Source organism: Dendropsophus ebraccatus, chromosome 5, assembly GCF_027789765.1.
Source record: "Dendropsophus ebraccatus isolate aDenEbr1 chromosome 5, aDenEbr1.pat, whole genome shotgun sequence".
Classification (NCBI taxonomy): domain Eukaryota; kingdom Metazoa; phylum Chordata; class Amphibia; order Anura; family Hylidae; genus Dendropsophus; species Dendropsophus ebraccatus.
Window position 1 is genome coordinate 20,875,851 of NC_091458.1, and position 144,179 is coordinate 21,020,029.

Genomic DNA, 144,179 nt, shown 5'->3' on the forward strand with positions numbered 1-144,179 from the left:
CCTGCATAGAGGAGGCTTAAAGAGGTACTCCAGGCAAGGGGTGTTTTTTAATATATGGCCGGGCATGGGCTGATTTAACATAATAACATAAACCTACCTCCCTGGCTCCAGTGCACAATTGCCGCCACAACTGTCGCCGCTTCGTCCCTTTTTCGGCCATTTCCGGGTCTTGGGGCAGTGATGTGCAGGCATGCCCTTCCAATCAGCAACTGAGATGGAACTCTGATGTGACTCGGAAGCGGCCAAACAGGGGTCTAAGCGGCAGGATTGTGCCCAGTCATATAATAAAAACATCCCTTGCCCGGAACAGCTCTTTAATACTATAGGGGGGATTCACAGAGAGACCTAATACTATATAGGGGGCTGCACATAGGGGGTTAAATCTATAGGTGCACAGCACAGAGGCGGTTAATACTATTTGGGGCTGCACAGAGGGGCTTAATACTATAGGAGAGCAACACAGAGGGGGTTAATACTACAGGGGAGGTGTACAGTGGGCGTAATACTATAGGGTGGCTGCAAAGAGGAGATAATACTAAATGGGGGTACCAGAATTCTATAGGGGGCTACTATTAGCAGTGCACTCCCTATACAGTATATGAGTGCACTCCTGTATACATTCTGCCCTCATGAGAGTAGCATTGCATCCATTTAAGTTGTTTACAGAAGCTGATGTGCGGACGATAATGATAATTTTATTGCCCGTAATCGATCAACAAATTAGCGTTAACCTGTTTATCGGCTGATCGCTGATCCTTTTATGTAATCAGGAGCCAGTATTCTAATCAACATTCATTTGTCCAACAATGCCCCTTGTATATAGGCCTGTACACTATGTAATCTACGTTTACACTGTCTGAGAATGTTAGAAGTGTTAGTACATCTGGACCAAGGGCTGATCCATAGACAATTGCTTGTAATGAGGTGTAACAGAGCGAAAGACGGCTGAGATAAGGAGCTCAGGAGGAGGAGTCACATGTCTGATCACAAGACACCAACTTGTCCATAAGACTTCTCGCATTCCCCACTATTGATTAGTGATGGCTCTGAACATCCCCGCTCTGGTCTCAGTGCTCCTCTTCTATGCCCTGACGCTGGGAATTGGAGTGTGGGCTTCAAGGAAAACCAAAAAGTTGCAGAAAAATGAGAATCGGATGGAAGTTGCCATTGTCGGAGGAAGGAAAGTCAATATGGTGGTTGGATTATTTACCTGTACAGGTAGGTCAACTCCTTTAAACAGATAGAACAGATGTATAGGAGTTAAACACAGACACGCTTGCCTAATCTGCTGGGTGGCACTAAACGTGTTTCGAAACCTTCTTTGCGTCTTCTTCAGTAGCAGTAGCATGTTTAGTGCCAACCAGAAGGTTTGGCAAGCGTGACTGTATTAATCTTAATTAGATCAGTGAGATCACTCTTTCGTTTTATTTATTTTCACATTTGTATACCCCCCCCCCCCCCTACACACACACCTTGTATTACTATGTTATTATTTTAATTTTTTTCAACAAGCATAAAGACCTCTATGGTGCTCAGCTATTTCTCCATTTCACTGGGTGGGAGCCGGACTGGGCTTTTTTCCAGTAGTACTCACACAGGACACCACTAAGGATAACTTTTACATTACCCGATTACCCAAGGAAATTGGAAGCTGCTTGTGTTTGTTGTCAGATCAAACAATATTTTTTTTTCTTATTCAGCTACTTGGGTCGGTGGCGCTTATATAAATGGATCTGCAGAGATTGTCTACCTTCCTGGACGAGGACTGGCATGGCTTCAGGCTCCTGTCGCATTTGCCATAGGCCTAATTATAGGTAAGAATAAACTAATACAACCACCATAGGACTTTTTATCTGGCTGCTTATGGAAAAGGCTTATTCTGGGGTCTAAATTAAGCTAGGGGCCTGATTCTGGGGTCTTATTCCAGGGTCTATATTATGTTGGGGTTCTGATACTGGGGTGTTATTTTAAGGTCTTAATTACACTGGGGGTCTTCTTTTCACCAACCTTTGAAAAACCAATTAACCAATTAAAGGAGAAGTGCGGTGAAAATCCTTATTAAACTATTGTATTGCCCCCGAAAAGTTATACAAATCCCCAATATACACTTATTATGGGAAATGCTTATAAAGTGCTTTTCTCCCTGCACTTACTACTGCATCAATGGCTTCACTTCCTGGCTAACATGGTGATGTCACTTCCTGGATAACATGGTGATGTCACAACCCGACTCCCAGAGCTGTGCGGGCTGTGGCTGCTGGAGAGGATGATGGCAGAGGGATGCTCAGTGTCCCTCCAGTGTCCTGTGTCCTGCAGTGTCCTCCTGCCATCATCCTCTGCAGCAGCCGTAGCCCGCACAGCTCTGGGAGTCGGGGCGTGACATCACCATTTTATCCAGGAAGTGACATCACCATGTTATCTAGGAAGTGACATCACCATGGTATCCAGGAAGTGACATCACCATTTTATCCAGGAAGTGACATCACCATGTTTTCCAGGAAGTGACATCACCATGTTATCCAGGAAGTGAAGCCTTGATGCTGTAGTAAGTGCAGGGAAAAAGCACTTTATGTGCATTTCCCGTAATAAGTGTGTATTGGTGATTTGTATAACTTTTAGGGGGCAATACAATACTTTTAAAAAAAATTCACTGGACTTCTCCTTTAGTAGGACATATATATTATTTTGTCAATAGGACATTTGTATAGAGTGTCAGACTCCGTTATTATACTGAATTATTGTTTTGCCGCTCCTACTTTTAGGTGCCATCTTCTTTGTAAGCCCAATGAGATCAAAGAAGTACATGACAATGATGGACCCACTGCAGGAAGCCTATGGGAACTCCATGACGTGTCTCCTCCTTATCCCTGCTCTCATAGCAGACGTTTGCTGGTTTGCTGCCATCTTGGCTTCTTTAGTTAAGTGTTAAAGTAAAAATTGATTGGATTGTAATTGTCACTCTGACTTTTATTACAACCCATCTCCAGAGCTGCACTTACTATTCTGCTGGTTGACAGACATTCCTCTAACAGCTTAGGTGATCTACCGTAACAAAGGACTGGGGGCAGTTATAACATGATTATCCCATTTTTATTATAATCATGATTATTATACTGTTTTTCATCCATGTAATATAGTTTTTTCATCACTATTACAGCTTCTGCAGTCAGTGTCATAATGGATATTCACAACTACCTGTCCATCCTTATATCTGCTTGTATTGTTATTATATATACATTGTTTGGAGGGCTGTACTCTGTGGCTTACACTGATGTCATACAGCTTGTCTTAATGGTACTTGGATTGGTAAGTACAAACCTTTTAGATTTTTTTTCCTTACTATCTGTAGGGAGAAGTATTACTAGTGTTACAGGAGAATTTTATATTCTTGTATATAGGAGGCAGTATTATAGTAGTTATATTCCTGTATATAGGAGCAGTATTATAGTAGTTATATTCCTGTATATAGGAGCAGTATTATAGTAGTTATATTCCTGTATATAGGAGGCAGTATTATAGTAGTTATATTCCTGTATATAGGAGGCAGTATTATAGTAGTTATATTCCTGTATATAGGGGGCAGTATTATAGTAGTTATATTCTTGTATATAGGATCAGTATTATAGTAGTTATATTCTTGTATATAGGATCAGTATTATAGTAGTTATATTCTTGTATATAGGAGCAGTATTATAGTAGTTATATTCTTGTATATAGGGGGCAGTATTATAGTAGTTATATTCTTGTATATAGGAGCAGTATTATACTAGTTATATTCCTGTATATAGGAGCAGTATTATAGTAGTTATATTCTTGTATATAGGAGCAGTATTATAGTAGTTATATTCCTGTATATAGGAGCAGTATTATAGTAGTTATATTCCTGTATATAGGGAGCAGTATTATAGTAGTTATATTCCTGTATATAGGAGCAGTATTATAGTAGTTATATTCTTGTATATAGGAGCAGTATTATAGTAGTTATATTCTTGTATATAGGAGCAGTATTATAGTAGTTATATTCTTGTATATAGGAGCAGTATTATACTAGTTATATTCCTGTATATAGGAGCAGTACTATAGTAGTTATAATCTTGTGTATAGGAGCAGTATTATAGTAGTTATATTCTTGTATATAGTAGTTATAATCTTGTGTATAGGAGCAGTATTATAGTAGTTACTGTATATTCTTGTGTATAGCAGTATTATACTAGTTATATTCTTCTGCATAGCCATAATCTGCTTTTGGGGGGTGGATTAGGTTGGGGCAGTATGATACTAGTTATGTTCTTGTACACTGGTTTGCATTAACCATAAGTATTTGTAATTGACTCTTTATGTTTCATTCCCACAGTGGATTTGTATACCATTTGCACTTCTGAACTCCGCTACTAAGAATATTGCTGACACAGCCGTTCAAGTCGTGTTTCAGGAGCCTTGGCTAGGAAAAATTGATATACAATACACTGGGATATGGATAGATGATGTTTTGTATCTGGTAAAGGTTTTTATTTTCACCATGCATATCAATATACACATCTTTTTCGTTTTATGCTTTTAGAAACATTTTAAAGATCATTTTAAATGCAAGACCAAGGCCACAAACTTTATAGGATTAGAAAAACACAGCTGCTTTCCTTCAAAAACAGCATCACCCCTTCAGGTTGTTTGTGGTATTACAACTTAACTCCATTCACTTTAGTAGAACTGCTGCAATACCGCTTAGTATTTGTTACATACTTAATACTGTTACAATTCTTTTACTTGGGTCAGAAACAATCAGTGATGATAAACAGCCCAGATCCATCTAGATCTCAGACAGATATGTTAATGTGCATTCTGATTTTCTTTAGAGTCTTGGCAGCATCGCATGGCAGATATATTTCCAGAGAGTCTTATCCGCTTCTACTACAACCCAAGCAAAAGTAACGTCAGTTCTTGGTGCGGTGGGATGTGTGGTTCTAGCGATCCCTTCTGTATTAGTTGGAGCTGTGGCGGCTTCTACAGGTAAAGACAGCATCATTCTTCCATGTTGTTCTTGCATTTCACAGTGAGTTGGCTTCCAGTATAGCTCTTTGATCTATGGGAGGCAATGGTGGTCAACCCAATGGCTTAGACTGGTTTCTCAATGTAGACTCTGGTCGAAAGAGGGCAGTCAAAAAGTTAAGTCCTCCCTTATGTGGTGTTGACCCCAAGAGGTTCTGGATGATGCCACACTAGGCCCTGGGGTTTTACATTATTAGGCTACATTCACACTGCGTATATTTTCGTAAAACTATGGACGTTGTTGCAGTTCCGAAAATATACATTACATTGCCATCTATGGAATCCCGACTGGAGTGTATACACATGGATCCCTCGTGTCACCTTGAGAAACAGACGTCAGTTTTCTGCGGCCGCTATTCAACGAATAGTGGCCGCACAAAACCCTGTCAGTGCACACTATGGAGCGAGCGACTCCGGTCCTACACTCCATCGTGTGCAGTGGAGAGTTCTGATGCGGGCGCGCACGGATGCGCCTGCATCAGAACTCAGCGGCGCTAAAGATCTTTTCTAAGAGCGTCCATTTACGAGGTCAGAACATGGCCTTATTATTTTTATTATTATTATTATTAATATTAATAATAAAAATAATATAGTTCATTTGTTCAGAAATTCTTTCCAGCAGTTATGTTAACCCTTTGTTCTTGCTTGTAGACTGGAACCAGACAAGCTATGGCTTGCCAACACCATATGATAGAGGAGAAGCTAGTATGATCCTACCGCTCGTCCTTCAGCACTTATGTCCTCTGTACGTGTCAGTTGCCGGTTTGGGAGCGGTGGCCGCGGCTGTCATGTCTTCGGCAGACTCTGCTCTGTTGTCATCCAGTTCCATGTTTGGATATAATATCTATAAAAGGATTCTCCGTAAAATGGTAATTTCATGTTTTAATCGAATTTCTGCCATTGTCAATGTCATTTATCTTAGTATGGCTAAGAGCCCTATTCCACCGGACGATTATCGTTTAGATTATCGTTAAATCGTTCCAATCTAAACGATATTCGTTCGGTTAAAATGCAGTTAACTATTAACGACCGAACGAGAAATCGTTAATCGCTTTATAAGACCTGGACCTATTTTTATCGTTGCTTGTTCGCAAAACGTTCGCAAATCGTTCGCATTGAATAAGACATTGTTTGGTCGTTCGCAAAAGATACGAACGCAATAGCGAATAAATAGCGAAGAAATAACTATCGCAATTACGATCATAAGTAACGATTATCGTTCCATGGAAATGAGTGAACGTTTTAAGGTCTTTCGCAATAGCGGTCGTTAACGATTATGCAAACGATAATCGTCCGGTGGAATAGGGCCCTAAGACTCTGTGTCCTATTGTGTGTATTCTGCTTCAAGTGATCAAGTGAATGATAAGAGCAGCGGAAAGGGGGAGGTGGTCGTGGTTACGGTGGGAGGGACATCATGTCACATAGAGAAAAACTATACTGGAAAGATTTGCACCTTTTTTTGACTAAAAGATTTGGCTAAAAATACTTGATCCATAGGAACCAGGAAGAGGTTACTCTAATACAAAGAAGTATACCTAGTATTTAGGAGAGCGATGCCCAATTGGCAGATCAAAAGCTAAACGTGGCCCTCTTTTTTGTATTCCGGCCTAGGGCCAGGGGAGAGGACAATTGATACAGCTACCCCTGAACATTGATAAGGCATGAACAGTCCTATACACTAACCTGAATTTTTTTTAGACATATAGGGGGAAATTGATCAAACTGGTGTAACCTAGCAACCAATCAGATTCCACCTTTCATTCCTCACAGATTTTTTTGAAAATGGAAGGTGGAATCTAATTGGTTGCTAGGGGCAACTAGGCCAGTTCTACTTTACACCAGTTTGATAAATCTCCCCCATTATGTGTACCTACCACTTTGCCCACCCCTGGCTAGATTTACTGTATGGCCTTTTGATGAGCCATTTCAAGGTCTGCTATATGGCGAGTTTATTATCACTGATAATGCAATCTAGCCAACTAGTATGGGCCCAATGTAGCAAGAAGACTATTCGTTATAGTTTCTATCACCCAACCTCATAGGCAAGAGGATTCCCCTTCTCCCTTGCATACTAGGGCCTATAGAGAAGGCCCTATAGTTATGGGGAAAAGGTGACCAAGTGTTCCCTTACTTATTTACACAAATTCATTAAAAAAAATTATTACCAATGTATTTACCAATATCTTGTCTACAGGCCTCAGACAAGGAGGTGATGGTGGCCATGAGGATTTCCACCATTGTGCTGGGAAGCACAGCCGCCGGGATGGCTTTTCTATCTAACTCCATCTACGACCTATGGTTCATGTGTGGGGAGATGGTCTATGCTTTGGTTTTCCCTCAACTCTGTTGTGTACTGTTCGTCCCAAGAACTAACACTTACGGTTCAGCCGCTGGTTTCCTCCTGGGCCTCATACTGAGAATACTAGGAGGTGTGGACTCCATAGGCATTCCCCCCATCATCCACTATCCCTGGTGCACACTTATCGATGGTGCCTATGTGCAACTCTTCCCATTCAAGACCTTCACCATGCTGGCAGCCCTAAGTACACAGATTCTTGTGTCTTATATCTCAGAATTCTTGTTTACAAAATCATTCCTGCCAAAAAAGTGGGATATCTGCAAAGTGATAAAAGTAGAGGATGCAAGTCGTCCAGCAAAGGAAGGACCAGAGACTTTTAATCTACAGAATATAAGCAACAATGAGCAGAATTAGGTGGAAACACCAGGTCAATGCGAAAATTTACTATACTCCATGCAGCCAGAATTTCCTAGTATTGCATAGGTTCTTGTTTCAGGCCGGTGTTGTGTGTTATAGAAAGCAGTGAAATGTAACAATACTAACTATACAGTGTAATGTAAATTAAAGTTTTTTTGTACTATCCACATTATTTTTTTGTTTTATTTGCATTTTATAAGCAGTATGAATATATTTGATGGGCATACACAGTTACTGTATATGTATATATTCATCAAATGCAGATGTAGAAGCCACCGTACCTGTTTTCTCTGGCCTTTAATATGTTCTAGACAGTTCCTTTTTTTGTGTGTGTGTGTGGGGGGGCGGAGGTTTACTGATCGTACAATCAAACTTTCAAAGTTCTCTCTTCCACATTGGCAGCGACATAATACTTGGGACTGACCGAGCCTTGTGTTTTACTACAGGATGAAAGTGCCATCTAGTGTTATACAGAATAAATACAAAGTACAAAGACAGGCATAACTAGGAAAGACGTGTATGGTAAACAGGAGATACTCATTCCCCCTTTGCAGGATTTTGTACAATACCTGGAAAAAACAGCAATGTTGCGGATTTGAACTTCAACTTAAAGCCTTGTATTTTCATCTAGCAGTATAGTGAGAGGAAAGGGGCTTATATTACAACACACAGAGCAGTGGGGGTTGCTGTTGCAGACTGTAAGCGAGCTCCAATCTGCTACATCAGCGCTCGCTTTCTGAGCCTATATGCGGCTCGACAATCATGCATTAGGGCTGCATATATATACATAGTTAGCGATACCTGTGCAGCCCTTGCTTTTTACATGAAAAATATTCAAGTTTATACTTACCTTTTCTCCCCTGGTGCCCCTCCACTTTGTCTCAGTCCTTTCCTTTTCCTTCCTTCCCTCGAAGACGTGGGACAAGAGGTGTTCTCCATCTCAGAGGTGGGCCTGGTCTAGTATGAGAAAGCAAAGCCAACCTCTGACGTCAGTGCTGGGGGTGTTGAAAACAGGAGTCCGTGGAGCCTCGGTTGCAAGTGTCAAAACACAGGATAGCTACATATCTCTAGCCTGTTGCCACGGGGTGCCTCCATGATAGGGAGAGCACCACACCACCCTGATAAGTAACCCCTTAAGTCCCACTCGGTTGCTAGTATTGGAACATAAATAGGGAAACAACAGGGTGGCCCCTTTTTATCAATGTCTAACTCAAGGTGCGAGTATGCGAGTATTGCGATCATGACAAGGGCTTGCAAAGGCAGGCCTCCACCCACAGACAGCCGTTTCGGGGTATTTGCCCCTCGTCAGTGTGGGGTAGGATTTTGGCTAGTTGGGGTGATGACAAATCAAACAACAAAACAGTAATCGCTGAACTCAAGGAGATCAGTGAAAAAATTCCAATGAACTACTCAATCAAGAGTCTCCATTGATGCCCCCAAAAATTTAAATATGCAAAACAAGAGTCCGCGGAGCCTCGGTTGGGAGTCTCAAAACATGGGATAGCCAGATATCTCTAGCCTGTTGCCACGGGGTGCCTCCATGATAGGGAGAGCACCACACCACCCTGATAGATAGCCCCTTAAGTCCAACTCAGTTGCGAGTATTAAAACATAAATAGGGAAACAACAGGGTGGCCCCGTTTGGCAATGTCTAACTCAAGGTGCGAGTATTGCGATCATGACAAGGGCTTGCCAAGGCAGGCCTCCATCCACAGACAGCCGTTTCGGGGTATTTGCCCCTCGTCAGTGTGGAGCAGGATTCTGGCTAGTTGGGGTGATGGGGCTTTCCCCATCATGGAGGAGCCCCGTGGCAACAGGCTAGAGATATCTGGCTATCCCGTGTTTTCCCGAGGCTGCACAGACTCTTGTTTTGCATATTTAAATTTTTGGGGCATCAGTAGAGACTCTCGATTGAGTACTTCATTGGAATTTTTTCGATGATCTCCTTGAGTTCAGTGATTACTGTGTTTTGTTGGTCAGTGCTGGGGGAAGGTCCTCTGACCTTGCATCCAGCATTACACTGAATCCTAAGGACAAGGAGATGCGCGTCATGGTCGGTAACCTAGACAAGGGACTGTCAACAATGGGAGGGAAAGAGCCGCATATCAGGAGGAGGAGACATGTTTGCTAAATGAATGTGTTTAACTTGATGAATCCTTTGATGAAGTATAGATATATTGGCTGAGATGGGACTAGCTCTTTAAGGCAACTCTGGGTTACTTTCCCAGTTACTTTACCATGTTCTACTTCTTCCAAGCAATACACCTATTTATTATGTGTGAATCTGATTATTAATATACTTTGCATATATATTTAGAATACAAAATTTCAAAAAGCAAAGCAGTGCATAAATATGATTGTATGGGGTGTATTACATTCTTTGGATGAGTATTTTTACTGTTCCAACTATGATGATAAGGAGGAGGCTGCTGTAAAGTGATCTGTACAGCATTACAACAAGTGACACCAGTAGATACAAAAGATAATAGAAGCTCAGCCTTCCTCTCCCTTGTGGAATCATCTCAGGTCATAGAGGTCACAGAGCATGCCTACAAATGAGTTCCATACAAGTATAAGATCTGGAGATGTCCATAGGGTTGGTTGTAGAGCCTATTACTAAATGTTGTAAAAAAAATTAAATACAAGAAAAATTACAATCAGAAAATATAAATATGTTAGAAAAAAATATTTCTGTAAAATTAAAAGTATGGAAATTTGTAATGGATAGGACAGATTATTATTTTTTTACATTTTTTTTTTACAGATACATGTTATTATTTTTGGAAATTCAGCATGTTATGTTTTCTGAATATATTTTGGACATATTTTGGTTAAAAAAAAAGTGTGTTTTTTTTCCCCCAAACTCTTCAGTTTTTCCTTTCTTCTTCTGTGAGAAAAAATATAGGGGAAAAAAATCATTATTTTTTAATAAGATACAATCTGTTGCCATGCAATGCTATTTATGGCCCTATATTTTGCATAGAAATTAGGAAACTGAAACAGAAAGTGAGGCATCCATTGTTTGTTGTACGAAATACACAAGTCAGTGCACACAATACACACAGGTCTGTGCTTTTCTATAGAAAAAAGTCTTTTAGACGTCACTTCTGTGTCTAGGGTGGTGCTCGCAGTAAGAAAAAATTCCAACAGTATTATAAAAGTTCATTTTCATGCTTAATAAATTTTTATTGTAGAAAGAAGTCCATCAGAAAATTATATAATGGCAACAGGACGTTTCGGCGTCAAGTGACGCCAAAAGGTCCTGTTGCTGTTATATATTTTTCTGATGGACTTTTTTTCTACAATAAAAATTTATGAAGCATGATGGTGAGTGCCGAGAATGTGCTTTTCTATAGAAAGATGAAATGCAATGGAAAATACAGAAGGAGAAGCAATTGTGCTATGTGTTCTCTTCTGTTACACGTCACAAAGGTCTCTCTCCTCTTGCATCCAGGGGGTAAACTGATTAAGGTAAAAGAGGTGTATAATAGGCATTCTTACTCTTATCTCAATCCATTGCTCCAGCGCTGAGATATAAGCTTTAGATGTTTTGTGCAAATTTGGAGTTAAAGCCCAGCAATGTTCAGCCTGTCAATCTAAACAGTGGGGGTTTACATAAATACACTGGGGTGATAGGAGAGATGGGGCTGAACACTGCTGAGCTTTTGCAGCCCAGAGGACGCTCCTTGAGCCTTATATCAAAAAACATCCCTCTACCAAAAAACATCCCTCTTTTGTGCCTTGAGATCTACTGCAACAAGCATGCCTGAGCGTGATTTTAGGTAAAGCGATTTTTATCATTAGCATTTTACAGTCACACAGCCTATATAACATATTATAACTCTGCAATTATTTACATTGTAGTATTATTATTGCATACAATTATTTTTGGAAAAATATATGGACACTTGTCCTCTCGGAAAGTTCTCTTAGTCTCATGTAGTCTGCAAGCCCACCTGCTCCTCTAGTTCATGTTCACCAAGGTGGGATGGATCCTTTTGAAACACATTGCACACATCCCACCGAATGGGCAAAACTTTCTTCATGAATAGAACCTGGGCCAGATATGACGTGACGATGATGGTGATGAGGCTGACCAGCATAGTAAAGGTCTTAAAGGGAAACAACTGCACATAGTTATCATCAACAAGGATGCATCCTGGGTAGTGGAGAGCCGGAGGAATTTTTAAGGTATTTTCTCCTCCGAGGAGCCGTAAGATAAAACCCAAGAAAAATCCAGCTGCTGAACCGTAGGCGTTGGTGCTGGGGATGAAGAGGGCGCAGCAGAGTTGTGGAAATAGCAAAGCGTATACAAGCTCCCCGCTCAGGAACCAGAGGTCATACACAGAATTGGAGAGGAAGGCCAATCCTGTGCCCGCAGAGCCCAGCAGGATCATCGAGAGGCGCATGACCCACAAGACTTCTCTATCGGAGGCCTGAAAATAAAACAAAGGGGCGGTTATAATTTATTAGAAAATCGTTCCAAACTGTAGTGGGCATGCTCTATCTAAGGGACAGCCCAATAACTTCTCAGGTTGGCCCATAGCAAGAGAGGCCCTTACCCTGCCACAGTCAGTCCCATCTTTTTTTACTATTAAAGGGGGAGTCCACTGAAAACTATTTTTGAACATAAACTAATCTTCTAGATATCTATCTTTTGTAATACACACTAACTCGCTACGCTGTTCCTGCTGTTTTCCAGGCCACCCACCTCCCTGAAATGGCGAATAGAGATGATCGAACAGCGGAAGTTTTCAGGTTTGATCAAACTCGAACCTTCTCGAACCTTCGTCATTTGATTCCCAATCCCTTCCCGTTTCGTGGGGAAGGTGGAGACAGCCCGAGTACCGCCTGGAAAACAGGGATACAGCCTGAAAATTCCCGATGTTCGATCATCTCTAATGGCGAAAAGTCTTCCCTTGGCCGTCCAGTTTGTCTCAGTCCTTTCCTTTTCCTTCCTTCCCTCGAAGACGTGGGCCACAAGGTTTTCTCTGTCTCAGAGGTGGGCCTGGTCACGTATGAGAAAGCCAAGCCCACCTCTGACGTCAGTGCAGGGGGGAAGGTCCTCTGACCTTGCATCCAGCATTACATTGAATCCTATTGACAAGGAGATGCACGGCATGCTCGGAGATTGCAATGGAGCAACGGAGTTTCCTACAAGTGCGGAAGAAGGGTCTAAAAACTCACAAGGGATTTGTGAGCAAGTCTAGTGGAGTTTAGTCAGTGGAGACAATTTAGTCTGGGAGGGCATGGGTGGAATACCCCTTTAGTTGGTCATAGCCCTTCCCAAAGGAACTGTAAACATGAGAAGAAATTAGACCAAAGGACATGGAAGGGGCGTGTAAGGGGATAAAAAACCCTCTGTCCCAGGGCACTGTAATGGGTGGCACATTTTTGTTTCTATGTATACCACTACCATAGCATGCTCTGTATATCAGCCATGTAGGCATGCTAGGTATAGTGACCAGCAGGTGTTAGGCTTTGGGCCCATTCTGAGGGTGTTATCTAAGTGGTCTACCAGTTGTCCTCCCTTAACCGCTATCTTGCACTAGTATCTCTAGACCCGCAAGCTAGCCATCACCTAAACCAGGTCAACTTCTAGAGGTAGGGACCAGCCAAAGACTGTCCAGGCATGATGGGATTTGTAGTTTTGCAACAGCTGGAGGGCCAAAGGTTCCCCAATTCCTGATATAAAGTAATGGAACCAGAATTCAAGGGAACACAGAAAATTAGCCATATATATACAAGGGAACCTTTGGTAATTGAGTAGGTAATGTGGGTATTTGTTCTGGCCCTTTAAGAATGCACACACATCCTATGGGCAAAGCTGTGAGCAGCAGCAGGAGAGTGGGCACTACAGTGAGAGGGAGCACAGACTGGTGGGAGTACCCATCGGGAAGAGCAGTATACCAGCAGGAGCAAACACTAGGCAAACATATTGGTGTTGACCATGGTGACTACTAAATGCCCTCCTTCCCTTATTCTATACACTTTGTCTATTTACTCCATGCACTCTTACTCCATCATATATCTTTGCATCAGGTGGCTAGGAGGCAATGGACAGTATTTCGGTAATATCCCCAAGTAGGTAATACCCAATATCTCTAGCGATCTAGGGCGATGAAAGAGCCAATAGTCATATCCAATGATGGAGCAGAAGAACTGAGAATTGTAAACCAAGCGTTAGAAATACTGCAAACAAAACATATATGGGCGACATAGTGGTGACATATTCTCTCTGACTATTATGCTGAACTTACTGTTTTCCGTAGCATCTTCTTGTAGATATTGTAGGCAAACATAGAGCTAGCTGACAGAAGCGAAGAGTCCGCAGAGGACATAACGGCTGCAGCTATGGCTCCCAGCCCGGCGACTGACACATAGGTTGGACATAGATACTGGAGAACCAGCGGAAGAATCATATTCGCCTCGTTCCTCTCATATGGTGTTGGCAGGCCGTAGCTAGTCTGGTTCCAATCTGAAATACAGCAAATGGCAGATGGCTGTATGATACCATGGTACTATGCCCTTGTGTTCATATGATTCACTTATTATTATACTATTAACTGTATATCGCCTAATATATGTCTCCCCATTATACTGGGAAATAGAATTAGTGATATAAAACAATATAATATCAGAAAATACATATATTTAAATTGTCATTGTCATTATAACTTAAAAAATCTAAATCAGCAGGTGCTGTGATATAAAGCATGTTTACAATTTACATTCATAATTTTTTTTAGTTCTCATGCTGTAAAACAAAGCTATACTTACCTGTATCCAGGTCCAGTCTCCTGTAGGCAGCTATATAACAGCTATACTTACTTGTATCCAGGTCCAGTCTCCTGAAGGCTGCTATACCTACCAGAAACCCAGGTCCAGTCTCCTGAAGGCAGCTATATAAAAGCGATACTTACCTGTATCCAGGTCCAGTATCCTGTATGCAGCTATATAACAGCTATACTTACTTGTATCCAGGTCCAGTCTCCTGAATACTGCTATACCTACCAGAAACCCAGGTCCAGTCTCCTGAAGGCAGCTATATAAAAAGCGATACTTACCTGTATCCAGGTCCAGTATCCTGTATGCAGCTATATAACAGCTATACTTACTTGTATCCAGGTCCAGTCTCCTGAATACTGCTATACTTACCAGAAACCCAGATCCAGTCTCCTGAAGGCAGCTATATAAAAGCTATACTTACCTGTATCCAGGTCCAGTATCCTGTAGGCAGCTATATAACAGCCATACTTACCTGTATCCAGATCCAGTATCCTGTAGGCAGCTATATAACAGCTATACTTACCAAAAATCCAGGTCTTGTCTCTTAAAGGTAGCTATATAACAGCTATACTTACCTGTATCCAGGTCCAGTCTCCTGAAGCTTGTTAGTCTTGTGCTGGATGATAAAGAAAGACTAAACACATGAAGCCCCAGCCAGTACAGAGTGTCTCGGCTCAATGTGTCCATCAATCACATGACTGCTTTCTCAATGTGCCCAGATTACCGTGACTTCCTGCGTTTAGTCTCTTTTTTTTCAACCAGCACAAGACTAAACAGCTGCCTTCAGGAGACTGGACCTGGATACAGGTAGGTATAGCTTTGTTTTAACGCATGAGAACTAAAAAAGAAAATAATGAATGTAAATTGCAAACTTGCTTTATATTACATCACCTGCTAATTTAGATTTTTTTTTAAATTATAATGACAGTGACACTTTAATGGTGCGTTCACACCTACAGGATCTGCAGCAGATTTTCTGCAGCAGATTTCATTTAAATAACTGAACACAACATCAAATCTGCTGCAGATCCTTTAGGTGTGAACGCACCCTAAATGAGTATAGGCCTTTAGAACTTGATTGGTGGGGGTCCAATACCAAGCCACTAAAAGTTGCTGCCCATAGTGAACAAAGCTAGTAGCATTTAGCGTTTAAAGCATATCTATTGTGAAAATGTTTTTAAAAGAAATCAAAAGGGGCTGTGATCACAGGCAGTTTTGCAATATACTCACGCAAGTTTTTTTTATGTTTAAATCAATGTTATACATATGGCTCTTTATAAATGAAGAGACCAAACACAGGAAGCCCCCGTCCATTGTGCACTCACACAAGGAAAGTACATGTTTATCATGTCAGCTATATGTATATTGTGTATCAGGGCAATTAATTTACATTAGAAAAAAAAAAAAACAGATCAAAACACATTTGTTTTTTTTTTTTTAGCCTACACAAAAAATAGGTTGATCATGTTTTTGTGTGCGCTAAAAAAAATGGATGCATCTGATCCGTTTTTCTTTTTTTTATAATGGAAGACAATGGAAAAACAAATCAAAACGGATGCACACAAACGCATCAGTTTTTTTATTCTTATTTTTTGCAAAAAACGGACTGCAGAAATATAGTGTCAACCCAGCCTTACACACCGCAGCCAATCTGAATAAGCAGAGCTGCAGCAGAATATAAGGGGACGGATGGAGAAGCAGACTCAGACACTGAGGAGATGGTTTATAGCATTGTACTACTGTTAGATTGTATATCCGACCACATTACTCATAGACGTACCAGTGGAGACCGCAACAGCCCCAATGAGTATAGATGGAATACCCATGATAGCGCACAACACTCCTGAGAGATAGGAGGTCACCATCGCTTGCTTGGATGATGAAGAAGCAAGGACTCTCTGAAAGTAAGTCTGCCATGCAATGCCTCCCAGGCTCTGAAATAAGAAAGTACTAGTAATCTTGGGATATTGGTACAAAGGTAACTTCCTGAACTTCAAGCCGCAAATGGATTTAAAGGGTTACTCCAGAAGAAAAAAAATGTTTTAAAATCAACCAGTGTCAGAAAGTTACACAGATTCGGAAATCCAGTACTTATCAGCTTCTGTATGTCCTGCAGGAAGTGGTGTAGTCTTTGCAGTCTGACACAGTGCTCTCTTGTCACCTCTGAGGAACTGTCCTGAACAGGAGCAAATCTCCATAGAAAACTTCTCCTGCTCTGGACAGTTCCTGACATGGACAAAGGTGGCAGCAGAGAGCACTGTGTCAGACCGGAAAGAATACACCACTTCCTGCAGGACATACAGCAGCTAATAGTTATTAAAAGGCTCTTTTTTTTTATTGAAGTAATTTACAAATCTGTATAACAAAAATTTATTCTCTGAAGCACCCCTTTAAGTGTTTTAATAATTTTATTTAATTTACCCTTTAAAAGGTGCATATATTTAAAGAGACAAGAGCAATGTGTTTTTTTCTGATACAAAGCTCAAAGTGTCATGCTGCCTTCACACAGCAACGTAAAGGTAAATTATAAAATTCTAGATGGCTGCACCCACCACTAGGGGGAGCTCACTAAATACAGCTGCTATTGAACTCACTACTAACTGCATGCACCTAAAGAAATCTGTAGAATATAAGATATATAAAGAAACAATATAGGTAAAGAAAGGCCTCATGACCTTTTGCTGGACTCTACTCGATAACAAAGGAACTTACCAGAAAAGCCAAATCATCCAACCATCTTGCAATGTACTTTGGTTGTATATTACCAATCCAGGGCCCTTGGTAGAGTTCATGCACTGCTGTGTAAGCAATGTTTTCAGATGCAGAATTTAGAAGAGCAAATGGTACACAAATCCACTACGTTTAAAATGAGACAAATGATTAGTATGCATTTAATATTTAATAAAAGTTTAAAAAAAAACAAAAAAAACTGTAAAGAATATTTTTTTTCTATTTAACTCAAAGAACATTTCCACCCCAAATGTAAAAATACCCTGAGGGTGCGTTCACACGTACAGGATCTGCAGCAGATTTGAAGCTGCAGATTCAATGCAAAGTAACTTTGGGCCATCAAATCTGCTGCAGATCCTAAAGGGTTTAATCTTGACGGCCATTTTGAAAAAGTGACAACAGGAAGTGTAGACGTATTAGTCGTCACCAAGACTGAAATAGGGGAGGGAGGTTGGTGGAGTTTGTACTAATTTATAACACTCTCACCACCAAATTGCATTTTACAGAGGCTTGGCTGCCACTGAACATCAGTTAGGTAGTAGAGAAGACCCAGCACTCACCAAGTAGTTCCGCTAATTTATTATAGTGCAATAGGCATCAGGTACAGTAGGGACGCGTTTCGGCCAAGAATGTCCTTCATCAGCTTAAAGGGGTATTCCCCCCCAAATTATTTTTGCATTAATTTTGCCCACCCATAGCTTTCCATCTTTCCAATATCAATATATTATGGATTCTGCACAGTTTTGCTGTTATCTAGATGCATTCACCCCCACCAAACCCATAGAATCATCAAATCTCAGTCCAACCTGACACTGCTCCCTGCTCCTGGCCCGCACCCTCCGAGACGGCATCACGTGTCCTCCGTCTCTTTAATGGGCCGGGTTAACCCAGCCCACTGAAGAGAGGGAGGATAGCTACAGTCTCCCTCAGCTTCCTCCAGTGCTGCTGTGACCCCCTCCCCACACACACACACATCCAACTATGCCCGCTCCTGTGCTGTGACATTTCCCCCCCCCCCCTGATCCAACCATGCCCGCTCCTGTGTTTCCCTGGTCCACTCCCCCCAGATCGGTGCTGCGGCGGGGAAGACTCACCCGCAGCCTGCGCCCCCACCCCCACCCCCATGACTCGCCGGTGGCTTCAGTCCTGTTCACCTTCGGCAAACAACACCCCACCCCACCCCCCGTGACTCGCAGGTGGCATCAGCCCCACTCCCCTTCGGCAACCCCCCTGGACTCGTCGTGGCGTGCTGCATCCACACCTGTACCCGGGACTCACCTGCGGCCCATTAACCCCCCCTCCCGTGACTAGCCCGCGGCACCCCACTCCTACCCCCGCGACTCACCCGCGGCACGCCGGCAAAGACCGTTTCCCCAATGCCTACCACCACCCACCGCGACTCACCCTTGGCAAAGCAACAACCCCCATGCAGTGGCACAACCTCCTCTACAGCCCCCACCTCACAACTCACATAACTCTGCTATGCCGCGCACCCAACTCTGCTATGCCGCACACTCAACTCTGCTATCTTGTGGATATCACAAGATATTTTATTTTAAGCTGATAAAGACCATGGTACTACCTACAAGTGACACTGTCACCCCCTATTTGCATTTTGACTGCTCTCCACAGGTGTAAAGGGTAAATGTTGCAGCTTTCATTACTTATTTTATATTACACCTCATGGTGCTTGTTCTGGTAGAAAGTAATTTTTATCACCTGTGGATTGGTATATGTGGGCGGGGCCTCACGGCCTTTGTTCCAGATCGCTCCACCCCTAGCGCCACTTAGCCCCACCCCCATCCTCGCCGTCATCGCTGCATAGGCCGCGCCTAGACGCTTTAGGCTGGCCCTTCCAATGGCTGCTGAGGGGGTGGGGCCTATGCGGCAATGACGTCATGGATGGGGTGGGGCTAAGCGGTGCTAGGGGCGGATCGATGTGGCACAAAGGCTGTGAGGCCCCGCCCACATATACCAATCCACAGGTGATAAAAACGACTTTTTCCCAGAACAAGCACCATGAGGTGTGATATAAAATAAGTAATGAAAGCTGCAACATTTACTCTTTACACCTGTGGAGAGCAGTCAAAATGCAAAAAGGGGGTGACAGTGTCACTTTAAGATGATGAAGGCCATGGTACTACCTTAGGCTGATGAAGGCCATGCTTGGCCAAAACACGTAGTTTCTGTGCCTGATGCCTATTGCTCTATAATAAATTATCAGAACTACTTGGTGAGTGCCGGGTCTTCTCTAGTACTTGTCTGGATACCCACCAGCACCACCGCTGGCAGAAGTGCCATCCTTTTTACACCAGTAGAACATCAGTTGACCGTACTTTATATGCAGGGAGTGTCCACTGCTTATTACTCAGAGATTGGACTTTAGTTTGATCCCATCAGTTTAACGCTCTACATGTCATGGTCAATAGTAAGGCTGCGTTTAAACGGAACGAATATCGTGCGAATTTGCACAATAACGATCGAATTCAAACGATAATCGTACGTGTAAACGCAGCGAACAATCGAAGGACGAGCGAGAAATCGTTCATTTTGATCTTTGAACATGTTCTTAAATCGTCGTTCGCAGAAAATTCGCAGATTGTTCCATGTACACAGTCGTTCACTGATTTTACCTATGTGCGAGATAGGCTTAAGCGATCGGAAAACGATCGGAAAACGAATTTTCCCTACGATATATCGTTCCGTCTAAACGCTGATCGTTATAAAAAAAAAACAAAACGGTACTTCGAAATGGTTAATCGTACGATCGGGCGAATTATCGCTCCGTGTAAACGCAGCATGACTGCATGTAGAAGTTGATTTTTATAGGTGTTGCACCTGTCAGGTTTCTGATCCACACAAACACTGGGTGCTGAGCTGTTACCATGGCTGCTGGAGGTCTTCTGAAGACCTCTGTGTCTGCCATGTAAACCCTACTATTACAGCCTGCCACAGACAGACTGTACTAGTATACTACTTTTTGATCACTGCCCTACAATCAAATGATTTGATAATTAGGGGGGCGTGTACAGCTGCTGGCCAATCAGCATTGATCCTCACTGGGACAACCGAAATCACCTGCTGTTCTTGGTTTCTTTTTCTGTGACTAAAGACCTGATGGCCTTAGTGATGGAGCCTTGACTGCAGTTTTCTACTAAGTGAGACACCTAGTGGCCGATGTTATAGCATTGTATTTCATATAGAAAACAGGCAAAAAAAATTTAATTAAACAAATTGTAAAAAAAAGTAGTATATCACCTCACCTGCTGAGTTAAAGGGGTTATGCAGTAAAAAATCTTTTTCTTTCACTTCAAGTTGTTTCAGAAAGTCATATAGATTAGTAATTTACTTCTATTTAAAATCGTGTTCTCCCATACGTATCAGCTGCTGTATGTCCTGCAGGAAATGTTGTTTTCTTTTCAGCCTGACACAGTGTTCTCTGCAGCCACCTCTGTCCATGTCAGGAACTGTCCAGAGCAGTAGTAACTCCCCATTGAAAACCATTTCTTCTTTGGACAGTTCCTGACATAGACAGAGGTGGCAGCAGAGAGAACTGTGTCAGACTGGAAAGAATACACCACTTCCTGCAGGACATACAGCAGCTGATAAGTATGGAAAGAGTGGAGATTTTTAAATAGAAGTAAATTAAAAATCTGCATAACTTTCTGGATAACCCCTTTAATTTAATCTGTTAGTATATGACAGTGCCCACTTAAGTTGTTCTTATTATTCTCCCATATCACTCACCAGACTGACTAGCATAAAGAGCAGCTGGATGACATCTGTATAGGCGACGGAATAGAGGCCTCCGAGTAACGTATAGAGAATGACCGTACAGGCCGATATTATAATAGACAGGTATCCTTTGACATCCAGGATAACCCTGACGGTGGCTCCTATAAGAGAACACAGGATGGATGAGATGGATCGATATATTGTGCTCTGATATGTACTGATACGTATATGATATACTAACTGTATAAAGCAACTAAATGCAAAAAACAACCATCAAGATTTAACTAGACCAAAATCCTAAAGATTTGGGGCGAGATTTATCAAACATGGAGTAAAGTGAAACTGGCTCAGTTGCCCCTAGCAACCAATCAGATTCCACCTTTCATTTTCCAAAGAGTCTGTGAGGAATGAGAGGTGGAATCTGATTGGTTGCTAGAGGCAACTGAGCCAGTTTCACTTAACACCATGTTTGATAAATCTCCCCCTTGGTGTGTTCCTTAAGGCCCTATTACAGGGAACGATTATAGGCCTATATCAGCTGGGATAATCGTCCCGTGTAACAGAAGACAATGATCAGCCGACATGAACGATGCCGTCTGGTAGTTGCTGCCGTTAGTCTTTTGTTTGTTGAAAGACAAACGACAATGATAGCAACGATCTGCTGCCGTCGCCCCGTGGAATAGGAGTGTCATCAGCAAATGGCCGCTATCTTCTATGAGCTGCCCAGACACCCCGCCAAGTGTTGGACTGGCCCACAAGAGGACCCGAGAATCCTTCGATGGGCCCCCAGCTTTAGAACCTGCAATAACACTGACTGACATGTTGTTTCTCACTGGTTCTTCATTGATGGGCCCCCAGGATCATTTCCTCTGGTGGGCCCCGGATACACTGCCACTGCCCCCCCACCCCCCCACAGCTCCTCCTGCACTTACCTGCTCGCTGCTGATGTGCGTAATAGCAGCGAGCAAGGAACGAGGAGCAAACGAGTGCTGACAGCGCTTGTCTGCTCCTTACAGTCGCCTCATGCAGTAGCGGATTACAGTAGGTCCATTACGGCCGGTAGTCGAGGCCCTGAGCTCTTGGGGGGGGGGGGGGGCATGGCTGCCCAAACAGACTTATACTTTAGGGGTATATTGTCTTCTGGCTACAATTCTGCCATGATTTGCTAAATATTTGCTGCTTTTTTCTGTGTTTTTTCACAAATTAGGGTATTATGACATTATTTACCCTGTACTATGAACACCCCGCTTGTGCCGCCATAGTTACAGTAGGGTGGGGGGACCCAGGCTTCGTGAACAGCCTGAGGCCTATAGTAAAATTAATCCGCCCCTGGCCTGTGTAATAGGGGCTTTAGTCGTAATAAGTGGTAGTAAGAGTTGCGAGATTGTGGAATATCTATTTCGACCACGACTAGATGTACCATGACCTGGACGGGTGAAATTTATTTATTTATTCCTTATCTTTTCCTTCATTAGCCGTATCACATTGTGACTTACCTAAAGAGGCCAAAATTGATGCAAACCAAAAAATGTCTCCCAGTAATGGTGGGATAAACAAAATACTCCCCATTGTATTCCCAAAGGTTTCCTGTAGAGGATCCATCATTGTCACATAATTTTTAGACCTCATTGGCCTGACAAAGAAAAGTGCACCTGGAAGAGATCGATATACATAGCGTTATTTACGGACAGATACTGAAGAGTGGTCAAGACTAAGGGTCCTATTCCACGGGCCAGGCAGGGCCCGATCAACGATGTAAACGAGCGCCGATCTGCTAGATCGGTGCTCGTTTACTGGGCCTATTCCACGGCCCTGATGATCGTTAAGCGAGGGCTGCAGGGACATCGTTACCGATGTCCTTGCAGCCCTTGCCCGATACATTACCTGGCAGGACTTCTCCTCCGCTCTTTCTTCCTCCCCGGGTCCCGCGGCGCAGCATCAACTCCGCAGCGGCCTGACTGAGCTGTCAGACTGCTCAGCCAATCACTGGCCGCGGCAGTCCCGGCCTGTGATTGGCTGAGCGGTCTGACAGCTCAGTCAGGCCGCTCCGGAGCTGTTGATGCTGCGCCACGGGACCTGGGGAGGAAGACAGAGCGGAGGAGAAGTCCTGCCAGGTAATGTATGCTTCTTCTCAAATCGTCGGTCGCCTGCCGCACACCGCTATTCCACCGTAGAGATGCGCGGTGGGGGACCAATGATTTTAGGTTTGGCCCCAAATAAACGATCAGCTGATGACACGATCATTGGCTGATCATTTTTTCTATTCCATCAAGCGATAATCGGCTGAATTGGGCCGATTCGGCCGATTATCGCTACTGTGGAATAGGCTCCTCAGTGATGAGGACCATGATACAAGCACCAGCTTTACTGGAAGGCTTCCGTAACGGAAAGGCTTTGGTCATTTTTCAGGGCCCAAAAACATCTGTTTTTGTTTTGTTTGTTTTTTTTGTTTTTTCTTAGTTTTTCCTATTTAATTCCTTTGAGTTGTTTACAATACTTCTGCAAATAATCTGGTTCCCACAGTTGGATATAAGGGAAGAGCGTAACTGGAGCATACTCGAGTCCGATCATTCAGCATTAGAAAACCGGTGGCTGAAGAAGTTAGATGCAACTCTAGGGAACAATGGAAAACCTGGATACAGCCATAGGCCATAGGTTTTATCCATGTTTTCCCGGACTCCCTAGGGCTGCATCCAACTTCTTCAGCTCCAGTTGCGCTCATCTCTATTGGATAGAAATGGGATCTTGAAGATTTATCAATATCAATCAGGAAACAAGATCACTTTAAGCCTAGGGCAGTGAGTTACAGAATGTATCCCTCCCACCACTATCACCCTTGGTCCCTGAAGCTCGATATAATTGTCAAATCATACAATCATCCAGATGAAGGCTATTAGCCCTGGTTCACCTAATAATTAAAGGGGTTTTCCAGCGAAAATCAGTTTCTTTCAAATCATCTGGTTTCAGAAAGGTCTATAGATTTGTAATTAACTTCTATTTAAAAATCTCAAGTCTTGAAGCACTTATCAGCTGCTGTATGTCCTGCAGGAAATGTTGTTTTCTTTTTGATCTGAGTGTTCTCTGCTGAAATCTCTGGCTGAGACAGGAACTGTCCAGAGAAGGAGAGGTTTTCTATAAGAATTTGTTGCTACTCTGGACAGTTTTTGTCTCTGACACAGGTGGCAACAGAGAGCACTGTGTCAGATTGGAAAAAATAAACCACTTCCTGCAGGACATACAGCAGCTGATAAGTACTGGAAGACTTGAGATTTTTAATAGAAGTGAATTACAAATCTATATATATATAAATTACATATATATATATATATATATATATATATATATATATATATATATATATATATAAACTCTCTAAAACCAATTGACCAAAAAACAAAAAACAAAAGAAAAAAAGATTTTAGCTGGACAACCCCTTTAACATTTTTGGCATTGTTGTACTATGGACACCTGACCACCGCACCTCTAGGGTCATCCTATTTCTAAAACCATAGGCATTAATATAGGATTAGTCCCCCCCTTTGTAGTTATAATAGTAGGACTTTCCACAAGATTTTCGAGTTTCTGCTGGAATTCGTGCCCAGTTAGCCGAAACAGCATTTGTTATTTGAGACACTACTGTTGGAGGAGAGGACCTGGCTCACAATCTGCTTTCCTATTCCTGCAGAAGGTGCCTGGTGGGGTGGAGGTCAGGGATGGGGTGGAGGTCAGGGCTCTGTGCGGCTGGAACAGGGAACTGCTTTCACCAACAAATTTGGAAGCAACAGTTAATGTGTGAAACCCTGAAAAACAGGCCTATACCATTATCCAATATTATTTTACTATAGAGGCACTATCCAGGCAATGGGTGGTATCTACCAAGCATCTAAGATTCCTCTCAATTCATCATGCCGAGCAGGGCCTAGATCCAAACACTTGGCTTAGGCCCTTCCTCCATCTCCATCTATGGTCTTGATGTGCTGTCTCCAATACATATACAGTGTTACCTCGGTTCTTGAACTTAATTGGTTCCGGAAGGCAGTTTGAAAACCGAGTAGTGTCTTCCCATAGGAAATAATGTAAATGTGATTAATTGGTTCCAGCAGCCACCAATAATTACCTACAATACTCATGCCTGATGAAGAGGAGGGTGGCCTCCTCGAAACGCATAGCTGAATGTAAATAAAGAACTTCTTTCACCAGAACGTGGAGTCAGTGTCCGGTAACATTGAGGAGACCCAGTGATCCAGACATCAGACTCCTGGTCCAGATGGATTGCGCCAAGGAAGCCACCGCTTTTATCCCTTTTTCTTTGTGCTATATATATATATATATATATATATATATATATATACACTAGAAAATGTACCCGGCGCTGCCCGGGTATAAAGTGTCAGTGTGTTAATTAGATTTGTTCTAAGGTGCCCAGGAGGCCAAGCTAAAGGTATTGTTTCATCTAAGTTAATCAGTGGAATTAGTGTATACCTGTAGTGCATAGTTGGAGAGGTTCTGTATACCCACAATGTATAGTTTTTAGGGGTCTCGCATATCTGTAGTGCATAGTTGGGGGGGCTGTATACCTATAGTGTATAGTTGGGGGGGTCCTGTATACCTGTAGTGTGTAGTTGGGGGGGCTGTATACCTGTTGTGTATAGTTGAGGGAGGTCCTGTATACCTGCAGTGTACAGTTGGTGAAGGTCCTGTATACCTGTACTGTATAGTTTGGGGGTCCTGTATACCTGTAGTATATAGTTGGTGCTGTATACCTGTAATGTATAGTTGGTGGAGGTCTTGTATACCTGTAGTTTATAGTTTAAGGGTCCTGGATACCTGTAGTGTATAATTGATGGAGGTCTTGTATACCTGTCGTATATAGGTCCTGTATACCTGTAGTGCATAGTTTGAGGGTCCTGTATAACTGTAGTATAGAGTTGGTGGAGGTCCTGTATACCTGTAGTGTATAGTTTGGGGTCCTATATACCTGTAGCATATAGTTGGTGGAGTTCCTGTATACCTGTAGTATATAGCTTTGGTCAGGTCTTGTATAGCGGTGTTATCCAGTCACAGTATGGCGGCATTGGTCAGGTCTGGTATGGCAGTGTTATTCAGTCACAGTGTGTCGGTATTGGTCATGTCTGGTATGGCAGTGTTATCCAGTCACAGTATGGCGGTATTGGTCAGGTCTGGTGTGGCGTGTTCTCCAGTCACAGTGTGGTGGTATTGGTCAGGTCTGGTATAGTGGTGTTATCCAGTCACAGCATGGCGGTATTGGTCAGGTGTGGTATGGCAGTGTTATCCAGTTACAGTATGGCGGTATTGGTCAGGTCTGGTATGGCAGTGTTATCCAGTCAAGTATGGCGGTATTGGTCAGGTGTGGTATGACAGTGTTATCCAGTTACAGTATGGCGGTATTGGTCAGGTCTGGTATAGCAGTTTTTTCCAGTCATAGTATGGTGGTATTGGTCAGGTGTGTTATGACAGTGTTATCCCGTCACAGTATGGTGGTATTGGTCAGATCTGGTATAGCGGTGTTATCCAGTCACAGTATGGCGGTATTGGTCAGGTCTGATATGATGGTGTTATCCAGTCACAGTATGGTGGTATTGGTCAGGTCTGGTGTGGCGGTGTTACCCAGTCACAGTTTGGTGGTATTGGTCAGGTCTGATGTGGCGGTGTTATCCAGTCACAGTATGGTGGTATTGGTCAGGTCTGGTATGACAGTGTTATCCAGTCACAGTATGGCGGTATTGGTCAGGTCTGGTGTGGCAGTGTTATCCAGTCACAGTATATGGCAGTATTGATCAGGTCTGGTATGGCAGTGTTATCCAGTCACAGTATGGGGGTATTGGTCAGGTCTGATATGATGGTGTTATCCAGTCACAGTATGGCGGTATTGGTCAGGTCTGGTGTGGCGGTGTTACCCAGTCACAGTTTGCTGGTATTGGTCAGATCTGGTATGGCAGTGTTATCCAGTCACAGTATGGCGGTATTGGTCAGGTCTGGTATGGAGGTGTTATCCAGTCACAGTATGGCAGTATTGGTCAGGTCTGGTGTGGCAGTGTTACCCAGTCACAGTTTGGTATACCTGTTGTGCCCTGTATATACATATACTGTATGGATGGAGTAGAGGGCCCTGTATATACATGTACTGTATAGATGGAGTAGGGGGTCCTGTATATACATGTACTGTATAGATGGAGTAGGGGGTCCTCTATATACATGTCCTGTATAGATGGAGTAGGGGGTCCTGTATATACATGTACTGTATAGATGGAGTAGGGGGTCCTGTATATACATGTACTGTATAGATGGAGTAGGGGGCCCTGTATATACATGTACTGTATAGATGCAGTAGGGGGTCCTGTATACATGTACTGTATAGATGGAGTAGGGGGTCCTGTATATACATGTACTGTATAGATGGAGTAGGGGGTCCTGTATACATGTACTGTATAGTTGGAGTAGGGGGTCTACCAGTTATTACTGTGGATGTTGTGAGGCAGCTTCCCTAGCAACCATTGCTCCCTGTGAAAATGAAAGCAGTAATCCTATTGGTTGCTAAGGCTCCAACTGCCGTGTCTGCTGCAGCTAATTATATCACCTGTGTTTGCAGTGAGGAGATTTTCCCATTCATCTCTATGGGGCGCCGCTCTTCCCCCTCCCCCTCCCCTCCTGTACATCCGGCGGGGACGGGACCTTTGCTAAAACCTTCCCTGGCACCCAATGTATCTGTGTGCCAAATTTGGGGTCAAACGGTTCAGGCGCTTAGAAGTCTATTTGGGACAGACAGACAGATAGACAGACTTTGATTTTTATTATATATATATATATATATATATATATATATATATATATATATATATATATATATATATATATATGCAGTGTCCCAGAACAGCCCTTCTTATGCTCATACTTTTATTATAACCAGTTCTGTTCTGGAAAGCTATGGTCCACTGCAAACTGCATGTATTGTGTCACCCAGTATTCAGGTCTGCTATTCCATTCATTTATTGCATGTGTATTTAGGTATCAGTGTCTAATGGGATTTTGTCGCCTCCTAGTGTTCAAGTATGGTACTTCTCATGTATATTTCTCTGTATATGCCTAATGGTGTGATGATGCAATGGCTGGATGTCACGTGACTGTGCCCTGCTTCCATGGTAACACCAATGGTCATCGAGCTTTTGGCTGGGGTTACCATGTGACTTCCTGTTCTACCTCAGTCTATTCCCTACCATCAAGGGAATAGGTTGTGTGTTTGTCCTCTCTCCCTGCTAAGAGAGAGGCCTGCGTGTGCTCTGCTGCTCCAGTCCACTGGCTGTGTTCCTGTCTCAAGTCTCAAGATTCTCATCTGGGTGTCGATTCTTCAGTCATTCTTCAGTTCCTCTCATCATCATCTTCTCAAATCATCAACAACAAGTATCTCATTCAAGTCTCATTCCACCCAGCATCTCATCTTCAGTTTTACTACTACTCCCATCATTCAGCACGCTACTCTCACAGCCTATTGCAGCATCACCCATTACTCTGCTTTATTCAAGATTGCCTTATTCCCAGTTGCATCCGGAGAGACTGTTGCTACTAGTTACCACCGTTACAATAAATTTACAACTACCGTTGTTTCTAAGGACAACGAAGAATCGCATGCCCAGTATTCCCGCATGGTCAGGAGTCGGTTTCCAGCTGTATCACCCTCGTGCCTACACCGTGACAACCCTATATCCTACAGCTACCCCGGTTCCTGCCTGTTGGCACCATCTATACTGCGGAGTGGCCCCTAGGGGCCAGGGCATAGCATATATATATATATATATATATATATATATATATATATATATATATATATATATATACACACACACTACCATTCAAAAATGTCCTTATTTTTGAAGGAAAAGCACTGTACTTTTCAATGAAGATAACTTTAAACTAGTCCTAACTTTAAAGAAATACACTCTATACATTGCTAATGTGGTAAATGACTATTCTAGCTGCAAATGTCTGTTTTTTGGTGCAATATCTACATATATCTACATATGTATAGAGGCCCATTTCCAGCAACTATCACTCCAGTTTTCTAATGGTACAATGTGTTTGCTCATTGGCTCAGAAGTCTAATTGATGATTAGAAAACCCTTGTGCAATCATGTTCACACATCTGAAAACTCGTTACAGAAGCTACAAAACTGACCTTCCTTTGAGCAGATTGTGTTTCTGGAGCATCACATTTGTGGGGTCAATTAAACGCTCAAAATGGCCAGAAAAAGAGAACTTTCATCTGAAACTCGACAGTCTATTCTTGTTCTTAGAAATGAAGGCTATTCCATGCGAGAAATTGCTAAGAAATTGAAGATTTCCTACAACGGTGTGTACTACTCCCTTCAGAGGACAGCACAAACAGGCTCTAACCAGAGTAGAAAAAGAAGTGGGAGGCCGCGTTGCACAACTAAGCAAGAAGATAAGCACAATAGAGTCTCTAGTTTGAGAAACAGACGCCTCACAGGTCCCCAACTGGCATCTCCATTGAGCTGTTGTGGGAGCAGCTTGACCGTATGGTACGCCAGAAGTGCCCATCCAACCAATCCAACTTGTGGGAGCTCCTTCTAGAAGCGTGGGGGGCAATTTCTCCATGGTGAAAAGCATAGACAGATACCAAATTGAGAGGAAAGATCAACTCTGCTCCTGTCAGTTCAGCTTCTTGTGATATGATTCTCTGCCTTACCACTTGTGTGAATCCTCTGCTCCTGTCAGTGCGCTGCACAGACCTCTATATACTGCTGAGCATTGGAGCTTTGATTTTAGCAGGTCAGGCATAAGTAGTTTACCTTAAAGGCCCCCTGATTTATGGGTCGGTCCCAGTTGCAACCCATGCGCCCCCCATAGATATGCAGCGCACTGAAATGTTATGTTCTCTAAATGTTCAGAAAATTGTCTAGTAACTCATGGAAGAGGAGGAGGAGGAGCAGGAGGAGGAGGAGGCAGTACTGATGTATCACTAACTCCTGCCCTTCACTAGCATTTCTTCTCAGAAAGGACCTGTACTTTGTGTGTCCAGTACTGGAGGCAGAAACATGGATGATATGCTTTATTATTCTTCATATTAGGCACAATGAAAAAAATTACACTTGTGTATAGTGTTTTCTGTCTGTATATATATATATTTGTGTGTGTGTATGTGTAAATGTACACCACGTAAAATTACTAAATAGTTTTTTTTTTAAAGGGGTTGCACAGAATTAAAAAAAAATAAAAAATAGTGCCACACCTGTTCACAGGTTCTGTGCGGTATTACAGCTGAGCCCTACTGGGTCTTTCGAGCAGGATTTTTTTTAACAACCGAAAGTACCAGTTTCCTGTAGTCGACTTATGAGCTGGACTGCCCCTTTAAGCCAGTAGAGCATTTGTAGCCAGGTCACTCACAACTAACACAGCACGATTTGTTCGTTCTATAACTAACTCTTCAGATACAATTTTTAACCCCAATTCTTTGTGAACCAGCTGTATACCCTAAAATAGGTAATAATAACCATCTAATACCGCCCCATGACAAATGCAGCTCTGCTATACCAATGCCGTAATGATAAGTACCCAGCAATGCACTCACCAATGATGAATGTGGCTGCAAATCCTAATGGTGCATGAACCCACGCAAGTCCTTTTGTAGGAAGGTAAACTATCTCTGCCGTGCCATTGATATAGGCGCCTCCGACCCACGTCGCTGTGCAGAAAAGAGAGAGAGGCATTTTTGGTGAATCTCTAACTCAGTGTGCTCGTTCATGAACCCGTACATATAGATAAGTGTTATAGGCTGGAATAAACCTTTTAGGCTATGTTCACACACCGTACTTTTTATGAAAAGAACAGCCGTTGTTTTCAAATAAAACAATGGCCGTTGTTTTGAGTGCCAAATAACGTCCGTTGTTTATATGTTGTGTGAGCTTAGCCTAAATCTACATCAGTGCAGGGGATTTGGAGCTCTGTATCGGGAAAATTCCAACTGCAATAAAGATTTGTTACGGAATTAAACAGCACAAAATTTGGAACTTATAAAAATGACACTGTTCTTAAAGGGTGGACATGCAATTTAAAGGGGTTATCCAGGATTGAGAAACATGGCTGCTTTTATCCAAAAACAGTGCAGCCCTTGTTAGGTTGTGTGTGGTATCGTAGCTCAGTTACACTGAAGTGAATAAAGTCAAGTTGTAATATCACACAGAACCTGAGGACGAGTGTGGCACTGTTTATAGAAGAAAGCAGACCTTGTTTTATTTATTCTAGACCTATCTACCTTATCTATTATCTATCTTTCTCCTATCTATCTATCTATCTATCTATCTATCTATCTATCTATCTATCTATCTTTCTCCTATCTATCTATCTATCTATCTATCTATCTCCTATCTATCTATCTATCTCCTATCTATCTCCTATCTATCTATTATCTATCTATTATCTATCTATCTTCTATCTATCTATCTGTCTATCTACCTATCATCTATCTATTTCCTATTATCTGTCTGTCTATCTATCTATCTATCTATCTCCTATTTATCTATCATCTATCTCTTCTATCTATCTATCTATCTATCTATCTATCTATCTATCTCCTATCTATTTATCTATCATCTATCTCTTCTATCTATCTATCTCCTATCTATCTATCTATCTATCTATCTATCTCCTATTTATCTATCTATCTATCTATCTATCTATCTATCTATCTATCTATCTATCTCCTATTTATCTATCTAGCTCATATCAATCTCCTATTTATCATCTATCTATCTCATTTATTTATTTATTTATTTATCTATCTATCTATCTATCTATCTATCTATCTATCTATCTATCTATCTATCTATCTATCTATCTATCTATCTATCTATCTATCTATCTATCTATCTATCTATCTATAGTCTATACCCTTAGACTAGGGCTACAATGCAACCTTACAAACAGCTTCTAGCTGACTTTAACTATTGAGCTACAGCTGAAACCAAAGAATTACATGGAGTTATATGCAAATTTGTAGACTGCAGCAGTCACTCAATAGTCGGAATCCGTAGCACTACAAAACTCTCAGCATAGCCGGAGCTTTTATCTACCTGTCCTCCAAATTCATTATTTCTTCTTCTTCTCCTCATTATCTCCTGTGCTGAGATAATAACCATAATCCCTTCCACTAAAAGATTCTGTACTTCCTGATTAATTTTCTATTTTAAGAGACGAAACACAAAATTAATAAGATTTTAAGACTTCATTAATTTTACATTAGGAACTGGAATAATAATAATAATAATAATTATTATTATTATTATAATTATTATAATTATTATTATTATATTACTATATATTTAATATCATGTCACTGTTGATGTACAGTAAATGGATCAGAACTATTGCTCAATAGATTATAGAGGCTCTTCACCTTAAGCGGCTCCTCCCCTGAGGATCAAGGTAAACTACTAGATTCTCCCTACTTATGTTTGGGAGACTATATAGGAAATGTGTCCGTCATTTACTTCTTCATCCAATTTCCAGGTTTGTCTAAAACATATCTTGCAAGTAGTGCATGTACTTTATTTTCATTCTTGTGTTAAATAAAATCAAATTATGAATTAAACGGGCTCATCTTATCTTCATCTTCAGCTTCTCCCTCCCCCAAGGATGCAGGTAATCTACTAAGTTTTCCTTAAATATATAAGGAAAGTATATAAGAATGTGGGGTCATTTACTTATTCATCCTAGATGCAGGTTTGACTAGACATACCCAGGTAATCTGACTTCATCTTTTGGTCCAAAATAAGCGTACCCCCCCCCCCCCCCCCCCCCCCCCACACACACACACACACACACACAAGTGGTCAAATTGGAACTTTCTAATCAGCCCCAATGAATTAAAGTAAAATTAGTAAATTATTATATATATAAATCTGAGCTGTAGCTACGTTTCTTGCCCTAAACCTGTATCCAAACACCCTGGCCAAGGCAAAGTGGCTTTTTGGCACCCCCTGGCAGTACCCACCTGGGGCACATTCTCTAGTGGCCTTGACCCCCAGCTGCACCTCTGTACTAATAGAATATATCATCCTTTGTTACATATTATATTTTTGATCCCATACATTTCAGTCTCCATATAATCTTACCAGTAGTCGTGAATAGCCCAACAAATATATTCAAGTTCCTTCCTCCGACAATGGCCACCTCGGTTTGCTTCTTGTTCCTCTCGCTCTTCTTGGCTTTCCAGGCTGCCCAGAGACCAGTGACCAGGGTCATGGCATAAAAAATTATCACAGCGATCAAGCCGGGAACATTCAGTGCCATCTTCCTTACAAGTGTTTCCACAACTTTCTAAAGTGGATAAACAGAACCAAGCATAGTAGATTCCCCGATGGGTCCTAGGGTATGAACGTTCCCCGCTCACGGTTGTCTGATCTATATACTGGGTCACCATATGCCGTAGTAGTGCTGGGTCAGCTCATCTCATAGACCTCCTGTACTTGTTTGAAAAAAAGAAACAAAAACTTTTCTAGTCCCTCCAACAACAACTGGCAGGGGGGAGGTATTTGGCCGAAAGCCCAGGAGCTTCATTCAGATGTGGACGAAGAAGAAAGGAGCTTATATGTTCTCTTTGTGTTTGTCTCTCTTTTTTTGTTTTATCTTAATTTCGTTCACTTTGCTCCTGCACATTATTTAGGACTATGTGAAGATACTAAGGTGGAAACCTTTGACCATTGGGCTCGGGGACATGTGAGGCCCCAAGCCCAAGGTTACAGAGCTTGACCATATATCAAGAAAGTAGTTAGTGGAGAGGTTTATATCATCTATTATGTTACTCTTTCTTGTGCATTTGCTACCCCTAAAACATACTGATACGTATGTATTCTAGGAGATACACAGATGAGAGGTGAGATTTGGCCCAACAAATAAGAGGCCACCTAGAATTTCTGTGCTACACCTATCCCCACTGGCTTCTTTGCTATGAGTGTGGATAGCACAGGTTTATACTCCACATTACAAATAATAATAGGGCCAACATGTGTGAGCCTTCTTTTTGCCCCCCCCCCCCCCCCTAGAAGGTATAGGGGCTGTCTTTATACAATAAACAACTTAGAATGCATTCCTTATCCAGTTCACCACAAGGGTCCACGCACATGGCAGAATGCCTATAGTCGTATGTCCCACCATGTGGGATCTCTGTGATGTGTTATTGGTGGGTGGTCCTATCCTTAGGATCAACAACATACATGCAGCTGTGCCTGGTAGTGCGGTTCAGACTCTCTCATTTGGAGGTAGGCTATCAATGGAATTTCCAGGAAAACAAAATGACCTGCTAGTAAAGACCTCAGACCGGCTTGCGGCCTTGCGTTTACATTAGTGGTGGGTGAGGGCTTTGTTCTTGTCCAACTTATAACTTTCTGATGTATCCTTAACTCATAAAGTTTTAACTTTCTTCATATTCTAGGACCCATAGACACTGGATTAGGCATGACGAAAGAGATTTGTAAATATAGTAGGGGAACATAGACGTGTTAATGTAGTTTTACATAGTGAAGTGCCCCGTTTATGTGCTATATACACAAAATGAGCACTTAGAGCCCCTATCTTGTAGCATATTGGACCTCCTTTCTCCTTTAAGCTGGGTTCACACTATGTATACTTCAGGCAGTATTTGGTCCTCAAGTCAGGTCCTCATAGCAACCAAAACCAGGAGTGGATTGAAAACACAGAAAGGCTCTGTTCACACAATGTTGAAATTGAGTGGATGGCCGTCATATAACGGTAAATAACTGCCATTATTTCAATATAACAGCCGTTGTTTTAAAATAACAGCAAAAATTTGCCATTAAATGACGGCCATCCACTCAATTACAACATTGTGTGAACATAGCCTTTGTGTTTTCAATCCACTCCTGGTTTTGGTTGCTATACAGCCTCACAAATACAGCCTCAAATATACATAGTGTGAACCCAGCTTAAAATGGAAACAATTCACTGTGGCAAGGTATCTGTTTTGCAGGAATATTGCCTTTGCAGACCAGATTGTTTCTCACATTAGATCAGTGATGGGCAACCTTTTGAGCTTGGTGTGTCAGTTTTCGTCAAAAAAATGAGTATAACTCGGTTGGTGTGTCACTTCGCAAAAAAAACACCATCATTTTGTGTTATTTGTAGTTTAAATAACTATTATTATTAATAATTAATAACTATTATAATAATTACTGTGTGAAGGAAACTAAAAACCACAAACACATACTACCCCATCGACCCCCATCCCTCCCCATACACTACCCCACCTGACCCTCATTCCTCCCCATACACTACCCCACCTGACCCTCATCCCTCCCCACACAATACCCTACCTGACCCCCATCCCTCCCCATACACTACCCCATCGACCCCCATCCCTCCCCATACACTACCCCACCTGACCCTCATTCCTCCCCACACACTACCCTACCTGACCCTCATTCCTCCCCATACACTACCCCACCTCACCCCCATCCCTCCCCATACACTACCCCATCGACCCCCATCCCTCCCCATACACTACCCCACCTGACCCTCATCCCTCCCCACACACTACCCTACCTGACCCTCATTCCTCCCCATACACTACCCCACCTGACCCCCATCCCTCCCCATACACTACCCCACCTGACCCTCATTCCTCCCCATACACTACCCCACCTGACCCTCATCCCTCCCCACACACTACCCTACCTGACCCCCATACCTCCCTACTCATACACACAATACCCCACCTGGCCCCATCCCTCCCCACTCATACACACAATACCCCACCTGGCCCCATCCCTCCCCCCACAAACACACAATACCCCACCTGGCCCCATCCCTCCCCCCCCCTTCCCACACACAATACCCCACCTGGCCCCATCCCCCCCACACAATACCCCACCTGGCCCCATACCTTCCCACACACAATACCCCACCTCGCCCCATCCCTTCCCACACACAATACCCCACCTGGCCCTATCCCTTCCCACACACAATACCCCACCTGGCCCCATCTCTTCCCACACAATACCCCACCTGGCCCCATCCCTTCCCACACACACAATTCCCCACCTGGCCGCACCCTCCCCACACAATAACCCACCTGGCCCCATCCCTTCCCACACACACACACAATACCCCACCTGGCCCCATCCCTTCCCACACACAATACCCCACCTGGCCCCATCCCTTCCCACACACAATACCCCACCTGGCCCCATCCCTCCCCCCCACACACAATACCCCACCTGGCCCCATCCCTTCCCACACACAATACCCCACCTGGCCCCATCCCTCCCCCCCACACACAATACCCCACCTGGCCCCATCCCTCCCCACGCAAACACAAACTTTACTTATCACCTGACCCATCCCCCGACCCCCATCCCTCCCCACACACACTTACAATCCTGCTGCCGTCCAGGATCATGCTGTGGCACCAGGAGACGACACTGCAGGCAGGAGCAGGCGGGGCTGGAAGCAGGAGCAGGCGGAGCTGGAGCGCGGCACCGCTCCGGCCGGCCGTACGCAGCTATTGTGCCGGGTGACGTCACAGTAGCTGCGTCCGGGCGGTACGTGGGGCGGGGAGTACGTGGGGTCAGGGTGCACTGTAAGGACGCTGAACTGCCTTGGAGCTTGTATGCGGCTGCATACAAGCTCCAAGGCAGTTCAGCACACTTTTCTCTATTCGGCCGCATGGCGGCTGCTTGTGTCAGCTTTTATCGCTACGCGTGTCAGTGCTGACACGCGTGTCATAGGTTCGCCATCAGGGCATTAGATAGAGCACATGATCCTAAAAATCTGTTCTATCTCATCTCAGAGATGTCAATAGGATTATGATCCGGGGACTGTGAAGAACAGGGGATCCATCTGACTGGCCATGCTTCTCTACAGAGATCTGGATCCATCTGACCGGGCCATGTTCCTCCACAGGGATCTGCATCCATAAGACTAGACCATGTTTCTCCACAGAGAAGCCATTTGATCAGCAATGTTTCTTAACAAAGATCTGGATCCAGCTGATCAGGCCATGTTTTTCCACAGAGATCTGGACCCATCTGATAAGGACATGTTTCTCCACAGAGATCTGGATCCATCTGTCTCCAAAGACATCTGAACCCATTTGACCAGGCCATGTTTCACCAAAGAGATCTAGATCTATAAGACTTGGACATGTTTCTCCACAGAGATCTGGATCCATAAGACTGGGACAAGTTTCTCTACAGAGATCTTCATCCATCTGACCCAGCCATGTTTCTCCACAGAGATCTGTACCGATTTGACCAGCCATGTTTCTTCACACAGATGTAGAGCCATCTGACCACGCCATGTTTTTCCACAGAGATCTGAACCCATCTGATCGGGACATGGTTTTCCACTGAGACCTAGATCCAACTGACTAGGCCAAAAAGTGGCCATTCTGCGACTTTATTACTCTATGGGGATTAAAAACCCCTTTTACGCATTCTACCTGAAGTGAATGGAAATGAGCTGCAATACCACACACAGTCTATGTCGCTTGTTTTTGTTTTTATCTGAGATAATTCCTTCAATCAACTGGATGTTCAAGGTTTAGGTTATTTTTAAATTGACAGTAGTTTTTATCAGACAGCCATCAGTTAACAGCAATTAATGGTCTCGGGAACCCTGCAGGAAGGCATATTGCCGGCTGATGGACTGACCGCTCAGCCAATCAGTGACTGGAGCGTCATCCCGCCCCAGTCACTGACTGGCTGAGCAGCCAGTCCATTAGCAGGATCGTGACGTGACAGCGACGGAAATCCTGGAGCCCAGTGGGGGCCCCGAAGCCAGTCCTGACACTCACCGCAGGCACGGAGAGAGGTAAGTTCACACTCCTGATCAAACCCCCCCCTGCCAGCTGCCAGATTTTAAAAACAGCCAGACAGCTCCTTTAAATAAAATAAAAATTGCCGCCATTTGTAAACATAGCTTAAAAGGAACTCTGGAAGGACAGTGCATGAGACAATGATGCTTTCTGTAATGTTCCTCAAGCTTTGAGTCATGTTCCGCCCCCTCATAAACAGAACACAAAGTTTTTAGTTTTTCCCTGGAGTATCTCTTTAAACGGCATCCCATAAATGAATGTAACATTATCAGAGCCAGGCTTTACTAGACAAATAAAGGATGAGCCCGCATTCATTTACAACAATTTACTGTGACAAGGAAGTTGGTCTCCGCTACACGGTACATGCCCAGAATTGTAATGACCACAGAGAATGGTCACAAAGAAACAGTTTCACAACTTCCAAAAAAATCTAAAAACATGGCAGTATGTCCAGACTCCATCTGTCCTGCTGCGGCAGATACCAAGGTAGATGGATTATCCTCTTCATCAGCATAACACATATAGTATTTAGAAATAGAGACTCCTGCCAACAATTAAGAGTTGCTTTTCTACTTTTTGTATCCCACTGAGCCTAGCAATAGATGATCTTCAAGCACAAGTATTCATTGTCAGACCGTATTGTACAAAATCAAATCCACATCGCGGTTGGGGAAATCATTAAACAGGCCACACAATGCCGGCCTGGCTTCCTGCCATACTGAACAACAACATTCAGTGTCTTGTGATGGAAAAGGTAACTCGAGAAAAATTAGATTCATTTATTTGAGATATTTTATGAAGATCGCATGAAGAAGAACCCACAGCAAACATAAAGATGTCAGGACGTCTATTTTTGGGCTAATAGGATCAGGGATCCAAGTCCATTGGACAGAGTGTTGGTCCTGGCTGGGGTTTGGGGAAGGACTGAATAAAAAAAATTGAAAAACCTCTAGGTAGGTAGGAGTAACAAACAGCAAGTGTGGACCCGCTTTGCTACTCAACCGGTTTGGCTTTGGGCCACACGAGGAAACAGAGTCCCCCTGGGTCTTCACCCTGTATCTCGCTCCAGGATGCGGAAGCTAGATTTTGGTGGCTAGAGGACACCAGGACGCCCAACACGTGTGGTCCCAGTGTGATCAGCAGCTAGTTCCAAGAACCAGACAACCTGTGCAAGGCACCGGAAAACGGTGGGCGAGTATAAGTGGTTAGCAAGCCAAGTAGTCAGCAGGAGAGTCAGTGCAGTACCAGGGATGAGACAGGTATTGTAGTCAGACAGGTGAGGGATCAGGGCAGGTCAGACAATACGAGTCAGCAACAGTAGAGGTAGGCAGTATATACACACCTGCTCCGCTCCCTGTACCTTCCACAGTGACAGGACAGGGGCGGATTCATACCGGTGAGGTGATCCTTCATCCCAATGGTGCGTTAGCTTTCCGTCTGGGAAGCTCTTGGGACACTGAGTGCACCTTGCTCGCTACTCTGTCAGGGAGTAGGCTGGCATCCCCTCTCTCTGTCAGAATGTCAGCGGCCGAGGTCAGCGGCCGAGGTCGTACCCCACTATGGCTGCTGACTGACTGAGTGGGCCTAACACGTCACGTCCCAGGTCTCCACTCAGACCCAGAAGCGGCAGAGATCGTGGACCGGACCGGCGAGGAGGGTGAGAGAATGTTACTTCTTTTATCCTCTTCCTCCCTGGCGCTCTGCCAAAAATCCCCCCTGCCTAGAGTTCTCCTTTAAAGGGAACACTGCCAGGAACCCCAAAAGTAGACGGAACTGGCAAAAGAGGTCATATACACTTTAGAAGGGCTAAGCAGAGCAGGTTTATTAAAGGAACAAACTGGTGAACCCCATTTTACGGCACCACACCTGTCTATGGGCGTTATTCTTTTTTCTTTCCTAAACTTTTAACCCTGTTTTTATAACCTTTTTATGAACAAATGACTCAAAATCTTCTAATCCCCTGAATGTTTAACCTGTTATGTCACCCGCACATTCCTGCCTATGACCCGATGTAATATGGCCAGGTATGCCCTTTTTATAATTGAATTTTTCTATGAATAAAGTTAAAGATTCTTTGTAAAACTTAAAAGCCAAAATATTTTTATTGGCTTTTATTTTTTTTTAAATAAGCCATTACCTTTAATGATCATGATTGATGTTTTATGCATTTTTGCACAGCCTCCTACTGAGAACACAGTCATCGACTTCAATATGTTAATCCATGTCACACAAATGGTAGCTGCTCCTGGGGGAGTCCGCCGACTCCTAATTGACTTCTTGGATCTGCTCCGGCCGTGCTCGGCTTGGAGCTGGGGAATGCCATTGCCATTAATTAACCACAGCATCATACTGGGCTTTTACATGGGGCCAAAAATAAACATAAAAGCAATTCCTACGTCAATAATACATATGGCTTACTCACATCTCACCGATAGAGTCATCAAATACCAGAATAACAATATACAAATGTAAAAAGTTGATAATTATATTCATAAAAAAAATCTAATATAATTGCATTTGCACAAAAACTGTTGATGTTTGTGTTTTAGGCTATTAAAGATATAGGGGAGATTTATCAAACATGGTGTAAAGTGAAACTGGCTCAGTTGCCCCTAGCAACCAATCAGATTCCACCTTTCATTTTCCAAAGAGTCTGTGAGGAATGAAAGGTGGAATCTGATTGGTTGCTAGGGGCAACTGAGCCAGTTTCACTTTACACCATGTTTGATAAATCGCCCCCATATTATATGGATAAAGTATTGGGCTTTGGGGTTTTATTCAGTCTCATTACCACAGGTGTATAAAATCGGGTCTGTACCAGTTTGAGAGAGAATGGGAAGTCCTATAGAGCTCACAGACACCAGCGTGGTCCTATAGGAGGAGCCACCAATGTAACAAGTCAGTTCCTAAGATTCCAACAGTAGAGAAACAGGAGAAAGAACTCACCGTTAAAAATCTCCTTTATTGTGAATTCCTTAAAACATCATGCAGAGTGTGTAGCAGTCGGCAGGGGACGCTGAAGCTGACAGTGTAACAGCCGTTTCCCGCGCGCATGCGCGCTTCCTCAGACTCAGTTGTCTGAGGAAGCACGCATGCACGCAGGAAACGGCTGTTACACTGGCAAATGGCATAAACACAACCCTCCTATGTCACTGCGCAAATAATTAAACTTTTTTTTTTTTTCGCCGGTTTTGCGACATTATAAGGACAAATGAAGTGTGTCATTACAAAGTACAATTGGTGTCACAAAAAAAAACCTCATATTGGTCTGTGGGTAAAAAAATAAACGGTATGGAGGAAAAAAAACAAAAGTGCAAAAATTGGCTCGGTCATTAAGGGGTTAAATCTGTGTAAACACACCTTAATAAAGACAACGATCATCGACTGATCGTGTCTTTTGGTTTGGACCTAAAATCATCGGCCACCGGGCACGCATCACTACTACTACACTGCGTGACCGACGGCACATGAATCTGAACTGGCTCTTAAGGTGCATGAGCGAACTTGGGTGAGTGTGGAGAGGTAATGTATGAACTTCACTCTTTATGAAAGGGCTGCACGGACATCGCTAACGATATATATAAATATATATATATATATATATATACACAGCGCTTGCCACACGATAATCGAGATATGTAATAGGCTCAATAAACAAGCGCCGTTCTAGCAAATAGCAGTTTGTTTATTTGTGATTGGGCCATGTAATGCGGTCCTTAAAGGACAAGTGCCATGAAAACCTTTTTCCCAGTAATTGATGCACATTACAAAGTTATATAACTCTGTAATATGCTTCAATCACCTATCTGCCTCCCTTCCCTGTCTTTTCCCCCCTCCACCCCCCACCAGGAAGTGTCCTAACTCACACAGACCTAATGACTGCCTCACCGTCACCAGGCAGCTCCTTCTTGTGAGGATGAGTCATCAGCAGGAGGGCTGCTCTAGCTCCTGTAACAGCAGCCCCCCCTCCCCAGTCCAAGTGATGGCTTGCAGTTGTTCAGCCAATGGGAGCTGAGCAAGCTGAGTCACCTGACAAGGCAGGGGAGGGGGGAGGCTAGTATAACAGGAGAAGGAGCTGAGAGAGGAGCTTGGTGACGGTGACGACAGTAATTAGGTCTGTGTGAGTCAGGACACTTCCTGGTGGGGGGTGGAGGGGGGAAAGACAGGGAAGGGAGGCAGATAGGTGATTGAAGCATATTACAGAGATATATAACTTTGTAATGTGCTTCAATTACTGGGAAAAAGTTTTTCATGGCACTTGTCCTTTAAGGGCATCCCAGGGTATTCACAGAGTTTCCTAGGGAGCAAGATCAAAAGATTAACATCTGCTGCATCAGTCGGACTTCAATCTAGCTGCCGTGACCTCTTTGTGCTAGCGTGGAGCACTACAGATCCCAGCAGGTCCTTGAATAATAACACCTGCATCCTTGCCGTCCGCATATTTATAGATATAATCTCACACAACTCTATTATACCATATAGAACAATTGTGCCAATCTCACTATTAAAATTAAAACATTCCCCTTGCGCCTTCATTCCTCTTTGTCACAAACCTCTCTTGTGTTGTGACTGTTGAGGCCTTGTGACCCGGTGGCCACTGGAGGTATTGCGAGATCATTATATTTATTATTTTGTTAGGGTTTTTTTTCTTGGCCTAAGGGGGATTCCATGCACCTGCAGTTCTGGTAGGAATGCCAGCGGTAAGATATGTCAGCTGCGGCAGACCTTCTGCATGCCATGTTGTTTATTTGTTCAGCGGACCGACTCAGGATACATGACGTAATTACATTGAAGTGAACAGCTTGCGAGTCAGTCTTATGGCCCTATTCCACGGGTCGTTTAGAGGAGCAATATCGTTCGTATTCGGCCGATATCGCCATTAGAGTTAGGGAAAATTCCGCCTCCTCTGACTGTAGAATACATATTGGGATAACCATATCCATGTCTGGTAGTCACATATTTAAATTTATTTGTCTGGTCAATTGACTAATGAGCTTGGAACGGACGGCCAACTTTGTGAGCCAAGAATGTGCTCAGAACTGCGACCATTTCCCTCCACATCCGTATTAATTCAGAGTATATACCGATCAGACACAACATCAAAACTATTAGTCTGCCATGTCCTGTGTGATCTGACTTCCCTCTATCATCGCCAGCAGCTATTTTTCAGCAGTTTGCTTTACAGCACCTCTTCTGTGGGATTAGCTAGCCGTCCTTGGGCAGCCATACCGTTGTCACCACTTTGTCAGTTGGCCACCCATGGTGCACTTTTTGTAGATGCTAACCTACCTACCAGGAACACCCCACAAGACCGGCCATTCTGAAGATGCTCTGACCCAGTCACCATCACAATTTGGCCCAATGTCAAAGTCACCCAGATCCGTACGCTTGACAACTAAGTTGCGGAGGGCAAGGCTCTATTCACATTGTATGTGGGGCATCTGGCATAAGTGACTGAGTAGTGCAACTTAGGAGCGCATTACATGACCCGATATCTTATGTAAGCGAGCGCTGATCTGCTTGATCAGCGCTCGCTTACAGAGCCTATTATACGACTTGATTAGTAGAAAATAATAAAGAGGTATGCTTACCTGTCCATGTTCCCCTGGTGTCTCAGCCCTGCCTGTGACATTTCCCTTCACTGTAGCTGTGGCTCACACTTTTGGTCTCGTCTCTGAAGTGCCAATTACTGGCCGGGACAGGACAGCATCACAGCCAGTGATTGGCTGAGCGGCCAGTCACTTCAGAAATGGGTTCAAAAGTGCTGGAGGCGGTGAGTAGGGAATCACAAAAACAAGGTAGGAGGACACCAGGGGAGCATGGACAGGTAAGTATACACCTTTATTATTTTCTTTACCCTCACATCATATTACATTTTGAGATGCGCGTCTGGCGGTGAATGATAGTATAACATGTTTAAAGACAACGATCAGCTGATGGTCGGTCCCTTTGCTGATCGCTGTCTTTATTACACAGAACGATTCCTGCCTAAATCGCCCAGATTCGGCAGATAATCGCTCCGTGTAATGCTGCGTTTACACGGAACGATTATCGTTCGAATTTTCGCAATTACGATCGCATTTGAGCAATAATCGTACCGTGTAAACACAGCAAACGATCAAGCGACGAGTGAGAAATCGTTCATTTTGATCTTTCAACATGTTCTCAAATCGTCGTTGGTCGTTCGCTAAAAATTCGCAGATCGCTTTGTTCAAACATTTTTTCACCAATTTACCCTATGTAAAAGATAGGCTTAATTAAGCGATCTTAAAAACGATCGAATAACGATTTTTCTTACGAATTTTCAAATGATTTTTCTAACAATTTATTCGTCTAAACGCTGTTCCTTATAAAAACCAAATCGTTGCTTCAAAATCGTAAAACGATCGATTGGGCGAATTATCGCTCCGTGTAAACGTAGCATAAAATAGGGCCCTTACCATAGAGCTGCATACACTTTTTTTTACACTTTTTTACCTCTATTTTTAATGGTGGAGATATTTTTTTATTTTTAAATACATTTTTTCACTTTTTATAAATACTTTTTTAGCCCTCCTAGGGGCCTCTTACAAGCACTGCATACATACATACATACATACATACAATATTTACTTATTTACCTCAGTAGATGTGACGGCAGGCCCTGATGCCCAGTGGAAGCCTCAGGCTGCCATGACTGTCAGTCCGCACCAGGCCATTACATCACGGGGGTGCTGAATAGGCCCCCAATGACTTCTGTCAAAACTGTTTGGATGCCGAGGATTAGAGGAATTAGGGTGAATAGAAAAAATTCTAATCCTGACCAACTCCTTTATACTGATATTTATACTAATTTATAAGACTAATAATAGGAGGTATAGAGTAAGTGGAATCAGCCGTGATTCTAGGAATGTTCCTGGAGCTGATGACTGTACAGATTGTTTACAGCATCCGGAGCCGTCCCTCCGCTACCCCCTCCTACCTTCCCTGCATCTCCTCAGCTCCCCGTGACTCATCGCATTATTCACAACATCACATTTATTTCCAGATTCTAGGTAAATATTTGTCACGACTTAAGAGACGTGACCGGGTCCAAAAAGACGTCATCACTCAACACTCACTCCAACCTGCATCCTTCCGATTCCGTGTCATCTCCAACTTCCCTTATTGGGGCTCTTCTGTCTGCGGAAAAGAGCCGCAGATCATATTATAGGCCATGCTCACACAACGTATGTTTAGCACAAATCACGGCCGTTGTTCCAATTTGCAACAACGGCCGTGATTTATGCTAAACATACGTTGTATTTGAATTAATGGAATCCCAGACCGGGTGAATACACATAGTATACGCCCCAGCTGGGATTCCATCCAGCCGCACGTAAAACTGACATGTCAGTTTTCTGCGGCTGCTATTCATTGAATAGTGGCCGCACAGACCTGTCAGTTCACACAATGGAGCTTGCGGCTCCGGCCGCACACTCCACTGTGTGCAACGGTGAATTGGTGAATTCACCAGAAATTACCCCGGACGGGTCACAGAAAGACCAGTGTTATACCATGTGTGAACATGGCCATAGTCTGTACCCTTTCTATCCGTTCTGTAATGCTTAGATAAGTAGGTTTATGGGGGGCTTGTGCGGAGTCAATCTTAACAAGTAGAGCTGCAGTTTAAGGCAAAGGAGTGCAGTCATTTTACAATTTGTTCAATCACTCTGAGGAGCACAGGACATACGTGCTCTGTCATAGCCAAATACCATGTGTCAAGAACATCGTTTGGCACCATAATTTAAATACAACATTCACTGTTTAAATGGCACCTAAACTCCTGTTTAGCATGATGTTCAGTAGGTTAAAGGGGTACTTTGGGCAAAGCTTTAAAAAGAAAAAAAATTAAAAAAGCAGGAAGAGCAGGGGGTGGTGGGAACATAAAGAAGTTATACTTACCTGTCCGGCTGCCCCCTGGTGTCAGTCTCCTGCATCTCCCTATCCTGTGATGTCATGGCCCTGCTTGGAAATGCCCACTCAGCCAATCAGTGACTGTGGTGTTGTGATGACACAGGAAGCCAGGAGATTCAGGAGACCGAGCGTTACAGTGATGACACTGCGGGGACACCAGGAAAGGTAAGTATCACATTATAGTTATTTTTTTCCCCCTTTGTCAGGAGTACCCCTTTAATAGCACTTACTTTCTTAGTTTATAAGGTGTGACACTGTGCAAGACGACCCCACAAAACGTAAAAAGTAATAATACTGCCCGATATGGATGTCCGTCACGAGTGCCGCAGTGACACAGACCGTGGTGTTAGCCTAGTTAAAAGGCTGCATAATAAGCTACTAAAAAAGGATAATGGAAACAGAACCAGGACTGAGATAAGAAGGGACAGAGAGAAGCAATTACTCTCCAGCTAAGCCTATTAATGTCTTCTGCATGTGAATGTATATATATGAGACGTGCACAAAGGAAGGACAAAATAAGGGGACAGTATGGGGAAAAAAACGATTAATTGACACATGAGACAGGGCAATAGCGTTTATCAAGACCTTGCTGATTCTTTTTTTGTCCGTACTGCCTTTGTACTAAAGTATGAACTCATCCCATTAAAAAAACAGACAGACACTCACACAACATAAAAAATGACTCTCAGAATATGGAGACACAAAAAAATATATATAATTTTTTAAAATATTACTTCATTGTATTGTAATGCAAATAAACCACAGAAATGTGTTACTTCCCTAAAGGGGTACTCCGGTAATTTTATTTTTTTCAAATCAACTGGTGTCTCAAAGTTATGCAGTCTTGTAAATTACTTCTATTCAAAAAACTCAAGTGTTCCAGTACTTATCAGCTGCTGTATGTCCTGCAGGAAGTGACATTCTTTCCAGTCTGACACAGCTCTGTCCATTTCAGGAACTGTCCAGAGCTGTAGAAAATCCCCATAGAAAACCTCTACTGCTCTGGACAGTTCCTGATATGGACAGAGGTGGCAGCAGAGAGCACTGTGTCAGACTGGATGGAAAAAAAACTCCACTTCCTGCAGGACATACAGCAACTGATAAGCACTGGAAGATTTGAGATTTTTAACTAGAAGTAATTTACAAATCTGTAAAACTTTGTTGCACCAATTGATTTATAAACACTGGAGTTCTCCTTTAATTGCACCCACAGAATAAAGTTTAAGTTACCTGGCAGGCAAAACTCTATTATAAATAAACCTTAAAAACATTGGAATTGCCTGTGAAGAAAAAAATAAAATTCAGTATCTGCACCCCAGAAATGTCATTGAAAAATGCAAAAAATGTTGAGAAAAAAAAGTATGGATAGAAAAACAATAAAAGCTAAGATTTTCTAGACTCTCTAAAGGCTAGAGTGAAAATGCAAGAAAAATTAGTATGTTTCCGAATGTGACCACTAGAGGGCTCACTATATGTTAGCCGGTCAGAATATTTGCTGCATGACTTTTTATACGTCTCATTTGTAGCCATATAGTATTTTGTACACCTCACTATAAAGCAGGGTTCACATTACACACTTCTCTCCATGTTATGAAGACTGACCATCTTACAACACAAGCTATCTGAATATTTTTCATTTGTCACAGTCTTACATGACTTGCTCCAACATCAACCAACACCACTTTTTAGACACTTTTTTTGGCAGGTCCATCCAAAGGGGTGTGGCCTCTGTAAAATGTGCATGACATCAGAAAAGGAGAGAAAAAATGCATGATTCTGTTTTGAAGTAATAGCCTATACTTAGACTAGAAAGCCTTAACCCCTTAAGGACCGGGCCTGAAATGGCCTTAAGGACCGGAGCAAATTTTATGAATTTGACCAGTGTCACTTTATTCATTAATAACTTCGGGATGCTTTTACCTATCCGGCTGATTCTGAGACTGTTTTCTCGTGACATATTGTACTTCACATTTCTTGTAAATTGGAGTCGATACTTATAACGAATCTTTATGAAAAAAACCAAAATAGCGTGAAAAATTGTGAAAAAATGCATTTTTCCAACTTTAAAACTTTTCTGCTTATACAGAAAATGGTTATACCACATAAATTATATATTAAATAGCATTAGCAACATGTCTACTTTATGTTGGCGGCATTTATTAAACTATATTTCATTTTTTATAGACAATAGAAAGCTTAAAACATTAGCAGCAAATTTCCAAATTTTCAGTAAAATTTCAAAATCAGATATTTTTAGGGAACTGTTCAGGTTCAAAGTGTATTTGAGGGGACTGTGTGTTAGAAAGCCCCACGAAGCACCCCATTTCAGAAACTGCACCCCCTAAACTCTGCAAAAGCGCATCCAGAAAGTGTTTTAACCCTTTAGGGGAGTCACAGAAATAAAAGCTAAGTGTGTAAGAAATTTGAAAATTTTAATATTCTGTGCAGAGATTTTATTGTAATCCAATATTTTTCATAATTATGAACCTATTACCAGAGAAATGCACCCCAATATTTATTGCCCCGTTTCTGCAATTTATAGAAATACCCCATATGTGGCCCTATTGCGCTATTTGACGCAACCACAAGCCTCAGATATAAGGGAGCGCCTAGTGAATTTCAATGGCTCCGTTATTTTTGGTCATTTTTGACTGTACCACTTCAGGTTGGCAGAGGCTCTGGGGTGCCAAAACCTAAAAAACACCCCTAAAGGGACACCATTTAGAAAACTACACCCTTCAAGGAATGTAACAAGGGGTGCGGTGAGCATCTGGACCCCACAGGTGCTTCACAGATTTTCCGAACAATATGGCTTGAAAAAAGACTAAAGTATTTTTTACACTAAAATGTTGTTCTAGCCTTCAATTTTTCATTTTCACAAAGGGATAAAAGGAAAAAAAAAACAGAAAACATGTAGCGCAGTTTCTCCCGAGTACGGAAATACCCCACATGTGGACATAAAGTGCCAAGCGGGCGCAGGACGAGCCTCCAAAGGGAAGGAGCGCCAATTGGCTTTTGGAAGCTGGATTTGGATGGAAAGGATTTCAAGGGCCATGTCGCATTTACAGAGCCCTCGTCCTGCCAAGACACTGGAAACCCCCCACAAGTGACCCCATTCTGGAAACTACACCCCTCAAGGAATCTAACAAGGGGTGCAGTGAGCATATGGACCCCACTGGTGACGGGCACAAATGTGGAAAAATGTGACGTGAAAGTGAAAATTTTCATTTTTTCACTTTCATGGCACAAATGTGCCCGTCATCCAGGGATCCATATCCTCATTGCACCCCTTGTTAGATTCCTTGAGGGGTGCAGTTTCCATAATGGGGTCACTTGTGGGGGGTTTCCAGTGTCTTGGCAGCACGAGGGCTCTGTAAATGCGACATGGCCTCCATCCTCCATTCTAGCCAAATCCAACCTCTAAAATCCAAATGGCGCTCCTTCCCTTCGGAGTCTTGCACTGCACCCACATGGCGCTTTATGTCCACATGTGGGGTATTTACGGACTCGGGGGAAATTGCTCTACACATTTTGTGTTTTTTTTTCTCTTTTAACCCCTTGTGAAAATGATAAATTCAAGGCTAGACCAACATTATAGTGTAAAAAATGTAATATTTCATTTTCACGCCACATTGTTCCACATTTGTGTCCGTCACCAGTGGGGTCCATATGCTCACTACACCCCTTGTTACATTCCTTGAGGGGTGTAGTTTCCATAATGGGGTCACTTGTGGGGGGTTTAACTGTCTTGGCAACACAGGGGCCTTTTGAATGCAACATGGCCCCTCGAAATCCATTCCATCCAAATCCAGCCTTCAAAAACCAAATGGCGCTCCTTCCCTTCGGAGGCTTACCCTGCACCCGCATGGCGCTTTATGTCCACATGTGGGGTATTTCTGTACTCGGGGGAAATTGCTCTACACATTGTGTTTTTTTTTATCTTTTAGCCCCTTGACAAGATCAATGATTTAGAGTAAAAATTAAAAAAAAATTACACTAAATGTTGGTCTAGCCTTGATTTTTTTCCATTTCCACAAGGGGTTAAAAAAGAAAATAAAAGCAAAACGTGTAGGGTAAATACCCCTACACGAAAATACCCCACATGTGGACATAATGTGCCATATGGGCACAGGGCAAGTCACCAAAGGGACAGAGCGCCATTTAGAGGCTGGAATGGAGGATGGAGGCCATGTCGCAAATACAAAGCTCCTGTGCTGCCAGGACAGTAGAAACCCCCCACAAGTGACCCCATTCTAGAAACTACACCCCATAAGGAATCTAACAAGGGGTGCAGTGAGCATATGGACCCCACTAGTGATGGGCACATGTGTAGAACATGTGCCGTGAAAATAAAAAATACCATTTTTTTTCATTTTCACGTCCCAAATGTGGCCGTCACTTGGGGGCCATATACCCGCTGCCCCACTTGTTAGATTCCTTATGGGGTGTAGTTTCCAGAATGGGGTCACTTGTGGGGGGTTTCTACTGTCCTGGCCGCACAGAGGCTTTGTAATTGCATCATGGCATCCTCTAATGGGAATGGCGGCCATACCTATTTAGCTGTGGAAAAGGGACAATTCTAATTTATTTGGGGGTATTAGGCCAATTATTAGTTTATAAGGTTGGAAATGACAGGTGTCCATCAAATTCAACCTGTGTTGATCCAGAGGAAGGCAAAAAACCCTCGTGAGGCAGACGACAGTAGCCTCATCACAGGGGAAAATTCCTTCCCGACTCCATAATGGCGATCAGAATAATCCCCGGATCAACGTGACCCCTGAAATAGGAATAAGGGACAGAATTTAGATAATGTAGAACCCCAATGACGTGTGGTGCGCCTTGGAGCGATCCAGTATGCAGAGGCCGGGGGGATCAGGACAGGTGTCACACTGGAAAATGGTGTCCTTCCTGATCCCTGTTACACCACACTCTGCACTTCTTCTGGGGTCTCCCGTTCTCCTGTGTGCGGGACGTCACCTGGAAAATGTTGTCCTGGTGCGATACGGGGTCCTTCATATCCAGAAGCGCTGGGTCCGCTCCATGGCTGCTAAATATTAGGGCTTTATTACTGCTTCTGATAATTTCAGATCGTGTCGCAAGCTACAGTAGCTAGGGCAGCGAGGGACCAGAAGAGGGGGTGCTGGTATAAAGGTTATCCCCGTACCGGTGGTGACCTTTATCCAGCAGTGGGAAGATCAGGTCCCAAACTATCTTCCCACTAACTCCGAGGATGGAGGGGGAGAGGGGGCATCTGGGGGCTGGATTCGGGTGTCCCTTCCTACATACACTCTAAGGCTGGGTTCACACTATGTATATTTGAGGCTGTATTTGTGAGGCTGTATAGCAACCAAAACCAGGAGTGGATTGAAAACACAGAAAGGCTCTGTTCACATAATGTTGTAATTGAGTGGATGGCCGTCATTTAATGGCAAATATTTGCTGTTATTTTAAAACAACGGCTGTGGTATTGAAATAATGGTTGTTATTTACTGTTATATGGCGGCCATCCACTCAATTTCAACATTGTGTGAACAGATCCTTTCTGTGTTTTCAATCCACTCCTGGTTTTGGTTGCTATGAGGACCTGACATGAGGACCAAATACTGCCTGAAATATACATAGTGTGAACCCAGCCCCCGGGTACGTGCACACTGCGGAATGGCGAAGGATAACCCTTCGTGCATTCCGCAGCTGGCACCCGCCGGCGGACTGATGCAGGCGCGCGTCTCCGTCCGTGTCGTAGACTCCATTCTATGCACGGGCGGATTCCACTCTCCGTCCAACGTGTTGATGGAATGACGGATGATGGAATCCGCCCGTGCATAACATGGAGTCTATGACACGGGTGGAGACGCGCGCCTGCATCAGTCCGCCGGCGGGTGCCAGCTGCGGAATGCACAAAGGGTTATCCTTCGCCATTCCGCAGTGTGCACGTACCCTAAATCTGTAAGAGTACCCTGAGGTACGCTCACAGAGTGTGTAGAATTTCACGCCATACAGTCATCTCTTATTGGGACGGTACTGGCGGAAAAGACGTGTCTGGGGGGCAGCGTACGCTACGCTACCCCCAGACACGTCACTGGATGATGAGGAGGATGAGGATGAATGGAGGAAAGAAGGACCCCCCATTCATCCTCACTGGCTGTTTCAGTGTCGGAGGCAATAATAACGTATGCGTCCGATACCGAAAACACGCCGGGGGCCACTTTTATATAGGGATTGGTATATGGGGTATGTAGTGGTGTAGTGTAAAACTTTATTCAATGTAGTGTAGTGTGGTGTAATGTAGTGTTTTTTTACGTGTTTTTTACAGTAAGTATAAAAAAAAAAAACTACGCCAAAAATGGTGTTGCTGATAAATGCCGCACTTATGTTCGGCACTTATCAGCAGACCGTGGCAGTAGGATATAAAAAAAACCCACCCTACGCCAAAAAGGAGGAGTTGCTGATTAGCAGCGCACTTTCGTGCGATGCTGATCAACACTCAGCGGCGATAGGGTGCGGAAAATAGAAAAAAAAAAATTGGGAAAAAAATTTTTTTTTTACTACATTCTGAACATCCCTGTAGTGGCTGATACGTGTATTACACTTATCAGCCGCTAGGGGCCAGCAGAGCGCAAGATCCGAAAAAAGACGACGCTGGAGCCGGAAAAATACGAAAAAAGACGACGCTGGAGCCGAAAAAAGCCGATCGGGACGTCACAGAAGAAGCCGAAGACCCGACAAGATGAAGAGGACGCCGGGAACCCGGAAGACGCCGATCAGGACCCCGGGACAGGTGAGTAATGTACAAATACCTGCTCTGGACCCCTCAGCTACCTAGCTGAGGGGTCCGGAGCAGGTATTTATTACTTGTGGGGACTTTGATCGCCGTGAACGGCCGGCCGTTCACGGCGATTGGGACGGTGGTACCGTGACCACCATTACTTTTTACAGTAATGGCGGTTGGTGCCGTCCTCGAACAGCACCGACCACCATTTTTTTCCGGGTCATCGGGCCACCGATGGCCCGGAAAGGTTCCGATCGCCGCTATGGGCTTATCAGCCAATAGCGGCGATCGTCGGCATGGGGGGGGGTTAACAACCCTCCATGCCGACAGGGAGAGATGGCCTGCTATGTATTATAGCAGGCTATCTCCCCCGATCGGGACCCGGCCGGCCGCGGCGCCCTCTTAAAGGACCCGCGTACCGGTACGTCATGGGTCTTTAAGAGGTTAAGGGGGTATTTCACTCAAACATAACTTTTCATATGGCTGCTGCCCATGGTGAGACTAACGATTCCTTCCATACTTGTTATTGTCTATTCAGTCTCCTTCCCCCAGTTCTGAGCTGCGGCTTTCTGCTGAGAACGCAAAAATCTGTTTGTGAGCTTTTCTTTCCGTCTCCCCCTCCTCACCCCTCCCTTCTGAGACGGCTGATGTAAACAAGTCACTGGCATGCTTAATCTGCAATATTGTAGCTTCTTTGTAATGCTGGGAGGGTTATTCTGAGGTCAGGTTGCTGATGAACTCTCTGTGATTATCCCTCCAAGCATTACAAAGAAGCTACAATGTTACAGATACAGCCAGCCAGGGACTTTTTTTTACATCATCTGTTTTAGAAGGGAGGGGTGAGGAGGGGGAGACAGAGAGGAAAGCTCAAACGCAGATTTTTGTGTTTTTAGCAGCAAACAACAGCACTGGGGGTAGGAGACTGAATAGATAATAACAAGTATGGAAGGAATTCTTAGTCTCACCCTGGGCAGCAACATATCAAAAGTTGTGTCAGCAGAATACTACCTTAAGATATACCTTCAAAGGCTGTCTCCCTAAGTTTGTATTGTTTAAGAATTTTTTCCAAAGCTCAATCAGTGATCCCCTGACTAATGTGTTGTCTGTACCCACCACTCACAGGACATTGGCTTCTCATCATCTTTTCACTCTTCCTGTCTCCTCCATTTGGCTTGTACCATAGAAGAGACATGTTCCAGCCATGTATCTGCAGAATTTGATGCACAAACATCTTAAAGGGGTACTCCCATCACCTAAACATTTGTAAGGTTATAGGGAATGCAAAAGAAGGCGATTTTGCTAATGCCCCCCCCCCTTCCTCCCTTCACGTTTCCACCTTTGCAATACTCCCATTAGCTTGTAGGGGGGGGGGAATTGCAAAGTCACATCTGACTTCTGACCTGTTTTACAAATTGGCATAAAAAATAGTACTTGGCACCAAGGGTGTAGCTATAAGGGTTCAGAGGTAACAGTTGTATTCATGCCCTTAGGGGAGAGAGGGGAACAGAGGAGGATGTGGTGTCCTACCACAGGTGTTACAGTTATATACACCCTTTGCAAAAGTCTGTACCTATTGTACTTGTGTGGTGATGAAAGTAGTACTAAAGTTTTGCCACTAGATGTCACTGTGCTATATATGTGTATTTGGAAGCCGCACAGCTGAAGGATGTAAAGGGTTATTGTTTATTTTTGTGTCACCAAAATCTGCAGACCAGTAGGAATCTGTTTTCTTCTCTCCTATCAACTCTCTCCTTATTTCTTCTGTTGCGCTCTTCACCCACTCACAGCGCACGTTAGTTACGCTAAGGAAGTAAGTCACATGGGTGGAGGAGGTGCAAAAGGTTTTTCGTGTTGGACATTGTGGAGGAAGGATGCAAGCTAGATAGCTCTCCACAGTGGTCCTATCTGGGCCAAGCCAGAGGACAACCTCAACCCACGCCGTGGACTAGGAGAAGTAACAGAGCAGGACAGTATCCACAACTAAGCAAAAGAGCTAGGAACTGATCCGGATAGAGCAAAGGTGTGATAAGCCTATGAACTCTATCTCACAGCGCGGGTGTCAGCAGGGAACCATCAGCATTCCACTCATCCCAGGTAACAAGGTCTGGGGCCTGTGTCACCCTCTAGGAAGGTTCAGCCAAGTCTAGTGGGCATAAGGTGGTGTGAAGACTAATTCAAGGTCAATACATGGGCACAGGTGTTCTTTTTCTTCTTCTAAGTATTCTACCTCATCCTCCAACATCCCGGCAGAGCACAGTACTACCTACCTGTATTCCTACTACAAGATTCAGTTACTGTATTGTCAAGTATTTGCCAGGAACGCCAAGCCTATAAAGTATCTCTTTCCTATATGAGTAGACCAGTACTATAAATATAGGATTATAGCTGGGACCCATATAGATTTTGCATTGGGGCCCAGCTACCCCACTGGTCTGATACTGTATGGATGAATAGGGTCCTACAGGTAAACTTAACTCCTTTGATTGACAAAGGGGCCATTTCCCTTGAAACGTTGCGTAAAGTTATGCCACGTGGATAACGCTGCGGGAACCTGGGCTCCAAATGGGGTGAACTGGATGGCGGTCTAATATAGCATGCACCCTGGGTGGTATTATACTATTTCTCATGCATCTTTGTGGTACGGCAATGGGCTCCATAGGGCCCATGGCAATGTTCAGGTTTGGTATTGAGATTTATCATTCTGCAAAGCCATAAAGTAATTGCACATAGTATAGAAGTCTGTATTAAAGATTAACAGAGCACTTCATTTTATGGTTGTATAGAGATAACGGTTACTATACGATTGGCATGGGACAGGCTGTGTACATATATCTGACGCTTATAACCTAGTAGATATTCAACAGCCTCGTAATTTCCATACGTATCATTGACTCTGGATAGATGCTAACAAGACCATCCAAGAGGCAGGTTAACCTTTACCTAATGGCGGGTTTATTATCTCCCAACAACAATATAATTACGGGTTACTGAAGACTGAGGGAGATAAGCAATTGGAGTATTGTTTAGTTACCGGGAGTTTTCTTAAAGGGCTTCTCTTGTCTAGAAAGCCTATTATTAAATACTTATTTGGGTGTATATAGAGGGGGTCCTCGGGACCTCTATCAATGAGAGCTACTTCAGTTGTCCTCGTGCAATGCTTCACTTTTCCTGTGGTGGCGCCACCTGAAATTTTAACACTTAGTGTACTATTACACAAAGCCGATTATCAGCCATTCCGGACGAGCCATCCCGTAGAGACACTGTGTGAGACTGAGGCAAGCGGGATTCCGTGGCGGAGAGCTCCACTGCAGAATTCCGCCAATTTTACTCTGTGTGAACATACCTTTACTCAGGGATTAGCCGACCCATTACAGCGGATCACTGGAGGTTGTAGACTTCCTATTGTTGGGGGCCCTATTAAATAAAAAAGACTGCCCAAATCACACAACTCCTTCAAAGAAACATCACCTAAACCAGGGGTAGGAAACCTTGGCTCTCCAGCTCTCCAGTCTCTATCTATCTATCTATCTATCTATCTATCTATCTATCTCCTATCTATCTATCTATCTATCTATCTATCTATCTCCTATCTATCTATCCATCTATCTATCTATCTATCTATCTATCTATCTCCTATCTATCTCCTATCTATCTATCTATCTATCTATCTATCTCCTATCTATCTATCTCCTATCTATCTATCTCCTATCTATCTATCTATCTATCTATCTATCTATCTATCTATCTATCTCCTATCTATCTTCTATCTATCTATCTATCTATCTATCTATCTATCTATCTATCTCCTATCTATCTATCTATCTATCTATCTATCTATCTATCTATCTCCTATCTATCTATCTATCTATCTATCTATCTATCTATCTCCTATCTATCTATCTCCTATCTGTCTATCTCCTATCTATCTATCTCCTATCTGTCTATCTCCTATCTATCTATCTATGTATCTATCTATCTCCTATCTATCTATCTATCTATCTATCTATCTCCTATCTATCTATCTATCTAACTATCTATCTATCTATCTATCTATCTATCTCCTATCTATCTATCTATCTAACTATCTATCTATCTCCTATCTATCTATCTCCTATCTATCTATCTATCTATCTATCTCCTATCTATCTATCTATCTATCTATCTATCTATCTATCTATCTATCTATCTCCTATCTATCTATCTATCTATCTATCTCCTATCTATCTATCTCCTATCTGTCTATCTCCTATCTATCTATCTATGTATCTATCTATCTCCTATCTATCTATCTATCTATCTATCTATCTCCTATCTATCTATCTATCTATCTCCTATCTATCTATCTATCTATCTATCTATCTATCTATCTATCTCCTATCTATCTATCTATCTATCTATCTATCTCCTATCTATCTATTTATCTATCTATCTATTATCTATCTATCTCCTATCTATCTATCTATCTCCTATCTATCTATCTATCTATCTATCTATCTATCTATCTATCTATCTATCTATCTATCTAGTATATAACCCCATAGAAAATCTCTCCTGCTCTGCACAGTTCCTGACATGGACAGAGGTGGCAGCAAAGAGCACTGAGTGAGACTGGAAAGAATACACCACTTCCTGCAGGACATACAGCAGCTGATAAGTACTAGAATACTTGAGATTTTTACATAGAAGTAAATTACAAATCTATGTAACTTTCTGAAACCAGTTGATTTGAAAAAAATAAAATAAAATATCCGCTGAATAACCTCGTTAATATGCTCAAAACAACACAAAGCTTGTCTGGTTGCCATACATAACATATCCTTTACATATTGTTCATTTATATTTCCTTTACATATACATATACATATATTTCCTTTACATATTACATATACATATATTTCCTTTACATATACATTTATATGACCTTTATGGCTAGACAGGTAGAGTATATGACTATGAACCTGTCCAGGCACACCTTGGAGGACGTCTGCTCCTCATCATCAAATCACTTTTATATCATCCTAAATCCACTCGATAATTATTATATTACAAAGCTCTGGGTTTAGGAAGAACATCGAGATAATCACATCTGACCGCCAGAACACGGGAACTGTCATGGCCGCCAATAAAACAGATGTGTCTGGATAGTAGGAGAAGTTGGTGGCTGTATATAGTGTCCCGTTTGTGTTTAATATAATGTTTTGTCGGTTATTCACTTAGAGGGGATGTCTGCTTTAGAATAAAAAAAAATACACAACCTTCAGGGCCCTGGAGAACAAAGAGACCCTCTTGGTCAGGAGGACCCATCTGAGCATTACATGCCTGAGCCCATGGGTTCTGGAAAAAGAAAAATGTTTTCCAATCAACTGGTGTCAGAAAGTTATATGCAAATATGTAAATGACTTCTATTTAAAAATCCCGTCTTCCAGTACTTATCCGCTGCTGTATGTCCTGCAGCAAGTGGCGTAGAGCAGGAGAGGTTTTCTATGGGGATTTGCTACTGCTCTGGACAGTTCCTGACATGGACAGAGGTGGCAGCAGAGAGCACTGTGTCAGACTGGAAAGAATACACCACTTCCTGCAGGACATTCAGCAGCTGATAAGTACCAGAAGACTGGAGATTATAATTTTCTGGCACCATTTGCAAACTTTTTTTTTCTCCAGAGTACTCCAGCACATACTGTAAATGATACTTCTATTGGGCCACCATGGTTGACACTATCATGATGAGAATGTGGTGGTCTGTTGTACGGTGTACTCTGGCAGGCTGTATACTGGGGTGTCATGGTCCTTGCAGTTATGGAGGTACTCTGGCAGGCTGTATACTGGGGTGTCATGGTCCTTGCAGTTATGGGGGTACTCTGGCAGGCTGTATACTGGGGTGTTATGGTCCTTGCAGTTATGGGGGTACTCTGGCAGGCTGTATATTGGGGCATTATAGTCCTTGCAGTTATGGGGGTACTCTGGCAGGCTGTATATTGGGGTGTTATGGTCCTTGCAGTTATGGGGGTACTCTGGCAGGCTGTATATTGGGGCATTATAGTCCTTGCAGTTATGGGGGTACTCTGGCAGGCTGTATATATTATGGCATTATAGTCCTTGCAGTTATGGGGGTACTCTGGCAGGCTGTATATATTATGGCATTATAGTCCTTGCAGTTATGGGGGTACTCTGGCAGGCTGTATACTGGGGTGATATAGCTGCAGTTATGGGGGTACTCTGGCAGGCTGTATATATTATGGCATTATAGTCCTTGCAGTTATGGGGGTACTCTGGCAGGCTGTATATATTATGGCATTATAGTCCTTGCAGTTATGGGGGTACTCTGGCAGGCTGTATATATTATGGCATTATAGTCCTTGCAGTTATGGGGGTACTCTGGCAGGCTGTATATATTATGGCATTATAGTCCTTGCAGTTATGGGGGTACTCTGGCAGGCTGTATATATTATGGCATTATAGCCTTTGCAGTTATGGGGGTACTCTGGCAGGCTGTATATATTATGGCATTATAGTCCTTGCAGTTATGGGGGTACTCTGGCAGGCTGTATACTGGGGTGATATAGCTGCAGTTATGGGGGTACTCTGGCAGGCTGTATATATTATGGCATTATAGTCCTTGCAGTTATGGGGGTACTCTGGCAGGCTGTATATATTATGGCATTATAGTCCTTGCAGTTATGGGGGTACTCTGGCAGGCTGTATATTGGGGCGTCATGGTCCTTGCAGTTATGGGGGTACTCTGGCAGGCTGTATATATTATGGCATTATAGTCCTTGCAGTTATGGGGGTACTCTGGCAGGCTGTATATATTATGGCATTATAGTCCTTGCAGTTATGGGGGTACTCTGGCAGGCTGTATATATTATGGCATTATAGTCCTTGCAGTTATGGAGGTACTCTGGCAGGCTGTATACTGGGGTGTTATAGTCCTTGCAGTTATGGGGGTACTCTGGCAGGCTGTATATTGGGGCATTATAGTCCTTGCAGTTATGGGGGTACTCTGGCAGGCTGTATACTGGGGTGATATAGCTGCAGTTATGGGGGTACTCTGGCAGGCTGTATATATTATGGCATTATAGTCCTTGCAGTTATGGGGGTACTCTGGCAGGCTGTTATTTGGGGTGTTATGGTCCTTGCAGTTATGGGGGTACTCTGGCAGGCTGTATATATTATGGCATTATAGTCCTTGCAGTTATGGGGGTACTCTGGCAGGCTGTATATATTATGGCATTATAGTCCTTGCAGTTATGGGGGTACTCTGGCAGGCTGTATACTGGGGTGTTATAGTCCTTGCAGTTATGGGGGTACTCTGGCAGGCTGTATATATTATGGCATTATAGTCCTTGCAGTTATGGGGGTACTCTGGCAGGCTGTATATATTATGGCATTATAGTCCTTGCAGTTATGGGGGTACTCTGGCAGGCTGTATACTGGGGTGTTATAGTCCTTGCAGTTATGGGGGTACTCTGGCAGGCTGTATATATTATGGCATATGGGGGTACTCTGGCAGGCTGTATATTGGGGCGTCATGGTCCTTGCAGTTATGGGGGTACTCTGGCAGGCTGTATACTGGGGTGTTATAGTCCTTGCAGTTATGGGGGTACTCTGGCAGGCTGTATATATTATGGCATTATAGCCCTTGCAGTTATGGGGGTACTCTGGCAGGCTGTATATATTATGGCATTATAGTCCTTGCAGTTATGGGGGTACTCTGGCAGGCTGTATATATTATGGCATTATAGCCTTTGCAGTTATGGGGGTACTCTGGCAGGCTGTATATATTATGGCATTATAGTCCTTGCAGTTATGGGGGTACTCTGGCAGGCTGTATATATTATGGCATTATAGCCTTTGCAGTTATGGGGGTACTCTGGCAGGCTGTATATATTATGGCATTATAGTCCTTGCAGTTATGGGGGTACTCTGGCAGGCTGTATACTGGGGTGATATAGCTGCAGTTATGGGGGTACTCTGGCAGGCTGTATATATTATGGCATTATAGTCCTTGCAGTTATGGGGGTACTCTGGCAGGCTGTATATTGGGGCGTCATGGTCCTTGCAGTTATGGGGGTACTCTGGCAGGCTGTATATATTATGGCATTATAGTCCTTGCAGTTATGGGGGTACTCTGGCAGGCTGTATATATTATGGCATTATAGTCCTTGCAGTTATGGGGGTACTCTGGCAGGCTGTATATATTATGGCATTATAGTCCTTGCAGTTATGGAGGTACTCTGGCAGGCTGTATACTGGGGTGTTATAGTCCTTGCAGTTATGGGGGTACTCTGGCAGGCTGTATATTGGGGCATTATAGTCCTTGCAGTTATGGGGGTACTCTGGCAGGCTGTATACTGGGGTGATATAGCTGCAGTTATGGGGGTACTCTGGCAGGCTGTATATATTATGGCATTATAGTCCTTGCAGTTATGGGGGTACTCTGGCAGGCTGTTATTTGGGGTGTTATGGTCCTTGCAGTTATGGGGGTACTCTGGCAGGCTGTATATATTATGGCATTATAGTCCTTGCAGTTATGGGGGTACTCTGGCAGGCTGTATACTGGGGTGTTATAGTCCTTGCAGTTATGGGGGTACTCTGGCAGGCTGTATATATTATGGCATTATAGTCCTTGCAGTTATGGGGGTACTCTGGCAGGCTGTATATATTATGGCATTATAGTCCTTGCAGTTATGGGGGTACTCTGGCAGGCTGTATACTGGGGTGTTATAGTCCTTGCAGTTATGGGGGTACTCTGGCAGGCTGTATATTGGGGCGTCATGGTCCTTGCAGTTATGGGGGTACTCTGGCAGGCTGTATACTGGGGTGTTATAGTCCTTGCAGTTATGGGGGTACTCTGGCAGGCTGTATATATTATGGCATTATAGCCCTTGCAGTTATGGGGGTACTCTGGCAGGCTGTATACTGGGGTGTTATAGTCCTTGCAGTTATGGGGGTACTCTGGCAGGCTGTATATATTATGGCATTATAGTCCTTGCAGTTATGGGGGTACTCTGGCAGGCTGTATATATTATGGCATTATAGTCCTTGCAGTTATGGGGGTACTCTGGCAGGCTGTATATTGGGGCGTCATGGTCCTTGCAGTTATGGGGGTACTCTGGCAGGCTGTATATATTATGGCATATGGGGGTACTCTGGCAGGCTGTATATTGGGGAGATGCCTGCCCTTCCATCCCACCAGTACTTGCTGTAGCTCGGCCGCCTCCTCTGTACAGATGTCTGTGTAGTGCAGCCAGCAGCAGAGATCAATAACTGGGCATGTGCTGCATCAGGCTGCGCTCGCCCTGTCTGTGCTTCTGTTCCTTATAAAGGACGTGCCTATAAGAACTGGTCTAACCAGAGTCTGGGTGACTGCAGCTCCTCAGCAACAGATCTAAGGAGCGGTGAGGAGTAAGGTGATGGGAATAGAGCAGGTGCTGAGCACACAGCCCAGGCTGGAGACATCGATGAAGACAGAATAACATCATCCTCATCATCCTCATCATCCTCATCATCCTCATCATCCTCATCATCCTCATCATCATGCTGTACTGCCACGCCAGATACAAAGGAACCTGAAATGTGCCCTCACCATCTCTCCCATGAAGACTCTCAAAGCCTGGAGCCCATTCAGTGCATCCGCCGTCCTCTTCACATTATGTCTCATTCATCAGATCCATCAAAGTAAGTGCCAATCATTCGTCCCTGCTCTCTTGTGGGACTACAAGTGCCAGCATTTCCTGCAGTGCACACTGACACTTGTAGTCATACAGCAACAGAAAAGCCACATGTTGCTGCACCCTGCTCTGCATTGCTTGGTCCGTTGTGGAACCACAGGTTCCAGCAATCTCACCGACATAGTTTTACAGCAGCAGGAAAGCAGATGATGCTCCATCCTGCTCTGCTGTGGTCATTGTAGAACTACAAATGCCAGCAGTATGCTTATAGTCTTACAGCAACAGTAAGCTAACGTGTTGAAACCGCTCAATCCGAAATATTTAGATGTAGGAGAGATGAGTTTGTTAGTGAGGTGAGGTGTAATATATATATATATATATATATATATATATATATATATATATATATATATATATATATAATTCCCAATACATATTTTTTAACTCTAAAATTGAAATAATGCCATGTCATATAATGAAGAACGTCTGCCAAGATCATGAGCATACCCCCGCAGCATTATCTGTTGTTGACGTTCGCTGAGTTTACACATAGTTTTAGCAATGATCAAGTGATCGGTGATCAATCTGATCATGTGACTTCCATATATGATCCTACAGTTGTGATATTTGAATTAAAAAATTGGAAAAATTTAAATTTATATATATATATATATATATATATATATATTTACTGTATATATCATCAATGAGTTAACTGATAGATATATATATATATATATATATATATATATATATATATATATATATATATATTCAGTTAACCCCTAGCAACAAGTGTCTGTGTGTGAATGCTGAGCCTGACCGTTATCTGTATAATTGTGTGTGTCGCTGTGTATACTCCTAATGCTGTATGAGTATCAGCCATCATCATCATCCTCTGAGGGAATCCACTGAGAGCTCTCTAATGGATGCGGCTTGTCATCTAACAGGTAGCATGGCCAGAGCTGCAGAATATGCAGCCGTAATGCACTTATACTCTTACGTCCGCAGTTACTGGGGTTGTAATGGATGATATACAATACAGCCCTGCTTATGTTTACTGAGACTACAGATTGTAGTATATGTACAGTATCGCAGCATTGTGTATTGCACTGTGCAAACTGCATAGTTAGAACAAGTGTGAGTGGGGTGCTGGCTATTTGATTGCTTTTTGTACAGTGTTGCAAGACGACAACCAATTCATGTACATATAATCTGCTTTTCCATAGGATTCCTAACATATTTGTAAAATGTTTTATTTACCAAAAATGACTCCTTATTTCCAGAAAAACAGCTTTGGAGTCTAGACCACTAGGTGTCACCCTTCTTTGCAATCTGCTGTTCATTGCCTGTTGCCAGGGCATTTCTGTCTCTAGTACCAGACAGAGCAGGACAAAACACAGGAAGTGGGAAGTGGGTTTAGCATCTGTTATGTGCAGGAGAGAAGGAGAAAGCTTGGGCTTAGTGCCTGTGAGATGAATCAGTCTACCTGATGAAGATGATCCACAAAGGTAAATCAAGGGATCTCTCTGATCATCCATAGACCAGAGCAGCTGTCCTTTGTTTAAATAGCTGCTGTATGTCTGCAGGGTGATTTCCTCCCTCTTTAGCTTCTCAGTAGCAGCTCGTGTAACCCCTTCATCAATGCTGTTGTTTCCTCCATTTCTCCCCCCATCCTCATCTCTACATGCTATCTATAGTAGTGTACTGTGTAAACCATCAACCTGTTCAGTTAATTTTTCCTAGCACTATATCATGGCATTACAATAAGTACTGTGTGTTGTGATGTGGTGTCCTGTGACTGGCTAAGCAACTAATTGAGGAAATCCGTCTATAAATATTTAGCTGGAGAACCCCTTTAACTTGTCCAACCTTTATAAAAAACAGAGTTGACTCTGCCAATTCTGTTCTGTTCTGGTGACAGGTGAACTGTAGGAATCAGGAAATCCTAGGTTATTGAATGGAGCGTGCAATATTTCAATATATTAAAATAACTGTTTTTATGTCCTTCTATGGTGGTGAGCAGTACAGCAGATCCTTAAAGCGACTCTGTACCCGCAATCTGACCCCCCCTAAACCACTTGTACCTTCGGATAGCTGCTTTTAACCCAAGATCTGTCCTGGGGTCCGTTCTGCAGGTGATGCAGTTATTGTCCCAAAAAACAACTTTTAAACTTGCAGCCCTGTGCCCAATGGGCGTGGCCTAGAGGTGGTGCAAAGTTAGGGCACAGATACTCTAAGGCCATTAGAGTAAAAACCTCTCCTACTCTGGACAGTTCCTGACATGGACAGAGGTGGCAGCAGAGAGCTCTGTGTCAGACTGGAGAGCATACACCACTTCCTGCAGGGCATACAGCAGCTGATAAGTTCTGGAAGACTGAAGATTAACTTTCTTACACCAGTTGAATTAAAAGAAAAATAACTTAGCTGGAGTACCCCTTTTAAAGGACTTAGAAAAACATGTCCGCTTTCTTACAGAAACAGCCCCTCTTGTCCTCAGATTGGTTTTGCAGTTGAGTTCCATTGAAATGAATAGAGCTAAATTGTAATACTGCACACAACCAAGGGTGGCGCTGTTTTGCATGAAAGTATTTGTGTGTTTTTTTTCTAAATCTACACTGTATGAATTTCTAATAGTAGAAAAAACACCATAAACAGGTCTAGAGTCCACTCACTGGTGCAGTATAGTTAATGCTAGGAATATCAATCCATGTCCATATAGTAACTACACATACATATTAATGGCTGCAATAAAGCCAGCAGGTACTTGCTGTGCTGCCTCTGTGATCACCTTGTGTGTATCTACCAGGGTGGAGATAGTGGGAAGTCTCCACACCCCTCACATCCTTCTCATACTCCACTAGGTCTACACCTCCAGATAAGGCTGGGATGGGCTACTTGTTTGTTTTACAGTACAGAACGGTTACAATCTAGGAACACATGGTCTGTGTGTGTGGGGGGGGGGGGGGGGGGGGGGATTTACTCCATACTTTATATATTTTACAGGTGTAATCAACACAAAAAGTCTTGTATATATTTAGCCTTTGCATTTTTAAAAATATTTTTTTCTTTATTTACATCCAAAGTGTATATATATATATATATATATATATATATATATATATATATATATATATATATATATATATATATATATATATATATATACACACAGTGGCGCCTTGGATTACGAGCATAATTCGTTCTGGGACCGTGCTTGTAATCCAAGAAATCACTGATATGCAGACAATTGGTTCCACACCCCAAAAATAATGTTTTTATTATTCTTAATAACATGTAGAACAGATGAAACAAACATTTATAAACAGCAAAATATGTGATATTATAAGTTACTGTACAGTATAGCAACCAGCATGTGGAGTATAATGTATAGTAACTGCATAACCCTGATAACACAGCAGCAGTTTGTAGATAAAGAATGGAACTGCAGATCCCCATAATGCAGGAGTGTACTACAAGCTAGAATAGAGAAGCAGGGCTGCTGGACCAATCAGGAAGTGAGAATCACAGAGCTGTGCAGGGGGACAGAGACAGAAATTTTATATACAGCTGTTTGAATGGCTGAGTGTAAGTTTAGGCATGTTATAGCAGCAGTGTGTATAGCTGAGTGTGAGTGCAGGCACATTATAGCAGCAGTGTGTATAGCTGAGTGTGAGTGCAGGCACATTATAGCAGCAGTGTGTATAGCTGAGTGTAAGTGCAGGCACATTATAGCAGCAGTGTGTATAGCTAAGTATAAGTGCAGGCACATTATAGCAGTGGTGTGTATAGCTTAGTGTGAGTGCAGGCACATTATAGCAGCAGTGTGAATGGCTGAGTGTGAGTGCAGGCACATTATAGCAGAGATGGAGAGGATGGGAAACACAAGGGCTGACAGAGACTGGAGGGAGCATGAAGGAATAAGCAGGGCAGGTGTGAGCACTTAACTCTCTGTCTGAGGAGAGAGGGGTTACAGCTATAGAGAGATTACCTCCACAGTCCTGTCCCCTGATGGAAGCCCCAGCCTGAAGTGGATCTGCAATGATTTGGAGGGTGAGGGAGATTTCCTGGGTCAGAGTACAGTGCTGTAGACCCTGCTATGCAGACTATGCGGCTAAACCCACTCCCCTCCCAGCCAGTACATTGAGCTCTTAAACCAAAGCAATGCTCTTTAACCAAGTTACAATTTAAAAAACTGTGAGCTCTTCTTGCAAAACGCTCTTAATCCAAGTTACTCTTAAACCAAGGTACCACTGTGTGCATATGTTTTTTTGGGGGGTGGGGGGTGTCTTATAGATAGCGAAAGTCATATCGTCGCTCATCTGAACTCTAAAGCAAAAAGAACTGATTTAACATTAAAGGGGTATTCTGATATAAGAAAATTGACAGGAAATATAAAACAGAAGAGCGACGTGGACAAAGCATCATTCTCTGATGTCACAGGAGGAGTGGCTGGATCTTCTCTCTGAGTTCTTGTCCCACCCCCTGAGTGATATCACCATCTCCGACCAGCCTCTCCAGTCTACATCACCATTTCCTGTCATACAGATGTATATATATATATATATATATATATATATATCTTTATTGGTACATTTAGGGAGACTTAGGTGTGATTACAGCATGTTGCCTTGTGATGAATGATGCCACACAAAGTGAATACAGCAGACCCTGCAGCCTCACTGATACAATAGTCTGCAGTTAAATAAGATGTTTTGCAACAGTTTTGGCAAGGGAACTCCACAGGAGTGCTGGGGGAGGGGAGTAGGCAGGGTGGGAGGACTGTGAGGAAGAGCTGAGGGAAGACAATGTATTCTGGGAACTGTGATACTGAGCAACTGCCCAGCCAGAAAGTACCGAACCGGATTTTTGTTGGTTTTAAAACTGGGGCAGACAGTTGAGCAATGCTTTATGATTCTGTATCATGTTCATATTTTACCTTATGTCAGAGTAACCCTTTAAAGTGATTCTGTCAGCTTAAATTTAGGTTCAGATCACAGCAACTTCCTGTCTAATATTCTTTACATCCCTGTGTCATGCTCCGCCCCATAAAACAGTATTTTGGATTTAAAGGGTCTTCTCTGTGATAAAAACTTTAGTAAAGTTATATTACTTTATTAAATTATATATATTGCATTAAGTGGCAGCAGTAAGGGGTGACACAGCCCCTTTGCTGCCACCAATGGCTGTGTCAGGAACTGCAGGGCTGCTTAAGCCCTGGTCCAGCTACAGTAAGATATGCATGCAGCATTAGCAACACTGAGCTTCTTGATGTCTATTCTAATACATATTAGCATTAGCTCATATATGGGGAGCTGTCTGTTGGGGTCATCACACTGAACGGCTGCTTAAAGGGGTTGTCCAGCACTAGAAAAACATGGCTGCCTTCTTCCAGAAACCACATCACACTGTCCATAGGTTGTGTTTGTCAGCTTTATTGAAGTGAACAAGGCCGGGCTGCAATACCATATACAACCTGTAGACAGGGGTGGTGCTGTTTTGGAAAGAAAACAAGTCTAACAAGTAGGGAATGTCCAGAGCAGACTAATAGATAAAGAGACATTTTAACACCCTGACTGAAGACAGGTCAAAGCACTATGGGGGAGATTTATCAAACTAATGTAAATTAGCAAGAAAAAGACTTGATTCCTCCAGCTCTTATAAAATTCCACTTTATTAATTCCAAACGTATAAAATTGATAGCCGACGCGTTTCGAGCCTACATGGCTCTTAGTCATGGCATCTATACAGTTAGACAAACAGACTAAGTGTTAAAATACAAAATACAGAGAAACAGACATGGTTAAAAGACACACATATAAGCATATAAGCGCACACACATTAAAAAGACACAGGACCAAGAGTCTATATAACAGGTACTGGAGGTAAAACCAGAAACGGCTACCTGTCCTGACACTAGTGTGCTAATCCACATAACCTTCCTGTGTCCAGTGCAATAGCCCCAAAACATGAAGGGTACTGTACTCCAGGAAAACTAACTGGAACAGCTTAACTATATATATGCTCGTAGCTATATGCCATCTAGAACTCTTATGCAAAATGCCATGTATATGTATATGCATAACATGAGAAAATAACTGTGAGTTGAGATGAATGAAAAATAAATGTGAATTGAAAAAACAGCAAAGTACCTTTGACCGCAAAATCTGGGGGAACAAATGCATCCTGAGGGCGGACAGAGAGGAAAAGAGAGGTCACCAGGCGGAGTCAGAGCTCTGTAATGATGTGAATGGATATGAGAACAGTGCTCCATTAAGGTGGTTTAGGCAGCAGAGTACAAAAAGAAAATCCAACTATAACAAGATTCCATACGGATGAAAAGGGAGTTAAGGGCAGATATAGCCCTCCTACTCACCTCCGTGACCATGCTGACAGGAGAGATTCCTCACGCTGGCACTAACTTGGCCAGCGTCTGAAATAAGAATCCATGGAGCTGGTTTATAAGGCAGGCGACCCGGAAGTGACCTCCCGCGTCACATCCGCCCGGTGGAACGCAAGATGCGTTCCACCGTCAATACATCCCACCACAGCTTGTTTGCCATGTCATATCCGGCCGGTGGAACGCATGATGCGTTCCACCGCCGGAAAGGAATAGCATTGAAACCTGGAGGTTCATAGGTAGTAAGGGAATACTACACTATAAAAAATCATCATAATACCCCCAGTATAGTATAAATTGAGCTAACCTGAATATATGTATGGGGGTAAAGTATAGATATTGTGGTAATACATGCCCCCGAATATTACATTAGCTGTATGTCATTGGCGCCCGGTGGAACGCAAAAAGCGCTCCATCACCGGCAGAATGCCTGCCCCAATGCAAATACATATGATGAACTATAGATATAATGTACTGTACATATGATGAATTAGGGATATGATGTACTGTACATATAATGAACTAGGGATGTGATGTAATGATAATGGTAATAGTGGGGTGGTACGTGTACAGAATGGGTGGAAATATATAATATACATAGAGAAATAGTATCTACAACAAAATGCCCTAACCCAAACTATATTATAGTTTGGGTTAGGGCATTTTGTTGTAGATACTATTTCTCTATGTATATTATATATTTCCACCCATTCTGTACACGTACCACCCCACTATTACCATTATCATTACATCACATCCCTAGTTCATTATATGTACAGTACATCATATCCCTAATTCATCATATGTACAGTACATTATATCTATAGTTCATCATATGTATTTGCATTGGGGCAGGCATTCTGCCGGTGATGGAGCGCTTTTTGCGTTCCACCGGGCGCCAATGACATACAGCTAATGTAATATTCGGGGGCATGTATTACCACAATATCTATACTTTACCCCCATACATATATTCAGGTTAGCTCAATTTATACTATACTGGGGGTATTATGATGATTTTTTATAGTGTAGTATTCCCTTACTACCTATGAACCTCCAGGTTTCAATGCTATTCCTTTCCGGCGGTGGAACGCATCATGCGTTCCACCGGCCGGATATGACATGGCAAACAAGCTGTGGTGGGATGTATTGACGGTGGAACGCATCTTGCGTTCCACCGGGCGGATGTGACGCGGGAGGTCACTTCCGGGTCGCCTGCCTTATAAACCAGCTCCATGGATTCTTATTTCAGACGCTGGCCAAGTTAGTGCCAGCGTGAGGAATCTCTCCTGTCAGCATGGTCACGGAGGTGAGTAGGAGGGCTATATCTGCCCTTAACTCCCTTTTCATCCGTATGGAATCTTGTTATAGTTGGATTTTCTTTTTGTACTCTGCTGCCTAAACCACCTTAATGGAGCACTGTTCTCATATCCATTCACATCATTACAGAGCTCTGACTCCGCCTGGTGACCTCTCTTTTCCTCTCTGTCCGCCCTCAGGATGCATTTGTTCCCCCAGATTTTGCGGTCAAAGGTACTTTGCTGTTTTTTCAATTCACATTTATTTTTCATTCATCTCAACTCACAGTTATTTTTTCATGTTATGCATATACATATACATGGCATTTTGCATAAGAGTTCTAGATGGCATATAGCTACGAGCATATATATAGTTAAGCTGTTCCAGTTAGTTTTCCTGGAGTACAGTACCCTTCATGTTTTGGGGCTATTGCACTGGACACAGGAAGGTTATGTGGATTAGCACACTAGTGTCAGGACAGGTAGCCGTTTCTGGTTTTACCTCCAGTACCTGTTATATAGACTCTTGGTCCTGTGTCTTTTTAATGTGTGTGCGCTTATATGCTTATATGTGTGTCTTTTAACCATGTCTGTTTCTCTGTATTTTGTATTTTAACACTTAGTCTGTTTGTCTAACTGTATAGATGCCATGACTAAGAGCCATGTAGGCTCGAAACGCGTCGGCTATCAATTTTATACGTTTGGAATTAATAAAGTGGAATTTTATAAGAGCTGGAGGAATCAAGTCTTTTTCTTGCTATTTGCACCCCGAAATCCAGGGGCTACAGTCTCCGTGCTCTATCTTTCTACGTAATCCATGAGAGCAAGACTATCGCTGGGAGCTGGCCATAAAACGTTTTTCGTTTCAGTAATGTAAATTAGAATTGTCTTAGTTGCCCCTAGCAACCAATCAGATTCCACCTTTCATTCCTCACAGACTCTTTGGAAAATGAAAGGTGGAATCTGATTGGTTGCTAGGGGCAACTGAGCCAGTTTCACTTTACACCATGTTTGATAAATCTCCCCCTATATTTTCCTCTGTAGAGTCCTCAGATCTGAGCTTCCAGCAGCGTGCCGTGCACTTAGCCATATTGGACTATCTCCACTCAATTATGCATCCCTCTAATCTCCTGCCAGGAAGCATCAGTATTTTAATGCATCAATTACTGACTGTACATTCATAAATAAAACAATGGCCAAAAGAATGGATTTCCCTATCAGAGTCATTTCATTTGTGCTTTAGATTAAACAGAATATATGACATCGTGGTGACAGACCTTCGAGTAGGTCACCCCCCCCCCCCCCCCCACCCCCACCCCGCCCTCCAAACTAAATCAGGGTTTGGATTTGCAATCTGAAAATTTAGCATTGCTGAGCTGTAATTGTACTTAAAATATAACTTTTATTAGGTATGTTTTATAAATCACTCACAAAAAATGTGAAAAAAATGGCGGTCCAGGTGATCAAGTCAGAGAGTGATGTGTACCAAGTTAAAATATAAAGGGTATACGCTTTGCTAGGCAAGTCTTAAAGAGATATGATGGGCACTAATGGAAAATCCAATGATATTGGCACTCCCACCTTAGATACCCTCATGCCCAAACCTATGGGAAGGTAGCTGCTTCGGATGCATTAAGCAATCCTACTTTATGTATTGAGCACTGTTATTTATCTTTATTATTTATCTGCCATTGTTATTTGGCCACTATATGGCGGCAGCGGACACTAGGCCCAAATCATTATTTGTACATTATATGGGAATTATAAAGGACACAATATGTGGTGGAGGTTGTCAACAGGTGTTAGGTAGGATTTGCAGATTCTAGAATTATTATATTTTTTTATTTTAATTCCTTTTATGTATCATTATGTATAATCGGCTTATTGAGGTGTTTCCGGATTGGCGGGGGCATTGCTAAGTAACATGGAGCTGCGAGCAAATCTTCATTGGCCTATTATGAGCATCACAAAGGAAGAAAATCCACTTTTCATCATAGAGAACATGTTTCTAATTAGGTATAATACTCTCAGCAGGGTTTCATTGGCTCTGTGGTTAAAGGGATTTTCAGATTTAGGCTATGTTCACACTACGTAAGTTCCGGAGAAATCACGTCCGTTGTTACAATGGCCGTGAGTTCTGCAGTACTTACGTAGTGCTGCAGGATGAGGGAATCTCGGCCGGAGTGTATACACATAGCGGTGCCGTAAAAAACTGACATGTCAGTTTTCTCCGGCCGCTATTCAGTGAATAGCGGCCGCAGAAAACCCTGTCAGTTCACACAATGGAGCTAGCGGCCTCGGCTGCATGCTCCATAGTGTGCAGTGTGGAGTTCTGATGCGGGCGCGCACTGATGTGCCCACATCAGAACTCGGTGGCGCTAAAGATCATCCGGCCGGTGCTACAGTATCGGCCGGGATGATCTTTTAAAAAAACTTCCGTTTCATGACCCGGATGGGGCACGGAACGGCCAGTCTCATACTATGTGTGACCATAGCTTTACTTCTACTAAGTATGAGATCGCAGGGGGTCCAACCTCTTGGGGATCCCTTGACTCCTTAGTTTTGGATGGGGCTGTGGGTTGGCATGTGACCCTCCGCTCCATTCATTCTCTAGGGAGCCGCCAGAGAGATTTAAGTGCTGTACTTGGATATCCGTAGAGAATGAATGGAGCGGAGGGTCACAGGTTGACCCGCAGCTCCATTCAAAATAAAAAAGCCAGGGTGCCGTTCTAGAGATCCCCAGGGGGCCCAGAGGTCAGATCCTTGCGGTCTCATACTTGTCCCCTATACTTTGAATAGGGGGCAAGTATTAATAAATTGGTAACCCTCTCTTCACTCTGCGTTTTTTTGCAGTCGGTTTTATGCAAAAAAAAAAAAAAAAAACGGATGAAAAATGGTTGCATTTGTGTGCATCCATTTTGGTCTGTTTTTTTTTCAACTAGCTTTAATTATAAAAATTATATATACATATATACATATATATATATATATATATATATATATATATATACAGCTAAAAATACAGATCAAAACGCCTTAATTTTTTAGCGTGCAAATAAAGTGGTGGACCATGTTTTTGTGTACGCTAAAAATAAATGGATGCGTTTTAATAATTTTTTTTATAATGGAAGTCAATGGAAAAACGGTTTAAAAACAGTCTCTTTTTTCATCCGTTTTTTTTTTTTCCCCCATAAAACAGGCTGCCAAATTGTTTAGCGGAACTGTGGAGGGTTCAGGAGTTGGGTCCATAATATAGAGGTCAAGGAGTTTTCCAGGCAAAAAACGATTCATGGGCTATCCTCAGAATAAACCATGGCTAGCTGAATGGCCTGGATGTATATACATGTAGTGGCAGTGCTGAGGTGCTGCAGCTCAGCTCCCATGATTTTGGGTCACTATTTCCAGACCATAAAAACAAACAATTTTCTCATGCAGATTATAGGTAGAACAGTAGAAATTAACCCTTAAAGGGTTTCCAAAAACAGCAGCACCCTTATCCTCCGATTGTTTGTGATATTGCAGCTCCGATCTATTGAAGTCGATGAAACAGAGTTGTAATACTATACAGAACCTGAGTACAGGTGTGGTGCTGTTTTTAGAAGAAAGCAGACATGTTTTCTACAGGCCCTGTTGGCTCTCTTGAGGTTCTGTTCTTAGTTAGTAATAGTCATTGTTTTATTCTTTGACATCTTTTTTTTTAGAATTGGGCCATTCCTTCTCTATTCCTCCTAAATATCTATGAATAACGTGACTTCTGAATGTTACCATTTCCCTTTGTCAACAGGGCGTGTCTTTGAACAGTATGAACTTGACATGTGCTGATTGGAGGGGTTTATTGTACAAGGGACACGCCCCCTCAATAATAAGAGATATGGTTCCACCCAGTTGTCCATTTTCAAGAGGAACAATATGGAGTTCTAAAAAATTAATTAATTTATGGAAAATACAAATATTAACTAAAACAGGAAGGTTGACAGCTTCTCCTTGAAGTGGCTCTAAACCCAAATCTTCACTTGACAAGAGTCACGACTAAAACCTGATAGGCCTCGCCATCCTTCCCGTCTATGGTATAGATTTTGTTCAGTTAATCTATAGAACGTTATTGGTGAAGAAGCTTTATGACTCGGTGATCAAAGTGCAGTGCATTACCCTGAGTGTCTGTAGACTATATACCACACTACAGAAGGAGACTGCAAAGGAAATAGGGCAGCAAGAACCTGAACTAAACTTCAGATGGGTCGACAACCCCAACGGCCATCCATTATTCATTACCTAGTATCTGTATGAAAATCAATGAAAATCTGTTCTTGTGGTCCCTACATTTACTAAGCGCACTTAAAGGGGTTTTAGTCGCTTGCTAATGTGCTAGCTGTGGGTAGAAAGCCTCTGTTACCAGAGACGGATTGGCCCACCGGAGAACTGGAGAAACCTTCGGTGGGCCGCCCAGCTTTAGAACCTGCACTAACACTGTCTTTCTAAATGGTTCTTCATTGGTGGGCCCCAGATACCCCTGTCCGACACTGTTGTGTGGCTCTGCCCCTGGTGCCCCTGGCTCCCGTACACTGAACACATGGTTAAAGTGACACTGTCACCCCCTACATTACTTATTTTATATCACACCTCATGGTGCTTGTTCTGGTAAAAAGTCGTTTTTATCACCTGTCGATTGGTGCCACATCGCTCCGCCCCTAGCACCACTTAGCCCCACCCCCATCCATGACATCATTGCCGCATAGGCCCCGCTTTAGAGCTTTAGGCTGGCCCTTCCAATGGCTGCTGAGGGGGCGGGACCTATGCGGTGATTACGTCACTGATGGGGGCGGGGCTAAGTTGCGCTAAGGGCGGAGCGATGTGGCACATAGGCCGCGAGGCCCCGCCCACATATACCAATCCACAGGTGATAAAAACGACTTTTTACCAGAACAAGCACCAGGAGGTGTGATATAAAATAAGTAATGAAAGCTGCAACATTTACCCTTTACACCTGTGGAGAGCAGTCAAAATGCAAATAGGGGGTGACAGTGTCACTTTAAGTAGTTTCTGAAAAGCTCAGAAATCCCCTTATAACCCTTTAAGGCACCGCAGTGTACCTGAGAGCCAGGCTTCCACCGCAATGGTCGAGATCTGAGCAACATCTTATCTTGGTTGTTTAGCCTCTTAGATGCCACAACCTTCTCTTGGTGGTTTAACCTCTTAGATGCCGTGGTGACCAATAGCAACTACAGCATCTAAGCAGCTTGATAGAGAAAGTAGCCTACCTGTGACATCCATTGAGACAGGAACCCTTTATAGCTGACAGACAGCAGTGCTTTTCAGAGTCACACAATCACAAAGTCACAATCCCACTCTTAGTCTTAACTCAAATAGAACTTATATGACTGAGACCGAGAGTATGTAATGTTTCTCCTTGAGGAGGGCGCCAAACTGACATGTGGAGTCTTATAGGCCACTGGGAAAAAAATATGCAAAGTAGCTCTGCTCCAGAAGGAAGAGAGCTTGCTCTTTGGTGCCACCTGTTGGATGCAGCATCCTTGAAAATGAATGTGTGACATGGCTCAGGATTACTGGTTAAACCAGAATCTTCTCCAGAAGAAAGAGTTACCCATATATAGAAAGCTGTTTTGGGGTTCTTGGCCTTCATCAGCGAAGAGTAGGGTGCAGGCCTGCTGGTTAGAGTGGTTAGAGTCCTTTGCCATGAGACTGAGGAGTAATGTTTTTTCTTAGAGGAGTACACTGGTGATTTTTTTAAAATCAAGTCAGCTGGTACTAGAAAGGTACACAGATTTGGAAATGACTTCTATTTTCAAAATCTCAAGCCTTCCGGTGCTTATCAGCTGCTGTATGTCCTGCAGGAAATGGTGTATTCTTTCCAGTCTGACACAGTGCTCTCTGCTGCCACCTTTGCAATTCCACATAGAAAACCTCTCCTGCTCTGGACAGTTCCTGACATGGACAGAGGTGGCAGCAGAGAGCACAGGGTCAGACTTGAGAGAATATACCACTTATTGCAGGACATACAGCAGCTAATAAGTATTGGAAGACTTGAGATTTTTAAACAGGAGTCAATTAAAAATCTGTATAACTTTCTGACCCCTGTTTATTTTTTATTTTTTTTTAAACTTTAAGTGAATATTGTTGGTACCAGTGACCCAATGCTATGTGTCTAACATGAATATTGCGTGTACATTAGAATGAATGACATTGTTGAACTTTTCCCTTTTCCTTCCAGATAAAGGAATTATACTGCTGGTTCCTGATCCCGTCATAAACGCAACAGTGACCCAAAATGTCCTCCTGTCCATTGAGTATACGAGTAACGGAACGCCCTGGATACAATGGCAGTACATGTCCAGCTGGAAGCCGCAGTGTATCATTGAATGGAAGGTGAACTCTTACGTGAACATTTCCACCAGTTACGCCGGCCGGGTTCACAAGTTTGAGAATGGCTCCATACAGCTGCAGAAGGTGGAAGTCAGAGACTCTGGGTTCTATATGATCACAGTGAGTGATGACTTTGGAAGTACCAAGCAGAGCACGGTTATCCTCAATGTTCATGGTAGAAACTCTCTCCTATTCTCTGGGCGTTTTCTTATCTCTGAGCTTTCGCAGTTGTCTTCACGACTCTTTTCTCGTTTCAGAAATCCGCTATGAAGAGTTCTACTTTGTGGCTGTGTTCATTGCATTTCTAGCCTCAGGATCGGCCGTGTTTGTCTGGCTCATGTGGGTGTGCAACAAATGTATTAACATTGCCCAGAATTGGAAGCAGCATCGCAGAGGTAACTAAAGTCCTTATGGGGGTTGCTGGGGGGTAGAATCAGATTTGGGGTTCTTGGTTCAGGGCTTATAAGGTTGGAAAGGTGCCTCATAATAAAGGGAAACTGGAAGCATCTAACCCACTGATATGTCCCTATCAGTGGCGTAGCTACCGTAGAGGCAAGGTAAGCAGAGGCTATGGGGCCTGTGCAGGAGGGGGGCCCAGGGGAGAAGGTAAGAGCCTGTGTCCTTCTGTTTAACCCCTTATGTACTGCAGTGTGTAAGTGACCCAATGTTTACTTACATGCTGCAACACAAAAAGGGTTAACCAGCAGAAGACAGAGATCTCTGCTTCACTGCTCTGATAACCTCTGATCTCTGTTCTCCAGCTGGCAATCAAGTAGGAAAGGAAAATGTGCAGAGGTCATGGGTGATCAATGCTTTGTGTTGTGCGTAGGGGAGGGGGGCCCCTTAAAGATTTTTTGCTATGGAGCCCCTGTGAATCCTAGCTATGCCCCTGGTCCCTATAGTGCTTAGGGTGGTGAGAATAGAGGTAACTTTCCTAAATTCATCCTCATCAGCATTTTTGGGATATTAGCAGTTTATTTAATATGCTAATTAGGCCCTAGAGTGTACTGGAGCAGGGCAGTAATCTGTCCCAATATTCATTAGGAGGGGGTGGACCAGCAGTAGCCCCCCCCCCCCCCCATTGCACTCCTCATTGCACGCCTCATTAGCATATTAAATAACCAGGCTAATGTCCCAAAAACTGCACCAAGGATGAAGGTAAGAAACTAACCTTCATCCTCAGCGTCTTGATGCTTCTATCCTGCTGATAGTTTCTTTTTAACATTTAGCACATAATTGTAATTATTAAAAACTTTGACGTGTGAAAAGTTTTGATCGATTGGTCGATCAATTGATCACATCCACGCTGTCAACTGTTGTGCCCTTGCTATCAAAAGTGGGTGTTGGGCATAATATAGCTTCAATAAATTTTATGAATTTAATCCCTTAGATACCCCAGTCAACAGTGATCTCGGCATCTAAGTGGTTAAACGGAGGGAAAGGGCATGATCACAGTAATGCCAGTGCACCACCATAGCACCTGAGGCCTAACAAAGAGCCTGCCATGGATTGTATGTCTATTAGGCCGCGTGAAAGGCATTGCCTAATCGATAGCCTGTCATGCAATAATGGTCTTACAGTATATACTGAATGTACCAAATAAGTATATAAAGGTCACATAGGGATGTTCTTGGATTTAAAAAAAAATATTTAATAGAGTTTAAATAAGAATATAAATCCACAGTAATATAAAAAATAAAGCCATTTAGATTGGAATTAATGCAATGGGAAATACCTTACACCATACCAACTACACAGTCAACTACTAAAAAACAAGATAACAGATGTTTTTTTTTTCCATTCCCATCCCCCCTTCAAAGTAAGTAATGAGTTAATAAATAATTCATATTTACTGCAAAATGGTTTTATCAAAAATTCGAGCTCATCCCAAATAACAATGACATCGACGGAGGAGTAAAAGAATTAGGGGTCTTGGAATGGGAAAGAAACTACAAGAGTAAAATAAACTATATAATATACCAGGATACTAACGCCCTATACTAAACAGTGTAAAAACTTAAAGGAGAAGTCCGGCGAAAATTTTATTAAACTTTTGTATTACCCCCCTAAAGTTACACAAATTACCAATATACACTTATTACGGGAAATGCACATAAAGTGCTTTTTTCCCTGCACTTACTACTGCATCAAGGCTTCTTGGATAACATGGTGATGTCACTTCCTGGATAACATGGTGATGTCACTTCCTGGATAACATGGTGATGTCACTTCCTGGATAACATGACAATGTCACTTCCTGGATAACATGGTGATGTCACTTCCTGGATAAAATGGTGATGTCAGGCCCCGACTCCCAGAGCTGTGCGGGCTGTGGCTGCTGGAGAGGATGATGGCAGGGGGACACTGAGGGACACAGGGCACTGGAGGGACACTGAGCATCCCTCTGCCATCATCCTCCCCAGAAGCCACAGCCCGCACAGCTCTGGGAGTTGGGTCGTGACATCACCATGTTATCCAGGAAGTGACATCACCATGTTATCCAGGAAGTGACATCACCATGTTATCCAGGAAGTGAAGCCTTGATGCAGTAGTAAGTGCTGGGAAAAAAGCACTTTATAAGAATTTCCTGTAATAAGTGTATATTGGTGATTTGTATAACTTTTAGGGGGCAATTCAATACTTTGCTGGACTTCTCCTTTAAAGGGACACTCCGGGCGGGAGGGCTATGGCCAGAGAGGAGGTGGTTAAAGGCAATGATATCCACTTACCTCCCTGGTTCCAGAACTGGGTCCCGCATCGCGCTGCTTCGGTCTGGGTGCCCTTCCACTTCCTGGTACTGGGATGCGGCTTGAGTCGTGACGTTTCCAGCAGCTGAATGGCTGAGCAGGCTGGAAACGTCACGTCTCAAGCCGCATCACAGGCCAGAAAGTGGCCGGGGGACCAAGGTAGCGCAGTGTGGGACCCAGCGCTGGAACCAGAGGGGTCAGTAGATTGCGTTGCTTTTATCCACCTCTTTCCCGGCCATAGCTAAAAAAAAAGACTGGATCAATAGTGTTGTGGAGAGCACCATAACAGGTATTGATTAGGTAAACAATACCTTTATTGGACTGTAATAACAGTCATATCATGGTCAGCATGCTGTATTTAACCATGTCTTAACTTGCCATAAGCTGTTGTTAGAAGAGTCTGATGGCTTATTCCCCTCTCCCCGCTAAGAACACATGCACATTTTACCATGCACGGGTATGGTAGGGGCAGGACCAATATTTCCAATATGTATCTGAGGTGTATAGCCACCCTAAGTCTGAGAAAACCCCTTATGATAAAAGAAATTCTTATAAATCCCCTTTATTACAACTAATTTAAAGGGGTTGCCCAGGATAAATGGTTAATTAGCCATGCTGTCCTGGCTGCGGGGACATATCAGTAATTTATACTTACCTGTCCTGTTCCTCTGCAGCTACTTCATCCCGTGCCGCCCGCTGTGCACAGATGTCTGTGCTTTTATGACATATGATGATGTGTCGCTCTCATTGGAAGTAGACGCTCAGCGCCATCGTCAGTTGTGAAAACACAGACAACAGTGCACAGCCTGCAGCCTGGGCTCTGGCAGCTGTTGAGGAACAGGACAGGTAAGTATACATTACTGACATATCCCCACAGCCCCCGCAATATGCTTATAGGGGTAATCCAGCGATTTTTTTTTTTTTTACTTTCAGATCAAATAGTGTCAGAAAATTATATAGATTTTTAATTGATTTCAATACAAAAAACTCAAGTCTTCCAGTACTTATCAGCTGCTGTATGTCCTGCAGGAAGTGGTGTATTTTTTCTAACCTGACACAGTGCTCTCTGTTGCCACCTCTGTCCATGACAGGAAGTGTCCAGAGCAGGGGAGGTTTTCTGGTTCAACGTTTTTAAAGAACAAATTACAAAAGAGAAAATCTATAAGCACTGACTTCAGTGCCAACAGTAAAGTTAAAATGTTTGTACAACAAGCTAACATATGGGTTAACAAAGAATATAGAAACAACAGTAATAACATTCGGTATATTATATAGATATAAAATTGTGGTAACATACATTCAGCATGGTAGAATTACATTAGGTGTAGCACCTCCTGAGCAAATAAGTGTAAAGTATACTGGCCAGTAAAGATAATATACAAGTTAAAGAGAGAAAAATAATATCATTTTTCTTAAAGCCCATATCTGAACTGCTCATTGTGTGTGTACAGTATGTTGATGAAAATATACCAGCAATAAACTCATCCTTTCATTTTGGAAAGGTTTTAGCAGGGAAGGTTTTCTATAGGGATTTGCTACTGCTCTGGACAGTTCCTGACATGGACAGAGGTGTCAGCAGAGATCACTGTGTCAGACATCACTTCCTGCAGGACATACAGCAGCTGATAAGTACTGGAAGACTGGATATTTTTAAATAGAAGTCAATTACAAATCTTCTGTATTTTCCGGCTTATAAGGTGACTTTTTAAGAAAAATCTTCTCAGAAGTCGGGGGTCGTCTTATACGCCGGGTAAAGTTGCCCCATATGGTGGTGGTGGGGGGGGGGCTCAAAAATGGCAGCATCCCCACTATATGGGGAAAAAAACAAAAAAAACTGTTAACTCACCTAGGGCACGTTCCCGGCCTCCACACGTCTTCTGTCCTATTCCCGGCGGGGGACCCCCGAAGCTCTCCCGAGCGTCACATCGGAGAAGCTCAGAGACGATTGGCTGCCAGGAGAGCTTCGGAAGCCTCTGTCATTCTTCCGAAGCTCGCCCGGCAGTCGAGCTTCTCCGATAAGACGCTCGGCTGCCCGGGAGAGCTTCAGGGGTCCCCAGCACAGTCAGTGTACGTCACACTGCCTGCGCCGGTAACGGGCCAGGAGACACGCGGAGGCCGGGAACGGGCCCCAGGTGAGTTAACTGTTTGTTTTTTCATTTAGCTGCAGTTAACCCCTGCCTGACCGCAGCAGGGCTGTGGTCAGGCAGTGGTTAACATTCTCTGGCGTATAAGGCGAACCCCTGACAATCTTCTTAAAAGTCAGGGGTGGTCCTATACGCTGGAAAATATGGTATATAACTCTCTAAAACCAGTTGCTGGAGTTCCCCTTTAAGTATAATTTTTTCCTAAAGAATTCTTTTAATAAATAAAAAAAATTTAAATCCTGGAATCTCCCCTTTAACTTTACTCTGCAGGTAAGTGCGATTAAAATTTTAATAGTAATTTTTTTTCTTTTAGTTGATTTGTATTCTTTTCCGACCCCCAGAATTAGGGAATTGTAAATGTATGGGCCCTATTACACGGAACGATAATCGGCCCTACACGGCCGATTATCGATCCGTGTAATAAACACAACGATCAGCCGATGACAACGATCAGCGGCTGATCTTTGATAAAGGTATGATATAGGACCTATAATTGTCGGGGCGCCGACCGTGCATCACTACGTGTAACAGCGGTGCGCTGCCGGCGGCTGACGATTTCCAAACTCTATACATTATCTATCCATGCTGCAGGGCTCCTCTTGCCCTCTACTTCTCCCCGGGTCTCGTGCGCTCCAGCTTCAGAACAGCCTGTCTGAGGTGACAGGCCGCTCAGCCAATCACAGGCCAGGACCGCCGTGGCCAATGATACCTGGCATACAGAATTCTATGGAGCTATGGGATACATGATGTACATCTAGCCTTAGTATAGCTTTGTTAGTGGAGTCGCGCTGTTTTAAGAGCATAGGAAAGTGGATGCATTGTGATACATGGCGGAGTTTAATAGGCTGTAATAACTCTCCTTTGTCTTTCGCAGCAGAAGAGATTGAGCTTCGTATAATTTCAGCCTAAACACCATCGCCATGGGCCACCTACCTCCAGCCACTCTAGAGACTATTGTCCAGTCTGAAGTCATGTTTACCGGTGATGGTGGGTGGTGCGGGGGAGGGCGCTGAGCATTGTGCACCAGGCTGGCATGGTAACGGACTATACGCACTGGATGCGGCACCTCGCTGCTCTGCAGTATTTGTTATAAACATTCCTGATCTGATGGATTGAGGAGAAGTCAGCGGAAACTAGAGCGACCGGTCTGCACCATTGTTATCCGGAGTCTTATCAGTGATACAACCAGTCAGTGGAGATTCCTTGACTTATTGGTAGACTGCATGGTAATGACGGGGTCTATACTGTATTAGAATGCACTCGATGGAGCCTATTGTTTACAGTCTATGTTTAAGTTGTCATTTTGTCGGATGAAGAACTGGAATCGATGTGCTATTGAGTTGTGATAATGCACTTATACGTTTTATAAATGTGCCTGTGAAATAGATATATTCTCTGGTCTTTGATGTATTTAGAAGCTATAGCTATATACTAATTTTGTCCTCGGTGTGGGGTTTTGTAGTTCTATTCAAGTGAGTAGAGCTGAATTGCAATACCACACACAACCTGAGGAAAGGGGTGGCGCTGTTTTTTTGCAAGAAAGTAGATGTGCTTCTTCTAATCTTGAATAATCCCTTTAATTTTCAGGTCCCCAACTTCTTGGTCATGATCCAATGCATATAGCAGATGCGTATAAGACTATCTTCAGCAGTGTTATAAACTTTAAATGGGGTGCCAGTGTGCATGCCTTATAGACAAACCATCTTCTCATCATCCAGGGGGTCCCTAGCTATCGGATTTACTGGGAGTCGCTATGATGGCATTTAGGCCAAGGGGGGCGTCTGCCGTTAACCCCTTAGTGACCGCTCATACGCCTTTTCATGGTGGTCACTAATGGGCCTTATTCTGATACATACGCCTTTTTTGCAGCCTGATCGGAATAAGTGTATGCCGCACTCCTGCACCAGCATCGTAGGTGATGTCGGCTGGTCTCTGCTGTAACTACCTGTAGCGGAGAATGCGCTACTCCAGGTAATTTAACCCCTTGCATGCCACTGTCAAATCACAATAGGGGCATGTAACGGGTTCCGGTGGTGTAAGAGTGTAATACTTACCAATCGGAAGTCTACTTCTGGGGTCTGGCTTCAGATCCTTTTTTTGCCTCTACACAGCCATGCCAGAGGCAGAATAATGCTGACATATACAATACTAAGGTGGTAGTGCAGTGTATTGTATCAGATCATCACTGGTTATTATACACTAATGTACACTAGTGTAGATGTGAAAAAAGTGTGCAGTAAAACATATATACCCCCTTTCCCCATCTTAGCCCCAATAATAAAATGTCATTTTATTCCCCATACAAAATAATTACTTACATTGTTACATAAAACATAAAAAAACAACAAAAAAGTATACATGTTTGGTATTGTTGTGTCCGTAACTGCTCAAGCTGTATAACTATACCATTACTTCTACTGCTCGATAAATAGGATAAGTTCAAAGCAAATGTACCACCAGTACATTGCTTTTTTGTTCTTTACATGAATAGGCTGGCATGGGGATGCCAGTGGTGCAGTCCTTTTTTTTTTTAACCACTGCCTAGTTCCTGCACATGGCATTGGTCTATTAGCAAGCACTGCCCAGGCACGAAGCACTGGGGATTGGTCGGCTGCCCCCAGTGTGACGACCTGCCCTCCTCTCTGTGACGTGGCTCCATTAGAATCAATGGAGTCGTGTCACAGAGGGGAGGGCAGCTCATCACACTGGCAGCGGACAGGCCAGCCCCCAGTGCTTTATGCCCGGCCGGTGCTCGATAATAAACCGGCCCTTGCGTGGGAACCAGTCCGTGGTTCAAATAAAGGTCTGCGGCACCGGCATCCCCGCACTGGTGCCTGTTTATTCATGTAAAGAACAAAAACCCAATGAACTAGTGGTACAATTGCTTTAAAATTAAGAAAAATTTTAAATAATATTTATCTATACAAAAAGAGGTTAATAAAAATTCAGCTGTCCCACAAAAAAAACATGACCTCATATGGCTATGTGGCCAAAAATAAAACAACGGTATGACTCTTGGAAGGCGGCATTGAAAAAAGTAAGAAAATTGCTTGATCAGTAGGGTCCAAAATAGGCCGGTCACTAAAGGGTTAAATTTTCACAGCAGAGCAGAGCATGGATTTTCTGCAGCACATCAGTCCAATCGTTACTTTCTTCCTAAAACAGCACCACACATGTCCTCAGGATGCTAAAATTATTATGTTAATTTGTTTTCCCTGAGACCCATTGGCATCACAACATATCGGGTAAATTCGCCCCTGCGAGCCCCTGGGACGAAGGAATATTTAATGAAAAAATAACAATTAAATTTTAATCCTCTCCTCCATGAGGTATAAATAGGCTCCACCTCCCCCTAGACCTCAGTCTAATTATAAAGAAACATAAAACACAGGGAGGGAGTCTTGTGATGCCAATGGGTCTCAGGGAAAACAAATTAACATAATAATTTTAGCTTCCCTTACGTCCCATTGGCATCACAACATATGGGGAATTAGCAAGCATTATCCCCAATGGGCGGGTTATTTATTACGTCCGCATTAAGAACAGATCTTGCAAAGGTTGTTCTTGACAAGAAAGAAGTATCCAGCCTAAAATATCTCACAAAGGTAGTCAAAAACGACCAGGTAGCTGCCTGGCATATGTCCTCAAGTGGAGGCCACAGCTCTAGTAGAGTGAGCCCTGGTAAATTCTGGTGGATCCAGATCAGCAGAAGAGTAACATAAGGCAATGGAGTCACAGATCCATCTGGATATTGAAGGTTTTGAAGCCTTTCTCCTCTTGTTCTTTCCTGCGAAAGGGATAAAAAAATTCTCGTCTTTACGAAAATCACCTACTCTATGTAGATAGATCTTGATAGCTCTGGATACGTCCAATAAAGAAAGATCCAAGTCTTCTTTAGATGATCCAGTAGGAGAAAATACAGGCAATACTATAGGCTGGTTGATGTTGGCAAATGAAGCCACCATAGGCAGGAATCCTGGAAGGAACCTAAGGATAACCTTGTCTTGGGAAAAAATCACATATGGAGGTGCAGAGCCAAGGGCTTGAAGTTCTCCAACTCTCTTAGCAGAGGTAATGGCTAGTAAAAGAGAAACTTTCAATGTTAACTTGAAGTCTACTTCCTCCCAAGGCTTAAAGGGAGGAAGACACAGGCGTCTCAACACAAAGGATAAGTCCCATGGGTCTACCTGCTTTACCAGGTTAGGCCTAGTCTAGCCTTAACAAAATTCTTTACCTCCAAGATCTGAAAGAAACGTGAGTTTAGGTGTGCAGAGAGGGCTGCTATCTGCACCTTGATGGAACTAGGTTTTAATCCTTTATAGAAGCCTTCCTGTAAAAACTCCAATGACTGTGGAGTAGAAGGTTTAAGTCCATCAATACTCCTGCTTGCACACCAATCTTGAAAAATCTTCCAAATACGTGCATAAGATTTATTTGTAGTGCTACTACGAGCGTGAGAAAGAGTATACTATACCTTCTCAGAAAAACTAGAGTCTAATACGGTCCTCTCAGTCTCCAAGCTGTCAAGCTGAGGCTGGAAAGATTCCTGCACAGATGTTGACCCTGGAATATTAGATCCGGATGCAGAGGTAACCTCCAAAATTCCCCTCTGCTCATATTCATGGGCAGGGTGAACCATGCCCTCTTCGGCCAGAAGGAAGTTATTATTATCACTGACAACTGATCTTCATCAAACTCTGGGAATCATGGCTATGGGAGGAAAGATATACGCCAGCTGGTATGTCCATGGTATTGTCATTGAGTCCACTACCGTGGGATTGTCTGCCCTATAAAGGGAACAGAAATTCCTCAGTTTGGCATTGCTTGCTGATGCCATGAGGTCTCTCTGAGGAAGCCCCCACCTCTGGGTTAACTGAATGAACACTCTCCTTGAGAGAGACCATTCCCCCGGTAATGTCAGGCCTCGACTCGCCAATGTATTGTCGACACCCCAGATATGAATGGCAGAAAGTCTGGTTATTCTGGTTTCTGCCCAACAGAATATCTTCTCTACTTCCCTGAGGAGAGAAGGGGATCTGTTACCTCCCTGTTTAGGTACGCCACGCAGGCCATGTCGTTCATCCGGATTCTGACTGCTCTCTGTAAAATAAGAGGAGAAAAATGAACAAGAGCTAGGTAAATCGCTCTGAGCTCCCTCACGTTGGAGGGCAGAGCGGATTCCTATTGACTCCAAGATCCTGCAGTCGTGATGACTGTCAGATGAGCTCCCCAACCTGTTCCTGAAGCATCTGTCGTGATGGTTATCCAGTGTGGTTCTGAAATTAAAACTCCATGTTTGACTTGTGTCCACCACATTAGAGAAGGTCTTGTTTGAGTCGATAGAACATGCATCGCATCCAAGTCCTTCAGTCCTCGGTTCCATACTGTTAGTGCTTCTCTCTGAAGAAATCTCATGTGCCATAACGCCCATGGCACCGCGTCGGCAGCTGAGGCAAGGAGCCCTAGAAAGCGCATTAATGTTCTTATGGATACCTGACGAGGAGGAATTAGGAATTAAGTCTGATTTCTCTATGTTGATAAACCAACCTAATTGTTGAAGTATGTCCTGGACATAGTTCAACTGAACTCTCAGAAGATCCTGAGTCTGAGTCATAATCAACCAATCGTCCAGGTAAGGGATAACTTTATCCCCTGTAGACGGAAGCGAACCATCATGGTGACACTACCTTTGTGAAAACAAAGGGTGCGGAGGTATTCCGGATGGAAGGACTTTGAATTGTAAGTGTCTTACCTTCCCCTGGATTTGGATGGCAATTCTTAAAAATCTTCTGTGAGCCTTCAGAATCGGTACATGAAGATATGCATCCGGTAGATCTACGGTGACCATAAAATCTCCCTCCTGGAGGATAGATTTTACCGATCTTATGTTCTCCATGTGGAACGTCTTCTTTACGATGCACCTGTTGAGATATCGCAAATCTATAATAAGCCTCCAATTTCCGGATGGCTTCAGCACTAGAAACACTGGGGAGTAAACTCCCTGACCGATCTCGGATAGAGGAACATCCTCTAGAGCCTCAATGGAAAGGAGGTAAAGAATTTCTGTCTCTAGGACTAAGTGTCTTTCTGGCTTAAGATTTCTTGAAAGAAGAAATCTTGGAGGAGGAAGAGATGATAAATGAAGGACATAACCATTTTGAATAATATTTAACACCCAGTGATCTTTTCTTAATTCTTCCCAGGCAGGGAGAAACAAACTCAGACGTCCCCCCACTGGACTGCTTCTGCGTCAGAAGTCTGGTTTCTTGTTGGTGTCCTTATTCTGCTGCTTCCCGGAACCTCTTCTGGAATAGTTTCTTTCTCGACCTCTGTACTGGTATCTCCCTTTGCCTCGCTGAGGAGATTTTGCTCTGCGAAAGGAATCACGGCTTTTATAGGACAATGGTAGGGACTTCCCCTCCTTGTCAGACAATTCCTCCATTAATTTATCCAGCTCAGAGCCAAACAGCCTACCTGGCTGGAACTCAATATTACAGAGCTGAATTTTGGAGTTAGCATCTCCAACCCAGGGTTTTAACCATAGCGCCCTTTGGCAGCGGTCGAGAGCGTACTAGTTTTTTTACGCTAACCTGGTTCTCTGAGATGCAGCATCGCAGAGGAAGTCAATGGCCATAATGACCTTTTTTAAGGAGCGAAGGACCTTGTCCCTGCTAGCTCTACCTTCCAAATTTTCCTGGACCTTGGCCAGCCATCTTCTTAGGCTTCTAGAAACCTCAAAAGAAGAAATGGAGACTGCCCCTTGGGCTGCCGCTGCCGTATATGATCTCTTGAGGGCTACCTCCACCCTTCTATCCATCAGATCCTTAAGATTGGATCCGTCCTCCGCAGGCAGCACAGTACGTTTCGACAGTTTGGCTATGGCCGGGTCCACCTTTGGAGGCTCAATCCAGTCCTTACATTGTTCTTCCTTGAGAACATATAAGGTCTTAAACCTCTTGCTCAAACCCGGAGCCTTTTCCGGTTCTTTCCATTGCACCTGTAACATAGACAATGAAGTCTTACCCACAGAAAAAGCCCTAGGCTTTTTTGAGGAGGACGAGTCCTTATCCTCTTCTATTTCCTCAGGGTGTATTTCAGCTTGCACAGCTTAGCAGCTTGTGAATTCTATCAGCTGTGAAATACCCCCTGAATAATTCTCTCATCTTCAGAAGTAGAAGAGGTTTCAGAAGAAGATGATGACTTAACTTCATCAATCACAGTAAAACTGAAAATGACCATAATCCTACAGCCATAAAGTAATATACTCAAAGGCTGGGAGTAGAGAGAGAAATACTCCATTTGGTCTTTAACTTAGGACACGGGCGGCGATTCTCATTAGCCGCTAAAGTCTTTTGCACATAGTCCTTGACCCATACAACTACATCCTGAACATCAGGCTCCTCATAGGTTTAGGTCTGCATGAAGGACAGCGTACTGAAACACATAGGCATTCATAAATATTTTTATGAAAGAAAGGATGAATCTTATCTGGAAAAAATGATCCTCCTACGGTATCCATAGCCGTCAGGTAGAGGAGTCTCACACTCGGCACATGAAGTGCTTCCTTAGAAGGTCTTTTGCCAGCAGCAGGACTGGTCTCCATTTCAGACATCTGCAAATAATCAATGGATTACAATACATATAAACCACTAGCCTGGCTAGAGTGATACCGGAAAGAGACACTAGGTGGCAGCAACACTTACTTTTAAGTATATAGAAGAGAGATCACAGCACTTTGCACTCAGATGTTTTCTATTAGATCCAAATGAGCCACAGAAAATCCTTCCAGAGGAAGACAGCCAGACCTAGAGGTAGCAACAGCTTACCTTCTGCCTTGAACACACAGCTAATCCGGCGTGCAGAGAGCGCGCGCCGCTGCCGGCCTCGGAAATGACATCACGCCGACGCCGCAGTGAGACACACGCATCGCCGATGCGTTCCACAGTCGAATGCGACTGGAAGAAAAGCCAGTGGCTCAGGTGACACGCAGAGTGCGTTCCAAGACGCACTAGGTAAGAAAAACTTAAAAGCTAAGACCTGCAGAAGCAAATATCAGGATACTACCTGGACACCGGCTCCAGCGGCATCCCAGCAATCATTACCTGGAGAGAAAACCTGAATGCAACAGGTTAACAAAGCATAAAAACGGAGGAGGGACAAAGTCCCCTAGGGCTAACAGCAACGAAGTAAAAAAAGACTGAGGTCTAGGGGGAGGTGGAGCCTATTTATACCTCATGGAGGAGGGGATTAAAATTTAATTGTTATTTTTTCATTAAATATTCCTTCGTCCCAGGGGCTCGCAGGGGCGAATTTACCCCATATGTTGTGATGCCAATGGGACGTAAGGGAAGTGTGTATTATATTGAAGCTCAGCTCTAATGACTTTAATAGACTGAGCTGTAATACCACACACAAACTGAGGGGGTGCTTTTCTGAAAAAAAAAACAGCAATGTTTTTCTAATCCTGGAAAACCCTTTGCGTTCATACGTACAGCATCTGCAGCAGATTTGATGGCCCAGATTAGATTTGCATTAAATCTGCAACTTCAAATCTGCTGCAGATCCTGTATGTGTGAATGCACCCTTATGGTGCGTTCACACATACAGGATCTGCAGTAGATCTGCAGCAGATTTGAAGTTGCCCTCAAATCTGCTGCAGATCCTGTATGTGTAAACGCACCCTAAGGCCCTGTTCACACTGAGCAAACACAGCGGAATGCCATGACAAATGTGGATCTGCTGCGGATCCACAGCAGAAAATCCGATGCGATACGGTCTGTGTGAAGCTACCCTTAAAGGGATACTACTGCGAAAATCTTTTTCCCAGTAATTGAAACACATTTCAAAGTTATATAACTTTGTAATATGCTTCAACCACCTATCTGCCCCCCTTCCCTATCTCCCCCCCCCACCTTAAACCCCCACCAGGAAGTGAAGTGAACTCATTCTTACCTAATGACTGTTGACCCCATGGCAGCCATTTTGTGACAATGACATCATTAAGAGGGGAACTGGTCTTAGCCCTGTTTCCCTTAGCCTCCCTTTGTCAGATGATTCAGGTTGCTCAGCTCTGACTGGCTCAACAAGATGTAAACCATCTAACAGTCCCACAGAGTCAGTTAGATATCACAGGAGACAAAGTGCATCATGGGAAACTCCAAACCAGGAAGTGAAGAAAAAATGAAGACACTAACTGGAGCTTCAGTTCAGGGTTTTTTGTTTTTTTTTTAATCAGCGCCAGAGGTGTCCTTTAGGGTAGCTCCACACGTACCATATCGCAGCTGATTTTCTGCTGCAGATCCGCAGCAGATTTGACTAGATAAATGAACACAGCATTAAATCCGCACTGTAAAATCCGCTGCTGATCCGCGGTACGTGTCTTAACGGCTGCTTTTTCTATTTTCCAGAAATTGCACCACTCTTGCCCTATGGGGGTATTTTTGTTGCCACTCTTAAAGGGAACCTGTCACCCGGCATTACGGCGCAGAACCCGCCTGACCCCCCCAGTGGAGCCCCGGATACAAACCCTTTCCTGCAAGTCCTGCTCCTGGACCCGGTCCTGGGACGGAGATCTCACCTTCGGGAGCGGTGCACGTGCTCTGTAGAGAGGAGTCCGACGCCCATAGAGAATGACGGCTCCAGTCATTCTCTATGGGCATCGGACTCATCTCTGGTAATTTGCATACAGCGCACGCTCACCTTATGGCGCTGATATCTCCGTCCAGGGCCCGGGTCCAGGAGCGGGACTTGCAGGAAAGGATAAGTATCCGGGGCTCCACCAGGGGGTCGGACGGGCTCTGCGCCGTAATGCCGGGTGACAGGTTCCCTTTAAAGTTGTTATTAGAGAAAATCCTTTTTTTGGAGAATGATCCCTTGTAAACAAGTTAATCAAAAGGCGTCCCCATCCCCAGGAACCAGTTGTAAATCTGTGCGTAAATCCCTGCAGCGCCACCACAGGAGAACTGAAGCATGTGATTCATTTGTTTGTTGCCCATAGCAACCAATGTCAGCTTTCAAATATACACAAGTCCTGGTAAAATAAAAGGTTAGCTGTGATTGGTTGCTATAGACAACAAAGAACATTTCTACTATAAAACTGCTTGATGTTTAATAGAGATGAGCGAACCGGGTTCGGGTTCGAGTCCATCCGAACCTGAACGTTCGGTATTCGATTAGCAGTGGCTGCTGAACTTGGATAAAGCTGTAAGGTTGTCTGGAAAACATGGATACAGCCAATGACTATATCCATGATTTCCACATAGCCTTAGGGCTTTATCCAACTTCAGCAGCCACCGCTAATCAAATGCCGAAAGTTCGGGTTCAGATGGACTCCAGCATGCTCCAGGTTCGCTCATCTGTAGTGTTTAATTTACCTGCAGTGCCACCACAGGAGGAATGAGGTAGTACACTGTGCTGTTTAATATCAATAGGTTGTCTGTGTAATACAGGACAGGACAGGTCCTCCAGATTGAGAGACACTCTTTGTAAACTGTCTATTCTGATCTAGAGATAAGGGGGGAGATTTATCAAGCTGTTGTAAAGTAGAATTGGCCCAGTTGCCCCTGGCAACCAATCAGATTCCACCTTTCATTCCTCACAGACACTTTGGGAAATGAAAGATGGAATCTGATTGGTTGCTAGGGGCGACTGAGCCAGTTTCACTTTCCACCATGTTTGATAAATCTCCCCCGAGGTGTATGAAAAGGGAACAATCATTATTACAAGTGACTGAATGAATGGTGAATTTGTTGCCTAGCAACAGGAGCTTTACGCAGCAGGTGCCCACATAGGCGCTCCATACCTGATCATAAGCTGATCCTGCTGAAGTGAAGGCGTACGGCCATTACCTTTCTTAGAGAACAGATTGCGGGCGGCCGGTTGGCTTTTTCTGTGGCCCCGCTATGTCACATTATGTATTATTATTATTACAGCCCAGCAGTGCAGAGGAATGAGACGCTGGGCGCAGCATCCCGCCTGCATGTTGACACAGATGTGAGAATGTTTTCCGTGTTCACACACACATAATATAGAAGAGAACACGCAGCCGCATTCCAACAATAAGAGGACGTCCACCGCACGGCCATAGGATCCTATAGACCCGGCATTGTGGGAATATTATCATTACGGGTATAATGATCCCACACCAAGGACTGATGAAGGAAAAACGGCTTCCTGCTGGGAGGGAAAACAAGCTCTCCCCCCTGCAGTTCTCTCCAGTGACGCTAAGGCTGACCTTGTATGATCTATCAACCTTTAGCTCGCTTCATACTGCCAGCAAGCTGCAATCCCTTTATCTGGATGTTATGCTAAAATACTTATTTTAATTTATTTCATGTAAGCAGCCATATAAGACATACGTAATAGCAGATAATAGCGCAGGAGGCACAGGCACCTGATACCCCTCCCCCCCCCATAAGCATGGCCGACTAATGTACACGGTATAAGATGCTCATGGATAAGGGACAATGCTAACCCTTGTCCACCACTAATAGTGTCTACAATGGGCAAAGAAGCATCAAAACTGGAGCAGTGGAAGAAGGCGTCTGGCCAGATGGATCACGTTACACCATGTGGACAGCCAGGTGCAAGTGCATCACTTATGCTGCGTTTTCCACAGAGCGATAATTTGGCCGATCCTACGATTAACGATATCGAAAGAACAATGTTTCTTTTTAGAACGATCAGCGTTTAAACGGAAAGATATATCGTACGGAAAAAACGTTTTGCGATCGCTTAAGCCTATCTCGCACATAGTTAAAATCGGTGAACGACTGTTTACACGGAACGTAAACGTCGGAACATGTTCAAAAATCAAAATGAACGATTTCTCGCTTGTCGCTTGATCGTTCGCTGCGTTTACATGTACTACTATCGTTCGAATTCAATCGTTATCGTGCAAATTCGCACGATAATCGTTCCGTGTAAACGCAGCAATACCTGGGGAGGAGATGGCACCAGGATGCATTATGGGAAGAAGACAAGATGGCGGGGGCAGTGTGATGGGCAATGTTCTCCTGGAGACCTTGTGTCCTGGCATCATGTGGATGTTACTGTGACACCGACCACCTACCTGACCATTGTACACACCAAGAGAGGCCCTAATGGCAGCGGATAATGCCCCGGGGGTCACACAGCAGACATTGTACAGGACAAAGAGAACAAGATGGTGACTCGGCCTCCAGATCCTTAGATGTAAATTCCATCGATCTGTTGGATGTGCTGGAGAAATAAGCCCCATCCATGGAGAACCTAGAGACCCCGCCCCATACGGTAATAATGTCCCTATATAATAATAGTGCCCCCTGTGTCATCATATAAAATCATGCCCCCCTATGGTGATGATGCCCCCTGTACTAATAATGCTCATCCAGCTGTTCACACTACAGGTCTCCAGCCTGCTGCGAGTTTCAGGGATGGGATATGACAGGACACGGGTAAAAAAAAAACTGACAGGGTCCATTCTGTCTAGTCTTCATTGACCCCTGTGTAGACTACTGTACTAAACTGTGCAGGTGCTTTCATACAGGGCTGAAAACAGTTTGCAGATTTTCTAATGTAGTAAGTAAAACCCCTTCAAATTAGCCAAGTTTGCGGCTATAAATTGCATAAAAGTAGTAGTCTAGCTTGGAAACATCACCCTATTTTGGGATAATAAATGGGGGGGGGGGGGTTAGTCCTCTGATCAGGATCTTCCTATGTGAAGAGCAACTACAAAGAGCGGCATTTTCCCCGTCCTGCACTGATGTGGAAGAACATTGTGTAATGCCTCTTTTCTCCAGTGGTGGCGCTGCAGGGAGAGTCAACACTTACTTGCCTGATTACCCCACAAATTATAGATGATGCCGGGACCCAGTAGAGGAAGAGAGTTTATGGTCAAGGTATTTTTCTACAAAGCAGATTGTCCAAGGACGGCCATATAGCGATGAGCGGCTTTCAGCTCTGCCCTAACAGTATTACAGTCTGTTATATTACAGGTGCCATGATCAATCTGCTCTGGATTCTGCATCAAGAAGGAACATTATGAATGACGTGGATTGCACTTGACAGATGAGCAGCTGCACAGCCTCAGGGATTGTTTGATCTTCACCTTAAAAGGCCCCTTGTGGTGATAGAGTTTCCTAAATTTCCATTTACACAGAAAGATTATCTGCCAAAGATTTGAAGCCAAAACCAGGAACGGATTTGAAAAGAGGAGAGATCTCAGGCTTTCCTTTATGACCGGATCTCTGTTTATATTCTGTTTCTGGCTTTGGCTTTAAATCTTTGGCAGATATTCTTTCTGTGTAAATGGACCCTAATGCTAAATTTACAGGGAGCGATAATTCGCTCGATCGTACGATTAACGATTTCGAAGTAACGTTTTTTTTTTTTTTTATAACGATCAGCGTTTAGATGGAACGATATATCGTACAGAAATTTCGTTTTGCGATCGCTTAAGCCCATCTCACACATAGGTAAAATCAGTGAACGACTGTTTACACGGAACGATCTGCGAAATTTTTGCGAACGACGATTTAAGAACATGTTAAAAGATCAAAATGAACGATTTCTCGCTCGTCGTTCGCCGCGTTTACACGTACAATTATCATTCGAATTCGATCGTTATCATACAAATTCGCACAATAATCGTTCCGTGTAAACGTAAGACAGCGACCTGTGCATCTGAAGTGCAGATATGGGGACAGACTAAAGCCTGTATTACCCGGAAGGAGTATCGATAAAAGATTCACTATAACGATCGTTTGCTAATAGGAGATGAGAGAGTACTAAAATGCTCAGATGCTCGTTTCAAGTAACGAACCCCATTGAAGTCAATGGGAACTACAAGCATTTTTGCAGGGGACCAAAGCTCTGCACAGGGAAGGTTGTGGGAAAACCTGGAAACCTCAGAAAATTATGGAAACACCACAGAAATGGACAGGAAACAGCAGGGGCAGGATGCATGGACGCCTCTGGGGCTGCCTAATGGCCCCATTATGCCAAATTCTGGGCAACAGTCGGGTGGTCGTATACAGTATGTGTATAACTGGTGCTTTTTTTTTAAGGCACCACGTGCACAGGACACAGCACAGTGAGGTAATGTCAGCAACAGGACAAATTGACTACTGACAGCTGCACTACAAGTCCAAGCCAGCAAAAAAATCTATGTTTTAAAAATTTTAAGCCCTTAGATAGGACTGTTGGGTTCTTCGTGTCGGATTCCTGCCTAATGGCACACTAATTCCCTGCCTAACAGACAGCAGCTCTCTCCCTATGCTCATCCAGCCTGTGTCTGACGCGAGCACCCTAGGACCTGATTCTTATATGCCAAGGTCATCTGATCTGGCCAGCCAATCGCTGCTATCGACATGTAGGGTTCCCACGTGATGCTACAAGCTCCCAAAGACTCTCCTGCATGATGATTGGCTGAAAAAAAAAGCCATCAAACATGCAGGAAGAGGAAGATGCCATTGTCTCGAGTATCGCAAGATGCTCGTCCGAGTAACAAGCACCATCGAGTACCCTAATACTCGCACGAGTACCAAGCTCGGACCAGCATGTTCGCTCATCTCTATTCGCTAACGATTTTGTAGCGAACGATTCTGAGATTATTACATTCACTGATAAGTTATGATCGTTTTTGCATCGTTATATGGTCGCTAATAGTTCCTCAGGACAGTCCACACAACGTGTTTAATTGGCGAACGACTTATTACACGGACAAATATGAGAAAGATCGGCGAACGACCAACGATAATTTTTCAACAAAATGAACGATTTTTCATTCGTCGTTTAATCGTTGGGTGTTATTACACGGACAGATAATCGTTCACTTCGATCGTTTTAGCGAATTTTTTTAACGATTATCGTTCCGTGTAATAGGGCCTTTAGGCTACATTCAGTGTTAATGGTGTACAGCACAGGTTTCTATAGGTATTCCGCCATGGATAGGAGGCTGACATATAATGTGACACGCCTCATTCATTTTAATGACCCTTACGAAGTCCCTGTGTTCTGTTGTTCACTGGTACACACTAATTTAAAAGGTGTTTCCCGGGATTAGAAAGATATAGCTTAAGGGCCCTATTACAGAGCGATAATTGGCTGAATTGTCCCGATTCGGCCGATTAACGGCCAGTGTAATAAAGACAACAATCAGCTGATGAAACAATTGGCCTGATCGTTGCTTTAGGCCAAAACCTAAAATCGTCCGCCATCTGCGCATCGCTACGTGTAACAATAATGCACGGCCGGCGGCTGATGATTCTACAAACAGACATTACCTATCCACGCTCCAGGTCAAGGATAGCAGCCCTGGAGCATGGATAGGTTATGTCTACTGTTTAAGCAAGGCCTGCAAGGACATTGGCAACGACGTCCGTGCAGCCCTTGCTAAACTATTATCGGGTCTCGTAACAGGCCCAGTAAAGGAGCGCTGATCTAGCAGATTGGCGCTCGTTTACAGTATTGATTGGCCCATGTAATAGGACCCCAAGTCCCCCACTCAGAAACAGCGCCGCTTTTATTTTCGATTTGGGTGTGTGGTATTGCAGCACAGTTTCATTGAAGTGAATGGAGCCAAGTTGTAATACCGCACACAGCCTGAGGACAGGGGTGGCGCTGATTATACAAGAAAGCAGCCATACTTTTCCAAAGCTAGATACCGTCTTTATTGGGATTTGATAACACATAGAAATGAATGGCAGCCACTGCTGTACACCACTGTATACACCTGCATCCCTATTCTTGATGGGTTCTGGGACATTCACCACAAATGCAGCGTCACCTTAAAGCGCATCCCATGTCAGGGTGACACACGTTCCTGTATCTTGCGGAGGACGCGCCCTTTAGTAGTATATGGTCATGTGTTTTGTGATATATTTAGCAGTAAGTTTATTCGAATAAAATCTGATCGGACTGGAAATTCTAGATCCCACAAGTTTTCATTCTGTAGTAGTAAATGTTCATAGAACTTTATATAGTTCCCAATTTGGCTGAACTTGAAAATGTAAACTCGCTGGGAACCAATGGGGACTTGTGTGTCGTCCCCCCCCCCCCCTATACATACAGGACGGAAAAAGAAAATTAGAAAAAAAAAACACTTGTTTATTGTAATGACATACAGTTCATCCACTGGGTGCATCCTGGGAATATTGCCGCCATCTACGCGCTAGCACGGGGTCAGCGCTGCCATTAATAATTCCATCTTATATACAAAATTGCGCCCCTCCATTTTATTCCACTGAATCTCCTTGAAGGGTCCTCGCAGGTAATTCCACTTGTTGTCCTGCAGCACATCGCTCTTGGGGAGCTCCTTACTCTGACATCGCGGGAACTGCACCATCACTTTGCTGCCACTCTCCGGGCCGTTGCGCACTACGTATAGGATATAGGAGAGGTAATAATAGCTGCAGCTTACACATCACCAACCAATTCCATCATACAGTGAAATCCCTTTAATATGAAATCCATTTAAAGAGACTCTGTCAGTAGGTTTATGGCGTCCTATCTCAGGGTGGCCTAAACTAGTGAGACAGAAGCTGAACGGAATAATTTATCACTTACATTGTTCTGTGCAACTGAGAATTAAAGGGGTAGTTCACAAAAAAAAAATCAACTGGTGCCAGAAATTTGTAATTTACTTCTATTAAAAAAATCTCCAGTCTTGTCTTGCAGGAAGTGATATTCTTTTCTATGGCGATTTGATAAATCAACTGGTGTCAGAAACTTACATAGATTTGTAAATTACGTCTATAAAAAACCTCACTCCTTCCAGTACTTATCAGCTGCTGTATGCCCTGCAGGAAGTGGTGTATTCTTTCCAGTCTGACACAGTGCTCTCTGCTGCCACCTCTGTCTATGTCAGGAACTGTGCAGACCAACAGCAAATCCCCATAGAAAACCTCTCCTGCTCTGGACAGTCCCTGACATGGACAGAGATGGCAGCAGATAGCACCGTTTCAGACAGGAAAGAATACACCACTTCCTGCAGGTCATACAGCAGCTGATAAATATTGGAAGACGTGATTTTTTTTAATAGAAGTAAATTCCAAATCTATATCACTTTCTGGCACCAGTTGATTAAAAAGAAAACATTTTTTGGTGAACAAACCCATTAAAGAATTGGCTGCGTTGAAGTCTAATACCCCAATCCTTCTCTCAGGAGGTCCCCTTATACATTAGAGGGTTGTGGGTCCTAAGGTGTAAGGGCGGCTATAGGGTCAGTGAATTATGATTATACATTAGATGAATAGGTGACTGCAAATAGATACTTGAGACAATCAGATCAGATGATAGATAGATGATAGATAGGACATAAATAGATAGATAGATAGATAGATACAAGACAGATAGACAGACATATCACAGACACATGAACAATTATATAGGTCAATAGTCTATGAGTATGTGGGTTGTACATGTCACACTGATGATAGGAGTAACGTCTAGGTTATGCTAATGACAGGAGGCTTTCTGTATATGCCTGGAGGCTGCGGAGGCCATGAGCAGGTCCTGGAGAGGCACAGATCTTCCCTGCTGTGATGTGTACAGGACTGTGCAGTATATAGCACCACCAGAAACAAGCCGCATACAGCTCAGCGCTGCAACAACACAGACCGGACAAGACTAGAGCAGTTTACTCTGGAATCTGCCCCGTTCTCACTTCCAGTTCATACAGAACATGTTGTATTTGGTTCTGACAGAAGAGACTTGTGGAGGCCAAACAGGCGCTGGTGAGAAGAATCCACACATGATTACTAGAGAGAATCAGCCATTCATTTCTCCTATGGCAAAGGTTGTTGGCTGTCAGATAAAGGTCATCATTTGGGGAGGCCCCTGGCAAAATATTTTACAAAAGCCGACACTCTAGGACTTGTATAATAATATAACACGGACATACACATACACATTCATTATATACACGGGTCGGTCCAATGTCACTGCTTTTCTTCTAGTTAGTAGGACAGGCTAAAGCGTCATTGATAGAACACCAGTCACTTCCAAAGAATTTTAGCACATTGTAAAAATACATTAAAAGTAGGTCTAGATGTTCCAACCCCGGCTGATCATTGGACAATTTCGAAGAAGTATTCGAGTGCCTCTTTTTTCTTTGTGTGTGGGAATGGAAACTGTCCCATAGTTCTACTATTGGGAGTCCGTCTCCGTTATGCAGACAAAGCTGGGAGAGAACACGCTCAGCACACACTTCTCCCCTTTAAAGTGTCACTGTCATTTAAATTTTCTTTGCAGAAATCAATAGTCCAGGCGATTATAAGAAACTCCTTAATTGGGTTTATTAGCCATAAAATGCATTTTTATCATGAAAAAGCAGTTTGAAGCTCCCCCCCCCCCCCCGTCTTCATTGTTTTCTATAGAGAGGGGAGGGGTGGAGGGAGATGAGGCACCAAAACAGGACAATAAAGAGTTAATTTACAGCTACAACACCGGGCTATCTCCTCTGAAGTCAGCACTGACCTCTGAATACTGGCTTTCACACAGGTCCCGTTGTGTAATCCTTTGTTCTCTGCTGGCAACTAATCTCCCTCCTCCTCCCCCTCCATAGAACAGACAGGAGCCGACTGATGTAAAAGAGTAGATTTCCTGATAATGAGCAGTAGATGAGAGAGAGAGAGAGGGGGGGGGGGGACCTGGGGAAAGTCTTTTTAAATGCAGATAATGGCATATTTCCCTAATAAACCCAATTACAAAGTTTCTTAAAATCGCCTGTACTATTGATTTCAGCAAAAAAAAAAAAAAAAAAAAAAAATACAACAGTGACACTTTAAGTTCTTGCTATTGGTGGGGTCTAAACACACATCTTGAACCTTGATTACACACCAGGTCAATGGATGGGGCAAAAAAATCTTAAAGGGGTACGCCAGTGGGATTTTTATTTTATTTTTTTCAAATCAACTGGTGTCAGAAAGTTATATAGGATTTGTAAATTACTTCTATCAAAAACCTCATGCCTTCCAGTACTTATCAGCTGCTGTATGTCCTACAGGAAGTGGTGTATTCTTTCCAGTCTAACACAGTGCTTTCTGCTGCCACCTCTGTCCATGTCATCTACTGCCCAGAGCAGTAGCAAATCCCCATAGATAAACCTCTTCTGCTCTGGACAGTTCCTGACATGGACAGAGGTGGCAGCAGAGAGCACTGTGTCAGACTGGAAAGAATACACCACTTCCTGCAAGGCAAACAGCATCTGATAATTACTGGACTTGATATTTTTTTGATAGAAGGAATTTGTTAGGACACTTACTAACAAGGGATTTGATTAAATTGGAATAAAACTTTCTGACCATAATTGATTTAAAAATGTATTTTGCTGGGGACGAAAAAACAAAACAGACAAACAAAAAAAAAAAAAAAATGCTTCCTTATTGGATGAGAATCTTCTCCTCTGGAGTTTTCTTGGTTTGTTGTTGCTTTATAACTTAATACACAGGCGCATTTATTTGTGACAAATCCCCCCCCCCCCCCCCACACACACATAATGGTGCACCCCTCCACTATAAGAAGAAAGTCATTCAGAAGAACAGGACCTAGTATTGAGGACAGACACAGAGAAAGGAAAACTGCAAAATGGGACACAATGGTTCCCATACCTGAAACGACATAATCCCCATTTGGAGAAGCCACAGTTATGGAGGACGCGTTGCCAATGCTTTCTACTGGGCCCAGACCCACATGGTTGCTGAAGCTGAGCACGTGCCAGCCCATGACTTTGGCCAACTGCTGAACTGCAAGGACCTGGTGCTGAGACATCTGAGAAAACACAGGAGGCAATAGAGAATTATCAGTATATGTTCTGCTCTTAGGATATACAGCTGTTATTCTATGAAGACTGAAAAGAGTGGCAGCATGCAATGATGGAGGTGTTTGGTGGCACCACAAAGACTGAATGGATTCCCGTTCTCAGGATAGGCAACTGGACCCCATCGACTAGCTTTCTATCCCCCATCATATTGATATGGCATAACAAGCTGAGACAGGAACACCCCTTTAAGCAGCACACTAATCTATAGGGTCACCTGTGACAGCAGGAAGTCTTGCAGCTCTTGCTCCTGATGGGACAGGGTGATGACTCGGCCATCTCTGTGCACAACTCTGATCTGGTCCACACCAATGTTCAGCTGTAACTGGATTGATCTAAAAAGGATATAAAAAAAAAAAAAAAGCAGATGATGCTGGGCTGATAACTCTGAGCGTCGGTGCACACATACATTTCTATCATATATCCTCTTCAGGAAATCACTACATGAGATGCTGCAACTAATCCGTGGTATACAACCGTCCCTGAAGGACAGCATTGCTGCACCAAAGACTACATATATGACACTGCACGCAGGATTTTGTCCTGGACGGCATATGGAAACTGCCAGTGTCTGGTTAGGTAGGGGCAGAAGTTGTGTCTCATTACCTGTTGGGAAAATATAACTCCCAAAAGCTGAAGAGCTGAAGAGTCACAGGTGTACATGATGGGGGGGGGTGTAACTCTAGAAATAGGACCACTCACTTGCAGATCTGTTCGTAACCTTGGGATGTGATTAGGACTTTCACACTGGACTCATAGACATCATTGATACTCGACCAATGGGCTTGGATTTGGGGGTCTTCTATTCTGCTGGCCAGGCTGTCTATAGTGCGGGCCGTCCTATTGTTAAAAAAAATAAAAAAATAAAAATAAAATGAAAATACACATTTAAAATAACTTTTGACATGTGATCCGGGAGAACACAAAAAGCTTAAAGGATACCTGTCACCCCCCGTGCCGGGGTGACAGGCTCCCGACCCCCTGTTAGAGCGCCCTATACTTACCTAATCGTGCCGGATCCCGCTTCCTGATGAGGACGGGTCACGGAGATATCAGCTCCCGAAGCCCGGCGCGCGCGCTGACAGGAGAGTCTGATGCCCACAGAGAATGACGGAGCATCGGACTCCCCATTCGTTCTCTATGAGCGTCGGACTCTCCTGTGAGCGTGCGATTAGGTGAGTATAGGGGGATCTAGCAGGGGGTCAGGAGCCTGTCACCCCGGCACGGGGGGGGTGACAGGTCCTCTTTAAAATGTGGGGGGTGGTCCCATTTTATAACACAATCATCTATCATTAGGATATGCCACCACATCATCAGTGGGGGTCTGGCTCTTTTGTGGGAGAACGGAGGCGACGTAGCTCTGGTTTAGAGTTGTGTCCCCTTCTGTGTTTTCCCAGCAAAGTTGCCTGATCTCCCCCCCCCCCCCCCCCAGCTATGCAGGGAACTGCAGCCTCCTCTGTTCACTTGCATCATAAACTTAGAAGGGGACACAGTGCTAAACCAGAGCCGCTTCCCTTTCAGTCTCAGGATTGGTCTGGGACCCTCAATGACCATATCCTAATGACGGGTCATCACTCATAGGATAGCCCTCTATTATTACAGAATCCATGCACCTTCTATGTGAGCCCTCACCTGCTTCGGAGGAATATGTGCTTGGCCTGTTTGATGATCTTCTCCAGGAGGCCTTCACTTTGCTGCATGGCACTAATCTCATTCTTATCAAAGGCCTGAGGCCCGGCCAGACGCATCCTCTTGTGACCGAACGGAGCGCTGGCCGGATGAGGCATGACAATGTTACTTAGCGTCTGCTTGTGGAACTGAGGGAACAAAGAAGACATGGCTGACTTACTAAGCCTATTCATTGCCAGATGTAGTCCGTGTCCCCACCAGTAAGGCTTGCCCCCCAGGGTCACCTCTCTGATCAGCTGGTGCAGGTTGTGTTCCAGGACGTACAGATGATCTTCAGGGTTTATCTTATCGGAAGACGACCTCTGAGACTTCTTATCGTTTGTGGAGTGACAAAAGGATATGGAGAGCTGGAGGCCTGAGAATAAGGACACAAACACACAGGCATTGTACTGTTCAGTCTCTGCATGACCAGGATCATCAGTGTCATCACAGTGTACGAGTGGTTAATTGGTCAAAAATTTAAGGAGATTTGTAGTTTACTTCTATTTAAAAATATACAGTACTTATCAGCTGCTGTATGTCCTGCAGGAATGGGTGTATTCTTTCCAGTCTGACACAGTGCGCTCTGCTGCCACCTCTGTCCATGTCAGGAACTGTCCAGAGCAGGAGAGGTTTTCTATGGGGATTTGCTACTGCTCTGGACAGTTCCTGACATGGACAGAGGTGGCAGCATAGAGCACTGTGTAAGACTAGAAATAATCCACCACTTCCTGTAGGACATACAGCAGCTGATAAGTACTGGAAGACTGGAGATTTTTTTAATAGAAGTAAATTACAAATATCTGGCACCATTGTTTTCCGCTGCAGCACCTCTTTAAAGCTTACTTGTCATAAAGAAAAAAAAGTTTTGACATGTCACAGAGATAAATCAAAAGTTCTGGCTGGCCAGGGTCTGCGTGTTCAGACCATGATTGATCAGGAGAATAAGCTGGGAGACAACTGTGCTGCCATGCGCTCCCCTCCCCGCTTGCATCGGGTGTCTGTTCAGGTCAAATAAAAGTTGAGCACTGACTTTTCCTAACTCGGACTGCCAAAGCAAACAGAGAGAGGAACCCATGGGAACACTGTTGTCTCCTGGTTTTTGCTATTGGTCAGTCGTGGCCTGATCACTCAGACCCTAACCGATCAAAATTTTTGACCAGTCAAAACTTTTTCTTATGACCGATAGACGTTAAACAATCTTGTAACTAGTTTTGATTCAACCTAACATTTTGTGTTCACGGCTTCTATGCAGACCCGTGCGTCTCCATGGTTACAGACTACAAACAAACCCTGTGTAGTCTGACCCTACAAGCATATTATCCTCCACTCTCTATTGTCTGCAGGTTAGGAAGAAATGGCAAAGCGGACATATGGAAGGTATAAACATGTTAAAGATTTTAAGAGACTTGTAATTGGGTTTATTAGCCGAAAAATACATTTTTATCATGAAAAAGCAGTTTGAAGCTCTCCCCCCTGTCTTCATTGTTCTCAATGGAGAGGGGAGAGATGAGGCACAAAAACAGGACAACAAAGAGTAAATTTACAGCTACATCACCGGGCTATCTCCTCTGAAGTCAGCACTGACCTCTCTGACCTCTGAATTGGGGCTTTCAGCGGCTCCCTGTGGTGTAATCCTTTGTTCTCTGCTGGCGACTAATCTCCCTCCTCCACCCTCCCCTCTCCATAGGTTACACAGGGCCCGACTGATGTAAAAAAAGTGGAGATTTTCTGATAATGAGCAGTAAATGAGAGAGAGGAGGGAGGGGGGGGGGGGGGGACCTGGGGAAAGTCTTTTTGAATGCAGATAATGGCACATTTGCCTAATAAACCCAATTACAATGTTTTTTAAAATCGCCTGGACCATTGATTTCTGCAAAAAAAAAAAAAAAAAAAATACAGCGACACTCAGACTCAGTAGTTGGATCCCCAAAAACAAGAAGATTCCTATTGTGCTCCCTCAACTCATGAATCATGCTAATGTAAAAGAAATGCATCAAAAGAGGCTTAGATATACACACCCACCCATGAAGAACAAATGCCGCACGTTCGCCATCAATGCACCAACGCAGCGCGCACGGTACAGTACAGAGAGGGAGCCGCATACAAAGCGAGCCCCATCCATAATGTGGGAAGTGTGGGGCGCCAGAGAACAGCCTGTGCACAGAGAGAGATGGATGTTTGTCTAGTACAAAGGCTGCCAAGGAAACGGCACGATGTGCTCGCTCTCTGGCTGTGCCTCTCTTTATGCCGAGGAGCCTCAAAATGTTCCAACTCTATAAAATATTAAGGCTTTAGCGCCGCACACAAAGAGCGCTCCACGGGGGAGGCAGCATTTACATTTACAAGGGCAGGAAAGATTGGCTTGTTTAACATGGAAAAGTAGATATTTTAAGGAGATTGTAAGTCGCTCCCTGAGATGCTTTGTTACCGTGTATAATAACTGCAGCGCTGCAACAGAGCCGAGGCCGCTGGATTCTCTATTGTCTGAGAAGCATTCTCACTTTTATACATTGGATTTTCCACTTGTGAACACAATGGAAGCTCATTTACAACAAGGGGCAATAAAGTGTGAGGCAGAAATAGAATTACATACAATGCAGGCTACATGCTTAACCTCCGCACTGCCAGGTTACTACTCTAGATGCGTGGGAGGGGGCTGCATCCACACAGCAGGATGCAAATAGAATAATAATTACTATATAAACACGTTGGATGTTTTAAATTGTGGGGGTCCAGGTGCCGGGGCCCCCATAGGTCGCTACAACTAAAGGGCAGAAATGTTCATGCAGACGCAGCCCATGCTCACTTTGAAAAGCTAAGCTGGTGGTAAATGGACTTGGAAAGAGCCTCAATGACTTTCAGTAAGGCTGGGTTCACACACAGTATATTTCAGTCAGTATTGTGGTCCTCATATTGCAACCAAAACCAGGAGTGGATTGAAAACACAGAAAAGATCTGTTCACACAATGTTGAAATTGAGTGGATGGCCGCCATATAACGGTAAATAACTTCCATTATTTCAATACAACGGACGTTGTTTTAAAATAACAGCAAATATTTGCCATTAAATGACGGCCATCCACTCAATTACAACATTGTGTGAACAGAGCCTTTCTGTGCAGGCACCACTCCATTTAAGCAGGGGACACGGGACCCCTGTACTCAAGAACAGTGGGTGCATTAATACTAGGACCCCTACCAATCCCCTATCACTGTATCGGTCATTGAGGGCCACATCACACAGAGCGATATCTGCTGAATCAGGCCGGTTCGTGCAGATATTGCCTTGTGTAATAAAGACAACAATCAGCCGAGGAACCAATCAGCTGATCATAGTCTTTTATGTTTTACCCCTTCATGATCGAGGTCATTGATGCCCGGATATCCGGGTCAAATTGAAGCAATGTCGCCTTTACGTCTTCTAAGAGCCATAGCGCTTGTTGGGGTGTTTTTTTGCGCCATGATCTCTAGTTTTTAATGGTATAATATTGGTGTAAGAGAAAAATTTTGATTTTATTTATGTTTTCTAATATTTAATCTTAAAAAATTAGCAATCCTGTTTTTTTTTTCCGCCTTTTCATTTCCGCTGTTCATTGTGCGGGAACAATATTGGTATAGATTAATAGATCTGACAATTCCGCACGCCATGATATGTAATATTTTTTTATGTTTTCTTAAGATTTTTATTTGTATAATGGGAAAGGGGGTAATATAAATCTTAGGGTTTTTTTTTTATTAGAATAGGTTTTAAAACTATTTTATTTTTATTTTTTTAACACATTTTGCATTGCATATAAGTCCCTCAGACTTCTATACGAACAGAACGAAGATCAGACAGGACAGAGGTAAGTGGCTTACCCCTATCTGTCGGCGCGTGATCGGGATCCCAGCAACCATGCTGCGGGGGTCCCAATCAGTCAGTGACAGGTCCTTTGAGAAACCGATCGCTAATCTCAGAGAGACAAGCCAAACGATAACACTGCCGGCTGCTAGTGAAAGCGCTCAATGCAGTAAAAACCTAGGTGCATTGCCCCCTGGGAAACATGAACATGAAAAGAAGAGTCCGTGGAGCCTCATTAAAGAGTCTTGAAACACAGGACTAGCCAGATACCCCTCTGGGAAGGACCCAGCCAATGGGTGGCTCCATATCATTAGATTGCATATACTGATCTATGCTATGACATAGCATAGATCAGTGGTATTGGCGATGTATGCATAATATGGTGGTTTTGGTGTTCTTTTTCTTACAGGAGCCACCCCCCTTAGCTGGGTCCTTCCCGGAGGGATATCTGGCTAGTCCTGTGTTTTAAAACTCTTCAATGAGGCTCCACAAGCCCATTGATGCACAGATGTCCGGGTCAAATTAATGCCATGTTTCTCCTCGCCTTCTAAGAGCCAGAGCGCTTTTATTGTTCCACCTACAAGGCTGGTTGGGGTGTCATTTTTTGCGCCATGATCTCTATTTTTTATTAATACCATATTGGTGTAACAGAAATTTTGATCGCTTTTAATTTTTTTCTGATAAATAATTTAAAACAAACAGTAATCCTGGTGTTTTTTTTCTGTTTATGCCGTTCACAGTGCGAGAACAATAATTATTTTAATAGATCGGACAATTCCGCACGCTACGATATATAATATGTTTATTTATTTTTATTATGGGCAAGGAGGTATATTAAACGTTTATTTGGGAGGGGGGTTATAATTTTTTTTTTTTAAATACTTTCCAAACTTTTTTTTATTACACTTTATTTACACAGTGTTATCGGTGATCTATGCATAGAGCCTGCCTGAGAGCAGACTCTATTCATAGATGGCTCATCTGACAGGAAGGAAATAAGAGGCTTACCCCTACCCGTCGGTACAAGCGATCAGGACCCTGTCCTGTTACAGAGTACCTTAAACGCTGCAATCGCTATAGATTGCGGTGTTAAAGGGGTTAATGAGAGGCAGGTGCAGGATCATTATAATCATTATGATCATTATCCTCGGCGTCCCTGCAATCTCGGCTACTATTTGTCATGCAGGAAGTAGTGTTTTATTTTCAGTCTGACACAGTGCTCTCTGCTGACATCTCTGGCCGAGACAGGAACTGTCCAGAGCAGGAGAGGTTTTCTATGGGGATTCATGGAAAACCGAGACAGAGTTCTTGTTTCGGCCAGAGATGTCAGCAGAGAGCACTGTGTGAGACAGAAAATAAAACATTTCCTGCAGGACAAATAGTAGCTGATAAGAATGGGAAGACTTGAGATTTTTTAATTAAAGTAAATTACAAATCTATATAATTTTCTGATATCAGTTGATCTGAAAGAAAAAGATTTTCGCTGGACAACCCCTTTAAACTAAAGTGTCACCCAGTTGTGGCACTGCACTATAATACAGGCTGTAATGGCATTACTCCTATGCTTCCGTTCTAAAGAAAGCATTAGTATAAAGGCTGGAAGCTGAGGACTGATATCAGTATACTGGGGCTTGGCATAGGGTAGGAAAATACCCTTAACGCTGCGTTTTTATCGCTGCGTTTTTGGTGCGATTTTTACATGCGAGTTTTGATTTTCACATGAAAATCATGTAAAAATCAAAACGCGCATGTAAAAAACGCAGCAAAAACGCAGCAATAAATATGCAGCGTTAAAAACGCAGCGATATGGTACGTGTGAAGGCACCCTTAGGGTGCCTTCACACGTACAGGATCTGCAGCAGATTTGATGGAGCAGATTTTATGCTACATTTAGTCTTTAAGTCACAATGATATCTACGGCATCAAATTTGCTGCAGATCCTGTACGTATGAATGCACCCTTTAAGTCAGTGGTAGGAAACCTTGGCCCTCAAGCTGTTGCAAAACTACAACTACCATCATGCCTGCCATAGCTTTAGCATGATAGTTGTAGTTTTGCAACAGCTGGAGAGCCAAGGCTCCCTACACTAGCTTAAGGTCTTGGAATAGTACAGTATGTTCTCTGTGTGATAATTGTACCCAGGTGCATGTTATCATACCTTGTTGGAAAATTCATGTAAAAACCTACCAGGAAAGGGCTGGGAGATGATCTGGTTCTTGACGACAATGTGAGGGATCTGGGACTTGATCTGAACAGCTTCGCGAGACAACTGTGCAAATATTTCTTTACACAGCAGAACGTTCTGAGCGGCTTCCAGCTTCGTCTGCCAATGCGGCGTCCCTGCAATCAGGAAGCATAATGGGAAGTCAATATTGTGCGTGCCCAATGATCTTCAACAGATGGCACCAGCCGAACATGGGGACTGGCAAACACCATAAGGAATACAGGACAAAGACGTGGATGATCACGGCCTACACCTCCACTGGGAGTTCCAGGCTCACCGATCTCTTGACAGATTACACATAGGCCTCCAAGTATAAGCTTTCTGCAGCCCGATCACTGAAGGACAGAACTCTGACACTTTACTTATACTTTGTTTTTATTGACTGTCCGCAGTCAATGAATGTGAACATTTTTTCATCCAGAGGCTGAAACCTTCTACAGATCTATAATAGTGGTACCTCAAATTACAATATTAATCATTTAAAGACCTGGCCTATATTGACTTTAAGGGAACCAGTCATCAGTTTCATGCTGCCTAAACTACGGGACGTGAAGCAGAAACAAACTCCCTTGGGCTATAAGTCACAAACAGGGCAGAACCAAGGGGGTCCCAGCTGGATCTCCTCCCACACACAAAAACCTATCAAGGAAGCCTGGTGAGGAGAAGCCAGCTGGGATCACGCCTGTGACTTTTCATTCTGATCCTAGTCTTTTAGAGGGAATTATAGCAAACTGTAATGTGGGAATCTGACCTTGTTTCATGATGTCTGTGATTCAGGCAGCATGAAACACATAACAGGTTCCCTCTAATAACCACATGTTTTTTTGCCTCGCCTCACCATATACATTGGAGAGGTGATATGAATGTGTTTAGTAGGGGTGTGACAACTGGGATCCCTCAGCACTCCTTGTCACTGGTAAGGTGGGGAAGAACATGATTATTTACACTACCTCTCCATTCATTTGCTATGAGAATTACATTTAAGGAAGAAGTTGACAGCTCCTCTGTTAATTCTAAGGAGTCTAAGAGACTACACTGTAATGTATAAGAGACATGATGTAACGCTCAGATCGTACCTGGCTTGGCTTTTGGAACTGGCCTTTTGAACAGATTAACTGTGCCGAGGTCACCAATATCTGACGACTGCTTCTGAATGGAAACCTGAAACAAATCCAATGCAGTTGTGTGGTTACACCATTTGTTGCAAGATGGAGACCAAACAAATGTAAAAATTGTAGTTCTTTATGGTGAAGGGCTCTTTCCATGATTGCTTATTAAAAGGAGAAGTTCCACAAAATTCTAAAAAAAGACAGGAAGGTATAATAGACAAAGTACACTTACCTATCCTCCTGCCCTGTGCCGCCTCTCCCGGGTCCAGCTGATAAGGCTAGGTTCACACTGCGTTTTCAGCATCCGTTTAACGGATCCGTTTTTTTTAACGTCCAGAAAAATAGGGTCAGCAACGTTTTTTGGTCCGTTTTGGTCCGCCAAAAAAAACGGATCCGTTTTTTTTTTATAATGGAAGTTAATGGAAAAACGGATGCACACAAATGAATCCGTTTTTTGCAAAAAACGGATGCGTTAAACGGATGCTGAAAACGCAGTGTGAACCTAGCCTAACCGTCAGTGTCCTGCAGCTCTACCAGCTGCAACATCATGTAGCCGACTGAGTGACTGCCCGCTCTGCCAGTGACTGGGGTGGGACACCGCCCACTCACTGACTGGCAGAACAGGCAATAACTCAGCTGGGCCATGACATTGCAGCTGGAAGAGATGTCTACTTACCCGGTTTAAAGCCTAAAATCATATTCAGTGGCCATCAGCCATAACCAGGAGCGGCGTTATCCTCAGTTCAAGATACTTGTGAACACCACATACATCTTAGTAACATTAGTTCTAGCGCATTTGTGTAAAGATTGAGTCAATCAGTCCACTATCTCAGCTTCCTGACCCCCTCTATGGGATGATGGGGTCACTTCTAAAGCTTTCAATCCTGTAAGGTTTTATAATACAAGAGAATACAGACCTTGAGGTAAGCGGAGCCCTCCAGATCGCTGGGTATCTGAACATCCAGAGGACAGTAGTCTTCTGGGATTTTCTTATCCAAGTCAATGTCGGTGTTCTTTATTACTTCAAATGTTCCTTGGTGAGGAAAGAGTGAACCTATACAATTGAGGGAACAGATGGGTCATAATAAGCAGATAGAAAGAACTACAACTCCACAGAGCAGTAGGGAAAAAATCACCAGCTCTCTATCACCACCTACAGGTAGTTACCCTGTAGGACATCATCAAGCTAAAAAACGACCTGACACATGATCAGGCATGTTAGCCAAACCAGAATCTCTTTCAAAAGAAAGTCACCCATCTGTAGACAGTCGTTTCAGGGTTCTTCCCTTTTATCAGTATAAAGCAGGATGCTAGTTGGCTGGGTAAGACTGATGTCACTCAGGGGGTACTGGCTTACATTCTGAGTCTTAAGCCCCTATTCCATGGGTCGTATAGAGGAGCAAATACGTCCGAATACGGACGATATTCGTTCCATGGAATAGGGCCTTTAGATATAATGCTCAAGGAGGTATCAATATAGAGACAGTTTTCTTCCTTATGGAGAAAAGCTAATATGTATATACTTTCCCCCAATGGAACCTATAAGACTCTGCACATCAGAGAGAACCTGTAACCCCAATAGCGGACAATCTGTAGGAGACCAGGGAATCAACATCCTGAACTTCCTAAAGTGTTTCTGTGTCATCAATGGTATATCACTTGGATAATCCAGTCAGTTTAGCAATAGATGTGTGCATAGGGAACAAGAATTTCCTTCAGAGTTGCCCTCTTAGGGTATAGGCACACTGCGGAATGGCAACCCGTTGCGCATTCCGCAGCTTGCATCCGCCGTCGGACTGTGGCGGGCACGCGCATCTCCGCCTCCTGTTCATTCTTTGGACGGACGACGGAATCCATTTGTGCATAGAATGAAGTCTATGACACGGGTGGAGACACGTGCGCCCGCCACAGTCCGCAGGTGGGTTCGAGCTGCGGAATGCACGACGGGTTATCCGTCGCCATTCCGCAGTGTGCACATACCCTTAGATTGACTGACAGCTACAAACTTTTACTGCCCATTCGCTAGTGTGTCCTCTGTATCCATACGATACAAGATCTACCTGCACTCCTGTAGCTCAGGTCCCCCAGGATCTTGTCCCCCAGCTTCCTCAGCTTCCAGTGCTGGCGTAATCTCAGCAGTTCAGAATTGAAGTCTCGCTGCCTCTTGTTCTCCTGGTTCTCCGCCACAGACTTTGACAGCCGCTCGCCTCCTTTAAGGAGAATCTGTGCAGCACTGAGGAGGGATTTCCGCTTAGAAACCAGCAGTAAACCGTGCTGATTCTGAAAAGAGAATATAAGTATATAAAGCGAATGGTTCAAGGGTTCAATTCATTGCAAATTTCCTTACTGCTGAACCCGGTGATAGTATCCAGTGTCGCATCCTAGTGGCAGCAGCCTATACCCACTGGTGCTGTCTCCTCCAATAACACAAGAAATACTAAAAGCAAAACCTCTTCAGACTTTCCTCACATGTAACCAGAGTGTGGACAAGGGCCTTTTCTTCACAGCCTTAATGATTCTTCAGGGAATAGGTGATCATTGAAATCTTGGGAAAGCCCCTTTGATGCTGGGTGCCCACTAGCAGTGTAGGGATGTACAGTTACATCTGTATTATGTCTGCGTGTCGTGGCCGATCCATAGGATGACCCAAGCTGGCAGTTCAGGTCATCAGGCCAGAACTTGTAGCCCTAATATAGATGGAAAAATGCTGCAGTATTATGCTTATGTGAATCCCATCTCAAAGGAATGGGGGGGGGGGGCCCGAGATAAGCCGAGAAATATTTTATTGGTTGCCGTTGCATCGATTTCAACTGAATACCTGCTTTGGGGTCAGCGACTCCTGGGACACGGGATCCAGATGCATGTACCTCTTGTCCTTCACTATGGTCAGCACATCATACAGCACACACATCTCAGTCAGGGACCCTCGTAGATGGTTCCTTACAGAGTCCCAAGGCCACAGTGATGGCTGGAATTTGACCAAACCTGAAGGGGATTAGAATCAATATCAGTGATAAGAAAATATAAATGACTATAATGTCTCTAGAGTGTCACTGCCATACATATTTATGAGATGTGAACTGTATAAAAAGGGTTACGCAGAATCAGCTTCTCTCCTGTCCTCAGTTTGTGTGGGGTTTTGCAGCTCAGTCCCATTAAAATGAATGGAGCTGAATTGTAATACCGCACACAATCTGAGGGCAGGGGTGGTGGTAATGGAAGGGGGGGGGGAGTCGCTGTTTTTGCAAGAAAGTAAAAAGGAGGAGAGGTTTTCTCTCTCTTTTTTTTTATAATTTTTTTTTATTGAATTTTTCACAACAGTAAGCCATATGATAAATGTCTCAAACCATCATAGTAAGACACAAAAAGATAAAATAAACATGTCCAAGGAACAGGAGAGTTTTTCTATGGGGAGCTGCTGCTGCTCTGGACAGTTCCTGACATGGACAGAGGTGGCAGCAGAGAGCACTGTGTCAGACTGGAGAGAATACACCACTTCCTGCAGGACATAAAGCAGCTGATACGTACTGGAAGACTGGAGATTTTTTAATAGAAGTTATTTAGAAATCTATATAAAACTTAGACAGTTGAATTAAAAACCATTTGTTTTCTCTGGACAGGCAGAGAGCTGTGATTGGTCACAGGTGGCTCCCTGCCCAGATGACTAGTTGCCGGCCTCTCCCAGCCTCATGCGGTAGAATAAAAGTACTTTTCTTCTTACTAAAGCTGCTGCGGCTGGAGGCCTCTGGGGGCTGCACAGTACCTCTATACCAGGGATGGGGAACTTTCTACCCTCCAGCTGTTGTAAAACTACAATTACCATCATGCCTGGGCAGCCGAAGCATGATGGGAATTGTAGTTTTGTAACAGCTGGAGGGCCAAAGGTTGCCCCTCCCTGCTTTATACCATGATTCTGGGAAGCATATTAGCACAATTGTACTGACTGGTACTGGTTGTATACACAGCGCAGAACCACAAGCGACACCTCTTACAAAACTCCCACTAATGTCAATAGTAATGACACAAATTGCTGTCTCGGTTTTTTAGCTTCTTGATAACCTTCGATGCCTGGAGATGGGAATGTATCAATTAAAGGAATAATAATCGGTAATGGATAACAGAATGGTGGGGGGTCGGAGTGTCTGCACCGCCGCTCATCATCCGGCAAGAGTGTCGGCTTACTTATTATTTACCAGCTACAGCGCCCAGCATTGTGCAGTGGCCGTGCCTGGTATTACAGCTTATTCCTGAAGCGACCACAGGTAAGCTGCAGTACCAGACACGGCCATTAGCAAGAGTGGGGCGCTATGCTGGTAAATTGTGGCAGTGCCAGGAGTCTGTATGTACTACTACTACTACAACTACTGTATGTAATAAGACATTCACTGGTCATATACTGCAGGAAATATAAGACAGAGTCTGATCTCCACAACTCCTGCGGCTGACATGACATGATGGGAGCTGTAGTTTTAATGTAAGGCTGGGACATTGAGACACACTGAGCAGCAGCATACTCACCCTCCTCCTCCTCTTCCTGATTCACCCAGTCGTTCTCCCGGGCTGCCACTAGCTCTCCATTCTCCTCATCAGAATCCTGCCCGAAGTCTATCCTCTGCGCCAGGCGGGCCAGGTTCTGCGACATAGACAGCGGCTGCACGTAGGTCTCCGAGCCATCCAAGCCCACTTCCTGCACCTGCTTCTCCGCAGAAGACTCGATGCTGATCTGCACCGCCGGTCCCCCAGACATGATCTACCGATCACCGAACCCGGCTACAATCACTTTCTAATAAAAAAAAAAAAAACTCAGGGCGCGCGCTGATGACATCACAGTCATGTGACCGGCGCGACATGACGTTTCGAGTAGCAGCGTCCCTGGCGACCGCAAGTGTACCATGTGACCCTCATTGCGCCAATAAATCTTTAGAGTACCACGTGGCCTCCAAGCGGCCAATAACCATCTAGTATTACCATGTGACTATCATTCCACCAATAAACAACCTCTATCGTACCATGTGACCTCTAATTCACCAATAAACCTCCAGTGTTACCTCGTGACCTTTTACCGACCAATAAGACTCCGGCCTCTTCTTCAGTTTCGTCAGTCTGTCGGGTTGCTGCTGAGGGGAAGGGAGGGAATGGTTCTGGCTCCTGTGTCCTGGCGTTCTCATATGGCGCCACAATGCTGAAGCACGAGTGATCGTTGAAAAAACATTTAGTAGATAAGATAAAGATTAGTTTTGACAGTTTAGTGAGGCGGCAGTACGGCTTGGAGCGGGATGGGGGCCGCTGTGAGGCGCCGTTTCCCGCCATTTTTTTGTGTTTGCTGTACACGCAGGGTTTTAGTATTTTGTGGTGCCGTGAAGTCTCCAGGACGCCATTAACCTGCATAGGAGACCTCACTATGGGGGCTGACAATGAAGGGAATGGGTGCAATGTAAAAATAAGGTGGAACTAAATTTGAGGAGATAGAGAAGCCCCTAAAGTAGCAGCACAGACAGAGAATAAATCTAGTACTGAGGAAACCTGAAGACTGGAGTGAAACATAGGGAACTGTAATGGAGCTGAATAAGAAAATGAAGGATAGGACTTGGATCTTAGATGAATCACAGATATGTGCTAGGAGATGTAAAGAAGTTTGAATGAATAATATGAGAAAAGGGGACAATAAAAGCTTGATAGAAGATAAGAAAAAAAAATATATATATTAATATTACAATGTGAAAAACACAGTGAGAAAAACTACTTGATCCAGAAATGAGACAATATCAAAATATAACACTAGTAAAAAGCCATATATATATATATATATATATATATATATATATATATATAATATATATATATGTATATATATATATGTAGTAGGAAGCGGATTTAGTGAAAGGAGAAAACGACGCATAACAGAAGTACTAGTTCTGAAGCCAAGAAAACCTGGAAAAATGTGGAGTGACATATTAAAAAAAAAATGTTATGGCACAGAATATCAGTACTTTTTTAGGCTAGAAAAACAAAAGAAAATTTGAAAATTATTCGAATTATCGATATATACCTCATGAGGCTTATAGATTTGTAGCAGAAATTTGAACATTATGAGGAAAAAGCAGACCTGCGGGATTACTAAAATCTATTACAAAACAAAGTTTAGAGTTGTGGCTCCAGTACAGGGAGCAGCAGGATGGAGACCTCCGTGTCGCTATGAGGCGCCATTCTCTGCTACTTTTTCTTGCTGTGCATGCAGGCTTTTGCAAAATCAGCAGGACGTTAATGACCAGCATATAGCGGTGCCCAAATGAGGTCCTGCGGTTACAGGCAATGAAGAAAGTGGGTGACGTGAATGTTGGTTTTATTTGTATAGCGCACGCAGATTTAGGGATCTGAAGAAAAAAATCTGCGGTACAGTCTACAGTATACCATATAGGGGTATTTGAACGGTTTAGAATTTTTTTTTTTATCAAATGAAAAAGCAGAACTCCAGAAGAGTAAAATGTATTACAACACAAAGTTTACAGATATAATGTGGCTAGGTCCAAGTGTTGTGAGGCTGTAATATGGCAGTGATGATATCCTGCTGACTGCTGTATACATGAAGGTGTTTTGTGCGCTTTTTGGGCATACGCCATATAAAGTTTATAATCATACAGGAGATTGATGAGGTGTCAGTAAAACGTTTATTACGTTTTTTAATTTTTCTTCATACTTTTTTTCACACGATTTCTTTCATGCTTGTGTTTAACCCCTAGATGCACCAGGATGTTACTGTACATCGTTAGGGGAGTTCGGAGGGGGGCCCCCATTCCCGCTAATTAGGCTTTTAGATGCAGCTGTCAGACATCAGAGCAGTGATACTAGAAGTGTTTAAATATTAGAATCACCCCTCTTTTCCCATTTTATAAACAAACATATCTGGTATCGCGGCGTGCATAATCGCCTGAACTGTTAAATTATATTCCTGATCTCGCACGGTAAATGGTGTAAGCGCCCCAAAAATTCCAAAGTGCAAAACTGCGCATTTTTGGTCACATCAAATCTAGAAAAAATTGTAATAAAGAGCGATCAAAAAGTCGCATATGTGCAATCAAGGTACCGATAAAAAGTACAAATCATGCCGCAAAAATGACACCTCTCACAGCCCCATAGACCAAAGGATAAAAGCGGTATAAGCATGGGAATAGAGCGATTTTAAGGAACATATATATATATTTTTTAAAGGTTTTAATTTATTAAAAGCCATCAAATAAAATAAAAGTTTTACAAGTTACATATCGTCCTAATCGTACTGACTTGAACATATAAGAAGTCCGTTTTACCCTGGGCCAACGGCATAAAAACAACCCCCCCCAAATAAAAAAGCGTTTTTGTTTTTTTTAATTTCACCAAACATATAATTGTTTTCTGGTCTCACGGCATATTCTAGGCAAAAATTACATCTGCCATGTGGCTGTGTCCCCTAAGGGTTAAATAAATAGTTAAAAAATGCATGTGGAAGGCCTGATACTGAAAGAATAATAAAAATACAAATGTACACAGATGTAGTGGTAAAAATAGCAATAGTTGACATATGCAATAAGGCTATGTTCGCTCTTTTTTTCTCTTAAGTTTTGGAAAATAAAAAATGATGTCCATCATTTCGCTGTTTGGCCGCCCATCATTGCAATGATGGCTGTTGGCACATTAGTTTAGGTGAACTAATTTCCTTTTGGGTGTGTTTTTAATTGAAAAGTCCATTAAATTTAATCGTAAAAACAGTGAAAGGACAGTGATAAAGAGAAACTGAACTGTTAATAAATAACGTCCGCCTTTTCTTGTTTTTGACCTTCCTTGTGTGAAAATAGCCTAAATCTGGTGCACGTATTAGACATACAGTGGTAACAAAAAGTTACAATAAAAAAATGGGGTTTAAAATACACGAAGGAAGAAGGAAAATATGTTCATTTTTCAGTGGTGCAGATGCTTTTAAAATGTTAAATTATCGCCCTAATAACTAATTTCACCTCACCAGAGGAGTCATCTGGATATAGAACTATTGGCAAGATCGATTGGCCTTTTATCAGCTCTGAAGGGTGACTTTATATTGTAAGTGGGCTAATGACGTCTGACAAATCAAGAATCAATGTTCAAAACAAGCCATCTGATAGCCATTATGAGACATCAATAAAAAGAAAGAATAGTGACCTGGCAGAATGAAAGGGCCTTATGGGTTGAGGTAGTCATACTGTATGCATGAGGACATGAAAAGGATGATAGCCAGCAAATTACAACATTTTCATGGTGTAGTGGGCAAAAGTGGAAAGAATGACATGCAGTCAGTGATGCTATAATAATGCATAAAAGAAATAGACTAAGAAAAGGGCAATTATGTAGATTCAGGGCATCAGAACAGGCACATTTGAGGTGTACTTTTGTATTGGAGGAGTAAAGAAATATATTGCGACTGCTACACAAGTGAAAAATTGATTAAGGAAAGGCAGCGACCTTCATTGAGTTTCTTCGTTATACAGTAGTATCTTATCCAGATATCCTTGCATGGACCTACTATTTGCACTTGGCAGATACCAAAGAAACATAGTTTGTTGCACTTTTATTTCCCCCCCCAAAATGCTATTGTATTTTTCAGAATAAATTACAATAAAGCAATAATAAAAATAGCAAATTAATGCAGAGCATCCAGATGTCTCAAAAATATACAATGATGTCAAATAAAGTACAGTGGTGCCTTGGATTACGAGCATAATTAGTTCCGGGACCGCACTTGTATTCCAAATCCACTCTTAAACCAAAGCAAATTTTCCCATAAGAAATCATAGAAATGCCGACAACTGGTTCCACACCTCAAAAAATTATTTATTATTCTGAATAACATGTAAAACAAATAAACATTCAGAAAGAGCTGAATATGTGATATTATAAGTTACTGTACAGTAATGGAGAGGATGGGAACCACAAGGGCTGACAGAGACTGCAGGGAGTATGAAGGAATGAGCAGGGCAGGTGTGGGCACATACATGCAGCACTCTCTGTCCAGGGAGAGAGGGGTTACCGCTATCGAGAGATTACCTCCACAGTCCTGTCCCCTGATGTAAGCCCCAGCCTGAAGTGGATCCGCTATGATTTGGACGGTGAGGGAGACTTCCTGGGTCAGAGTACAGGGCTGTAGACCCAGCTATGCAGACCATGCCCCTCCTCCACTCGCGCTCCCACCCAGTACAGGGAGCTCTTAAACCAAAGCAATGCTCTTAAACCAAGTCACAATTTTGAAAAACAGAGCTCTTAAACCATGGTACCACTGTACATGTAAACATCAGCATACACTACTGTTATACAATAAATATAACAAGGAGTCTTAGAATTATGGAGGGAAACCATAGGTATATATTATAAATTATTAATGATATGACTTATTACATAAAGTAATATCGTTCGATATAAAATAGCTCGAGCATCATTTAGATGTGCAAAGTTAGGGAGGATAGGAGTGGTCGTGTAAATGTATAGATATATGTTGTATGGTGTTCTGCTAATTATATGTGCAGGAGAGGTGTGAAGCACTTAGGAAGAATCATTCGGTATGTGAGTATATTAATAAGCCCACTAGCTAAGTAGAATGAAGAAGTGATGTTGTGTTTAAAGACATCACATAAAAAAAGCATGACCATGATTCATGGTGAGATTTGTGATAAATAAATGAAGACTGTCAGAGTTGTTGTTCAGTGAGATGTGTTGTAACAGAGACAGGTAGTAAAAGGATTACCGAACTGTTTTATACTCTTGGAATTTCTTATAGTAAAGAAATATGTTACATTAACACCTTGTATGAGACAAAAAAGTGGGTTATGCTACTAGAATTAAAAGCTCCATTTCAGAAGGCAAAACAGAAGGGATACAATTAATAAATGACACTGTTATATGTATTGGACATAAACGTGACGTTTAATTTCCCTTTTCTCTTTATTTTCTCCTCCCCTGCCCTCCATCCAAATTGTTGTTCATATAATTAAACATATTCCCATCCATTGTAGGTATGTATGATGAATGTTGCAATATCGGATACTCATCCAGTAAACACATACGTAACAAAATGTACATAAAAAAAATAAATCTGAATATTAAACTATAACAAACAAAAAAAAAAAAAGGGAGGGGGGGGGTCTGCTAGCCAGCCAGGTAATAAGTAGTTAACCTATGGTAATATCAGATTTCCGAGAGAACCTGCAAGTTCCTGAGTGTATGTACCAGCGTGTATGTTGGAATTTTAGCATCAACGAATGCCGTTCATTAATAGATAAGGTAGAAGAAATAAAAGGTCTCCATCTTGAGAAGAATATACTTATAATTTAATCCGAGCCTGATAAAGCACGGGGAACATCATACAATATAAGTAGCTTCATTTGTTCCATAACTTCGGACATGGTTGGTGGGTCTTTCACGAGCCAAAGCCCCAATATACATTTTTTCAAGGACAGTATAGATAAATGAGGACCAGGTACAACTAAGACACCCCTGGAAGGGTCTTCAGAGAAAAGAGGAATAGAATGGAACAGACATTGTAAAGGTTCTAATAGTATATTATGTTCCCAAATGGTCTTAATCCATGAAAGCAGCTCGGCTCAGATTGTTTGAATAAATGAACACGACCATATGCAATTATATAAATCAGCATCATGTAATCCACATTTCGGGCATGGGCGAAGATAATTTGGAGGAGGATTAGCATAAGGGATATTAAAAGCATATGTGGCTTTGTGCAAGAGACGTAGATGCATCTCCCTCCAGTCCTCACTAGGTATGCCCGTACGATCTTCAGACCCTTTAGAAGCTGTGAGCGTAGAGAAGGTGAGGGTATCTGGGCACTTCAGTGGTTAAACAGGTTATGAGAAGTATTAAATAACACTACTTCTTTCAGAGAGGCATAAATGTTAGATAACTTTTCATAGAGAGCAGAAGGGCCCACCAACATATCAAAATTGTTGCTCTTTTCTACTAAGGCAAAGCCTTTCACTAGAGAATTACAGTAGCTTCTAATTTGGTAATACTGGAGAACCTGTGATGGAGTGAAATCCCAATGATGACTGAGTTTTTCCCTTGTAAGCATTTCCCCAACAGATTTATCTAAGAGATCTACCAGTTGAATATCTTTAGAACGCCAAATATTTAAGATTTTACTAGATCTTTCCATTGGGAAGTCAGGAGAGTCACCTAGTGGTAAATACTTAGAAATACAGAAAGGGAGGCAGTATAACTTCCTTATCGCCTTCCAGGCTGCAATTGTATCTTTAATAAGGAGGCAGAGTTTTCATTTTTAAATGAATTAGCGTACTTAATGGTTCGGAGCCACCAGAGCCCTTTCCAACTCATAGTTGTAGAAATGTGAGGTATGATGAATTCAGTCACGAATATGGCGAAACATGGTTGCTAAATTATATAGTCTTAGATCCGGGAATTGAAAACACATCATCTTTAACAGATGAGCTCTAACTAAAAAGGAAAACGGGAGCGGAGGTTCTTCCATCTTTAAATGTCCTGATTTATTTTTTTGGACATGGGGGAAGTTAAGTTTATATATTGAGGGGATTCGGCCTATTTTAATACCCAGATAGGTAGTATAACCATTTGCTATTTCTACTCCTAACCTAGTAGGTAAAGGAGTTGACATTAAGAAATGTTGACTTTATAACCTGAAAAAGAACCAAAGTAAGAGAAGGCATCAAAAATTGCAGATATATGCTTAGAGGAGGAGTTCATAAACAGGAGCATGTCGTCAGCAAAGCAAGTAAGTTTAGTACGTTAGAACTTAAAAAATATTGGGCAAAGGGTTCCAGTGCAATGTCGAATAGAAGTGGTGACAAGGGGCAACTTTGTCGGGTACCTTTTTAAAGAGGGAAAATGTATGATTAAAAACTCTGTGAGTACGGGCCACCATATTGGAGTAAATAGAATCTTTATATGTACGGAATGCCCCTGCTATTTCAAATTTTGTAAAAACTTGTCCTAAGGCTAGGTTCACACTGCGTTTTCAGCATCCGTTTAACGGATCCGTTTTTTTTTAGCAGTCAAAAAAGTAATGTCAACAGTACTTTATTGTGCGTAAAAAAAAAGCATCAGTTTTGATCGTTTTTTTTTTTTATAATGGAAGTCAATGGAAAAACGGATCAAAAACGGATGCACACAAATGCATCGGATCTGTTAAACGGATGCTGAAAACGTGTGAACCTACCCTAACCATGACCAACTAATGTCAAATGACTTCTTGGCATCTATTGCAAGTAAAGCTGGTGGTCCCTGCCTGTGAACTCCGCCTTCCACTGCATCCTGCATCGCCATGACAGTCCTAAGGTTAGCAACTGCTGATCTGCCTTTTATAAATCCGACCTGGTGTTTGCCAATAATGGTGGAAAGTATAATGGCTGATCTATTAGCAAGAATTTTGGAGAGGTGGGCCGATAAGAATTTGGAAAAAGTGGATCTTTGCCTGATTTGGGTAGTACTTTTATGTAGGCTATATTGCCTGATGAAAGAAGCCCCTTACCATCCATCATGTGGGAGTACACTGACAGGAGGGAGGAAGAAATGTCTTGTGACAGCATTTTGTAAAATGAGGTGGAAAAGCCATCTGGGCCTGGGGCAGTATTAGTTTTAAGTTGAGAAATGGAAGTGATCTCTGCGACGGTGATAGGAGAGTTTAGTAAATCGCGGTCATCATTAGTAAGCAAAGGAAGTGATAAATTAGAAAGAAAGGTATTACCCTCTGTGGTATTAAGTTTATTGTGTATAAAGAACGGTAAAAAAGACTTAACCTCATTGATACTTTTGGGGTCAGAATGAACAGTCCCTTTATGGTCTCCCAAATGTTTTAAATGAACTACTGATTGTTTGCCTTAGGCTAAATTAGCCAATAATTTACCAGTTTTGTTGCCATAATGAAAAAATCAGCAGTTTGTCTATTATGTAGAACAGTTTCTAAATGTTCTGAGGCTTGGTCAAAGCGTTGCTTAGCCAAGAACCAGTCATTTTTGTGTTGTGGAGAAGAGGATTGTAGTTAAGTGGTATAAGCTGATCTCAGACCAGATGTAGATTTATTAAAGTCTGATTTTGCTATTTTATTTTTTGGCTGAGGAGTAAGAAATAATTCTGCTTGAGTTTAAAGTGAAATAGTTTGTCCACCAATTTTTTAGATCAGAGAGAAAGACAGTGTCATTGGCTAAGTACTGGGGGAAACGCCATATAATGTCTGTTTCATAACATGTATGGAGACTGGGGAATGATCAGGTTTACCACTCTTCAGGTTTTATCTGAAGACTTCACAAACCCTTTTTGTTCAGGCCCAACCACAGATGGAAGGACCAGGGGCAAGTGAGAGGCCAGCAATTTAGCAAAAAAATTTTAGGTCACAATTTAAAAGGGAAATGGGGCAAAACTTTTTAAGGGTATTAGGGGTTTTACCCTGGTTCGGGAATGTCACTATGGTGGCTAATTGGTTTGCTCTGGGAAAAATCCCAGTGGGCTGGGCTTCTTGGAAGAGGAAAGTAAATGGGGAAACAATGTCTAAATGTTCTATAGTACTGATTAGTAAAGCCGTCCGGCCCAGGGGACTTCCCCACCGGAATGGTTTTAATAACCGTGACAAGTTCAGCTAGCGTTTAAAGGGGCATTATGTTTTTCCAGTTGGCTTGGGGTCAGTACAGGTAGGCAAATATGTTCAAGAAATTTATGAATGGGAACTAGGGTGGGTTGCAGCGTTTCAGAGTCCTCTTTAAGGTTATATAATTCTGTGTAATATTTCTGAAAGGACACCGCAACGTCCATAAGGTCTACTAATTTCACACCTGTGGTTGGGTCCACCAAAAGAGGGATTCTGTTTTTTGTGTGTTGCGCTTTCAACCTACGGGCTAAAAGCCGTGTCCCGCTTTATCACTTTGAGAGTAGTAATGAGATTTTAGCTCTTTTTTCACCCGATGTCCCAGTTTCACCCGTAACATTTTCGGAAAAGTAGTGACGTAAAGCCGATTCAACTTCCAACCTTTGTGTAGAGTGTGAAATCAGAAAGGCATTGCAACGACACATATACGTGAGAGGCGTATCTATTTTTTCACGTACCATAAACACTAACGGACTATAGTCCGAAGAGGTGTGAACCCTTATATCAATAGAGGAGATCAGAGGCAGCGTGGTTGTATGCGCAAGTACAAAGTCAATACGACTATAACTATAGTATTATGAATCTTGTGTTACTCACAGGGTGTTATACTGCACAGTGTCGGCAAGGGGAGAAGGAAAGCATGCAGTGTAAAAAATATAAAATCTACCGTTGACAATTGTTCACAAGATGGATTGATTTATAATTTTTTTTAATTGTCTTAAGAGGTTTAAAATTTTTTTTACATTCTTCAGCTATTTTCTTGCCTCCATAGATTGTTCTTTACGGGATGTTTACTAGAGGAAAGTAAGGCAAAATCTTTTGTTTTTGAAGTAGACTGTAATTTGTCATGAACAGATTTAGCCATACGTCAAATTGGTGATTGATATGTGGATATTTTTCTCTTATAGCGTAATGCCAAACATCACACTGTGGAGAGATGTCTGGATATTTTTACGCATTTTTAAATAGTATGGAAACTAATTGAAATTACCTTTATATCCACAACATTATAAATAAGAAAGTGTTATGTATTGTTCTAAGGTGATGAGTGGAATTATTTGTTTCTCTGAATTTTTTTTTTCTTTTTACATTCTTCTCCAAATGTTCTGTCGTGCCTCCATAGGTTGTTCTTTACGGGATGTTTACTACTGGAAAATATGGCAAAATCTTTAGTTTTTGATGTAGACTGTAATTTGGTGCAAACAGATTTAGCGTAATGTAAAAATCAAATTGGTGATTGATATTTCGATATTTTAAATTTTTTTCATATGTGGTTATTTTTATCAGGCATTTTTAAATTGTAGTATGCAAATTACTAGTTGAAACTACCTTTTTATCCACAACATTATAAGCAAGAAAGTGGTTATGTATTGTTCTAAGGTGTTTTTATTTTTTGGAGGACATGTCCATTATGGAATACAGTATTTTGCTAAGAAACCCGGACTATCACATTGCCCATCGCTTGTCAGAATAGCAGGTGTGTCTCTAAGTTGTCTAGGTGACAGCTGCCTTCTATCTTTTTAAGGTTAGTTAATAGCTAAAAAAATATTAGTTTTGATACAATGTTATATTTGGATTTTTGAAACAAAGAGCTTTTTAATATAATTTAAACATACTCTGTTTATTACTCTGCTCAGGCAAAGCTAGGTTTTTCAATAGCAACTAATAACACTTGACTGTATTGGCCAATCTGAACATCTATTTTATTTTTTTTCGTTTTTCCAATAAGGAGTTGTATTAACAATTTTAATGGCGGTGAAAGCAGCAGCAGTAGTCTGTTTGACCTTAAAGGGTCTTGGATACACAATTTTCGATGCAAATTGAAGCAGCAGCACTGTTGTGCTCTAGTCAGTAGTATCAGGCACCAGTGTGTTAAAATCTTGTGTTTCACACTTACGATTTGCCCAAAGATTGCTCACCGTAATAGGAACCATAGTTACTTTGTCGCTCTCTAGGGAGAGCAGCATTGGAACACTGAATCGAGACACTCGTGTCACGGGGTCTGTCTGTGGGGGCCCAGGGACATGACATGGGTAAAAATGTGGCAAGAAATATGGTTACTTACCACCCCTGGCAGACAAAATAAACCTCAGCTGCTGGGTGTAGGTGATATTGTTCAGCTTTTCTTCCGAGGCCCGACTCCTCATGAGCTCACGTTGTTCCCTCATGAGCTCACTAGTCCCTCACACTGGTCCACCTTGTCTCCACGTGCCAAACTAAAAAATTAATAAATACGTAAGCATCAACATTGTGATTGATTAGTGAACAAGTTGCTTCCTGGCATTGCTAACAACTGTCTAATGGCCCGCACACACACAGAAAATTATTTGTCACCAGTGGATGACAAAGTACAAGTGTGTAAAGGTACTTTCCAGTGGCCACCTGCTGGGATGCTTGGTGCACGTCACACCCTGGGTACACCAGCACTGCTACACTACTACTACTCGCCAAGCTGAACTCCTTTAGCCCATCCTTTAGATCTTTGTTTTCTAATAATACTGGCCATTATCTATTCAAAGACTCCTGAAGCATTCGGGCCGTATGTGCCGATACGTGCCTAATTATTTCACTTCTTGGTTGTTTTTAAGCTTTTATATATGCTTTTTCTAGAGTCTGTCTCGGATAGCCAGTCAAACAAAATATTTAATTCTTCCAATGTTGTTATTGTGAATAAGGGCTGCCAGTTGTTTCGTAGCTACCTTGCTATCAATAAAAAATGTAATAGTTTTGGCTAATGCTTAAGACCAGGGCAGTTTCTAGCTCATTTTGGCAGCAGGGTGAATCTAAAAAAATAAAAATTGCACCCCCTTCTCTTAAATAATAGGTTCTGGGGCGCAGGGTGTTTGAAGTTGCTACCGTGCACTCTTAACTGTTGGTGCCCCATGCGGTTACCTGTCTCACATGGTGATAAAAACGGCCCGCTTGAGTCGCAAACTGATATATCTCAAATTCAGCTCTATCACAGTATGACAAGGTTGGTATGAAGTAAGTTAATTGGTGTAAATTACACAGCAGAAGTGGATTGGTTACTTTTTTTTTCGAATACTGTATTTGAGAGGGTCTTTATTTTATTTTTTTTTATTCACTCAGTCAAGCATAGACACACCTCGGTTTGGATCACTTGCTTCATTCATGTACTTCATCTACTGTTCATTGAGAACATGATTTAAGACTGACAGCCAATAACCTACCAAAATATCTGGGTTTTCCTCACAGGTCACAGGTACGTGAACACCACCATAGATGGTTTTTAATGAATGTACCCAGTAGCTTTTCGATGATGTGTACAACTTGTTTCCGATTGATTTGACCAGGTGCCATACATCGAATTGATGTTCTATTTTGAGGGTATTGTTTACGCGTCAGTTTTCTTATACACACGTGAAGATTTGTAGCTATGAGAGCAATTTTTATGTTCTTCGAGACAAGTTTCTCTATACAATTGGAATAGGCTACTTTTTCCACCTCTAGTGAGGTAACATTTGCTTATAGTTGTTCCACACTGAAGGCACAATTAGTTATAGATTTTGTGTCCATGAGGGAGTAGGTACAGTATATTCCAAAGTACTCAGGGCTATCTATCTCTCGTCAACTATGCCGGAGTATTGCCAATGACTTGAAGAACATTATTTCATTTATTATTTCATTTCATTATACACACACACACACTCACCGGCCACTTTATTATGCTAGTAACAGGTTGGACCTCCTTTTGCCTTCAGAACTGCCTCAATTCTTCGTGGCATAGATTCAACAAGGTGCTGGAAGCATTCCTCAGAGATTTTGGTCCATATTGACATGATGGCATCACACAGTTGCCGCAGATTTGTCGGCTGCACATCCATGATGCGAATCTCCCGTTCCACCACATCCCAAAGATGCTCTATTGAATTGAGAACTGGTTACTGTGGAGTCAATTTGAGTACAGTGAACTCATTGTCATGTTCAAGAAACCAGTCTGAGATGATTCTAGCTTTATGACATGGCGCATTATCCTGCTGATGAAAGTAGCCATCAGATGTTGGGTACATTGTGGTCATAAAGGGATGGACATGGTCAGCAACAATACTCAGGTAGGCTGTGGCGTTGCAACGATGCTCAATTGGTACCAAGGGGCCCAAAGAGTGCCAAGAAAATATTCCCCACACCATGACACCACCACCAGCCTGAACCGTTGATACAAGGCAGGATGGATCCATGCTTTCATGTTGTTGACGCCAAATTCTGACCCTACCATCCGAATGTCGCAGCAGAACTCGAGACTCATCAGACCAGGCAACCTTTTTCCAATCTTCTACTGTCCAATTTCGATGAGCTTGTGCAAATTGTAGCCTAAGTTTCCTGTTCTTAGCTGAAAGGAGTGGCACCCGGTGTGGTCTTCTGCTACTGTAGCCCATCTGCCTCAAAGTGCGACGTACTGTGCGTTCAGAGATGCTCTTCTGCCTACCTTGGTTGTAACGGTTGGCTATTTGAGTCACCGTTGCCTTTCTATCAGCTCGAACCAGTCTGCCCATTCTCCTCTGACCTCTGGCATCAACAAGGCATTTCCGCCCACAGAACTGCCACTCACTGGATGTTTTTTCTTTTTCGGACCATTCTCTGTAAACCCTAGAGATGGTTGTGCGTGAAAATCCCAGTAGATCAGCAGTTTCTGAAATACTCAGACCAGCCCTTCTGGCACCAACAACCATGCCACGTTCAAAGGCAATCAAATCACCTTTCTTGCCCATACTGATGCTCGGTTTGAACTGCAGGAGATTGTCTTAACCATGTCTACATGCCTAAATGCACTGAGTTGCCGCCATGTGATTGGCTGATTAGAAATTAAGTGGTAACGTGCAGTTGGACAGGTGTACCTAATAAAGTGGCCGGTGAGTGTATATATTATAAAAAAAATTTTAAATTATTTTTCCTACCATGATACATAGAAATTTCACAATTTACAGTTACCTTTACCCATATACCATATACAGCCATTATCCATCCTGTATTTTTTTTAAACTTGTTCACCTGCAGCTGAATCCGTTGGTCATCATGTAGCATATCAGTAATATGTAAATGTAAATATTCCCGATTAGAGGGTGATACTTTAGGATACAGAAGAGGTGAGGGAGTCCATATGTATCTGTAAAAAAAATAAACTGTCGAAGCATGCCGACACCATTGTCAAATTTTTTCGGACATCCCCTATGCTTGAATACTAGATACTCATATGAGAGAGCAGTAGTGACCAAAGCTTTCAACTCCCCTATTGTAGGAGATCTAGCATGTATCAATCTGTGTAGTATTGCTTTCCTGCTTTACATATAAAAATGAGTTGGTGAGTCCAAACCTCCTCATCCAGAATCCCAAATAGGCAACTCTTAGGTTCCACCACAATCGGGCCCTGTATTATCCCACTAAGCAGGTTAACCACTTAACTCCAATATGCACTGTTAGAAGGGAAGACCCATATCGTGGCGGAAATCCGAACGAGGGTGTCCACACCTATGACATTCTGGGGATGGGTATATTCCCATTTTATTCAGTCGGATTGGCGTCAGATAACGCTGATGATGAAGAAACAATTGCATTAATTGTTGATTGCGGTAGAGACGTACAAATGAGAGGATAGGGCTTCTTCTTTCCATTCATCCTCTGAGAGAGATCGAATCCAAGCTTCCCATTTATCTTTAACCGGTAATGGAGTGGTTTGAATCCATCCTGTATGTAAACAGATATAGGATAATAATTCAACTTTCAATTCCTATGCCCCATAGCCAACATTATTTGCAGACCACCATCTCCAGCTATATTTTAAAAAAGCATTACCTTGTGATTTTTTTGCCATGTGTGCACTATTTACATATGGAAAAATGTACAATTTCCAGGTAAGGCTGGGTTCACACTGCGTTTCTGCAATCCGTTTTCTTCATCCGTTTTTTGCAAAAAACAAATTGTGTGCATCTGTTTTGATCCGTTTTTCCATTGACTTCCATTGTAAAAAAAAAGGTTTAAAACGGATCAGTTTTTTTTGACGGACACAAAAGCGTAGCTGACACTACTTTTGCGTCCGTCCGTGACAATGTATGTTCTGTATCTTCAGTACTTTGTAAATGACTCATAGCAGCGGTAAAGAAAAATTTTTTTTTAATAGAAAATGTTTTAGATTTTTGGCTTCAGTTGTCAAGACCACAGCAGTAGGAATAAAATATGAAAAAGTTACCAGTTTTTACTCCAATATCTTACATAGTCAATGGGCCAAAACTGGCAACTGCAGAAACAGACAGCAAAACCGTTATGCTGGGGGTTGCTGTACAGGGATGAGCATCATACTTTTTTAAAAGTCTTAGAATAAATTTGATTTAAGAACTTGGATAAGTTCACCAAGAGTGCTCTAACCATGCAAGTAAGCGTATTTTAAGGTTTCGTGCTGCCTCTCTAATCCGTTGTTGGCGTTCATTCCAAATGCGCCCACATCTTTTGAGATGGCAGCCACTTAAAACTAGTGATAAAACCCTTTTTTTCCCCTCTTCTATACATCTGCAGAGCATTCAAAGCAGTATCAAAAGCTTACCTTGTATCGGCATAAGCAATATTGCGAAGCGTTTTTAAGATTGTTTTCAACATCAAAAATCAAGCAGGATGTTTGCATTTATGAAAATTTCCAATAAGACCCTGATTTCCTCTAAACAGAAATCTACCATCAAGCTTTGGGGCTTCAAGAGCGACTATTTGATACCACGTCTCCTTCCTCTGGTGGCGGTTTTGGTAGCCAGTCGCTGTGTTGTCCCAGAGAAAGGGACAGGTCTGCACCTGAACATAGTTGCATAAATCATGGAAAAAAAGGAACAAAAAACACATGGGCCAAATAAATCCAAAGTGCTTCCTTGCTGTATCCTGTGTGATGCAGCAGGAGCTATCTGTTTGCAGTCCACCCCCACCCCCCCATGTGACTGTGTATGATGTTGTACTGTAGGTGTGTCATTTATTAGGCTAGACTTTGAGACATGACTTTTAACGCCCCTCACCATTGACGTGCCCTGTGAGGTCTCATCTCAAGATGGCAAAATTGCCCATGAGATGTGACAGAAGCATTTAAGGCCCCGTTCCCACTGAGCAAAAGTAGCGGAATTCCTGCTCTGTACGCGCTGAAGAATGACATGTTCATTCTTCAGTGCGTACAGAGCAGGAGTGCGCGCCTCCCATAGACTCCCATTATGAGCGGGAGACTAACGGCATTCCGCTACTTTTGCTCAGTGGGAATGGGGCCTAAGGGTGGACCACACTACTTTCGGCGGGGAAAGAGCCTACTCATATCTTGGTGAGAAGGCTAAACTTTTAGAAAGAGTACATTAGAGAACTGTATAACTTCAGGTTATGTGCAGCATATACATTTTTACCTCGGCTGGAATACAGTTCCCTCAGGACAAACATTAGCTGCTTCTACTGGAAGTCTTGAAATATTTTGAAATAAGTCGTATAAAATCTTATATAACTTTCTGTCAACTGTTGAAGAAAATTTAGTTTTCAACGGATTACCCCTTTACAATCTAATTTTATGCAAAATTTTTAATGAAAACATATTTGTGAAATACATATTTGTACATATTGCCCTACCTATCAACAGTATTAGTCTTTGAGGGTACAAACACACACGGCATATACGCTGCGTATTTACTGCTGCGATACGCAGCAGATACGCAGCAGAATAGATCTAAATAACTGAACACAGAATCAAATCTGCTGCGTATACGCTGTGTGTGTTTGTACCCTGAATTTACTCCTGAAAGTGCTTGGAATAGTTCGACCAGGGCATCCTCATCTGGTCGTGGAATTGGGGCTATGTTTGGAGGTAAATTGTACAGACTGGAACTCCAATCAGCAATAGGGGGGTGCATGACAATTTCAATAACTTTATTCGTGATATCAACGACATTCCCAGTTTTTCGGTTGATAAACTGCCTTGACCACCCCATGCTTTTTGACCCTTTGAGAATTTGACACAAGGTCTTATTCTAGAGCATGCTTGTTTCAAGGTGGCCTTGATTTTTACTACCTTATGCTTATGATGTAATGCTGGAAGTTGAGAGCCGGCAATTATTGAATCAGTGAAGAAATTGATCCTCTTGGGACAATACTTCAGACAAAGACTATGGAAAATCTCCAGTTCCCCAGTATGACAGAAGTCAGAAGTGTGACTATTGCTTTATGTCCTTCAAAAGGAATGATCAGTTTTATTTTCATCATTGAATAGTTTTATCATTGATTTGTAAGTGTATGCATTTGAATCTTCCAGCCAAACATATTCATCAGCAACATGGTGCACTATTCAATTTCAGTGTCTGACCAATAAATCTGAGTCTCTCAGACACGAGCGTGTTGACCACCATAGGTGTTATTTTTATAGGCTGAACCCATCCAGAAAGCATTTCATTATATTTGACTTTAGAATCCGCTAAAACTGTACCACCTACGGATTCTGCAGTTTGCCAAATTGGTGTTCAATTTGTGGAAACTATTCCCATAATAGTTTATGGATTGAAATGTGTCAGTCAGTTACTTTTACAGCGATTAAGGGTATAAACCCACACACCGTATACACAGCGTATTTACTGCTGCGATACGCAGCAAAAACGCAACAAATACGCAACAAAAACGCAGCAGATTAGATCTAAATAACTGAACTCAGCATTAAATCTTCACCATCAAACTGCTGCGTATTTGCTGCGTATTTGTTGCGTATTTGTTGCGTATTTGCTGCTTATACGGTGTGTGGGTTTATACCCTAATTCACCTTTTTCAGTCAATTGCTGTATATTAAAGCACAAATCTTTTTGGATTCTGCATCCATTAATGAATAAACACAGTATTTAGTGGGAAATCCAGGAGAGTCGCATTGACCATCCCCAATCAAATACGCCGAAGCATTGTTAATTTCTGCTAAAACTGATTGCGGTTCCAGACGCTACAGCAGGAAAATTTTTTGTTTTTTATTCTTTTTTAAAATTGTTTTCCCAATACTTTTTATGTTCAACACATGTAGAGAATTTTGTATCTTCAAGTGACCATTTCTACTTTTAACTGTCATTGTTGAAATCAACAGGTTTCTGGCTAGTTTGATAGGTATTTTGGACTGACTCTCCCAAAGATGTTTTGTCTTCTTTTTACACTGAACATTGATAATATCATGCCAATTAACTTTTTTGGTGCTGATTTAAAAACAAAAAATTTAGTTTCCCCAACAATTATTGGCAGCCAAGTCTCAAGGTTATCAGATTCAATTGTCTTCTCACTATATTTGTCGCTAGAAATGACTCCTCGGGCTCTTCACATTCGCTTATGTCAAAAGTTTTCTGGATCTATGTATTTCGATATGGTAGTACCATGCTTTCCACCATTATCACCAGCAATTTTGACAGGGCTATCTATTAGTACTACCAGGATTGAACAAAGTGAATCTATTTTAGTTGGATGAACTGGGGGTTCAATGTGTGCCTGTGAGGGCTCCTTTAGAAAAAATGTTTCTTATCTTCACTTTCCTCAAGAAAAATAGTGGAATAAATGTGGTTAGTTAAAATTATATTTTTGATTGCTACAATAAAGACAAATGTTTTAATTGTGTAGAGGTAAATTGAGATGTTGGTTGGTCCATTGGCATGAAGTCCGGCACAGGGGACCTGGCCGCCAGGCCAGACTCTGGAAGAAAACCACAGGAGCTCTCTGGTACATAGTTTCTCTAAGAAAACACTGACCGAAACTGGTCCTAACTAGTTTTCCTTAGGATATATACTGTTCTTTGATTAGGCAGAAATAAGGCCCTAAGTAGAAGGCCCTAAATCTGTCCTGTTATAGATGGGAAAGTGTGAGGTACCCAGCTCCGGGATTGGTTAAAAAGAATCACCTCATCCAATAGGGGCATAGACAAGAAAATATAGTTAGACTGTTAACCCCTTAGTTATCTCTCCTCAGCTGTTCTAAATTGTGGGGAATACATACTGACACCCATTCCCAGAGTTGCAAGTTAGGTAATATTTGATATTATACACTACTTTAGTTGCATGATGGATGACTTTTGTGCCTTTTTGCATATGTTAACAATTGACGCAACTGAGACATGGATAAGCCCCTACTTGTCGTGCACTCAAATATCGTTGTATCCCACCCATGGGCATTCTTACGTCTGTCTGGACCAAGTTGATGCCCCTTTAATATGATATAGGGGGAGCAACCTGGAACTCTGCATAATTGAGAAATATGGGATCCCGTCGTCATTATTTTCTTACTGAGTATCTTTCGTTCATCAGTCTTCTCTACTCTATAACGTCACTCCATCAGCAGTTTTCGGGAATAACGTTAATTGGTGAACTGCTGTCAATTGGTCTGTTGCTTTGTCTAAGTTATGTTTATCATTCATGCCCACAGTATCTAGCTGTATGGCAGTGATCTGATCATTTGGGGTGGGTGACCACTTCTACTGTGTAGTGTATTGTTGAAATCATTGCTTTTTCTGTAAATGTTAGTGACAAGTTGACACTTGGTAATTTCCACATCCAAATATTAGATGCCACCTTGGAGAGCATTCACCTTCTGATCAGAGAGGATTACACAATAGTGAAGGAGACATGGGAGTGTGTGGCCTTCCCCCAGGAGTCAGGAGCAAGGCCGGGGCCACTTCATGGAGCCTCCATCACTGATACAAGAGCAGAAGATCCTAGAACTCACCCACAGGATGACTGAGCTGCTGACTGGAGAGGTTCCTATAAGGCGTCAGGATTTGGCTGTCTATTTCTCAATGGAGGAGTGAGAGTATGTAGAAGGACAGAAGGATCTGTACCGGGGGGAGCAGCGGCTCATGATGCAGGATCAGCGGCCCCGCCTCGCATCACAAGATGGAGGCAGTGATAGAAATCCACCAGAGAGATGTCCCCGTCCTCTGTATTCCCAGGACTGTCCAGATGGAAATGTCTTGGACAATCAGCAGGTTAAAGATCTAATTGAATTTAAGGTTGAAGTTATAGATAAAGCAGAGGAAATTATTCCCGTCACTCGCAAATTCAGATGCAATGTTTCTTTTATTCCATAAATGGATAGTATTCATACAGGACGCGTTTCGGCTCATCTGTATAGCCTTTATCAACTGTGTAATGACGTACATACAAATGATATCTTATATAGAGGACAATTAGTCGCAGCATTATGACATCATGCTGAGTTACTAAGTAACATCATAAACAAAAAATTGTATACAAGGAAACTTATGGAAAACAATAAGATATATAAATGAATGATGGAAACATGTTGTATATACCACATGTCATGAATCAAAGGATACATTCTCATGAGTGAATTCAGGATGGTATATGTAAAGAGAAGATATACAGAATGAATAAACTTATTACATTCATATGTTAAGTGCAATAGGGCCGATAACTCCCGATTTAACCCCTTGGGTTCTAATGTCCTCCTCTCCTTGGCAATTTTACCTGCTCTATTATCTGAAAACGTAGTTGTGCTACAGTGTGTTGTTTTTTCTTAAAATGTGCTGGCAATGGCAATAGAAAATTTTCACATCAACATTGTTCAACATTTTATTGATTTTTTTCGGCATTTTGACAGAAATAAGTATATTGTACAATATCTCATGTATTACAATGTGAGATGATGTTAGTTACAATATAAACCCATAGTGGTACCTCTGCTTACGAATAAAGGAAGTGTGAACAAAGTATGTTGCGGATAAATAAAAATAATAAGGTGCTGATACAGAGTAGTGATGTGTGAGTGCCAATTCCACAGCAAGCGAGTGAAACTAAAGACAAAAAGCAAAAGAGTAAACCAAACAAGTGCGTATAAGAAATAGACCCGATAAAAATAATCCCAACATGTTCCTGAGAAAATGAATAGAATAGAACATGTAAAACAAAGAAGTGAATAAATAATTTACCTCAATACCCGACAAAACCAGTATACAGTAGTTCTTCATTAGGGCCTCTGGGCGCTTCAGAATGTAGCAAGTAGATCCATCTGGATTCTTTCCTAAGGAGCAAAGGTTTAACATTACCCCCTCTAATGTCTATTTTGATATTTTCCAGGCCCACAACCTGCAGGCCCGCACTCTTACCACCATGATAAGTAAAGAAGTGCGATGCAACAGATGTCAGCTTCTTCCTTTGTTGCTAGTCTCTCCTGGCCAGGGAGATTGTGGAGATGTGCTTCTGAACCCTCTTTCTTAGCTCTTGGGACGTCTGTCGAACATAAACCTTCTGGCACATGCAAAGCAATGCGTATATAATATTGCGTGTTTTGCAGTTTATGTAGTCCTTGATCCTGTATCCTGCGCCATCAAGTGGATTGGTAAACATTCTACTAGCATTCTAGCCACAAGCATATGACCCCATCAGTGGCCTATTTGCACTGCCCGTCTTGTTTCTGGTGAAGTGACTCCTAGTAATCTTGTCCCGTAGGTTCAGTGCACTACGGGCCACCGAGTGTCTAGCTGTCACACATTTCGCAACTCTGGGATCAGATTTCAAGATGCTCCAGTGTCTGTTGAAAATTGTGCGTACAACATTCCATTGATTGTTAAATTGGGAGATTAATCTCACCTGGATGTCCTGTATTTTTGGTTTGTTGGTAAGCAAATCAATCCTTTCTTGTCTACAAGCTTTCAGGTAGGCCCTTGAGATCAATCTCTGTGGATATCCTCTTTCTTTGAATCGTTGTGTTTAGTCACGGGCCTGTTCCCTAAACTCCTCAAATGTTGTACAGTTTCTTCTGAGCCTGTAGAGCTGGCCCGTAGGTATCCCTCTCAGTGTATGCTCAGGGTGGAAGCTGGAGAAATGGAGCAGGTTGTAAGTGGCTGTACTTTTTCGGAAAAAGGTTGGTGTGCAGTTTGCCCTCTCTGACTTGTAGACAAAGGTCCAAGAAGTCCACTGTGGAAGAGGAAATGCATGAGGTTAAGCGGATATTTACATCATTATCATTCAAGGTTGAGATGAAGTCCAGACATTCCTGTTGATCGCCCTCTCAAAAGAAGACGATATCGTTAATGAAACGAAACCAATGGGTGACCTTACCAAAAAATCACGATGGGTACATGTGTGTCCCCTCCCACCACCCCACAAAGAGGTTGTCGTATGAGGGGGCACAATGTGCACCCTTCACTGAGCCAGACATCTGGCGATAGAACTTCCAGTCAAAAGTAAAATAATTGTGGCGCAAAACGAAATTCAAGGCATCAATGATAAAGAGTCCAATTTTCTATCCAAGCCTACCTGTTGTTTCCGGAAGTACGAGACCGCTCTGATGCCATCCTCATGTTTGATGTTTGTGTAAAGCGATTCAACATCGCATGTCACAAGCAAAGTGTCATCCCTTCCTCGTACATCCTCCAGCCGTTGAATCAGGTGAATTGAGTCCCTAAGGTATGAGGGGAGATTTGTCACTCAAGGTTGTAAAAAGTAGTCCACAAAAATACAGGCCTTTTCGCACAAACTCCCAAACCTGGAAACAATGTGCCTACCCGGGGGGTTGTGCAGATCCTTATGAACTTTTGGTAACATGTACAGTGTGGGTACTCGTGGTGTCTCGGCCCATAGAATCTCCAATTCCCTTTGGTTAATTGCTCCATGTTCAAATGCTGAGTCAAGCGGTTTGATATACTTGGCCCTGAAAAAAGACGTCGGATCAGAGGGTAGTAGTGCATAATAGTTGTTATTGGATAATTGCCAGTGAACTTCTGTCAGGTACATTTCTGTAGGCCACAACACCACATTACCCCTTTTGTCAGCTTCCTTTATAATGTCTTAGTTAAAGGGGTTGGCCACTTTATAGTAAAATTGCTCAGTGTACAGTATTAGTAAGTGTACACACTGCATATACTGACAGCAGCTCCCTGTGTACCTCATAGAGCTAATTTAAGACTCCCCTTCTCCAGGCTGGGCTGCCCTGCTCTGCTCTGTGGTGTTTTGGTCCATAAGATTGCTGACATGGAGGAGCATGTGACCAGGCCCCGCCCCCCAGTGTCCACCACTGAGCCTGTATGTGTCTATGGAGAACACAGTGGACAGGTGTAGAATCTGCTTCGGTTTTGGGGTGTCGTATTAATTGATCAAGGACAACTAGATCTTTAAGGGGTTTATTACAAAGAGGAAAACATAAATATCTATAAAGGGGAGACTAACTAAGGGATAGGAATATAAGGGAAGGGAGAGGGTGGTAGGAAGGGATGGTGCTGGCAATGGCAATAGAAAATTTTCACATCTGATCGTGGACTTATGTTTGCTGATGTGGCCTTTTTTTTTGTTCAACATTTTATTGATTTTTTTCGGCATTTTGACAGAAATAAGTATATTGTACAATATCTCATGTATTACAATGTGAGATGATGTTAGTTACAACATAAACCCATAGTGGTAACTCTGCTAACGAATAAAGGAAGTTTGAACAAAGTATGTTGTGGATAAATAAAAATAATAAGGTGCTGATACAGAGTAGTGATGTGTGAGTGCCAATTCCACAGCAAGCGAGTGAAACTAAAGACAAAAAACAAAAGAGTAAACCAAACAAGTGCGTATAAGAAATAGACCCGATAAAAATAATCCCAACACGTTCCTGAGAAAATAAATAAATAGAATAGAACATGTAAAACAGAGAAGTGAATAAATAATTTACTTCAATACCCGAGAAAACCAGTATACAGTAGTTCTTCATTAGGGCCTCTGGGCGCTTCAGAATGTAGCAAGTAGATCCATCTGGATTCTTTCCTAAGGAGCAAAGGTTTAACATTACCCCCTCTAATGTCTATTTTGATATTTTCCAGTCCCACAACCTGCAGGCCCGCACTCTTACCACCATAAGTCAAGAAGTGCGATGCAACAGATGTCAGCTTCTTCCCCTGTTGGTAGTCTCTCCTGGCAAGGGAGATTGTGGAGATGTGTTTCTCAACCCTCTTTCTTAGCTCTTGGGACGTCTGTCGAACATAAACCTTCTGGCACGGTAAAACCAATGCGTATATAATATTGCGTGTTTTGCAGTTTATGTAGTCCTTGATCCTCTATCCTGCGCCATCAAGTGGATTGGTAAACATGGTGTTGCACCAGCTATTAAGGCCAATAACTATATTTTAACAATGATAATAAAAGAACACAACAACTTCTTGCTGAAAATTGAGGCCACGGTCCTCTTTTATTTAAGGGTTAACAATAAACAAACCATTTAAACTTTATTAATGAAACATCAAAATAAAATTGACAATTTTGGACCAACCAGCCCTATGGGCCACCAACGAGTGTCTAGCTGTCACACATTTCGCAACTCTGGGATCGGATTTCAAGATGCTCCAGTGTCTGTTCAGAATTGTGCGTACAACATTCCATTGATTGTTAAATTGTGAGATTAATCTCACCTGGATGTCCTGTATTTTTGGTTTGTTGGTAAGCAAATCAATCCTTTCTTGTCTACAAGCTTTCAGGTAGGCCCTTAAGATCAATCTCTGTGGATATCCTCTTTCTTTGAATCGTTGTGTTTAGTCACGGGCCTGTTCCCTAAACTCCTCAAATGTTGTACAGTTTCTTCTGAGCCTGTAGAGCTGGCCCGTAGGTATCCCTCTCAGTGTATGCTCAGGGTGGAAGCTGGAGAAATGGAGCAGGTTGTAAGTGGCTGTACTTTTTCGGAAAAGGTTGGTGTGCAGTTTGCCCTCTCTGACTTGTAGACAAAGGTCCAAGAAGTCCACTGTGGAAGAGGAAATGCATGAGGTTAAGCGGATATTTACATCATTATCATTCAAGGTTGAGATGAAGTCCAGACATTCCTGTTGATCGCCCTCTCAAAAGAAGACGATATCGTTAATGAAACGAAACCAATGGGTGACCTTACCAAAAAATCACGATGGGTACATGTGTGTCCCCTCCCACCACCCCACAAAGAGGTTGTCGTATGAGGGGGCACAATGTGCACCCTTCACTGAGCCAGACATCTGGCGATAGAACTTCCAGTCAAAAGTAAAATAATTGTGGCGCAAAACGAAATTCAAGGCATCAATGATAAAGAGTCCAATTTTCTATCCAAGCCTACCTGTTGTTTCCGGAAGTACGAGACCGCTCTGATGCCATCCTCATGTTTGATGTTTGTGTAAAGCGATTCAACATCGCATGTCACAAGCAAAGTGTCATCCCTTCCTCGCACATCCTCCAGCCGTTGAATCAGGTGAATGGAGTCCCTAAGGAATGAGGGGAGATTTGTCACTCAAGGTTGTAAAAAGTAGTCCACAAAAATACAGGCCTTTTCGCACAAACTCCCAAACCTGGAAACAATGTGCCTACCCGGGGGGTTGTGCAGATCCTTATGAACTTTTGGTAACATGTACAGTGTGGGTACTCGTGGTGTCTCAGCCCATAGAATCTCCAATTCCCTTTGGTTAATTGCTCCATGTTCAAATGCTGAGTCAAGCGGTTTGATATACTTGGCCCTGAAAAAAGACGTCGGATCAGAGGGTAGTAGTGCATAATAGTTGTTGTTGGATAATTGCCAGTGAACTTCTGTCAGGTACATTTCTGTAGGCCACAACACCACATTACCCCTTTTGTCAGCTTCCTTTATAATGAAGCTGTTGTTCTTAGTTAAAGGGGTTGGCCACTTTATAGTAAAATTGTTCAGTGTACAGTATTAGTAAGTGTACTCACTCTATATACTGACAGTAGCTCCCTGTGTACCTCATAGAGCTAATATAAGACTCCCCTTCTCCAGGCTGGGCTGCCCTGCTCTGTGGTGTTTTGGTCCATAAGATTGCTGACATGGAGGAGCATGTGACCAGGCCCCGCCCCCCAGTGTCCACCACTGAGCCTGTATGTGTCTATGGAGAACACAGTGGACAGGTGTAGAATTTGCTTCGGTTTTGGGGTGCCGTATTAATTGATCAAGGACAACTAGATCTTTAAGGGGTTTATTACAAAGAGGAAAACATAAATATCTATAAAGGGGAGACTAACTAAGGGATAGGAATATAAGGGAAGGGAGAGGGTGGTAGGAAGGGATGGTGGGAGATTGGAAGTGCCTAACTATTCATCTGTGTGCAACCTTATATACCAGTCACTCAAACATTGTTGAAATCAACAGGTTTCTGGCTAGTTTGATAGGTATTTTGGACTGACTCTCCCAAAGATGTTTTGTCTTCTTTTTACACTGAACATTGATAATATCATGCCAATTAACTATTTTGGTGCTGATTTAAAAACAAAAAAATTTAGTTTCCCCAACAATTATTGGCAGCCAAGTCTCAAGGTTATCAGATTCAATTGTCTTCTCACTATATTTGACGCTAGAAATGACTCCTCGGGCTCTTCTTCACATTCGCTTATGTCAGAAGTTTTCTGGATCTATGTATTTCGATATGGTAATACCATGCTCTCCACCATTATCATCACCAGCAATTTTGACAGGGCTATCTATTAGTACTACCAGGATTGAACAAAGTGAATCTGTTTTAGTTGGATGAACTGGGGGTTCAATGTGTGCCTGTGAGGGCTCCTTTAGAAAAAATATGTTTCTTATCTTCACTTTCCTGAAGAAAAATAGTGGAATAAATGTGGTTAGTTAAAATTATATTTTTGATTGCTACAATAAAGACAAATGTTTTAATTGTGTAGAGGTAAATTGAGATGTTGGTTGGTCCATTGGCATGAAGTCCGGCACAGGGGACCTGGCCGCCAGGCCAGACTCTGGAAGAAAACCACAGGAGCTCTCTGGTACATAGTTTCTCTAAGAAAACACTGACTGAAACTGGTCCTAACTAGTTTTCCTTAGGATATATACTGTTCTTTGATTAGGCAGAAATAAGGCCCTAAGTAGAAGGCCCTAACTCTGTCCTGTTATAGATGGGAAAGTGTGAGGTACCCAGCTCCGGGATTGGTTAAAAAGAATCACCTCATCCAATAGGGGCATAGACAAGAAAATGTAGTTAGACTGTTAACCCCTTAGTTATCTCTCCTCAGCTGTGCTAAATTGTGGGGAATACATACTGATACCCATTCCCAGAGTTGCAAGTTAGGTAATATTTGATATTATACACTACTTTAGTTGCATGATGGATGACTTTTGTGCCTTTTTGCATATGTTAACAATTGACGCAACTGAGATATGGATAAGCCCCTACTTGTCGTGCACTCAAATATCGTTGTATCCCACCCATGGGCATTCTTACGTCTGTCCGGACCAATTTGTCCCTCAAGTTGATGCCCCTTTAATATGATATAGGGGGAGCAACCTGGAACTCTGCATAATTGAGAAATATGGGATCCCGTCGTCATTATTTTCTTACTGAGTATCTTTCGTTCATCAGTCTTCTCTACTCTATAACGTCACTCCATCAGCAGTTTTCGGGAATAACGTTAATTGGTGAACTGTGCTGTCAATTGGTCTGTTGCTTTGTCTGTTATGTTTATCATTCATGCCCACAGTATCTAGCTGTATGGCAGTGATCTGATCATTTGGGGTGGGTGACCACTTCTACTGTGTAGTGTATTGTTGCAATCATTGCTTTTTCTGTAAATGTTAGTGACAAGTTGGTTTTAACACTTGGTAATTTCCACATCCAAATATTAGATGCCACCTTGGAGAGCATTCACCTTCTGATCAGAGAGGATTACACAATAGTGAAGGAGACATGGGAGTGTGTGGCCTTCCCCCAGGAGTCAGGAGCAAGGCCGGGGCCACTTCATGGAGCCTCCATCACTGATACAAGAGCAGAAGATCCTAGAACTTACCCACAGGATGACTGAGCTGCTGACTGGAGAGGTTCCTATAAGGCGTCAGGATTTGGCTGTCTATTTCTCAATGGAGGAGTGAGAGTATGTAGAAGGACAGAAGGATCTGTATCGGGGGGAGCAGCGGCTCATGATGCAAGATCAGCGGCCCCGCCTCACATCACAAGATGGAGGCAGTGATAGAAATCCACCAGAGTGATGTCCCCGTCTTCTATATTCCCAAAACTTGTACCTGCTGATTGTCCTTGACAATCAGCAGGTTAAAGATCTAATTGAATTTAAGGTTGAAGTTATAGATAAAGCAGAGGAAATTATTCCCGTCACTCGCAAATTCAGATGCAATGTTTCTTTTATTCCATAAATGGATAGTATTCACACAGGACGCGTTTCGGCTCATCTGTATAGCCTTTATCAACTGTGTAATGACGTACATACAAATGATATCTTATATAGAGGACAATTAGTCGCAGCATTATGACATCATGCTGAGTTACTAAGTAACATCATAAACAAAAAATTGTATACAAGGAAACTTATGGAAAACAAGATATATAAATGAATGATGGAAACATGTTGTATATACCACATGTCATGAATCAAAGGATACATTCTCATGAGTGAATTCAGGATGGTATATGTAAAGAGAAGATATACAGAATGAATAAACTTATTACATTCATATGTTAAGTGCAATAGGGCCGATAACTCCCGATTTAACCCCTTGGGTTCTAATGTCCTCCTCTCCTTGGCAATTTTACCTGCTCTATTATCTGAAAACGTAGTTGTGCTACAGTGTGTTGTTTTTTCTTAAAATGTGCTGGCAATGGCAATAGAAAATTTTCACATTAACATTGTTCAACATTTTATTGATTTTTTTTCGGCATTTTGACAGAAATAAGTATATTGTACAATATCTCATGTATTACAATGTGAGATGATGTTAGTTACAATACAAACCCATAGTGGTACCTCTGCTTACGAATAAAGGAAGTTTGAACAAAGTATGTTGTGGATAAATAAAAATAATAAGGTGCTGATACAGAGTAGTGATGTGTGAGTGCCAATTCCACAGCAAGCGAGTGAAACTAAAGACAAAAAGCAAAAGAGTAAACCAAACAAGTGCGTATAAGAAATAGACCCGATAAAAATAATCCCAACATGTTCCTGAGAAAATAAATAAATAGAATAGAACATGTAAAACAGAGAAGTGAATAAATAATTTACTTCAATACCCGACAAAACCAGTATACAGTAGTTCTTCATTAGGGCCTCTGGGCGCTTCAGAATGTAGCAAGTAGATCCATCTGGATTCTTTCCTAAGGAGCAAAGGTTTAACATTACCCCCTCTAATGTCTATTTTGATATTTTCCAGGCCCACAACCTGCAGGCCCGCACTCTTACCACCATGATAAGTAAAGAAGTGCGATGCAACAGATGTCAGCTTCTTCCTTTGTTGCTAGTCTCTCCTGGCCAGGGAGATTGTGGAGATGTGCTTCTGAACCCTCTTTCTTAGCTCTTGGGATGTCTGTCGAACATAAACCTTCTGGCACATGCAAAGCAATGCGTATATAATATTGCGTGTTTTGCAGTTTATGTAGTCCTTGATCCTGTATCCTGCGCCATCAAGTGGATTGGTAAACATTCTACTAGCATTCTAGCCACAAGCATATGACCCCATCAGTGGCCTATTTGCACTGCCCGTCTTGTTTCTGGTGAAGTGACTCCTAGTAATCTTGTCCCGTAGGTTCGGTGCACTACGGGCCACCGAGTGTCTAGCTGTCACACATTTTGCAACTCTGGGATCAGATTTCAAGATGCTCCAGTGTCTGTTCAAAATTGTGCGTAAAACATTCCATTGATTGTTAAATTGGGAGATTAATCTCACCTGGATGTCCTGTATTTTTGGTTTGTTGGTAAGCAAATCCTTCTTTTCTC

General features: G+C 42.8%; 4 protein-coding genes across 5 annotated transcripts; 2 read left to right on the plus strand and 2 right to left on the minus strand.

Moving 5' to 3' along the window:
• Positions 1-1,040: 1,040 nt before the first annotated feature.
• LOC138793420 (high-affinity choline transporter 1-like) lies at positions 1,041-7,927 on the plus strand. Its single transcript, XM_069971983.1, has 8 exons — positions 1,041-1,218; positions 1,701-1,814; positions 2,763-2,924; positions 3,158-3,306; positions 4,355-4,498; positions 4,854-5,007; positions 5,698-5,915; positions 7,241-7,927. Exons 1-8 carry the CDS (start codon positions 1,041-1,043, stop codon positions 7,757-7,759), a joined length of 1,638 nt encoding a protein of 545 aa, XP_069828084.1. The 3' UTR covers positions 7,760-7,927.
• Positions 7,928-11,508: 3,581 nt separating this feature from the next.
• LOC138794129 (high-affinity choline transporter 1-like) lies at positions 11,509-90,271 on the minus strand (the record flags this gene model as incomplete). Its single annotated transcript, XM_069972898.1, has 8 exons — positions 11,509-12,198; positions 14,023-14,240; positions 16,332-16,485; positions 17,264-17,407; positions 21,029-21,177; positions 22,513-22,668; positions 30,621-30,734; positions 90,178-90,271. Coding segments are annotated over 8 exons (1,530 nt in total), but the record flags the coding sequence as incomplete, so codon positions are not given.
• On the plus strand, positions 62,093-82,600 carry VSTM5 (V-set and transmembrane domain containing 5). Of its 2 annotated transcripts, none has more exons than XM_069971984.1 (4): positions 62,093-62,262; positions 76,183-76,509; positions 76,592-76,729; positions 82,100-82,600. In XM_069971984.1, exons 1-4 carry the CDS (start codon positions 62,181-62,183, stop codon positions 82,132-82,134), a joined length of 582 nt encoding a protein of 193 aa, XP_069828085.1. In that variant the 5' UTR covers positions 62,093-62,180; the 3' UTR covers positions 82,135-82,600. The 2 variants fall into 2 exon arrangements, with proteins under 2 accessions (XP_069828085.1, XP_069828086.1); XM_069971985.1 differs by having other exon boundaries at positions 82,103-82,600.
• Positions 90,272-97,294: 7,023 nt separating the features above from the next.
• MED17 (mediator complex subunit 17) lies at positions 97,295-114,712 on the minus strand. Its single transcript, XM_069971986.1, has 12 exons — positions 114,387-114,712; positions 112,687-112,853; positions 111,929-112,148; positions 110,786-110,922; positions 109,836-109,920; positions 108,723-108,875; positions 102,937-103,067; positions 102,656-102,840; positions 101,726-101,863; positions 101,241-101,358; positions 100,815-100,974; positions 97,295-97,581 (listed from the first exon to the last, which is right to left on the minus strand). The coding sequence occupies exons 1-12, from the start codon at positions 114,613-114,615 to the stop codon at positions 97,376-97,378; spliced, it is 1,929 nt and encodes a 642-aa protein (XP_069828087.1). The 5' UTR covers positions 114,616-114,712; the 3' UTR covers positions 97,295-97,375.
• Between the last annotated feature and the right edge of the window lie 29,467 nt (positions 114,713-144,179).

What these genes read in the sequence shown, in the direction of transcription:
- VSTM5 (XM_069971984.1), top strand. Translation starts at nt 62,181, where the DNA reads ATGAAGACTCTCAAAGCCTGGAGCCCATTCAGTGCATCCGCCGTCCTC. An exon ending in CATTCATCAGATCCATCAAA is followed by an intron (nt 62,263 to 76,182) that starts GTAAGTGCCAAT and finishes TTTTCCTTCCAG; the next exon opens with ATAAAGGAATTATACTGCTG. An exon ending in GGTTATCCTCAATGTTCATG is followed by an intron (nt 76,510 to 76,591) that starts GTAGAAACTCTC and finishes TTCTCGTTTCAG; the next exon opens with AAATCCGCTATGAAGAGTTC.
- LOC138793420 (XM_069971983.1), top strand. Translation starts at nt 1,041, where the DNA reads ATGGCTCTGAACATCCCCGCTCTGGTCTCAGTGCTCCTCTTCTATGCC. An exon ending in TGCCATAGGCCTAATTATAG is followed by an intron (nt 1,815 to 2,762) that starts GTAAGAATAAAC and finishes TCCTACTTTTAG; the next exon opens with GTGCCATCTTCTTTGTAAGC. An exon ending in AGCTGTGGCGGCTTCTACAG is followed by an intron (nt 5,008 to 5,697) that starts GTAAAGACAGCA and finishes TCTTGCTTGTAG; the next exon opens with ACTGGAACCAGACAAGCTAT.
- MED17 (XM_069971986.1), bottom strand. Translation starts at nt 114,615, where the DNA reads ATGTCTGGGGGACCGGCGGTGCAGATCAGCATCGAGTCTTCTGCGGAG. An exon ending in CATCTCCCAGCCCTTTCCTG is followed by an intron (nt 103,068 to 108,722) that starts GTAGGTTTTTAC and finishes CCTTATTCTCAG; the next exon opens with GCCTCCAGCTCTCCATATCC. An exon ending in TGGGGATTATGTCGTTTCAG is followed by an intron (nt 97,582 to 100,814) that starts GTATGGGAACCA and finishes TCCTATACGTAG; the next exon opens with TGCGCAACGGCCCGGAGAGT.